We start from the raw sequence: 129,546 nt of genomic DNA, 5'->3' as shown, positions 1-129,546 counted from the left end.
AGCCTATTTGAAGCAATTACAAACAAATTGCAATTGTTATGGCAGCGGTGGTGGCGAGATGATGGTAGTTATGTGGCAGTGATGATAGCGACGGCAGCGAGACATCAGTGGTCGTGGGGCAATGAGGCAACAATGGTTATTGTGGCTTAATTAGTTGAGTGGGTTAGAGGAGGAAAGTGCAAAAGATTAGAAACAAGGAAAATATAAAGAAACTCATATCACCATTGATAAAAGCTTGCTTCTGATTTTAATGAGAAGTGTATAATTTTTAAAAAAAATTATAAACAGTATACTTGTATAATTTTATAGTTGAACATATAATATTTTAAAAATGAACATATTTATTTAATAAATGAACATACAATTATTTATAATTGAACATATAATATTTCCAAAATGAACATATTTATTTAATGGTTGTAAATGAACATACAATTATTTATAATTGAACATATAACATTTCAAAATGAACATATTTATTTAATATTTGTAATGAACATATAACATTTCAAAACTGAACATATTATTTAATAGTTGTAAATGAACATACAATTATTTATAATTGAACATTTAATTAAGGAGCATTATCATAGATGAAAAATGTATAAAAATTATTATTCTTGTACTTGTTATTGAAAAATTTTGAAGGTAGCACACACTACTTATTGTAATTGTATGTAAGAATCATTTCCATGACAACTACAACATAGCACACACTCTTATTGAAATTCCTTATTAAATCTGTAAAATTAACTACTTCATGATATAATTGGGTGCTTTAATTAGTAGTATAAAAATATGTTTATCATATATCAAAATTCTAATAAATGTATCTTAATATGCATTTGATCATATAATATTATGTGATTGAACATTTACCAATCAAAAATGATCATTTATCAAAGAAATTTCCACTTCAAAATATAAAACGAACGAACATTAATATGTGAATGATCATGTGCTAATATATAAATGAACATTAATTGTATTAATAATCTATTAACATGTGAATAACATCGTACTAATATATAAATGAACATTTACCAAATTGAAAATGAACATTCATAAAAATAGAACTTTCTACTACGAACTAAATTTACAAATCTATACTCATATGAAATAGATCAAATCATCCAGAAATTTGCGACAATTATACTCTTTTTTTAACTTTTTGAGTCCAACAATTTTATAAACTAATAACACACCACAAATTTACTTTTTTTTCCATTTTTTTTTACAAAAATAAGTAAATTATATCATCATACTTATGTTGATACATTTTCAAGCTGGATGTTTCTTTTATTTTCATGAAAACACAATTGCAACAAAAATCAGTAAAAAAAACTAGGATATTATACTTGTGTTTTCATTTCAAAAATCAACAAAAACACTTACAATTTCGATTTTCGACTTTGCTTTGGTATTTTTTTCCAGCGATTGTGTAAATTTGCCTCATATATTAGACATTGTGCTTGACTATTATAGAGAAATATAACTTTTTACTTAAATTTATTTGCAAATATTGAAGATTTTGATGAGAGAGAAAATGGAGAAATAAAATGAAAAGAATGAAGAGAGAGAATTTGAATGGTGGTTCAATTTTTTTTACATAATGTAGTGTCTGGGGTATAGATGGTTACTGTAGCAACTTGCAAGTGTATAGTATATGGGAAGTGAGGAGTTAATGGGAGGAAGGGTAAAACAGTACCGTTTTGCATGGGGGTGTAGGTAGTAGACCCTACACTAGGGTCTAGTGTTCACTAATTTGCTTTTATCCAATTTATCCTTAAGGCCCATAACTTAATAAAAGAATCCACCTACAAGACTACAAATAGGCAAATAGCCCACACTTTCTACAAGTAGTAGTTTTTTTTTTTTTTTTTTTTTTTTTTTTTTTTTTTTTTTTTTTTTGAGAAAAAGTAGTAGTTTACTTAAGAAATCGACATACAATTAAACCTACTTAGGGCTTGTTCACATTTACTGAGCTGAACTGAACAGATTGCAGCTGAACTGAGCTGAGCTTAAATGAATATTTTATGAGAGAAGGAAATTAGGAGCTGAACTGAACTGAAATTAAGTAAATGTGAGCAAGCCCTTAGTTAATACCAATTTACACATACAACCCTGTATAAAAACATGTATATACACTTATTTTATTTTGCAAATCTATTTATAGATACAATTCTATTTATCAACATCTACATTCACTAACAATGTCCATCAAAAAAGCATACGTACTAGAAAAAAAAAAAGGCACATGTCCGGCCTCATTCACTAATGACACTACATTGCTTCGCGCGCGCGTGAAAACCCTAGTAACTACATAAGTATATATATAACAACATATTAAAATAACTAATTAAGGGCATCTGTATACGAACGAAATACAAATTCAAACTCGTTATATTGTTGTATTTAATCCATAATGTTCGAATGGCTCGTTTACATCAAAGACACAAACACACGTAAAATCATTGTAAATTTTATATAGTAGTAGTAGTCTAGTAGAGACTAGAGAGTAGATATACTCCATTGAATTGCATTTAATCATTCTTCTTTATATAAAGTACTACTACAAGTACACAAAATTAATCTGCAGATCTCTTTTGTATTCAAGGTTTCTGTTATAATGAAACAATGAACTCTACCTATCAGATTAAAAGAATTTACTACTCACTATTCTATTCATAGTAATGTTAATCTAAACTAGTAGACACTTACTGACCAATGAAAAAAAAAAAAAAAATAAATAAATGAAAATGAACTGTTTTTATTTATACAAGTAAAGATTCACTTTCTCTAAAAACACAAATAATCTCATGGCACTATGGCAGGCATGTAATATTAGCATGCGCATTAACTTGTACTCGTATTGTGCTATGATGCGAAAATTTTGGGACAAAAGATCAAGTACAACTGTAAAAGTATTGTATCATTTGTACGAGTAAAAACTAAGAAGAACATTAATTTTATGGGATTAATTATGTTTCAACTAGCCAAAAAAACCATTAAAAAATCATTTGTTACATCACCAACATTTTATTTATAGTATTATTTTTAAATGTGATAAATATTGTCTTTCTTGTATATGAATTACTCAATGAGTCAGCACATTTTTCATTTAAACATTTTTGTATAGACTTGTTGACCTGTTCAACTTAACTTTAAGGTTACATATTTATGGATCGGAAGATTATTGACCTTAGTTATTGGCTAATAATCTTTCACACTTATTTTAATAGAAGGGATTAGTGCATATGTGGAGACTTCATTTGGACAATGGTTTTTCTAGACTTGTTCAACTTCTAACATTAATGTAGCTACATGGGTTGACGAGCAACAAAATTACCAAGGTATTTCAAACGGCTAACAATTAGGCAACTTGTTTTTCCTGTCAAAAAAAAAAAGCAACTTGTTCTTACATCACAAGGGCATAATGATAATTTTTCAAAGTTGACTTGTATCTCATTCTAGCCCAACCTAATTAAATTCAAGACTCTTCTAGTTGAACTAAAGGTTTGTTTATTTCAGCTTAATTTCAGTTTAATTCAGCTTCTAATTTCCTTCTCTCATAGAATATTCATTTCAACTCAGTTCAGTTTAGTTCAGCTCCAATCATTTCAGTTTAGCTTCAATCAGTTCAATTCATTTCAGCTCCTAATTTCTTTCTCTCACAAAACATTCATTTAAGCTCAGTTCCAATCAATTCAGTACATATGCCAATTATTTTTCGCAAATTTTATTAATGCATCGTAATTGGAGACCGTACATATGCCAATTAGGTGAAACAGTAAGAAACGAAGTGATATCTTTTAAATTAGGAGTACATAGTGCATTTATTATGTAGTATTGTAGTACTCCACTAAAAGGAGAAGTTTAAGAGCTTATTGGAAAGTGAGTAGGTGGTTAGCTAATAATTGTTATTTAGCGAGATTATTTTCTGATTTACTAATTTCAACTCTTCAACTCTTGAGTAGTTCATCAACATATATGGAAGGTGATGGAATTAGTGATGAGTGGCCTAAAGCTTGCTTTTACAAGATAATACTTGAGCCTCGATTTGATCTCCAAACTTTGGTAAAACTCTAATTAATTAATTAATCCATTTCTTTCCTTGTTGATTTTCTTTCATTTCATCTTGTTTTCTATCAACATCTTTTTGTAACATGGTTAAGGTTATGTTTTAGTCATTTACTCATTTACACATACATGCAATGTCACTTTTCCACATTATAAGTTGCACCTTTTGATAATATAGTTTTGCTGATAATTGTTGTATTAGAGAAAGTTCTTGATAGGGACTAGTATAGGTAGAAAGTCTAGCTAGTACATGGTGTTTGTCGTTTATGTAAAAATGGTTTGCTGTATTTTAACTACTCCGTAGTATTTATATATCTAAGCTCGTTAATATTCACAAGTGACATAACCAATTTAACTACTCCGTAGTATTTATATATCTAAGCTCGTTAATATTCACAAGTGACATAACCACATAACTGACATAAGCTCATTTGTTGGTGTGGGATGTTGGTAATAAATTGCTAAAAATAAATTGTGAGTGACATGAGTAGTAGCTAAAAGCTCCTACTTATTTACTTATATGGAGTAACAATTAAATTAATAAATAAAATTAGCAAATAAGTTGTTGCTCTTCTTGCCATATTTGTTAAGCTATTCATCTATAATTATTGTAAAAAAAACATTATTTTCATTTTGGAATAACCTATAGCTGAGATTTTAGAAACATATTAGAGTGAATTTTTGGATTTGGGAATCAACTTTTTGGCCAGCATAGCAGCTAATTAGTTATTACATCTTAAATTAATACTTAAAAGTAGAAAAGAAACTATTAGATGTTAATTGGCTTCAAATTATTTGTAATGTAACATTGTTAATTATTTGCCAACATAACATACTGGTATATGGTCTAATTTTACTACCATTTCTCAGGAAATTCCCAAGGAATTTATGAAAACTCATGGAAATGAGCTCTCTAATTTCATATACCTAAAAATTCCAACTGGTAAAGTATGGAAATTCAACTTGGTAAGAGAAAATGGCAAGACTTTCTTGCAAAATGGTTGGCAAGAATTTGTACAATTCTATTCATTGTCCCATGGTCATTTCTTAACGTTCAAATATAGAGGCAATTCTCGTTTTGATTTAATCATTTTTGACATGAGCGCTTGTGAGATCGAGTACCCGATCCATTCTTAACCATGTAGAGAAATCCCCCCAATGATGAAGAAAATTATTGGTCTCACTAATAAACCTAGTTCATTAGAGAAAGGTACATTACTGTTATTTGCATGTCTTTCAATTATAGAGTTTATTTAATTTTTGTGAACAAATTTGATAGACGGAGTTTTTTTTTTTCCTTCTTGTGTAAATTATACATGCTAGTCAAAGCAATGCGAACAGATGTGGATGCTAAGCTCATAATTGCTAGATATAGCAGTCTTACTCCTGAGGAAGATAAGAAAGTTCGCGCTTATGCTCAGCAACGTAAGCAACCCTTATTCGTAATCAGGATACAACCATCCTTTGTTGTGAGGAACTTTAATATGGTGAGTGAGCTATTTTTTTTAGTTTTCCAATACTAAGATGAATGTATGATTATATTGAGGTTATTTTTTGTGCATTGATTAACTAGGGTGTACCGAAAGAATTTGCAAATAGATTCTTGGACAAGAAACGGCCTTTCAATCTCACATTCAACCTCCAAATTGATGCTAGCAAAACTTGGCCAGTGTTAGTTGATGGTGATTATACACATGTAAAGTTCAGAAAAGGATGGAAAGATTTTGCATTAGAAAACAAGTTAAAAGTGGGTTATATATGTATTTTTGAGTTGATCAACAAACACAAGTTTCAAGTTCGTATAATTCGTGTTAGTGATGAGAAAAATGTTGAAACTCCACGTGCTAGGGAAAAGCCGCCCTTTAAGAAGAGGAAAATTAATGAACATACTTATCCTAGCTCTTCCGTGAAAGGTACTAGATATCGAATATCTTTAATTTTAGTTCACTGTAATTTGTGTTCACTTTATAAGATATAACGTGATAATATTATTTGTGTATAGAATGTACCTCTTCCGAAGGGATGCAAACAAGTATGGATGACAAGCTTATAATAGCTCACAACAAAACTCATCGTAAGCTCACTCCTGAGGAATACAAGAGAATTCGCGCTTATGCTCATCAATGTAAGCATCCAATATTTGTGACGAAGATGCAACCATCCTTTGTGGGGAGCAAATGTTTTGTGGTGAGTGTACGTAGTTTAGTTGCTAAATCTTGGCATTCCATAAGTAATAAGGTGTTTTAAATGTAACCGGTATTTTATTATTTATTTATTTATTTTAATTTTGCAGGGTGTACCGAAAGAATTTAGAAAGAGATACTTGGACGAGAAACAACATTTCAGTCACAAGTTCAACCTTCGTACTAATAGTGGCAAAACTTGGCCGGTTACAATTGTTGCTAATAATACACATGCGAAGTTGAAAATGGGATGGAAATCTTTTGCATTAGATAACAAGTTGAATGTGGATGATACTTGTATCTTTGAGTTGATCAACCAACAAGAGTTTAAGGTTAGCATATTAAGAGTCGCGAATGCTAAGGAAAATCACGAAAATCTAGCAGTCAAAAGTGAAGTTTGAGTACAAATGGTTAAGCGTATGTATGGTGTGTATGCTTAGTTTTGGAAACTTCATTTATTCTCATCCGTCATTTTGGACTAGCATAATCATAAATATGAAGTACTTTATGTAAATATGACAATGTGTTTGTTAGCATCTTTTTTGAAGTTAGGGGATTTGCCTAATTGTGGACTCGGCATCTTAAGGTTAATATCCTATCTTGTGAGCTAGGTCTGATCAAGTATTGAGCTCATAATGATTAATGAAGTGCTCAAATGTACCGTGCGTGTACGATGAATAATGTCGAGTTGTCCGTGTACTTCTTTCTCTAGAGAACTAGTTCAATTGTCTTAAATGAACGGTGTCTTGAAACAAAGACCAAAACTCCGTAGGATTTATCGATCACATTTCTATTTTAGACATAATTTGAGAACACTAGACGAACACTTGTACAATGTTCATTGAATGGCTTGGATTAATTGATTGGACCTTACCCAATCCAAATTCGGTGCAAGCTAAGGTCCAATATTATTTGGCCTAGACTTAGAAATTTTCAATCTCTAATCGATCTAATCCAAACTTTTAATGATTTCCATACTCTTCAGTCCAATGTAGGGGTGTCAAAACTACACCTGACCTTACATGATCCGAAATCGACCCGAAACATATCTGATTCAGATTTGTACTCGTGTGAACATAATAATTTAGCACAACTCAACTTTAAAAATTGACCCGACCCGACTCGACCTCCTCAGACCCGATCCGATCATCCGAATTGACACCTCTAGTCCATTGTAAAGATAATGACAAAGTCTAGCTAGAGAGCTTAGAGTGTAATAAGTACAAGATCTGTCCAAACTGACCAAGTATTTATGCCACTTAATAGAACCATCTACTTATTTATGCAAAGCATGGATAAAAGATGAGAAAAGGTTCTGTAATCTGATTCTTGAAAAAAAAGGCTTTTTGGCACTTAACCAAAACAATCAATTTTACAACATGAAATAAAAATTAGTTAAACTATATGTGACATCATATACAGTGCTCGGCACGAAATTAATTCCTAGCATGCTAACCTATCTACTACGACTACGTACTTGAATGATTTATATTAGTCCACTTTCAGTTCAAAATTATCAGATTTAATTTGTTAATTTTCATTCTCTAATAAGGAGTATGAGTATAATCTAACGTTTTGGACTAATTTAAAAATGACAAGTTTAAGTAACTTAAGTCCGAGTATGATACAAGTTAATATAGATCAAAGCTATCTGATCCGCTTCTATAATTTGTTGTACAGATAAACAAAAATAATGAATATAGCATTTTACACTTATATATTGGTAATAAAGGATTTTGTACTGTATTCTGATTTTCAAATAAAAGACCTTAACCATTAGGCAAAACATCCAATTTGCTATACTATGAAATTGAAATAAAGAGTTCCATTGAAATGAAATTAATAATAAGCCAACTAACCTATGACATGTCTACAAAATTAATTTCTCCAATGAAAATTCGACAACAATGCATGTTTAGTCTCATTGAAAATTAATTTCTCCAATGAAAATTCGACAACAATTAGTAAAAGGGTTTTACTGTTTTACATATTGTATGTGAATCGCATGCAATGCAACAGTGCAACTTAATTACTATATATACTGATATACATACACCTACATATGCTAAGCTACTTCATTCCATCAATTCATTTTTCTAAACCATCTTCTCCGTTCCTACCGGCACCACCACCATCACAACCACCACCATCTCTCTTCCTTCCGCCGATCGAACCCACAAAAGCCTTCCTCAACAAATTAAAAAGTCAAAAAGACACCCTACTAGAAATTAAAGGAGTGCAAATTAGGGCCATACTAACCCCCCTTAGGAGAAGACTTTCATTCGCGGCGGCATTTTCAACTGCCATAGGCGGGTGTGCAGGCGGTGCAGCGGACCGTGTGGAGGACCAAGTGGTTTCTGGTTCCAAAAATACAAAGTTGCCCCAATTTCATAGGTAAAATTACCCCCTGATTTTTACAATACAAGTTTATTAGACTTTACAAGTTAATTTTTAAGAAATTCTTATCTAAATAGCTTCCTACTACCCCTAATCATTAAAGGCTCTACAAAAATACTTCAGATCTTTCAAAGTATATTGCATTATTGCATAGTACACCCCTGTATTTTCAGGGAACTTCAAAGTTTAACAAAGTTAATTTATTTTTAAAATTAATTTGAGTTATATACTGCCTATTGTCTTCATTATCTATGATATTGTTCAACGATATTGAAGGTGCTGTTTTTCTTCTTGGTAATGTTGAATACTGGATAATTATTGTTTAATTTATAGTTGTTGCCCTTGTTGATTAATTGATTGAAATACTTATTATTTAGTTGTTGTATGTCACTCAACTCTTTTTTAACTGCCTGTCTACAAAAATTACAGTAAATGTTGTCCAAATAACTCTAGTTCTCTAAATCTGTCAAAAAGAGTTTGGTTAGGTTGCTACATGTCTTATAAATATATATACGAGTAATATAGATTTTAAGTCTTGTACAAGTTCATTTATTATACCATCCAATTTATAATATACAATAAAGTTAGAATGATAAAGGTCCATTTTTGTCTCATAATACCTTGTTTTTGACAGATCGAGTGAAAAATGGCCAGTTCATCGACACATTTTGACGACGAATGCCCTAAATTCTTCAAAGTGTTTCTACCAGAAAACTGCTTACACCAATTGGTAATAATTCCGGTCATTTTCTTTATGTAGTTATGTAAGTATGTATTATTATTACTTCGGAATTTGTTCAACTAATAATCATTTTCCCTCTTTTATATGACCAGCACATTTGTTCCGATTTCAAGACCCACCTCCAAACGGCCGTAAAAAGAAAGGCCACAATCTTCAGGCCGGGAACGAACCAAGAATGGAAAGTGGGTTTGGAAGAGGACGATGAAGAATTCTACTTCAGAAAGGGTTGGGACGAGTTCGTGATCCAAAATGACCTAAAAGTTGGAGAGTTTATGGTATTTACATACCTAGGAAACTCCAACTTTAGTGTCAAACTCTATGGCACACACGGTTGCCTTAAGGAGACTGTCCAAGAAGGAGAAGCACCCGCTGAGATTAAACTCGTGTACTGTAATAGACGCAAAGAGACTAACCGACCGGGGGCAGGTAGACCACCTTCGTACGACCCCGAAGAGGAAGTAGTTAGGGCGGCCGAGGCTTATCGGAGTGCTCACTCCGATATTCCTTCTTTCATGGTCAAAATCAGTAATAGCTACCTCTCCCACAACTTGGTGGTACGCGTATATTTTATTTTATTTATAAATATTAATAGAGAATATACGCAGAATGAATATTTTATTAACGTGTTTTTTGTTTTGTTATTGTTTTGTAGAACTTGCCGGTGCTTTGGGTGAAGACTCATATGGGGGAAGGTGATTATGAGCGCCAAATCAAGCTACAAGGGTCGTCGCCAAAGCGAACATGGAAGGTGAAGATGACCATCTATCGTCCATCGTCCGGCACTAATTGTAAGCTATCGAGGGGACTATCGGCATTTTTTCGAGATAACTACATCCAACTTGGTGATATTTGTGTGTTCGAGCTTGTGAAAAATGTTCCCAACACTTTGAAAGTTACAATTTTTCGTAACAACGATGTGCTTGTAATTCACTCTTAATTAGGTTATGTTACTTATGTATGTAGACTTAATGCTGTCAAATTTCAAACCGAAACCGACCGACCCAAATGAGAACCGAACCGATTAAAAACCGATTTTTTTGAAACCGAAAACCGACCCGAACCGTATTTTAGTAAACCCGAAACCGAATCGACCCGAATAATGTTAAACCGTATAATAACCGAACCCGTTAACAAACCGAACCAAATATAAACCGAAATGAAAGAAAACCGAACCGAAAAACAACCGAACCGTATTTAACCCGAAATCGGTTCCAACCCGAAACTGTTTAAACTGGCAAAAAAACCGCTTACACCGAACCGTTAGCAAACTGCTACCCGTTTGCACCGAACCATTTAAAAACTGAACTGTTTGTAAACCGAACTGGTTATAAACCGAGCCGTTTATGAACCAAACCGCTTTTAAATCGAACCGTTTACAAACTTTTTTATATAATTAAATGGATTTTTTTTTTACGGGAGTATAATTAAATGGATTAAATATTAGAAATCTTAGAATATTTTTTTTAAAATAGCAAGGCAAATCATTCATTATGGATAATCAGTGTTCACAAACAAGAGCAAAACAAGCAGGCTCAGGCCCTGCCTCAAACTATTAGCAACACTACTGCCTCTAGTCATGTATATAAATGATTAAATAAGAAGCATATAATAACCTAATTGTAAACACAATAATACATTAATACACTAACTCTTATAATCTACTTCGTAATAAACTAGTAAGATCAGTATGACTAAACTTGAAACAGAACATAATATGTATTTATAAAATCAATGAGAATTTGTTTATAATATGATGCCTAAATAAGAAATATGAAATGATTCGCGACTTCACTACTAGAAAACACCTTATTTCCGACGGAATCTCTCCGACGGACCTTAATTTCCGTCGGAAAGTTTGAAATTTACGACGGAAATGTCATCCTCGAAAAATTTCGTCGGAAAATAGATCTTCCGATTGAAAATCCGTCGCACATTTTTCGACGGAATTAAATTTCCTCGCAAAAACTAAATTGCGACGGAAATTTCCGTCGGAAATTGCTTTCCGGCGGAAATTTCCGTCGCAATTCAAATTTTCCGAGGAAATTTAATTCCGTCGGAAAATGTTAAACACAAAATAGCCTTTCGCGTCCTCAGCAACAGAACAGAAGGGAAGAGAGAGAAAGAAAGGGGAAGAGAAGAGAGAGAAAGAAAGGGGAAGAGAAGGGAGAAAGAGAAGACCGTCGCCACCCCCGCCGGACTTTCTCCCGTCCGTCCGCCGTCGGTGCGCACCTCAGGTAAGTGCGTTACTCGGTTTTTTTTTTTAATTTTTTTTTAATTTTGAAGAACCCTAAGGTTCCTAACCCTAACTATCTCCAGCCACCGCCACCGCCTGAGGCGTTGAATTTTCTCCCCTTCATCCACCGTCGGTTCGCACCTCAGGTAAGTGCCGCAATTCGTTTTTTTTTATTTTTTTTTAATTTTCGAACAACCTAACCCTGAGATTTCTCCAGCCACCGCCACCGCCACCGTCCCCTGAGGCTTCTCTGCCACCGCCACCGTCCCCTGAAGCTTCTCTGCCATCGCACCTCAGGTAAGCTTCTCTGTTATTTTTTTTTTGTTTTTTTTTATTTTTTTATTATGTTAAACACTTTAATTAATTGAATCTCACATTACACACTCTAAATTATATGTCAATTAAATTTATTTGTTATAAGTGTGGTTTTTTTTTGGTGTAATTGTTAATAAAAAGGGTAGATCTAGAGTTTAATGACATTATAAAACTTAAAATTGTTAGTTTAGTTGATGAATGACATGTTAGTGAATATATAAATTTAATTGTATATAGAAATATGTTAGTTTAGTTTATTTGGTTAAAAATAGGCATTAGTTTTGTTTATTTTGAAAAAAAATATTAACTTAGTTAAATCTAGTTTAATTATACATGTTAATTATTTATAATGTTAACATTTTTGTTAGTTTAGTTTAGTTTATTTTAATTATGTATGTTAGGTTATTTGGTTAAAAATAGGCATTAGCTTTGTTTATTATGAAAAAAAATGTTAACTTAGTTAAATTAAGTTTGATATATGTTAATTTATAATGTTAACATTTTGTGGTAGTTAAGTTTACTTTGGAAAAAATAATATGTTACTTTATTAAATAGCTTATTTAATTATGTATGTTAGTTTATTTGGTTTATAATAAGCATTAGTTTAGTTTACTTTGATAAAAAAATATTAATTGCCATTTAGTTTATTTTAGTTAATTAAACGAGAATAACATATTATTTGCATTCCCATGACACTTTGATGGGTAATGAATATTCAACACATTTTGTGACTAATGTGATTATACATTTGCGTGAGTTGTGTAGAAGTTGTAATCATGAAACGAATTGAACGAAGCTGGATGTATGAAAGGAAAGTTGGACAATCTGTTAATCCGGCCTTTGTGAAAGGGGTAGATGAATTCCTTAAATACGTGGAAGATCATCCCGAAAGTAGCAACCCCAATGAAGTTAGGTGTCCATGTTTTAAATGTAAGAACAAAAAGCTTTGGGACTCAGAAACGGTTAAACTTCATTTGTACCGGAACGGTTTTGTTCCTAATTACTATGAGTGGATGTGTCATGGGGAAGGGTTTCCAGAAGTTCCTGGACGAGAGGTGAATGAATATCGTGAAATGGTCTTCGATGCTTTTGGTCATAATGAAGATGAAGACCGAGGGCATTCGGAAGAGGCGAGTGTTTCTGAAGAGGAGGAGCCTAATGCACAAGCTAAGCATTTTCTGGATTTGTTGAAGAATTCCGAACAACCATTATACGAAGGGAGTTCAATGTCTGTGTTGGAGATGGCTGCTAGAATTACTAGTCTTAAGTGTGAGTATAATTTGCCCCACAGATGTGTTGACGGGTTTGCTTCTTTGGTGAATGAAGCGATTCCTGACAACAACCATATGGCAGACACATTCTATGAGGTGAAAAAGATTGTGAAGGGGTTGGAGTTGCCTCATGAAAAGATTCATGCATGCCCGAAAGGATGTATGCTGTTTTGGAAGGATGATGTGTTGTTAACCACATGTAGGGTGTGTGGTAGCGATCGATACAAGAAGACTTCTAAGGGTAGCTTAGTGCCTCTGAATGTTCTATTTTATTTCCCGATCACACCCAGGTTGCAAAGGCTCTATGCAACCAAGAATGTTGCGAAGGAAATGACATGGCATTCGAACAATCCTCGGGTTCAAGGCACGATGGCGCACCCTAGTGATACTGAAGCTTGGAAACATCTTGATAGTTGCTTTCCAGATTTTGCCAATGAGCCTCGTAATGTTAGACTTGGCTTGTGTACAGATGGTTTTGCTCCTCATGGTAAGTTTGGGGGACAGTATTCTTGTTGGCCTGTCATTTTGACCCCTTATAACTTGCCTCCGTCGATGTGTATGAAAAGGCAATTCATGTTCCTTTCGTTGCTCGTTCCCGGTCCGAAAAACCCTAAGGGCAACTTGGATGTGTATATGCAACCGCTGGTAGAAGAGTTGAAACAATTATGGGAAGTTGGGGCGAACACATATGACATTTCGAGGAAACAAAATTTCACACTTCGAGCAGCCATCCTTTGGACTATTAGTGACTTCCTGGCGTATGGCATGTTGTTTGGTTGGACTACAGCGGGTAAGAAGGCTTGTCCTTATTGCATGGAGAAAAGCAAAGCATTTTGGCTTGACCATGGAGGAAAAGTTTCCTGGTTTGATTGTCATCGCCAATTCCTTCCAGTTGATCACCCTTTTCGAAAGAGTAAAACTGCATTTTGTAAAAACAAAGTCGAGAAAGGTTCACCACCACATATCATGTCTGGAGAGGAGTTGTGGGAATGTGTTAAAGACCTTCCAAGGGCAGTGGATGGGCCGGAAGCACTGAAACTTCTCAAAAAAGCCAAAAAAGGGTGGTTCAAGCAAAGCACGCTGTGGGACCTTCCTTATTGGAAGCATTTGCTCGTTCGTCACAACTTAGATGTCATGCACATTGAAAAGAACTTCTTTGATCAGTTAATTCACACTATCATGGATGTTAAAAAGCATACATGTGACACGCCATCTGCCCGAAATGACATTGCCAAATACTGTAAACGGCCACAATTCTATCTTCAGGAGGATGACAGGGGAAAAGAGTTCATGCCAAAAGCCCCATTCGCCCTTGACAAGGCTCAACGAAAAGTGTTGTGTGAGTGGGTTAAACAGTTGCGGTTTCCTGATGGATACGCCTCCAATCTGAGCAGATGCGTAGATTTGCAAGCATGTAAGCTTCATGGAATGAAGAGCCACGACTGTCATGTGTTCATGGAGAGGTTGTTGCCCACCGCCTTGAGGGAATTGCTCCCTATCCATGTTTGGAATGCGATTACAGAGATCAGTCTATTCTTCCGCGATTTGTGTTGCTACACAATCACAGTTAGTGACATGGAGCGTTTGGAGAAAAACATTGCTGAAATCCTTTGTAAGCTTGAGAAGGTTTTCCCCCCTGCTTTCTTTAACTCCATGGAGCATTTACCTATTCATTTGCCATATGAAGGCAAGTTATGTGGTCCTGTTCAATGTAGATGGATGTATCCCTTCGAAAGGTAATTTTAACACCCTTTCACATCCTTTTTCTTAAAAACCATTCATTGTCATGACTTGTTCAATGTAATTGCAGGTTCTTGAATCACTTGAAACGAAAAATTGGGAACAAGGCTCGGGTTGAAGGTTCCATATGCAATGCTTATCTCTCTGAAGAGATAGCAAACTTCTGCTCAAATTACTTTCAAGCGTCGGTCGACACAAAAACACGAGATCTCGGTCGTAATGTGAATGTAGATGTTGATAGCAATATTGACAATGCAGATTTACCAGAGTTGTTCTCGGTGGACAGTGGTCGTGTCTCAACTGAGGGTAAAACTCGGTATTTAGATGACAAGGAACTCGAGTGTGCTCATTTGTTCGTGTTAAGAAACAGTGGTGTTCTTGGCGAATACGAAAGGTATTCAATTTAAGGAATGAATTGAATTCAAAGTTCTAAACAATTAAAATGTTTGAACTACTAATTTATCTTGGTTCATTTATGAAATAGGAAGTTTGAGGACTACATTCTTAGTACTCGACCTTACCTGCGTAGAGAAGAAGTCATGGAGAAATGTGAATCTCAATTCTCTGATTGGTTTCATCACAAGGTGATAGAAACTTTCTAGCTTTTATGTAAAAATGAATTATAGATGTTGCAACGTTATCGATTTGATGTATTGTGACATGTGTAGGTGGTTGAAGAAAAACCAAATTCGGATGTCTTGAAAGCATTGTCCATGCGCCCTTTCAAGCGTGTTCGAACATGGAAGCAGATTTTTGTTGGTGGATTTAAATTCCATACACATTCCCATGGCAAACACAAGTCTACCATGAATTATGGTGTGTGTGTGTCTAGTGAGGACGGTGGAGAGTACTTTGGGATTCTAGATGACATCATTGAACTAGTCTACACTGGTCCGGAAAAACAGTACAAGACTATTCTGTTTAAGTGTAGTTGGATGGATTGTGGTAGGGGTATGAACATACATGAACAATACAAGCTAGTGGAAGTAAATCATACTAAAAATTACCCCAAGTATGATCCCTTTGTGTTATCTTATCAAGTGACCCAAGTGTACTACGCATCCTACCCTAGCCTAAAACGGGATCGAGTTCAATGGTAGGCTGTGTTTAAAACACAAGCAAGGTCAGTTGTTGATGCTCCGGTGGACCTTGAGTTCTTGCAGGCACCGTCCCCACAAGTACATGCTACGCTTTGTCCACCAAATGACATTCCTGACTATGACTTTGAAGATGATGATGAAGATGAAGATGATGATGTCGGCCTAATTATCTCAAGCGATGAGGATGACGAATCTAGTGTTGACTCTAGTGACAGTGACGAGGATGATGACATCGATGTGTTTTTAGATGATAGTAGTGATGAATCCACTAGTGATAAAAGTGTTGAAAGTGATAATAGTGTTGAAAGTATTGATTAGGACAATTTGTTTGTGTCATATAACATTGCTCTATTATGAAACTCTATGTATTTTGTGTCATATAACATTGCTCTATTTTGTATTCTGTCTATTACATAACACTACATTGCATTATATTTATTATAACGCTATATACTTCTAATTACAATTATTTGCATAATATCATGTATTCGTTACTAACAATTTTTATCTCAGGTGGTTATGGCGGGAGGCAAAAAAGGGGAAGCATCGAAGAAGAAAAAAGGAAAGGAGAAAGCATGTGCTCTGGTGTTTGATGATGACGTGGAAATGGAGGAAGCGGAGGCTCATGATTTGAGTGACCCTGAGGATCCCGCCTTCACCCAATCTGAATTTCAAGTACAAGGCAATGGGCAACAGCTTCAGCGGCACCAGGGGCAGAGGCAGCAAGGACAGGGATCACAGTCTGCTGAGGGTCTGATGGTATTAGATCCTGCTTCGCTATGGTATGTATGTAGATTTGTTTACATTACTTGAACTTATATTCCAATTTTCATATTTAATGTATATTTGTTTACATTACTTGAACTTATACTCCAATTTCCACATTAAATGTAGGTTTGATAATGGGGACGTGTCTAAGTGCGTCTCCGGTGTCTTGACAGGCTACTATCGAGACCCTTGGCGAAACTATGGAGAGGTTGATGAAAATACGAAGACACATTGGTGGAACTTGTTCAAAGTATATCATTTTCTACTTTAGACATATATATATTACTAAATGTGTTAATGGACATGTGGTTGATAACTTTAAAAGTTTGTCATTGCAGAAACAATGCACATGGGCTCCTGAGTTGGAGGACCATGTGCAGAGAGGCTTTGAATTGAAGATGAGAGAACGGCTGAGAGACATGTTCCACACAATCACCAAAAGGATGAATGGCGTCAAGCCCGGCTGGCTTAACGAGGAGGTCCACAAGAAGATGATGGACATTGTTACCAAAGATGAGAAATTTTTGGCTCGGTCTGAACAGAACAAGAAGAACAGAAGAGGTGGTTCTATGGACAAAGTGGTTCAACCAACACACTATCAGGGTTCAATTTCAGCTTTGCAGCATGCAAAAAGGATGGTAAAGTTGTTTATTACGCAAGTGAAATTCAAGTTAATTGTGTTATATAGTGAAATCATGTCTAACACCTCTCCTTTCTTTTTATTGCATGTACACTCAAAGGCTTCGAAGAATAAAGGCCAATTCCCAACTCCGCATGAGCTTTTCATGAAGACACACTTCAAGGATGTCCCTGGGAAAGGACCAGTGCCTGCCAATGACCAAGTTAAGGAGATTGTGGTAAGCATTTGAAGCCATAACCACCTATAACTATGTAAATGTGAAGTAATTTGAGAAAGAATGAGTTCATAATCCTAGAAATGTAGAGAATAGGCAAACTAGAAGGACTTTTGGCCTTATTTGGCTCTATTTTGGGTAAAATGGCTCCTATACTTAGCAAATACATCATTTAATGTCATTTGAAGCCATGACCACCTATAACTATGAAATAGTGAAGTTATTTGAGAAAGAATGAGTTCATAATCCTAGAAATTTAGAGAATAGGCAAACTAGAAGGCCTTTTGGCCTTATTTGGCTCTATTTTGGGTAAAATGGCTCCTATACTTAGCAAATACATCATTTAATGTCATTTGAAGCCATGATCACCTATAACTATGTAAATTTAAAGTAATTTGAGAAAGAATGAGTTCATAATCCTAGAAATTTAGAGAATAGGCAAACTAGAAGGCCTTTTGGCCTTATTTGGCTCTATTTTGGGTAAAATGGCTCCTATACTTAGCAAATACATCATTTAATGTCATTTGAAGCCATGATCACCTATAACTATGTAAATTTAAAGTAATTTGAGAAAGAATGAGTTCATAATCCTAGAAATGTAGAGAATAGGCAAACTAGAAGGCCTTTTGGCCTTATTTGGCTCTATTTTGGGTAAAATGGCTCCTATACTTAGCAAATACATCATTTAATGTCATTTGAAGCCATGATCACCTATAACTATGTAAATGTGAAGTAATTTGAGAAAGAATGAGTTCATAATCCTAGAAATGTAGAGAATAGGCAAACTAGAAGGCCTTTTGGCCTTATTTGGCTCTATTTTGGGTAAAATGGCTCCTATACTTAGCAAATACATCATTTAATGTCATTTGAAGCCATGATCACCTATAACTATGTAAATGTGAAGTAATTTGAGAAAGAATGAGTTCATAATCCTAGAAATGTAGAGAATAGGCAAACAAGAAGGCCTTTTGGCCTTATTTGGCTCTATTTTGGGTAAAATGGCTTCTATACTTAGCAAATACATCATTTAATGTCATTTGAAGCCACGATCACCTATAACTATGTAAATGTGAAGTAATTTGAGAAAGAATGAGTTCATAATCCTAGAAATGTAGAGAATAGGCAAACTAGAAGGCCTTTTGCCCATAATTGGTTGTGTGTAGGTGAAAGTGGTGCCTAATTTCAAGTATTTGGTTGTTTTATTTCATTTCTAGTCATGGACACCTTTAAAAACTATTAACTTATGCTGTTTCATGTCTTTTTTATTTAATATATGTTTGTATAATGAATATCTTGTAGGAAACCTACCAGAAGAAGGCTGAAGAAGCAAGTACTCAAGGGATTAAGAAGAGTCCCAATGAGTTGTATTGGGAGAGTGTGGGTGGCCGCAACAAGAAGGGTCGAGTAAGGGGTCTTGGTCAAAGTGCGGAGTTGTACTACAGCAACCGGATGGGTCGAGTTTCTAGGTCGTCACAGCAGTACACACCGTCCGTTGTTTCTCAGATGCAGGATCAGATGGAGCATAGGGTTCAGGCTCTTCGCTATGAAATCAGAAGTGAAATGGAAACTGAGATGCAACTCCGAATTCAAAGTGAAGTGGCTGAAATAGAGAGGAAAAACAAGGAGCGGTGGGATGAGTTTATGAGTCGATTCTCTAGCAACGACTCATGTTCTACCTTTCAGCCTCAGCATCGAGACCCCAGGGATGACCCGGGTAGTGGAGGAGCAGGTCAGGGTACCCCGGCCATTGTGTAGCCTAGCTTTTGTTTATAGTAGTATGGACATGTAGTCTCATTTAGTACGGACATGTAGTTAAGTTTATTTGTATAGCTTTTGATTATGTTTCCGCTCTTTTGGAAATAACTAAATATTATTATGTTCTACTGGGTGCATGGCTTTTGTGGAAATATATATAAAAATATTTTCGATATTCGATAAATTTTGTAAACAGGAACTAGGTGCAGGAATAGGTTTTTAATATTATTTTATGGCAGAAAATAATCTCATTTGATGCCTTGTTTTCACAAATTTCCGACGGAAATTTGCAAAATAATTTCGTCGGAAAACTTCTTTTGCGACGGAATTATGGCACTTAAATTCCGTCGCAAAAGGGGAAAATTTGCGAGGAAATTGTTCCGTCGCAAATTTCCGACGGAACAATCTGTCGGAAATTTGCGACGGAACAATTCCCTCGCAACTTTTCCCCTTTTGCGACGGAAGATTCCGTCGCAAATTCCGGATCTTCCGACGGATTATTCCGTCGCAAAAACTAATCAACGACGGAAAAAGTTCGTCGCAGATTTGCGACGGACCATGATCAAAAGTCAATTTTTTTTCAAAGGCCTTCAATTCCGTCGGAAAATCCGTCGGAAAGGTGTTTCCGACGGAATTTTCGTCGGAAAATAGCTGATTTCCTACGAAGGGTTTTCCGACGAACCGTTACGACGGAATTCCGTCGGAAAGATGTTTTGCGACGGAAATTGACCCTTCACCGACGAAATTTTTCCGTCGGAAATAAGGTGTTTTCTAGTAGTGCTTTATATAAAACTTGTGAACGCAAAAGGATAGCAAGTACTATCAAATTTCAAACCAAAACCATTTAACTGCCCGAATCCAAACAACTCGATAAACAATTTATTTTTTGAAACCGAAAACCGACTCGAACCGTAATTTAGTAAACTTGAAATGGAACCGATATGAATAACGTTATAGGGGTTAAACCATCGAAGAACCGAACCAGTTATAAACTGTACCGAAAAAGAACCGAACCAGTTAAAAACTGAACCGAAAAGAACCGAACGAGTTATAAACTGAACAAAAAAAGAACCGAACTGTTTCTAACCCGAAACCGTTTCCAACCCGAAACTGTTTGAACCGGGATAAAAACCGTTTACACCGCACCGTTAACAAACCGCAACCCGTCTGCACCGAACCGTTTACTACCCGTACTGTTTACAACCCGAACCGAATTAAAACCGCTTAAGAATAAACCGAAACCGAATCAAACCGATAACTATTTAAACCGAACCAAAACCGACCCGTGAGACAATTAAACCGATTCCAAACCGACCCGATTGAATACCGAACCGATTTCAAACCGAACCGAAACCGAACTGTCAAACCGTTTTGACAGTGCTATATGTAGTATTTGAGTTATTTTTAATTAGGATTATTGTCTTTCTTTCTTTTTAATTAAATTAATCTAGCTTTTTAATCGTCTCATTTTATGTTAATGTAATTTGCAACTTAATTGAAAGTAATTAGTTAGATTTTATGCATATTGGTTTTATTTTACCCTTAGTTACGGCGTAGTTTTAATTTAATCGTCTCGTATTAAATTAATAACCTTTATTCCTTGCATTAAGAATATAAGTACTATACATAAATAACCAATTAAAGGCATACATGCATACGAACAAAACACGGATCCATAATCCTTATAATGTTGTACTTTAATTCGTAACTAGTTTTTGGGCCCGGGCGATGCCCCGGTTGATTACATGGAATTAAACATTAATATACATTGTAATGTATGATTTAATTTTCTTGTAATTAAATTTATTGTTCATATTGTCATTTGCTACTTATTAATATTTTGTATTCAAAAAATTGCATAAAAAATTACATAGCTTGGTGGTAAGATATTTAGTTCCAAAATTAGAGGTTGTGGGTTCAATTCTTGTGAAGAACTTTTTTTTAATTATGACGAGTCCATGACATGGAATGAAAAACAAATGGAAGGAGAGCCACGTGGCGTAATGAATAGTTGAGTAGGTGACGTGGTATAGTGAGAAGAGCTTACGTGACACATGGACGTTCTTAGGAACGCCTTTTAATATATTAGTATAGATAGATGTTCGGAAGGGTTGTTTAGATCAAACTAACAGACAAACACACATAAAATCTTTAATTGAAATAAATGAAGTCAGACAACTCAGCTCCAAAGCTGAGGAGAAGCAAGAAAAGATTAAATGTTGAGTACTGCATGCATATACTCCATTGATTTGCATTTAATCATTCTATTTTATAAAAAGTACTATTACGAGTACACAAAATCAAATCTGCAGATTTCTTTTGTATTCAAGTTTACTGTTATATTGAAACAACAAACCCTGTCAAATTGTAAGAATTTACTACTCTCAATTCTATACATAGTAATGTTTATCAAATAAAACTACGGAGTAGTACTTACTGACCAACTTTTTTTAAAAAAAAAAATGAATAAATATAACTAAAATGAGCTGTTTTTTTTTTTAAAGAGAAAATGAGCTGTTTTTATTTATACTACGGAGTAGTACAATTAAAGAGTATGTACGCCCTCAAAAAAAAAATAAAAAATAAATAAAGAGTATGTACTTCATCATAATCTCATGGCACTTGGCAGTAGTTTAGGCACTTAACTTTTATTTTAATTTGTCCCTTAGGTCATTGACAGTTAATATGATGCGAGAAATTAATTTTGTGGAACCCTAAAAAATCTAGGCTGTGATACCATGTTATATTTCGGGAAAACTCCTTGGGTTGGAGTGTGTACCATTGAATAATATATATAGTGTTACAATACTAGTCCTAATCATGTTAGGAAACCTAGTACGATAAAAATACAAACTATATCACTAATATATACAAATATATCCTACTCTGCGACAAATATTATAATAATCATATAATATCTATCAGAAAGATCAAAGTACAAGTATTGTAAGAACTAATTATAAGAAAAACATTAATTTATGAAATTAGTTATGCTTCAACGTAACTAACCATAAAAAATCATTTGGTTGATGAAAATTACATCACCAACAATTTTTTTTAATTATTATTTTTTAATGTGACAAAATTATTGTCTTTCTAGTATATGAAGTACTTGATGAATCGGTACATATTTCATTTTTGTATAAGGTTTACATATCTATGGATCAAAATGTCGTTATCGACCTTAGTTATATATTGGCAAATCTTTCACGCTTTTTTTTTTTTTATTTTTTATTTTTTTTAGAAGGGATTAATGCATACGTGCATGGAGACCTCACTTGGACGATGATGAGTTCAACTCCTAACATTAATCTAGCTAAATTGGTTTGATGATGAGCAACAAAATTACCAAGGAATTTCAAACTGCTAACAAATTAGGCAATTGTTATTGCACCGCAAGAGCATAATAATAATTTCCAAAGTTGCTTTTATCTCATTCTAGCCCAACCTAAATTTGATTGAAACTCAAGTCATGCCTAATTTAATTCAATCTTGATCCAGAATTCAAGACTCGTCTAGTTTGAACTAAACCCAAACTTGGACTTTTTATCCATTCTAAAACTAACTTGAGTGACATGAACTAAAATACTACATTGTTAAGTTAAAATTTGACCCAAACAAAAAACTCATCCGATCCGATCCAAACTTAATCAACCCAACCCCAACACAACAAACATAGAGCAAATTTCTTTCTTGAGAAATATACGAAAGTACAAAAACGCCCCTAAGATTTAAAGAGGATAAAGTTCCTCGACTTATCAGTGCGGAAGGCGTAGAGTTGAGCGAAGAAGCGGTCTGTAAAATGGCTTCAGTGGTTGGGAATACTCTTGCAATATCGCCGGCAATTTACTCGCCGGAGAAAACACCGACGCTTATTATAAGAAATTCCGGCGCTTCATTTTCATTTTCCCGACGTTTTTCTCTCTCTTCTCTCTCCTTCCGTCGCCCTTCCACCCTAAATACCGACGCCGTCTTCCGCCGACGTTCATCTTCTTCCTTTCGTTGTTCCGCCGGTAAGATTTCTTCTATCATACTTCTTTTTAATCGGAATTCGCTTAGTTTATAATTACACCTGGTAATTTTGCATCAATTTTGCTTCTGTTTCTAATTATTGCTTGATTTTATGCTGAATTTGTTTTGTTTAATGTGTTGTTTCTGGATGTATTTGGCCTAATTTTGCGAGTTTCGGTTTCAATTTAGATATTGCGATGCCTAATTAATGTAAATATTGATATAATTGGTGTCATTCCTGTTCTGTGTTGATTAAGCCTAACATTATGGTTTTAAGGAGTTGAATCTAGAATTAATTTGTGCAAAATTCAAAACAATTTGATTAAATGTTTGCTGATTTAGGAGTGGCTCTATGTTGATTACAATCGCGAAGAACAAAACTGTGTTTAGCTAAATTTCCTTGGAAATTGGTTGCTAGTTGCCTGTCTATTGGAGATAATGAGATAGGTTATGGTGGATGTAATGTTAACTTGTTTAAATAAAATTTTAGAATAACAAGACACCAATCAATCAAGTTGAAGAGTGTGATTGAAGGTGATCGTGGCTACTCGATCAAATTTTGTAGGGTTTCTTCAAAAGAGAAGGAGATGGATTTTGAGCTGATGTATTGCACTATAGAAAGGGAGTGAATTTTCAAGGAGAGGAATGATTGTATGAGTATAGGATCCCAACCATAATTAACACTTGGGAAGTCTATGGTTTCCAAATCAAGGGCAGTATCCTCTTCTCTTTCACACCCCTTTTCAGCTTTGCTATATGGCACAATTAGAAGTCTAATTATGAAGGCTTTTGTCCAGCCAAATCCTTAAGACAGAGTGTCTTTCATTCCCTTCTAATGATATTTTCCATCACCATTTATAGATCACTCTTTCCACAAAATTCTAAGACTACAGAAGATTTCAATGACGATATAATTCCAATCTGGAAGAGACACTTCAATGGCGTGCCTTTTCGTTTTTCTTGAAGCTTGATTATGTAAGCCCTCCTAGAATTTGGAAGTGCCAATATCGTTTTCTTTGCAATATCTACTTTCTCTTTGCTACTTGCGCATGGGTATTTGGTGAATTTGTGTTACAAGTTATAATTATTATTCTATGAAGTATTAGGATTTAGGAAACCACTGTACCTTGGTCCTACACTGCCCACTCCTTTCCCTTAAAATATACTGCTTTATTTTCCATTCAACAACAAAGAATAGGTTTCCTGACAAAAGTACAAAGTCACTAGGATCATATATCAAGATTAGTTAGCCAATGCCAAATAAGGGATGTAAAATATAATTAGTGTTTTCAGCTTTACACTCAGCTCATTTAAATACTTAACTAACATATGCAAACATTCTGTATCACAGAGAAAGAGAATTGCCTCTTCACTCTTAAAACCCAGTTCAATGGCATAAACAGCTAGTAGGCTATCAAGATAATGGTTCACCACTGGCCCACTGTAAGCAAGTCCAAGTAGTGAAGTACACGGCGTACACCCAATACATTGGTATACTCCCTCCGTGTTTTTTTAAGTGATACACTTTGACCGGCACATAGTTTTAGGCAATTTAATTGAGGTAAGTGGGGTAGTGGAGTATTAAAAAATTGTTAAAGAAAAATAGTGTGGTTAATAATTTATTGAAAAGTAATGAATGTGAGAGGAAAGATATAATAAAAAAAAGTAGTGGTGGGTTTGGGTGGGGACCATGAGAGGAGAGAGGTATAATATTTTAATGTATTTTTTTGCCAAAAAAGGAAGTGTAGGAAAAAATACAAGTGTTTGGTAAATTAACGGTTTTGTTAGACCTACTTACCTTCCCAAAAACATGTGCAAAAGGCAATGAGACTTTTATTTGGGGATACAACAAATACATAATTGCTTGGGTTGATTAAATCATTAAAAGTGCTATCAATTATGACCCTCGGGTTATTTTCACAGTTGGTCTGTCAAACCTCAAACTTGGGAACAAAATAGATGGATATGTAAGGAATGACCTAGGGTTACTTTAACTTTGCTCTTTGAATCTGTATATCGTTTTGGTATATACTTAGTATACATGTGAGATTAAGTAAGATGAACTTGGGATGATGGCCTTTTCTTTCTCTATTCCTCATGTATGATACTCCCTCTGTGTTTTTTTGAGTGATACACTTGTTTAAAGTTGAAAGAAAAAGATGAAATGGGGTTTTGTTGATTGTAAGTGAAGAAGAAATAAGATTGTGGGTTTTGATTGTTTAAAGGTGAAAAATAATCATAAAAAATAAAGGTACTGGATCAATACCAATGACTCTTTTAGAGACAAGATTTTTGGGTCAAATGAGACTTTTCATTGTGGACATAGAAAATCATAGGTATTAATTAACCTAAATTTTCACTTCTTTTTAGTAAAGCTGTAAATGTATTCTTTCAATCTGAGTGTATACTTAAGTTTCATAGTGCTTGGAACACTTAATTTCTATCTGACTTTTTCTCAAACATTGTTTGAGCATCAAACGCTTGGCTGTCTGATATATCAGATACCATGATATGTACACCCCTTACACCTGGGATTCTCCCAACCTTGGCGCTATACAGAATGCTTTGCTGTCCTCATGGCATTTGTTGGGCACACAAGGATTAATCTTCCTCATTTCTTAAACCTTTTGCTATTTGAAAGCTCATTGGAGGCCCAACACATTTGAATCATTTTTAGCAGATTTCTGAGAACAATGAAGTGTACATTCTTCTGGTTGCTTGCATAATACTTCGTATGTAGAACAGAAGAAAGGAAGAGTGCAATCCTGAGGCAAAAGGATGTTTCCCATTTAGAGTACATATAGAAAGCTAAGTAGCTAACCCTCACACTGTAATTTGTGCTTAATTACTATAGAAAATAATAGTGGAAAGGTGGTCTCCTAATTATGTGCTCGTGTAATAAGTAATGACCTGGCAGTTATGAGTAAACTATAAGTTAGTAACACCCTCTTGTATTATTTATGCAGCTCTTACTCCCGAGTTGAAGACTACTATCGATAAAGTTGTGAGTTCAAACAAAGTGATTCTGTTTATGAAGGGAACAAGGGATTTCCCTCAATGTGGATTCTCAAACACTGTTGTACAGGTATTGAAGTCTCTGAATGTGCCTTTTGAAACTATTAACATTCTTGAAAATGAGTTTCTGCGTCAAGGTTTGAAGGAATACTCAAGCTGGCCGACCTTTCCGCAGCTTTATATTGATGGGGAGTTCTTTGGTGGTTGTGACATCGTAGTTGGTGAGTTCTTCAGAATTTATTAGGATGCAGTGACTTGCTTTCCTTTAAGAGGTTCTATATCTGAATCAACTTCTTTTTTGACCTGTTGATTGTCATTATAGCATAAGGTCATGACAAAAGAAATATTCTGATCTAAGTCATAGTCAAAACATTACTATACCCAACTCTGCTTCAAACTGAAAGAAGAGTTGTAGATTGTTTACTGAAACTCATGTCATGATTTGACAACAGGTTATACTGTTATAGTGTTATAATCCTATCTCCTTTGATGTAGTCAAAACAAAACTAGACCCAATTCTGCTTCTGGTGGATTAAGAGTTAATAGAACTATGGGAATTTATTTAAACGTAACTTCTGTCTTTGATTTGACTACAGTTTTAGAGTGTTATGTGAAGAATTGTTTCTCCATCCTTAGTTTGGTGGAAAAATCTGAGGTTAGATGAATTCTGACAGCTGATAAATTTATGTAAAAGCTGCGAACTTCATCCGTGGTGAATAGAGAACATTTTATTTGCTTTCTCTTTCTTGAAGGCCGAGTAATCCTTCATTCCTCCCTCCTTTTTTTCTAATCTTTCATCAGATCAACTTTGTACCCCCAACAAAACACTTTGGTCCTCGTCATAACTCTTGGGCCTCTTTCACAAGTAATCAGTCCTAATTGGGAAGATTTTGAAATTGGTTCCACTCTGCTGAAGCTATCAAGGACTACATTGTAAAGTTGTAACTTCCCCGTCAAAAAAAAAAAAAAAAAAGTTGTTACTTCATCATTGATCTCCATTCACATATTTTATAAGTACAGTACTGTTTAGGAAGTATTGTGCGAGTATTTCCCTCATAAAATACATGTAGGCTGTGAAAAGTTGGGTCTACATGGCTGTTAGCCGCTCAGGCTTTGGACACAACTTACAACTATTATGGTTGGTGTAGGTAGATTTTCATTCCAGCTCTCCAGTCTAAACTATGGGTGTTCTTATTAGTGCTTCCTGAAGCTCTTTGACCTCTAAGTAAATTTGCGCCATGGTTGCTTTGAGCTTGCTTGTAAAATTTCTTAGTATTAATATGGGGGAAGAAAATGCACACATTAATATGTTATGCGTTCTATAGTTGTTTGAATACTTTCTCTAAATCATGTTTCCTTTACAGAAGCGCTCAAAAGTGGGGAGCTACAAGAAACGCTGGAGAAGGCTATGTGCTCATGATGCCAATATGAGCTACTTGTAATTCGTAAAGTTTCAATATAAATACTTTAATGGATACAATTTATACATTGGCTTACTGAAGCTAGCAAGCGCATTGATGACTATCATCTTATACAATTTTAGATCTGTTTTTGAAGCAGCAAGTCTTATTAGAGGCTGCTCGTTTGTTTTTGCATGAAATTTTTTTATTTGGTTTGTTTTCTTACCCCCTTGACATTGGAAAAAAAAAAAGTTTATCACGTAGTACATACTATGGACATTACTAATGCAAACCAATAAAATTGCACATTTGAAGTTCATCATCACATTACATCTCTTAATGTTCGCCCAATTTTCTTTTTAGTTTCGTACTTTTGTATTACCTTAGATAACAAAATTTCCTAAATTAAAATGTAAATATGGGTCACCAAATCCGGATGAGTCTAGTCGGATTGGGTCTAGTTGTGAATCATACTAAATCATTATGCCCATAAAAATCAAAATCTGAATCGGGTTAGGTTGTGTTTAGTCAGGTCGGTTTGGTTTTTGACACCTCTGATTAGAATTAGAAATACCAAATACTCATATGGATTATCAATTTGTTCATGCCTATTATGCAAAGGAGTCAAATTTTGCAACTCGAGAAAATGCATGATTATTGAATAAGAAATTTCACCACGCGATGCACGCGGAACTGTCATCTTCCCAAAAAGTGCACTTGTCATTTTGGTTACGGTATATACTATCCTGTTAATTAACACAAAACTTCTATCAGTTTACCAAATCCCAAAAAAAATATATGGTTAAAATCTTCCATTAAACTCAATAAAAAAAAAATGCAAATCCCAAAAAATATATGGTTTATGATCGCCTATTTCATCCTCTTTATCCCTGTTTTCATCTTCCTTTTCTTGCTTGGATTTGCCAAAGGTAATATCTTTCCTTCTCTTTTTGGAGTGAGAAAACTTTCATTTTCCTAAAATACCCTTGTTCTGAATATTTGTTGCAGGTGCTATAATTAGTCCTTTTGTATTTCTTATAATTGCATTTGGTGATACTGGGGTTGTCATTGGTCTATGGCCTCTTCATCTTTTCTGGAGTATCTACTGCTTGATCAAGTAATTAATCATGCATCTTTTTCTTATGTTTTTAGTTAATGATTTTAATTGTTAGTTGTTGATATTTTAGTATGATTATATATGGGTTTTTAATTATATTAGTTACTTAATTATACATCTTAGCTTCTTCCTTCTTACTAATTTTAAACGATATAGTTTAATGAAATCTAGTTGTTAGTTGTAGCTTTAGTATTGTTGTTTATTGCTGATGTTGTAATGATTTGGGGTTTTGATTAAATTAATTGATCCATTGGGAGTTTGGAGCAGAACAAGGAAATTCAGAACATTTTGGAGTATGGAATAAGGAATTTTCATAATTTTTAATAATCCATAATTTAAGATATTATGGTCAAATTAGTGCAGGGACGAAGAAGTAGATTAACTTGTTTTAGGCTTAATACAATGTTGTGTAAATATTAAATAATGTGTAATTTTCTTTTTTTGGGGTGTTACAGGACAAGGAAATTTGGACCATTTATGAAATGCCTATTGATATTGTTGGTTCCTATACCAATAGCTATCTGGACAGTGGTGGGAGTAGCAGGGAGTGCAATCATGGGAATCGGGTATGGTTATGTGTGGCCGGTAATGGAAACATTTAAGGCCATCAGCAAAGAAGGGGAATCTGTTGCTATGAAGTTGGTTCGGGTCTTCACGGTAATGTTTCTGAAATTTGTCCTTTGTCCAATTGCTTATATGGTCAAGTCTTTGATGAATGGCTGTTAATTTGGATTGAAATTGTGTAGGATGGAACATGGAACAATATTTGGGGTGCTTGCACCATTGTTCGGGATTTTGCTGATTTTTCATTCCATTCTTACTTTTCTGTCATGGATGAGCTGCTTGACGCTAGGGGAGAGGAACCTATTGAACTTAAGTATGATCCATTCATAATTCTTATACGGCTACATTATTTATATTGTTTTTTGTTTGAGTCATTAGTAGTTGCATCTACTTGTCTTGATTAGTAGGGCAAAAGTTTGCATATATCTTGATCCGTAGTGCATTTGTCTTTCAAAACAAAAGTTGATAGTTTGTTTCAACCCTTTTCTTTAATTTTGGGTCCTTATTCCATTATTGGCATAATGAGCATTCTCTTGATAGATATTTGCCCCTTATAGAAACTTGACTAAACCACATAGATAGTCTTCCAACAGTTTTCTTTTATTTTAGTATGGACCAAATCATCTTATCTACTACGTAGTATTTACAAATGAGAGAGGCCTTTGCGTATGTTAGTGCTTCACCTTGTATCTGTATAAGTTCGTATATGATCTCATGACTTAGTGCTATGTGAATGATGTGATGATGTTCATTTTATTTTTATTTTGATGTTCTGATTACCAGGATTTAATCTTGTTTTCATCATGACTCTGATATTATCTTGCAGGGTCGCTGTATTACCTGGATGTCTTCTATCAGCCATAGTTGGGATTATTGTTGATATCCCAATCATTACGTTAATAACTATCTATAAAACTCCAATACTTTTATTCAAAGGTTGGCAACGCTTGATACAAGATCTCATAGGAAGGGAAGGGCCATTCCTGGAAACAGTTTGTGTTCCTTTTGCTGGCCTTTGGATTCTCTTGTGGCCGGTCGTGGCATTCTTTGCCATGCTGCTAGGTATCCTTTCGAGTATAGGTTTTGGATGTTATGCTGCAGTTGTTGCATACGAGGTACTTATTATAAACTTAGTGATTAAGTAATACGGAGTAGCATTTTCCATTTTTTTTTTATTTTTTATTGTATATTATTTTAATTGTGTTTCTTTACTTGCTTGCATTTTAGTTAATTCTGATACTATAACATCTCTGACTCCCACATTATTTTCTCTTCTGTGAATTGTAGGAGAATTTAACAAAAAGAGGACTACTATATGTAATTGCTTCTCCATCCATATATGATGAGTACACAAACGATTTACTATACCTACGAGAAGGTTCCTGCTATCCTAGGTATATATATTGATATGCTTTGGATTTCATTGGTTTTTCTCATAGATGTCATTCCCCCTCCTTGTTTTAAAACAACATTGTAGAAAAAATAATGAAAAGTGGAAACAAAACCTCAACATAATCTTGATGCATAAAAGGTAGTTTTTGAGTATATAATATATGGAACAGTCGAAGTTTTGAATGATTTGAATCTTTATTTGCATACAACACACATGTGCACAGTTTATTATTCTTTTGTTGGCCAGCATTGTTGCATACTTGATAAACTCATGTTGGCAACCATATGAAAGCCTCTCTGTACTTGGACAGCCAGACCTAGATATCGTGATCTTGTCGACCCTGGTCCAGATCCGATGCCATTGAAGGAACTCCGTAAACAGCCTGATGCAGAAGAACCTTTGATCACACAACTTTCTGACGAAGCAAACCCACTTCAGGCGAAAGTGGTAAGAACTTTGTAAATTTAGAGCGCACTTGATCAGCTGAACTAATACGAGTAATAATTATGGCATGTCTGTTTCAGTTTTCTGACTCATACACAAACTATGAAACTGTCTCTATCTCCCGCCATAGATCAATTAATTGTGATGCATTGCATTATGATGCTTTTTAGATATGGGACAACCTCTTTAAAGCTTATGAGGACATAGGTGTGGAACTTTTTCGAGCTAGAGCCATTGGACTGCAGGATTTGGAAAGTTGGAAGCACTCAAAAAATAAGATTGTGAACATTGGTATACCAGCATATGTCTTCCTTGAGTGCTTCCTCAGATCCATCAAGAGTGGTTCTGCTGGCTTTATCATCCGTAAGAGAAACTTGCTTGACTTCTATGCTTTCCATTATTCGGTTATTGTGGTTCCTCTTTACTGATAATAAGTATTCCCATAACTTTGACTACATTTCTTCTGTGTTGCTTTTCTTCTTTAATAGGCGATAATGTTGAAATAACGGGAGTTAACAGACCGGAAGGAAGGATTTTTGATTGGCTTTATGAACCTATGTGTGTCATGAAAGAGCAAGTTAGGCATATGAATTTGACAGAAGCAGAAGAATTATATTTCTACAAACACTGTCTATATGCCGGTGATGTTGAGAAAATTGAGGCCTGGCAGAATGGAGGAATTCCTCCCTCTGATGAGATCAAGAAGGCTCAACTGGAGGGTATAAGTAGAAGGTAGGTGTAAAGGGGAAATATTTCTAGCTGTTCTCACTCTGGTACTAATATTTTTCTTCTGTGCTGCCCATGCTGTTTATTACATGTATACTTTCATTTGCAATGTTTCAGATTGCAAGGACTTTGCTTGACATTATCAAGGCTGCCTACATCAAGGCGCCGATTTTATAAAGTTGTTAACAACATAGAACAAGAAGTAACAAAGCTCAGCAACGTTATTGAGGTATAAGTCCGCCTTGCTAAGACTGCACACATCAAGATGCTGCTACTTCTGTCTTTGTGATTGTATCTTTCCAATAAGTTGTTTATTTAGATTTTGCCTTTGACTGTACACGGACAAATTACCTGATTAGTTGATGAAGACTTTTGTATCAGTTTGCTCTCCCATCATTTTATTACTGTGCAATTCAGTAGCCTCTTACTATTGTTTTTAAATTTTTATCATTCATCTTAGATCTGTCAAATTTATTTTATTTACTGGTCAGCATTTCTGGAAATTTGCTTATAAGGTCATACAGGTTATACCGCAGTACTTTTGTCCATGCTGATGAGTATGTCGTAAAAGTGAACTCCGGTGTTTATCCTTCTATGCTCCATAAATCTGGAGGGGTCTTTTATAGCTTGCTTGTCCAGCAGTGAATGATGCACACCATTCGCATTGAGAAGTTGCATTTTATGCAAAAATGGCCTAATCTCTGAAGTATCATAATTCTGTAGAAGGATGGCAATCTTCTGAATCAAGCAATGGCATATCTAGTCTTAGAAGGTATTCACTTACAGCTCCATTGACTGCATCAGAAGCATCTTGCCAGGTATGATTTATCAATTCTAACGGATTAATAAGACCGGTTGCTTGTACATCTATGCTGATGATTATACATGCAAGGAATTCTGATTACAATTTTTGACAGTTCGGATTGCATTGCTAGAAATCTCCATGAGCGACCTAATTATTACCTTTAAGAGAATACAATTAGTTGCTGAAAAGGCTAAGAAACCTTTTGACTATTACATCTTTTTGCAGATAACATTAATAGTCAAGGCAAAGTTACTTTCAAAGGAACTATATTTTCCACCGCTCGATATATGTGAACATCAAGGGTAAGTGGATGTCGGCTTGTCCCGGTATCTGCCAGCTCTAGAACACAATAGTCTTCTGTTTCCAAGTTATTGTCAAGCACAAAATGTGCCCACCCTTTATTCAGTGTGCATTGAACATTCCTGCGGTTAAGGCTAACTCGCCAGATCTTGGAACCGACCCTCAGCCTAATTTCTTGAGACTCCATGGGAAGGCAGTTATCTGCAAACTCCCTTGGGATTGTCTGCATCATAAAGTGTCTAATTAGCTGTTAATAATTAAGTTAGTAGAAGTCCAGAATTTGGGTATAAAGACATGCCAGTATAAATAAATGGTGAACATGGCTCTGCTTCATCCTGATCTTGCAAGAAGGTCGTGTCGTTGAATGCTTGGAAGCCAAACGAAAAGCTCTCTCCTTGTCCTTTTTTGTTAATGGTCTTCTGCTCGATTCATAGCACTTCCCTTTCCCAGTCCGTGAATTTGTTCCTTTTCCTTGAACAAGGTAAAAAGTAATAATTAGCTGCAGTTCATGGCTCGTATTGCAGAAGAAAGTGAGAAAAGGAGGGGAATAAAAAGGAGCTTAATAACCATTTTGATTCATAATGTTTTTTATCCTTAACTTTTCTCAATTTAATACCTTTAGTTTCTTGTTGGATTTCTTCATCCTCGTCCTCCTCTTCATCATCATCCTCCTTGTCATCCACCACCTCGTCCTCCTCTTCATCATCATCCTCCTTGTCATCCACCACCTCGTCCTCCTCATATCTTTGCTGATCATAAGCAAACACTGAAGATCTATCTGTTTGTTGACTCTTATTGTCGCGCATGTAGCAACAGTTCTCAGCACGTATGCCCCTATCTTGTACAACAAAGTGCGAGTCCTCTCTCTCACACCCAGTTTTATCAAATATCAGCACATTAAACAATGAATCTTCAACATGCTGGAAGACTAGGAAATCTCCTTCTTCTAGGCTGTGGTCCTTTACAAAATCTCGCCACCCATTTCTCAGTTCAATGTCCTCTCCTCTTTGTGAAAGCGCCGCTGTCCAGCAGTCTCCACTTGGGCCTCTAAGAGTCACCCTTTGTGATAGTTTCTCCTTGTACCCGTCTTTGAATTTCCTCGGAATTCTCTGTGTGAACATTATGGAGTTAGAAAATGTTTGCTATTAAAATCAACATTATTACATTTTCATTAGTTTAATTTACCAGATTGTTCTCAAAGTCTCCTAGCATAATCTTGAAAAAATGGTGTTTGTTATCAGGAAATGCATTCCAGTATTGCTTTTTTCTCCATGTCTTGCATTGTGCACAAACATCTGCCATTTCTGTAACAAACTCCTAAAATAGTTAGGAAGTCAGTAAGTACAACAGATGTAATGAAACTGCATACAAAGAGAAGACACGAGTAAAGAAAAGTACAATGCATTATTCACTTACTCTGTACTAAGATCAAGTTAGTTTACACCTGCAAAGAGTTCACTTACTCTGTAATCCGCGTCAGCTGAAAAACTCTTGCAGCTACTTTCTGCAGTCCATAACTAACATGGCCTACTTGAACCAGGGAATGAGGAAATTCAGCTTAAGTTCGGTTCAGCTCTAATAAGTTAAGTTCAGCTCAACTCAGCTCAATAAATCAGATTAGGCCCTAAAAACTATAAAAAATATTCAAATCAAGGAACAATTAAAGAAATATAGGGAAAGTAGAGATAAAGGCAAAGGCTGGTGAAATTAGTAGAACATATACTTCCTCCGCCCACAATTATATGCAACAAAGGAGTATTATTTGTAAGATAATTGTGGGCAGAGGGAGTATAAGAAAAAGACCCTTAAAATACCCTTTAAAGTGATACGAAGTATATATATCACTTATCAACTATGCATTAAACAGAGCCTTACATGAGGAAGGAAGGAGCTCGACTTATAACTTTAAGCTCTGATCTTCTAGTGTTGCCAAAGAAGAGACATTCACCCCAAACTTCTTGTGTACTTAGATCCCACTAAAGCACTGTTGAGTTAAGCAACTACAACAACACACTGCAATAATAAACTAGAATCATGTTAAGTAAATTCAGGAGAATATTGAGTTTTGATGGTAAAAAAACAAAAAAGTTATAAATGAGTCAGTGAGGTTTGATGTGTTAATCATGGCATCTTGCATACATACTTTTGATGAGGAAATTCAAGTTTATAAATTTGTAAACTCATGTGACAAGGAGGGTTGTAAATTCAAACTTGTCAATGGGGTTAACAATTCCCTTTGTTTTTATCTCGATCTTTTCTTAGGGTTTTTCTTAGAATCATATTCCTCTCCATTATTAAAGTACGTACATACCTTCTGACGGGAAAAATGGTGGTGAGATTCGGAGAAGATCGTACCTTCTTTAACGAGATGACGGAGGAAGAGGAAGAGGAGATGGTTTCACACTTTCATTCAAGAAGAAGAAGAACAAACTTGTTTTTACCAAAATAAATAAAATTAACTTTTCCGTTTTTATAGATTAATATCCCTTTGTTCATCAAGGAGATAAAATGGAGGTTGTCTCCATACTTTCTGAATGCCTCTCTTTTTATAAGAGCATATAGATATCGGGATATATATATTATATGCAAAAGCAAAAAAAACAAAGTAAAATGTTAGTAATTAGTTAACAAATAAAAATACTAAAATGCATAAGATTTGAGGAGTGGGATTTTGGAGGATTGTGGTTAACCAACTTAAATTTAAATTTTATAAAAGATTATATTATTATATATACTGTAAGTCTATAATAGATATTATAAAATTTATAACCAACTTAGCCACATCATCAATATTCCTAACAGAAATACAGCCAATATAGCCTATGTTACTCTTGTTTGTTACACCTTCTACTTTTGAGGGTGATTTATGACACCCATTTTATGATATCAATATTGGCCACTCCCTGATCATCTTCAACCCCACACCTTCTTCATGCACCATCTACCAAGTGAATGCTCAATTTCACACCTCTTTCATGCAAGCCTGAAGGCCTAATATACACTTCCCATTTCAATCACTAATAATTGTAATCACTAATGTGTAAAAAAAATATACTATATGAAAGGATAAATCAAGACAAATCCATCAAGATCTTACATAACTATATTTTTATTTAGCTATAAATCATCATAACTAGTCTATTGCAAGTAAAAAAAAAAAATCGGAGAATATAATATACTTCGTATATGTTTCAATTCCCCGTTTTAATGATTTAATCATTAAAGATCCAACAAATATGGAGGACTATATCAAATACAACAATGTATCAATAGAGACAAGTTTTACCATTTATTGTAGTAATCTCAATCGATAAAAGTCACTAGGGGTGAGCATAACAGGGTACCCTGTAAAAATTCCAGGAACCGGAACCGGAACCTGTTGCAACAGGTTCCTCAAAATGGGAACCGGAACCTGTTGAACAGGTTCCTAGAAATTGGGAACCGGAACCGGAACCTACAGGTTTCGATTCCGATTCAGGGTACCCTGTATTATAAGATACTCACTAACTTTTTACAGATTTTTTAATAAAAAACTGGTTGGTCACTAATTTTATAATGTTTACAACTCGCAAATAAGACAAACTAATAGTAGTTGTCTAACAAATTTAATATATATATATTTATAATTGTAATTTTGATATATATTATTTAAAAATTGAATAAGAATTAGTGTATAATTTAAAATTAAGTGATATTTTTATCAGGTACAGGGTACCCTACAGGTTCCGATTCCAAAAAATTGAGAACCTGATCCGGAACCTGTTGCAACAGGTTCTCCAATTTGCTACCCAGAACCGGAACCTCTTGTATAGGTTCCGGTTCCGGAACCTGCGGTTCATAACAGGTTCTGGTTCCGATTCAGGGTACCCAAATTTTTTGCTCACCCCTAAAAGTCACGAGAAAAAGAATCAACTAACTTTTGTAAACATCCATCTATTATTGCTAGCATATGACATGACAAATGAAAGCATCTCCAAAAAAAAAAAAATAAATAAATAAAATGATGAGGAATAAGGAGTGACTTTCATAGAATATACTTGAAAATAGCTAAATTTCTCAAGTACACTGCATTTTACAAAAATATGCATGTTGTCACGTCAATGTCAATTAGCGGTTTTATGAATGCACATATATCAAAATTCAGTTTAATATTCTTACTTGTAAGAAAACGCTATTAGTGGTTTCATTAAGAGCAAGGGTCTGTTCTCTTCAGACTATTTTCAGTTCAGTTCACTTCCAATTGTTCAGTTTAATTCAGTTCTTAATTTCTTTCTCTCATAAAATATTCAGTTCAGTTTAGCTCCCATAAATTCAGTTCAGTTCAGTTTGACTCGGTTCAATCAATCAAAATAGGCCCTAAAACAGCTTATTGAAATAGAGAAAACTGCTAATAATTTGTATTGATGTGGACGATATTCGAAATATCGTTAAATAATTGTGACATAATTATGGAAATTGATTATTTTTTACTCCCGTTAACTCTTATCTGAAATTCTTGACAGAAGCACAGAACGCTTAAACCCTAAACCCTCAGCAACCAAGAAGAAAGAACAGATTTTTCTGCCTGAACAATCACAGAATCTCCCACCCAAAAAATCCCCATAAAACCAATCTTCAATTCTTATGCTATCATCCACAAAATTCCCTTCAAATTTACAATCTTTTCAATTTTCATGGAACCCTTCTCTTCCCAGAAATTTCTATCCCCAATTCCTCAATTCCAATCCCACCACCCCTTTCAAAACATTTTCTCTCTCCTCCACCTTCAAAACTACCACCCCAAATTCAGATTCTCAGCAACCCTTTATCAAAAAGCACCAATTTTTGTCAAAAATTGACCTCCCTGTTATAATTAGAAAAAATGGGAGAAATTATAAGTATTTTTGGGATGAGGGTTTATTGGAGCTTGTTTGTGTTGATGATGGGGACCCACTAACTTTTGTTCAAAGTTTTGAAGTGGGTATTAGAAATTTTGTGAAGATTTTGAGGGATTTTTTCATACCAAAGCAAGTTACTGAGAATTATATTGAGTATGTCAAATGGAAGTTTTTGCATCGTGTTTTTAGTTCTTCCCTTCAAGTTCTTGCAACACAGGTATTTTTATTATTGGATTTTGGTAAAAACTTAATTTAATTTGTATTTTTGGTGTAAATTTTCAATCAAGTGAATTGGGTTGGTGTTCTTTATAGAGAAGTTATCATTGATTTATAATCGATGATAACTTCTCTATAAAGAACACCAAGTTGTATTATGCTGAGCTGCTTGTAATTTGATAAGTTGTATTGTGCTGACCTGCTTGTAATTTGATGAAATTAGGCAATGTTTCGAGCAATTGGAGTAGGGTATGCTCAGTCTCTTCCGTCGGCTGCGGCTATGAACTGGGTGTTGAAGGATGGACTAGGTAGACTGAGTAGGTGCATTTATACAGCTTGTGTAGGTTCAGCTTTCGATACGAATTTGAAGGTATTCCAAGTTTGTGTTATGTTCTTTTACTAGTTGTTTGAGCACTATGTCAGCTGTCATTTAAGCTGCAATCATCATAAGTTTATTATTATGTTATACGTGCGGTTATTTTATGTAAGGGGGAAAGGATAAATGCGAAATTAGTATTATGCTACTGAAGTTTGTGGATGCTTTGGATTGTGCTTTTGAAATCTAAATTTGAAAACAATTAAGTGAATGAAGAGTATTCTCTTTCACTTTCATATGCAGATCACTTATATTGATCTTTTCTGAATTGTTGAAGAGAGTAAGGTTCGCGACTTCAGTTATGTTCAGCTTAAGCATTGGAGTTGAGTTGATGACCCCTGCTTTTCCAAATTGCTTCTTGTTGCTTGCTTCCGTGGCCAATATTGCTAAACAGATAAGCTTGGCATGCTATCTGGCAACTGGTGTAAGGTTCCGCCCTCAACATATGCTTTAATTCTGTATTTTGTTGGATTATTATTGCTGCTGGAATCAGAACTACTTATGACTTATGAGCTTGATGAACTCATTAAAAATTTATGTTTCGTATACTTAGGGTCTGTTCTCATACGTTGAAATTGAATTCAATTCAGCTCAGCTCAGTTCAGTTCAGCTCCTAATTTCCTTCTCTTATAAAATATTCATTTCATTTCAGTTAAGCTCAGCTCAGTTCAATTCAGCTGAGTTCTGATAATGAGAACAGGCCCTTAGTGCTGCAATTAGAAGGTTTATTTCTCATTTAGTATGTTTCTTCACTTATTGGTCTATATTAACTTACAAGAAATTTTTATTTATGGCTTCAGAGAATACCTTTTGATTTTAAGATCATCATACAGGGGATGAACAAATTTAACTCTAAAAGTTCCCTTAAGACTTTCAACTTAAAAACTGGGACAGCCTTGTCTGATGTACTTTGAAATTTTTGTGCCGTAGGTATATGATTTAATGGCGTTCAATGTGATTAGATGTTAAGAGCTATCTCAAGGGTTAACTGAGTGAAATGAGAATTGCTTCCTTTATACTTTGTATTCTCTATGCTTTTGAGACTGTAGTCTCACTCCATTTCAGATTCTCTTTTAGCTACATCATTTGCATCACTCTTCTTAGGAGTCTGTTTCAGCAATAATAAGTACCTAAGTGCTGGCTTTTTTCCTAGATAGATCAATGTTATTCTAGTTCATAATGTTGAAATATAACTTTGTTCAATGCATTGCCAGACAGCCGTACATCGGAGTTTTGCATTAGCTGATAACTTGGGTGAGGTTTCTGCTAAAGCCCAGGTTGGTTGTGATGTGAGATTATGCCTTTTATTTTATACACTTCCTAATATACATGCTGATGTTTCTTATGGGTTTCAGATCCAAACAGTGTGCTTTGATAACTTGGGTCTTCTATTGGCTGCATTATTAAATGTTATGCTCAAGAATAATGAAAGGTTTGACCCTCCATCATAATGCTGTCATATTCTGTTCTTTTTAGAATGTTGTACTTGCAGTTTCAATACAAAGTTGGTCTAGTTCAAATAGTTCTCTAATCCAGTGAAAGTCAAATAAGAAGTCCTTGTTTAAGGCATTAGTCTTTCTCTCCTTCCACACTGTGTCTCTGGATGACTCTGGATGTCTTTATCTATCACTTAGATTTCTCTCAAAACATCAATTAGATTCCTCTCAAAACATGTGAATACTTTTTCATCCGCAAATCCCTCGCAAAAGATGAGATTTTCTATCTCCTCTGTTCTGCATGTTTTGGGACTTGTAATTTTCATGTTTTGTATTGATTATTTTTGTCAGTTGTCACTAGATTCCTTTTGCATTAACTTTGTCCATCGAGTATAAAGCTCATTATCTTCTGGTCCTCTACTTTTTATTATTATGTATACTGTATAGGACTAACCAATTTAAGTAATGCTACTGAAGGTTGCAAGCAGGTTTGCCGTTTGTGGTATACCCCATATTCTCAGCAATTGACTTGTGTGGAATTTACCAATCGCTGAAGCATGTGCATCTGCAGACTTTAACCAAGGTTGGCCTATGGCTCTTTCTACCCCCTCCCCCAAAAGTAATTCATTTTCTTGTATGCATGAAATTAGGCTTTCATAATTAGTTTCATCATTAGGCTTTCGTAATAAATACTAGGCATCATTAATCGTCACTCTTTTTTGGTTATATTGGGGTACGGGGGAACATGAGATAATGTTTATAGGTAAGTGCTTATGTCACTTGCCTTGTATTTTACTTGAGGGGCCCGAGAGTTGAGGAGGAATGATAGGGATTAGTGATAATGTGAATCTAGAGAATCTGTGTTGGACCGTGCAATTGTTCCTTAGGACAATGGTAGCATCCACCCTATGCGAGACTATTGAGTTATCAGATAAAGGACTTTGCTCATCTTTCATAGGATTTAAAGAAAGTGTCTAACTTGAGATTTATTTTCAGGATAGGCTTGAGCTGATTCTCGACAAATGGATTCAGTGTGGATATGTCCCATCACCAGCTGAAGTAAGCAAGCTGGAAGGAATTAACCTTCTGGAGGCTGGTGAGTTTGATTCTTGTTAGCATCATTGGTTAAAGTGTAGCCAAAAGACACAAAATGTAGCTTTAATTATCTAAAGCTCATGAGGTTGAAACAGGAAGAAACAAAGGAGATTGGCCAATTAGAATTGGTTGCTTGGATCCCAAGAGACAGATACCTGGACTGACCATGTTTACAATGAACTCTCTGAGCAGGGAGGATTTCTATTTCATCTGCTTAGAAACCTGCTATGGACTAAGATCTGGAAAAGTGAGTGCATTTGACAGCAAAAAAAAAAAAAAAAAAAAAAAAAAAAAAAAAAAAAAATTCCTTTGCTCTTTTTATGGCATCATCCTGTATATTATGACCTGTCTAACCTTTTTTATTTCTGTGATGCAAATTAGCAAGGAATTCTTCTTTCTCTAAGAGAAGGTGCAAGAACAGAGGATATCATTATGGGTTTGTTGCAGGTAGACTTTTCTCAGCTCTTTTCCTTTCCCCCTCCCCATCCTGTCCTGTTCTAAAGGTGGCTGTGGCCTGTGGGGCGATGGGTTGTGTCTTGAGTGCACCTTGCAAAGACCAGTGTGGCAGGCCCTGGCAGCCTTTGAGTTGGCTTGGTCAATCTATAAATAATGTAAATTGCTTATGGTGGTACATGGGCCGACACAACCCGGCTTACGCTCAGCCTGTGTGCTTAGGTGGGATAGCCTCAGCCAAAGGCCGTGGAACTTGATCAGATTCACCAGAAAACTAGTAATGGTTCTTATATCTTGCAGGCATGCTACATTCGTCAGACACTCCTTTCATGCAGCAGCAAGGGGAAGAACGTCATAGAAGATTTCCATATCTCAAATTCACATATCATGAAGTGGTTGGAGTTGTCTCAAGATAGTAAGAGTTTTGCACAGTCGAACCTTAACACACTGCATAAACAAATGTTAGATCTGAGTTGGGCTACCAAGAATATTTTGCTAGGCACACATGAACAAGCTCGATACATTTTTGATGATAAATATGAGTTTTAATTGTTTTTTTTCCTGGCTCACGTGGCTCACAATGTATGAAGTAGTTTTGAATTGGCTTTGCCACAAAATTTTGATGAATACAAATTTGTAGAAGTAGGTGAGCACAAATCACCTGTTTGTAACTGAATGTCACATGTTCAGACATCATATACATCAATACATGTAAATAAAGATATTCTATGGGTTGCCCATTTGCCCTGCTGATATAATTTCTTTTCGTTTTTTTAGCACAGCAAAAATGTGATACTCCTATACTAAAGTGGTACGCATATATTGACTTTTGTGATTAAGATTTATAATCTGTTACTTTGGGTATTCTACAATGCAAACCCTTGTTCACATCTAATTTCCTTTTTCAAGCATTTTTTTTTATCTTATGTTTTGCCTGAAGTTTGCTGTAGATTATTGACAAAGTTAGAAAAAAACTTGTCGACGAATATCAAATAATGCCCATCAATTGAGACATTGTTGAAAAGGTTTCAACAATTACTTTACCTGTAGATTATTGTCAAAGTTGGTTAAAACTTGTCGACAAAAAAATTAAGAATAACGCCTATCAATTGAGACAATAATTGATGAAAAGATTTCAACAAATTGTGACTGTTTTTCGGTGGAACCAAATAAGATGCACAAGAACCGCTGGTTCTTTCTGTTTACATTTTACAGAAATTAGTAGTAAAAATATATGGACATTGTCAGTTCATACAACCTATTCAATTCTTCTATGTAATTTGCACGCCGCATATTTACATCAGCTGATCACTATCAAATGGGAATAAGAATATAAAATTCTTTACAAGAAATGCTTTTTCAACTAAGTAAGATTTAGTGAGATGAAAAGCTGGCCTCTGTACTGTAAATCGCGTACTCGCTCAAGCTAAAATTAATTCTTTCATCCTCCCACTTCACAATCTCTCTTGCATATTTTAAGGCAGCATCAACACTGTCAGGCTCTAGGCCCTTCACTGAGGACACAAATAACTTCCGGCCAGTTAGTTCAAAGTAAAGCTTCTTGAACTTTACGGCAATATAGTGAAAACCCAACTGCCCAAGCGAAGGATTATGATTGATACTCCTGCTCCTGCTGCTGCTGAAGCTCTTGCTGTTTTGGCTTATCACAGGTTGGAAATCCTCAAACCACTCACATTCAGAAAGTGGAGTTTGTTCAATCTTTTCATCAAAAAGATCAAATTTGTTCAGAATCAAATGGAAGTCCATCTGCTCAAAGGTTGGATGAGTAACAATGCTTTCAAAGAGTTTTTTGCTCAGCAACATATTGTTCACTGGAGTTCCCTCACTATCATATGAGAACTGGTCGTAGTCTGTCAGTGCTACACAAAATATCACGAGTCTCGCATCTTCCAACATATCTAACCATTTGCAGTTTTCTGCAAAACCTTTTGCATGTACTCTGATCAGCTGGTACCTATTTTGACAATCAAAATTAAGAGTAACATCAAATACTGCTAAAACACACAAAGATTGCACAAAAGAATTCAGTTACAAATCTGGTAAACAAAGGAGACAATAGAAAGACCAAATGAATACGAAAAATAATTCAGTTGACAAATGTAGTAGACTGGCAGCCACTCTTTACTAATGTTAATTGATTAATGGAATGACATTTTGGTCTGTGTAGCCGACCCCATCCTTTTAGGAGCCAGACCATTATTGTTGTGAAGTGTGAATCTTTCTGGGGAATGGAAAAGATTTAAACAGCCAACTAGCCCAACACAAAACTAGCTACAGTTCATTAGTTACTAGTAAAAGTAGTAACTGCTACCTCAAACCTTGAAGTACATACGAGGGAGACTTACCTAGGCAAAGAACCATGTTGATCAGTAGAGTCTATGTCATCATCAGCTGATTGCGGAAATGAGAACTCCACACAGGCTAGGCCATTTGATGAGGTCACTCCTTCAGCATAAAGGATATCCAAATCTGATGGCTCATAATCTGGTTGCAGAATATCAACAACCTAAATAACGAGACACAATCACATTAGTAAGTCTAAGAAATCTAACAAAACATACAAATTGACTAAAACATATTCATCATAATTACTGGGAGAAAAAAGTGACCAGCTTAGTGAACTGTAGAAGCATGGCAAAACTTCTTACAGCTAACGTGTATTTATAGGCTACATGCTTAACAATGATAGGCTAAAAAAAAGTAACAGCACTTAATAATAACTAATGCCTAAGATTTTCTTGCCTTCCTTTACCTAGTTAATTTATTGCACTTATTGAGGTAATACTAGGTTAAAAAAAGTAACAGAACCTGTTAAAAGCTAATGTCCCAAGATTTTCTTGCCTTCTTTTACTCAAGCTAATTTATTGCACCAGCTAATAACACAGCAAAAGTTACACATCATCACAAGATTCAACCTTAATTCTCATACCATTTTCATATTCCGTTTGCTTTTAACAAACCAAGAACCAGCTGGGGACACAAGGAGGGTCAAGGACTTGTTAATAACAAATTTATATTCGCTGATGGTCTTACTTAAGCAAATTCAAAAGTCATGGAAGCAACTTAATAACAGTGATAGCATATTGAGATAATTTCATCCACAACAACAGGTTCGAGCAAGAGGCATTTATAAATATAGTCTTGCATATGTTGTTTAAATCACACTGAAAAAGTCAAGGCACTACATAAACTTACCCGCTCCAAAAAATAACTAGCAACACTAGGTAGCATTTCAAGTTCACTTCTTCGATTATATGTGACTTGAATGGCTGAAGTTTTCCACAACTCCTCAACCAATGGGGCATATTCACGAGTTGCAGCTGGAAAAATAGCTTCCAAGTTGCCAGATGCCATTGTTTTAAGAAGCCAATCAGAGAATTCTTTCAGCCTTGGGCTAATGGAATAGATAGTCATCTCATCACTCCCTTGAGTACTCCTCTCTGAAAATCAGATTGTTCAGCAAGTAATTCCAAGGGTGTGAATAAAAAAGATCTCTTTGCCAGTGATAATTAAATTACATTAGATTCCACAAATCCCTGATTCAGCCCCCCTCTACAAGACCAGAAAACAGACAGGATGGAGGATATATGTGGTCCAACAGTCATACAAAGAGAACAATACCTTGCTGGCAAACTGTATCATAAGACTGCTCAGGCAGGCTCAGCAAACTTTCTTCTTCAAAGCGCTCCCGGCCTTCCAAGAGCATCCCAAGGTAACCATAAACATTGCCCTGGATCATCAACTTGATTTTCTCTCTCTCGTCTTCAGAAAAAGGTGAGGTTTTATAAAGAATTTTGGCCTGAAACAATTATCTAGAAACAGTTAGCAAGAATAATAAATACTCTTAAAACATAATCATAATTTAGAAAGGAAAGTACTTCTATCTGACAAAAACACCAAAATATGGTGCTAAGCAAATTAAACAGATTAAGGATCAAAACGTAGAAGTATTTATCCTCTCTCTAACAAATTCAGAAAAGAAGGGTCCTTGTTAGATAAGTTTTTAACACTCATCTCATCTAATAATTCAGTCCACTCTATTGCACATCCCAACATGTATATACAAAGTATTATAAAATTCACAGCCGACAAGAATGTACGAAGTACTGCCTCCATTTTTTTTAGTTGACACGTATTCCTTTTTAGGAAGTTTATTTTTAGTTCACACGTTTACTTTTTGGGTAAGTTTTATACTTTGCATTTACTATTCTATCCCACTTGCTTTATCATTCTCTCTCATTTTCTATCCTCTCCTTAATATGTGTGGCTAAATTGAACGCGTCAACTAAATAAAAACGGAGGAAGTATTATAAAACTCGGGAATTTATCAAACTTTTTCATTAATACTGCAAACCCAAGTTCTTCTACGTACAGTAGTATCTATGAGCATCGTCAGATCACTCATGAAATCAAGCTGACAAATAACTAGAATGCTGAGATTGTTAACCATGCAGCGGCAGTATTATGGTCGATATTGTCAAAGTCAATAGTCAAAACCGTTGAACATAATTACCATGAACAGGAAATCCATTTTTCTGTTAGTGTTAGATTACACATATTTTAAGGAAACTAGCACGTCCAATTATTATGCAGTTGCATTAAAGTTCATGCACATTAGCTAGAAAACATAATGACATAGAATTACAGGGGGATGAGAAAGTTACATGGGGGTTTCCAGATAGAGCCTAGATGACAACTTAGGAGAAGTGACAAAAACAGAAACCACATTTCCATAATTTTAAACTCTCAGATTACTTCTTCCCATATGAGAGGTTTTGAGTTTATGCATAACTGAACTGAAATTTCTAAAGTTTAAATTCGCGTCAGCCCAAACAGTCAGCATCTGCATGTGTTTCTGAGCTTGTGCACTTCACATCAATGATACTTAGATCTGAGGCATTTATTTAACGTAATTAACAGGCCCCACTGGATTTAAAGATTACGTAATACATTACAAATGCATACTGAGCATCAAATTCCTCAGCTACAAACTGAACATTTATAAATAGATTTATAAGCAAGATAGAAGCATAATTGGGGGTGAATAACTACCTGCTTAAATATTGTACTTGTCCCTGAACCATTATTTCCTACCAAAAGAAGCTTCTGGAGTGATCTCTCCATATAATCAGGAATTGGTCTTTCAACATCATATCTCACTTCTTCTGTGCAAGGGTTCTTAGATCTTGAGGGAACAGGCAGTGACAGGAAAGCACAGACCAATTTCATTCCCGCCTGAAGGGAGCAGAACATTAATAACAGTACAAATGAAAAAATGCAAAAACAAAGAAGATACATCCACAAGATGTTCTCATACCTTGCCCCAGATGTAGCCTTTGGTGTTCTTTTGTCCCTCTTCTTGGTATGAACCATCGTCATTTACCCAAAAGTGTGGATTACCAGCACACTGGACTCCTGCCAACTGTAATATTCCAAAAAATTCACTTACCAAATGTATCTATGTTAACTAGATGTGAGTAGATCTTAAAAATTTATTGAATACTAACCTGCAGCATCCGCAGCTCCGATTTCGTAATCTCTCGACCATTTATATAAACGCGGGTATTTCCATTACTTGCATCTGCTTTAATGGGATCCCCAACATTCAGATGTGGACTGATAATCTGTGAAGGTTTATCTCCTTCCTGCAAATTCCACAGTGCAGAACTCACAGATAAGCAAAACTGTGAAAGTCGAAGAAAAGTTAACCACAAGACAAAAGAAAATATTCACCTTTCCCCAAAGTCCAGATACTTTGTCATACCAATAGTTTCCTGGTTTGATGTGCTTAGGCGGGTTCAGGCAGGTCTGTAACAACAGCAGCTCCTCATGACATAGAGGCTTTCCGTTTACGCATATGTACTCAGGTGGCAGCTGATTAACATCACAAAGCTTCTCAGCTTTCAATATTTGTCGAATCTCCAAATCATTTAACAGTCTCTTGAGTATCTTGGAGCACTTTCCCAAATTCTCTCGCTTAGACTCATCAATGGAATATCCAATGCATGCAACACATTTTCTTCCTTCAGGCATCGACCCCATGGCCTTGAGAACACAATTGCTACAATACTTTGCATTGCAGACAATACAAGCCTCCTTTTCAGTGAATCGATTACCTTTAAGACAACGATAGCAGACCCCCTTCTTGGATCTAGGCAGAACTTCCTTCTTTGGTCTGAGTCTTTCAACCTCACGATAAACCAATTCCTCATCAACATCATCATATGAATCAGAGTCGCGAAATGTCACAGCGGGCCTTTTAACATCATTATGAGGCATGCTTTTGCACTCTCCTGTCCTAAAAGAGGAAAGTGAGGAAGACAAATACTCCATGCTCAAGACTGACTTTGTTGAGCCCCATTCACGACCATTCAAATCATCAGCGTCTAGATTATCTTGTGAAGGACCAGAAGCCATGGAGGCCTCTGAAACTGCTGAGAGTTCTCGTAATTTCTCAAAGCTCTCACAGTATTCTGATGGGCATGAACTTCCACCTCTACCTACCAAATCACGTGAGTGCTCATGGCTTATCGAAGAAGAAGCCAGCTCCGCCGAGCTATTTATCAAACCTGACCAATCCCCAGATTCACCACGACAATTCAAATCCTCTAATGTGCCTGAGCTACATACATCACCCATTTCTATACATTCCTGACCACTTTTCTCTCTTTTTTCAAACACATCAACTGAAGTTGGCGAAAGGGTCGCTTCTGAGGCCAATTCGACATCTCTCTCATGCTCACACACACTCGTAATCCTATCAAAATCTATCACTGAGGTCGGAGACACATTCGTATTACCAGACCCTACTTTGTTAAGCTCTCTAGAAAAGTTCTTGTTCAGACCATCAGGAGCAAGAACAGGATTTATGATAGGCAACGATATCTTCTCCGGGTATGGGATTTGAGTAACAACAGAAGCAAGAGGTATACTCTCAACATTAATCGGGACCGCCCGAGGAATATCAAAGCTCAAAGGAGGGCCATTATACTCCATAGCAAATGCATACTCCTCCACACTATCATCCTCCACAACAGGACTAAAACCCATCTCTGGAGACATTTTCCCTGAATCTACAAACCCTCAATTTCCAAAATTAAGCTCAATTTACAGCTCACATTTACTAAACCCTAGTTTTCTACTTTTCTTCCATACCCATCTCACAATTCCACAATTAAATCACCCAGGAAACAAACCCTCATCATAATTACTTCAAAAAAAAAGTAACACCACTATACTGTATAAAAACAAACAGCTTAACCTGAAAATTAAAGGGTAGGCAAAAACATACAAAATAAATCTCAAAAAAATCACAAAGAAAAGGGCAAAAAGATTAAAACTTTAACATAAAAATCACATTAAATTAAACAAACAAAGATTAAGAGAGAGAAAATGGGTACCTGCTAGAAGAAGAGAGAGAAAGAAAGACAAAGATTGAAGAACCCAAAGAGGGTGTCTGAAGAGTGGAGTTGGTGATGGTGTAGGGTTGTGTGGGGGTGAAGAAGAGGGAAAATGTGTTTGGGAAAATGTGGGAAACCCAAAAAAGATGAAAAAGACAGCATTTTTTTTATTTTTTGGACAGCAAAAAGAGGGAATATTGGGGAAACTAGGATGAAGAGAAGATGGGATTTTTATTTTTTTTTTTAATTTACAGTAGTATTTTATTTTTACACCCTCTTTTTCTTTTTATTATTTTTATAAAAAGAAAACTAAAATTGGGTTCCATTCGTAGTTAAAAGATGGAATCTTTCATCTTCACTTTTTTGTTTGTTGTCCTGTTTTTGAAAATTTGGAGGTTTGCTAGGTTGAAGATGATGGGGAAGAAGATGACGTGTCTAGCATGTGAATCGAAATTGGTGCTATTTTCATTTAATTTTTGTCTCTTGTATTGTTGTTGGGCCTTTGTCATGGAATTGTGTTTTTTGAACCAATGGATCCCCTGTAAGTTGTAACCAAAGTACACAGTGTCACAGTGTAGGAGATTTGTGGTATACTTTGTACGAGTATTAGCTAAGATGTTCATCGGTCCAAATTCAGATTAGATCAAACAAATTTAAAATCGGAAAATTGATAAGTTGTTGAGAAATATGAGAGAAAGAGAGAGATTAGTTATCTAAAGTAGTACTCCATAGTAAAATTAGACAAATAATATTGAATATCATAATGACACCGATGAAATTCAGAATGAATATTTGTAAGTATCAAATATTTAAGGAAAGTTAAATTCTCGCAAAATTTTGTCATTATGTTACTAAGTCAGCTTACCGTACACCAAATGATAATCTAGTGTATAGACTATTACAAAAGGAGAGAAAAGCGTATCGAAGAGGTTAAAGTATATATATACACATGTTTAGAGCGGACACGTTAAAAAAAACTTATATAGTTATCACCGTCATCGAAAAGCAAATGATAGACTACCATGTTGTCGGGTATTATTTCTAGTGAAGGCGACGACTGAATCAGGGTCCTCTTCTGATATTCTCCAAATCTTAATCGACTTATCCAAACTTCCGCTGTACAAAACCCACCTTGAATCAAATGAAGATGTTTCCCCACTTGGCACGACTGCTAAGCACTTGACAGGACCATTATGCCCAGTCAATATCGATAAGCAAATATGATCATCAATATTTGTATCCTCGTTAGTAATCCTTTTCCATACACAAATATTCATATCTGCAGATCCACTAAATACCAGGCTTCCTGCAGTAGCTAAGCACAACACTGCAAGCTTGTGCCCATTTAGGGTACCACATGGATAAGCAAAGTTTTGTTTTTCCCAAAAGTTAACTTGGCCATTTGATGAACCGCAATATAAGATTGTGGCAGTTGGGTCAATTGCTAATGCTGTCACGGCACATTCTTGCTTTAATAGCGATTGTGAAAAGAAATGTTTAGTTCCTTTTCCTTGGACTTCACGACGCCACACTTTAATTGTGCCATCAGCAGACCCCGTAAAGACGAGCCCATCAAACCCAGCAACAACAGCATTAACAGCATCATCATGGGCAGGTATTGATTCTAAGCACTTAAAGTTTGATACGCGCCATACTTTCACAGTCTTGTCCCATGAAGCTGAGTACAAGTAGCTACGATCTTCACTCAAGCTAAGCGATGAGATTGCATCATAATGTCGTATCCACAATGCATTGCGATGCCTCCCTATCTCTATATAATTCTTTGGTCTAATAGATTTCTTCATGAATGACTTAAATGTAGGTAAAGTTCCGACCCTCTTGTGGACACTCGGGTTTTTAGCACACATTTTCCAAACACGAATTTTTCCATCTTGGTGCCCGGTAAATATTTTATCTTCTGATATTACAATCGACTTGACAAGGCCACTGTTTGATTTAAACCCAGAGTATTCTCTTTGATTTCTCCAAACACGTATATTCTTACTGTCAGTCCCGGTATATAATAAGTCCCCCGAGGTTGCTAGAGAATAAATGTGTCCTTCTTCTCGTATCAATGAGCCCATTAGACAATTATAATGGCCTCCATTGTTTGATAAACTACCTTCAAGCATGGGGCCTGGCAATGCCATATGGGCTGACCAAGGGGATTTAGAACATGGTGAGGCACAACCGGTATTCTCTGATGGTGAAGAGTTTGTAGAATCTATAGTGTTGGAACGATGTTCATATTGATGATGCTCGAAACTATTATCAGTACAAAGTTGTGGTTGTGGTTGTAAACTTCCCGACCTTCCAAACATTGTAAGCAAACTTCAAAAGTAATTGAAATTTAGCTTATTAAATAAAAACTTGATATGAAGATTGAGATGATCTAATTTATATGGTTTATATTATGGAAGAATAGAAAAGTTTTTGGACAATTTGTACATGAAATTAATCGTAACTAGTAACAAAATTTGATAAGATGCTTGTGAATAAGATTTTTTTTTTGTTGACACCGTACCGTTTTACATGTCTTGCAGTGTATATTATAGATGAATAATTACAAGAGAAGTTAAAAAAAGCCAGAAGGATTAAGGTTTTGTTAATAAATATCTTAACTTTGTAAGAGATAGAAAATCACAAAAGCTAACTAGCACCCATTAAAACTTACGTGATTTTTGCAAAAATTTTCGGAAAACATCACAATTGATTGGCACTTAGTGTAGAGAGGAGAAGAGGTTAGTAACCAAAATAATTTTTAGTTTTATTAATCTATAACTTTTCTCACCCTCAATATTTTTAGAACACGAGATTATCGTTAATATGGCCTCAAAATAAGATCAGCCACACAAATTAAAACACACAATAGCTTAAATTACTCATCTAACTTAATATAGCTATATTATTTTTCCAATTGCGACATAAAAACTGATTGCATTATTGTGATATAGTTTGCATTGTTATGTAATGTTTGAAATGAAATTCTAACCTTTTAATATTTAAATTACATGTTTATGTATTAATGATATTATTTTACTTTGTAATGCCAATATACATGTAAATGCATATACATAAGGAATCTCTTACTTGAATTTACTTACAAAAAATAAATATGTATGTCTTAAGCTAACGAAAACAATTTATCATGTTTAGAGGGTTTAGTTAAAAATATTGAAGGTATTTAAGATTATTTTTTCTTTGATGGGGATATACATATAATTAACAAGTGCCGCTCTCCTAATTTCAATTTGAACTTATGACTTCAATTTAGAAGTATTAACCACTCTTAGTGTTTCATTACGTGTTTACTTTAAAAAAAATAAAAATATAAGAAGTATCTATTTAAAGAATAAAATAAATTGAATGAATGAAAAATAAATAATGAAGGTTGTGGGTAATCATGAACATTTGATCAGTGAGTAATGTGATTTCTACGCAATTCAATTTTAAGCTACTTGAATGAATTTCTAGCCTTCTAGGTGGTCCAGGCCACTTGAGTCGATATGATTTTAACGTTAAGGAGAAATATCTAGATACAATTAATTGAGTTGAGTCACTTCTTTTTATGATAAATTCATGCAAGGCCCAAAAAAAAAAAAAAAAAATTAAAAAAATGACGCGTAGTTGTTTAAGGTTGGTCCAAAATTCCAAATTAGTTATACAACTCGAATTCTTTTGGATTTTGCAAACTACTTCTTAACAATAGATTACCCACTTCATTAAAAAGTGAGAGACTGTATGCCTAGACTTAGAGACAAGTGGAGATTAAATTTAGTACCTCGATCTTTACAATGAAGGAAAATTTACCATGTATGAAAAATGACAAGTAATTTGAGACAATATTATTTATATATATATATATATATTTGACTTTTTAATCAAGTAAGGCCCTATTTTTTTAGCAGTTCTGCTCTTATATGCTATGCAGTGTTGGAAGCTTTGTTTTGCTATGCAATGTTGGAAGCTCATTTCTGCTGACTTCTACCTTTGCTTTGCCCAAAAGCTCAAAATAACAGGGCCATATTATTTTGTTATGTGTGATAACAACTTGATCTTTTCCTAATCCATCATGTTTGGAATCTCTTAGCTTCATCATTCCCTTCCTCCTTAATTTTTACCAATTCTTATTTTGATAGGTGCTAACAATATGGTCGTAAAACTTTATCATTTTTCTTTCTATAAAATGTATCATAAGTCACATCTAAAAATCAACCAAATAACTATGAATTTAATAAACATCTATCTATTAATTAACCTAAATTTACATATTAGGACTTGTTCTCTTCAACTTATTTCAGATACTTAATACTTATTCTTTGATAAATCCAGGTCAGATCAGAACTTTTGATTATCATAAATATCGTTAATTGCGTATTTAAAAAAATTATAAAAATTACATATTTAAAAAGTTCATGATGAGACGAATCTAACAAGATCCATTTTGATATATATATATTTTTATTTATAGATTAATTAAAATGCGGTCAAAGTTTAGTCAAATTGTTAATTAGATCAAACCAGACCAGATCAAAACATTTCAGATCAAACCATATTAGACCTTAAAAATTCAGACCAGATCTACTCTCTCTGTGTTTTAATAAGTGTTACCTTACCAAATGTGGCCGTGTTTTAATAAGTGTTACACTTCCTTTTTTTTGGCAAAAAACTACATTAAAATATTATATCTCTCTCCTCTCATGGTCCCCACATAAATCTACTACTAATTTTTTTATTATATATTTTCTCTCACATTCATTACTTTTCAATAAACTATTAAACCCACTTTATTTCTTTTACAATTTTTTAATACTCCCTCCATGTTTTTTTAAGTGTTACACTTACCAAATCCGGCCGTGTTTTAATAAGTGTTACACTTCCTTTTTTTTTGGAAAAAACTATATTAAAATATTATATCTCTCTCCTCTCATGGTCCCCACCCAAACCCACTACTACCTTTTTTTTTTATTTTTTATTTTTATTATATCTCTCCTCTCACATTCATTACTTTTCAATAAACTATTAACCCCACTATCTTTCTTTTACAATTTTTTAATACTCCAACTACCCCACTCGCCTCTTATTTTATTTAAGTCAATTAAATTGCCTAAAACTATGTGCCTGCCGGTCAAAGTATAACACTTAAAAATACACGGAGGGAATATGCCAACTATCCCACTTATCTCTTATTTCATTTAAGTCAATTAAATTGCCTAAAATAATATAGCGCTCAAAGTGTAACAGTTTATAAAACACGAAAAGAGTACTTATTTCAGGTGAAGAGAACATGTCCATAGTTAAGTTAAGGATTTAAGGTGCCCTGCACTTATCCGTATTATAAAACCCTAAACCGGGCCCCTGCCAAAATCAATTTTTAGAGCGGAAAAATGAATTCGTACTCATCCAAAAGACCAAAATGTCGGGCAAAAGAGGGTAGATTGGTGATCACACGCCAGGTGTCGATTCAAGTAGCTCATCACAAGGAAGCTCGGGATTCTACACACTTCCACTACAATATTATTTCCTTGTTCTAATAACTTCCAAAAATAGAAAGATAAAACTATCAGACATCATCTGCTCAATTTTTCGCCCTTCAATGGCGGAAACAACACCATAACCTAAATTCAACAACCGAAAATCATCCAATTTTCATCAAATTCCTCTCAAAGATGTTCTTCAATGGCGTAATTCAAAGAAAATTGACCTCTCTTCTTCGACAATGGCTTGCGCAAGAACCAGAATTAGAAGTCAAATTAGGGTTCTTCCGCTCTGTAATTGTTGCGAAGAATCTCAAATTCGACATTTCCGCCATTAATGACCTAATTGAAGGTGGTGGTGGAGAGTTGAGCTTGTTGTTTAGAAGTGTAACGGTTGATGAGGTTATCATTCGAGTTGCGCATTGGTCTGCTCCTGCTTTCACTGTTGAATTTAGTGGTGTTAATGTCACTCTTTTTCTCCAGTAAGTAATTTCTTTCTCCTCAATTTCTTGTTTATAATTGATTAATTTGTCAATGTTTTGATTGATGAATTTTGGTGTTGTTTTGATTAATGAAGGAAACGAGTTGTTAAAAGAGTGGAGCAATCAGTTGATGATTATCTTAAGGAGAGGAAGAAGAAGATTCTTGCTGAAATTGATCGTACTGTAAGTTTTAAAACTTCCGTATTAGTTTTTTCACATTTGGTTAGTTTGATGTTGCGACGGATGATCTATTATTGTTGTGCTTTTCTTGAGATGAATTTCGTTGGTTTGGTTAATGTATCGAATCGATAAGCGAACGTTATTTAATTAGCATACAACCTATTCCATCCATTTTATAGTAACTGTTGTTTAAGGTTAAGCAAAAGTTTTCAAGAGGTGTTAGTTGTTGCATTAGTATTGAAATTGCGAGAGTATTAGTGCATTGATAATACAAGTGAACTAATGATCAATAAGTTAAGCTAGTTAAGTGTTCAAAATATTTCAAGAATGTGGGAAATTGTGATATTAATTCTATGTGGCTATTGTATTCATGGCCATGATCTGTTTAAGTGATGATGAATTGAATAAGAGAATTTGGCTATCATAGAATTTGACTGTGACTGAATATCAGCGTTGTCAATTTTAAATGAATATTGGAAATGGGCTTAGGTTTATTGTAAAATCATAGAGCCAGTTAAGAGTTAGCGTGGGAGGATTTAGTCCCTGGACTTACAAGTTGGTTATGTTCTCTCATTATTTTCCATACAGGATAACTCGCGTATGCACACCTTAAATCTAGCACTCCACCTCATCCTTGAGTTGTCCATAATATATTTTCTTGTAGTTGTGGCCTTGTGGGTCTCATATCCTCATCTACTTGTGCTTGCTATATATAAAAGTTTCGGCTCTTAAAGAGCCAAATGTACCATGTCAATTTAAGACTTTAAGAGCATGGTACACTGTTTATTATATTTTGCCTCTTAGTGTTAGTAGCTGAATTATTAGATATTCTTTTTTCCCTTCTTTTTCTTTTGTCCTCAATTGGTATGGAGTTGGAGTTCTACATCTTTTTGCTGGGCTAATCCAAGGCAAATCGCAGGGGAGTACGTTGCATGAAAATATTGAGAACATGATGATGGCTGCTTCTTCAAAAAGCAAGCTTAAGGACTCCATAACAAATCTGTTATTGATGCATTGCTGTTTACATCTTCATGATGCACGAATTCGGGTTGAATATCCTGTTTCAGATGACACATTTTCGTGGTTATGCTATTCAAGTGATCTTAATGCACAATCTTCACATAAGGATCTGGGTTGTCTTTTGGGTGGGTTTATTAGTTTATTTTTTTTACCATTGAGGGAGACTTCTATTATTCTAGAAGCCTCTAAGCTGGAAATAGGAGCAGAGAAGAAAGATCATAGTAGTTGTATCCTCTCTTGTGTAAATCCTTATTTTGGCATTGGAATGAAAGATCTTTGTCTTGTAAACTCTGTCCTTTCTGTTCCAGAATTGAACTTTTCATTTTCTCCTACCCAACTTCAAATGACGTGTGCATTTAACAACTTACTTAACAAAGAATGTAAACATGTTAGATGTGGAAGACTTCTTTGGGGTATAGCCAGGTGGAAATTTCGTCATTCTTTGACACCTCCTGGATGTATATTTTATAGTGTTGTCCTTATTGCAGTACTTTGGCTACGCCTTGTCAAGGAATATCTCTATTTTCTGTTATTAGTTGGATACTCTGAACATGGGGTGCAGATACCAAATGGAGGTAGCTTTCCCCGGCTAGCTGAGCAACAATGGAAAATAATATCACAACTAATTGAGAAGGAACTTCCAGCTGAGGCCATAGCTAGTGCAAGGCAAGTTGCTCGTTTTAGAGCAGCCTTAAAAGATTCTCATGCTGAAGATACTGTTGTGGCATCTATGAGCGGTCGTCACAATAGCTTCTGGATTATCATCTTGCCACTGGCTTTCATATGGGACTCAATGGTGAAAGTACTTGGAATCATCGTGTCTGTTTTTCGTCTGCATAAGAAATCACCCAAAATTGGTCAACTTAGTATGACATCTGAAGTTGCTGATCCAAGGTGTTGCTTCCATCTCAGCCTGGGAAAGATATCAGCTATGGTTTCTTTTGAAGAGCCTAGCTATCCTCCTGCTCATCAAAATTCAAAATTGAGGAAAGTAACTTCTTACACTGAGGATGAGGTATCTCCGTTCATTTTGTTGATTAAAAGATTTCTCTTTATTTATGAAGAGAGCATTTCTGAGCAAAATATTTCCTTCACTCTGGGATTCCTTGAGGTTACTTCTACACCTGTTTTCCATGAATCAGAAAACAAAACTAAGCTAAAAAATGTCGGCGGTGTTGTTAGAGGACAATTGAAAGAGAGACTCAATGGTTCAGAAACCATTGTTAGGGGAGAACCTGCTCTAACATGTTGCCATTCAGAAGAAGGGAAGACTGGTCACGAAGATATTCCTATTCTGGAGCAAATGTCGGGGGAGATGGAGTTGATTTTGAAAAGAACGCAGTTGATATTTGAAGAATGCAAGGGTGACTATGACAAAAATCCATGGGCCTTTTGCACCATTCACACATTTTTGGTGTATCCAGGCAAAAGCCCAGATTCTGGGTTCTCGAAATGTAATTTGATGGCAGGGAAGCTAAATATCACATTAGGATATGCATCAATATTATCATTTGATACACTCAGAAAGCAGTTGCAGCATGCTCTCCATCAGGATGATGGTTTTGAGAGTGCTGTGGTTCCATTGCATTCCTTGAGGACTTCTGAGGAATCACAGGAAAATCAATGTTCTGGGGGGTTGAAATACAGTATAAAGGCAATGAATACGGGTATCCTGAAATTGCTTCCTGACAAACATCTAGAAGTGAGAGCTGTCATTGCTGGTCCTCGTTTCCAGTTATCTATGAGAGATGAGGATCTTTCCAGTAGTGATTCACAGCCAAATTCTACACATGCTCGAAAAGGGGTTAATCTAACAATAGATGTCCACAAAATTGAATTTTCTATTTGGCCAACTGTTAAGTCTGGGGTTGTACCAAGTGAGGAACATCAAAGACCAGATAACCTTGAATCAGAATTCTTCAAGTTGGAGGAACATGTGGTAGATGGGTTTTCTGGATCATTCAACATTAAGTATGCTTCAAAAGGACAGATTACACACTTCTCAGTATTAAGACTTGGTGGTATAAGTTTATACTTTGAGGATTTGATGGATAATCATCAGATGCAAGTCCTAGTATTGAAGCCACTGACTGTTAAATTATCATCATTGAGGTTGAGCTTTTTCATCTCTGCTATTCTTTCAATTTATCCATGCCTTAACCTGCGTAAATTTCTAATCTCTGGATGATTCTATTTTACATAAGCAGCATATGCTGTCACTATTTGACGAAGAAAGGATCACCTTCCTTTCGTCTAAACTAGAATTTGAAGTCTATGTCTTGGATGTTGCATGTCAAATATTGTATTTTTACACATCCTAACCTCTAAGAAATATAAGTAGCTTACTGATAATGCATATCAATACAGGATTGAAGGGTTTCTTTAAGTGAAACTGTGAGGGAACGTTGAAAGGTTTGATGAGATAAGCAGATTACGTGATAGATTTTGTAGTTAGTATTTCTTCTTTCATGCTGCTAAGTACTCCATATATGGCTATAGGATGATGTTACACGATGTTCTGTGTATTCAGAAGCAAAGAATATAATTTCCTGCAAGTTAATGAGCGTATCAATACTATTTGCTTTCATCAGCAATTTGGATTGATCTTTTATACTTGCTATGCTAATCTTGCTGCTGTCATATGACCGTTATTAGCTGTAGTCTGGTGTTGTGGGCATAAAAGTAATTTAGTAACGACTTTATGAAATTCACATGATGTGGGTTTTGAATAGTAATAATTTTAGAATTTTGATAGAAGAGTTTGTTGATGATGATTATTTGTTGATTCTTGGAGTAGATTTTTTTTTTGAAGGATGGGATTTCAGACTATTTCATGTTAAGAGTCAGCAATCTGAAATCTGTTAAGTATTTGTTTTCTCATACCTCCTGGTGAAGATTAAGGAACTAAGGATGAGTACATTTCCTTATCTTTAAAGGTATTTCTGCTCCCCATGACTTGTGGTGGGATGAAGTAAAATTTTTATGAACTAAGGTGGTTGTGGCTTTCCAAAGCTGTACAATACGGATTTACAATAGAATCTGGCTAATTAGCGACTACTCCTTCCGATCCTAAGTGTTCTTTCTATTTTGCCTGTACATGTTTGCTAGTGCATTACTTTGACCATAAAAATCTATAGCATATTAGTAAAACGTATAACAATTGAATATTAATAAACTATTCATTGAGACGAATCAAATAAGACCAAAAAGGACTATATTATGTTTTATATATTGAAAACAATTTAGAAGTCTCAACTTATAAATAGTGCTAAGATTCCACATGGGAAGAACAAAAATGAACGTAGGGATTTCTATAGTAGTAATAGTTGTACTATTTTAAATGCTTCTTTATGAGGTCACCTTGTCCTCTTGTTGCAATTTAATTCTAACAGATTAATGAACATATTTAATTCTTGTCAGAAGGAAAGTTATAATTTAGATGTTCTCTGACCCATTTCATGAACCAGAATGTATTGTATTCCAGTTTACACTGGTGGAGGCTTAATTTTGTTTTTGGCTTGTCCTAGCTATTTCTGCATGTTCACAGTGGACATTAATAATTATTTTAATCTTAATTACTCTTATGAACATAATGCTGTTATATCTGAGTTTGGATGCATAGTTGCTTTTAGATTGAAGGTAAATTAGCTTACTAAATTTCTACGTCGTTGGTAACTTCATCTTCCCCCCTCCCCTCCTCTGCTGTATGATTGTCTCACCTTTCCATATAATGTATTTGTGCTCCCACCCCTTTTGTTATTCTAATGTATGATGCATATATTTTCAGGGATCATCTGTACTCATTTGCAAAATCTAATATTGCATCTTCGTTGTCCTTACACGGTGCCATGTCGGGAGTGACTGGTTCTCTATATATGGATGAGCTCTCTGTGATTTTGCAGGTAAGCCCTTTATTTACTGCCTGGTTATAGATATGTTTTAGAGCCTTAGTGTTCAATTGGATATGATAGTGTTATAATTCTCTTAATCATTGTAGACTTCAGGTTTGTCTTTGATGAGATAATTATAGACGTAGTAATTTAGTATTGTTCACTTCTTGATACGTGTTTTGTATTCTATTCACATGGACACTAAAGTGGAAATTTTTTAATTTGTTTTCTGTATCTAATTTATGAATTATGGATCTGTAGAGATTTTCCCAAATTTTGGCAGGTTGTTGAAAGTTTATTTTCTGCAGCATCAACATCCTCCCATGGTTGTTCTGGTTTGCATGCAGTCCAAAATCATTTGTTAATATCTGAAAATCAATATCCGCAGACAGAACTTATAAATGAGCAAATGCAGATCGGAGATAACAAGGAGGCAGCTTCGATCTTTGAAAGTGATTACTGTTTTATTAAAGCCAGTTTTGAACTTTCCCCATTTGATATTATCCTTCATAACTGCCGGAATGAAATTGACAGAAGACGCCTTTCAATGCTCATTGATGCTAACAATATTCAAAACCTGGGCTTGGCAGACTTGTCTAATTGTGGAATTTGGCTTTCCATTCAGAAGACATGTTTGGATGCCTCTGTTGGGGAAGCCAAGGCTGAGGCAAATGCAAGTTTCCATGAATTACAAGCTATTATGTTTAGTTACAAAAGTCAGACTGGAAAAGCTGACAATAGTAATAAATCTGAAGTCAAGAATGCAGTAATACATTCTGCTGATTGCATGCATGAAATTTCCCTTTCTAGTTGTACATTTAATCTGTTGTTGGAATTTGTGAATGGTTCAGGAGTACGGAGAGAAGCTGGTAGTGAAGCATCTACTAGCAATCCCAAAGGCGTACTTAGTTCTCTCTTGAATATTGATAATTTGAATTCGAATCAATTTCATGATGAAGATTCTGAGTCTAATGTATCAGCTTCAATGCCAAGTTATATGCTGGTAATAAACATCACTGTAGAAAAAATTTTCATTGCGGCATGCTCAATTAAGAATGGAATTTTTAGGGCTCACCCGGAGGATAAGCTGTATTTATCACTATCTGTTGGAGGAGACTTTCAGAGTATTGTCTTTGGAATCCAGGTCTGAATCTTGTAATTGCAATAAACATTTTTTTCCTCTTCTTATTTGATGTATGCTTTTTTGAAATATGATGAGTGTAATGACTTGCCTATCTAGTTCAACAATGCTTTAGATTTATACTTTTTCTAAACCATTCAAATGGGTCTGTCCTAAAGCTGTTGACCTAATTTGCCTATTCTCCTACTTTATTTGGTACTACTTTCGTGAATTCACAAGTGAGGAGCACTCCTCTTTTTTTTTCTTTCCTGTTAGGAGATCTGTATTAAGGGTTTTGTAAAATTCTAAGCAGAACTGAGCCTCTTCTTTTTAACTAGTGAGTTTCACACTCAGAAGCAGCATTATAATTGAGTAGCTTTAAAAAGATTTCAATTAAAATATAAGCTTCTTGATTTATGTGTTTTTTTACGAATGAGGGGGGAAGATGGTGTATTGCAAGGACCTTAGCATTATACCACAAGTTTTCCACTTAAAGATCCCATACTGGTTATATAGTTTGATCCCTTGACTATATTTCAAGATCGTAGATGCCCCCATATTCTAATTAATACCAAATATATATTCTCTGACTTGTCTAATAGTAAATTGTGAACTTATATGATTTGTCTTTGTTTTATTATTGTATTCTAATATGGACATATTGGAAATGGAAAGATGGCTATTTTATTTACATTATGTTTGGATATAGATTATAGAGAAATGGAGGGAAAAGAGAAGAGAATTGGAGGGATGCATCATCCTTTGTTTGGATATTTAATGCAAGGAGGGAAGGGGAGGGAATTGGAAGGATCCATTTTCCTTTCCCTTTTAATAAAACAAATCCCTTCATTGTTGGAGAGATTTGAAAGGAAAATGGAAGGTCACCTTCTTTCTCCCCTCAGCTCCCTTTATCTTCCCTCTTTTTCCTTCCCCTCCCTTTCCCTTCACTATTGCTATCCAAACATAGTGTTAGTGTTGAGTGCCTTATTTGTTGTACATTCTTCGATTTCAGAATAATAGATCTGGGAAAATCATTTTCTATGTTTAAAGGGGTTTCTTATCTCCTGCTAGGTTGCTACACATCACCATTAAATTCTTTAACCTACATAACCATCATCAAACTAGCCAAACATAGTAACAAAAAGTACAATACAATTTTAGTAATACTCTAAATGTCATGTGATGGTTGGGAATTTAAGTTTGGACAATCATATGACTCTTTATGTGCGAGGATGCCACCAAACTAGAGAGTGATGTTATTTGTTTTATCTGTCCTTGATATGTTGAGGCAGAAGCTTTGCAGATTTCTGCAACCCCAACCTAGGTAACCTTGATTCAATGTAGAAGTTTCTTAAGATACCTATTCCCTGTTTTTTCATCAGCTTCCGGCCTTATGCCTAGTTGTTTTTTCCATTCTCTGAAATAAAGTATGAAATTGCTTAGAAACTTATTTCATCAATTTTGTTGCAATTGTCTTTAATTTATTTTGTGCTTTAATTTAGAATCTCTGATGGGAATGACAATAAGAGTTTTTAACAGGGTGGTCATATCTTCATTGAAACTAAGGTTTTGGCGGGGTTTGCGCGCTGTGTTACTTCATATCTTCAATTTATTAGGAATCTTGTTAAACATTACCTGCAAAGAAAATCCTCAGAGACAGCTGAAGGGGGCTCAAATGATTTGGGTAAAGAGCATATTGAGGAGCCTGCTCAAACAAGAAGTTCTTTTGTCAAGCTGGAACTCTTGAAAGCATATAGTATTAAGGTGTCACAATTATCACTTGTATTTCTAGTGACTGATGAAACTAGTATGTTATTTATTCCTATATAGTCTTGTTTCCCTTCTCCTTGAGCTGTTTTATTTATTTATTTTTTTTTTAATTTTTTTTTGGGGATGGGGGGTGGGGGTATTAAAGAGTTATGATTCAGAAATTTATGCAGTTATTTTTTGATGTTTTCATCCAGGAGTGGTCAAGGAATTCATAGGACGAGTTGATTTGAACTTGAAACTATGGTCAGAGAATCTAAAGAAGAAGTTCTTGTTTAACATTTCTCATTTGGATATCCTTTCTCTGATCCTTGATGAGGGCATGGGGAAATCAGTAAAAAACATTCAAATGCCACATTTTTCTTCTGTTGGACTAAACCGTGATTCATCATGGTTCAATCATGAAGATTCTACTATGTCGGTTCCAGATGGGGAGGAGACATCTTTGTTGTCTAAAGATGCAAGTTTCTCAAGTCCACTTGCTTCTATGAAAAGCTCTTTTGCTAATGACTCTGCACCTCAAGTTGTCCAATCAAGTGAAAGATATGGAAATCATATCTTGGAGCAATTGGCTACTTCTATATCAGCTGAGAAACCTATCTCAGGGGATTACAGTGGTCCAAATTGTTCAACTCAAGGATGGATTGGCAGAGGTTATGTTACAGGTTTAAATCTGACGATTTCTCTCTCTGAGATACAGGTGAGATCCATATCTTTTTGCCAGTTTCATTGTGAAATTTGATTGTAATGAGTAATTTGCTATTATTTATGTTTGGGCTTCCTTTTTGGTTGTTATTGGCTTCTTTATTAATGATATTATAAATGTATATATGCCTGCCAATTGACTTGATTAAGTGCACAGATGCTTCTGACTACTGTTGAGTCCTTGTCTGAGATTTCTGGGAACGGTGCTACCACTGATGTGGAAGAAAGGAGTTGGACAGCAAGCTACCAGGAACCTGAAATAGATTTGGAAGCAGCACTGCCTAATGGTAATTAATACAACTGTACAAGTGGTAACACTTTTTTTTTTAATGGTTAACAAATCGGCTGGCTATTTCAGGATGTTTGGATTAATCATGCTGTTGTAATATGTTTAGGTGCTATTGTCGCGATCCAAGATGTCCATCAGCATTTGTACGTAACTGTTGAAAATATGGAAAACAAATATAAATTAGGTGGTGCAGTTCACTATTCTCTTGCTGGGAAAAGGGCTCTTTTCAGGGTAATAATGTCAATACTATGCACTGCTTTGGGTCATTGAATTCTGATTTGGTTTTATTTTTTTGTTCAATATTTATGATTCGAACATTCCTGAGTCTTCTGCTGGACTATCATGTCACTGTAGAAATCTGATACAAGTAGGACATAGCTGCTGTAGAGATCTTATTTTAAGTTTGTAACTACTCTTTTATCATCTCAAAGCCTTATGTGTAATTTTGGCTACTATGACTTGGCTATTTTATATAGTATTTCATTCACTGTACTCTTTTCTATCCTTAATAATTAGAGACTGTTGCACATCATCTGCATGTGGCCTAACTATATAAAGGTAATTCATGTGTGTCACTGGAAGAAAGAAACTAATTTTTCTGTCATGAAGCTAAGCAAACAACTATATAAAGTGCTTGTGGAGAATTATCGTATTGGGTTTCATTCTTCTTGGAGTTTCTCAAAAATGATGGTTTGACTTGTGGAGAGTACACAAAAGAAATGGCTGAAGAGGAAATGGACGCGCAAATTTTGCAGAATTTTGTTTTCTTTTAAATGAGTAATAGAAGGCCATACTGGAGACAAGAATGTGGACAAAATATGAAACCCTGTTTTTTTTTTTTTTTTTAATTTTTTTAATTATTTTTATTTATTTTTTTATTATATATATATATATATACATATATATATATATATATATATATATATATATATATATATATATATATATATATATATATATATATATATATATATATATATATATATATATATATATATATATATATATATATATATATATATATATATATATATATATATTCTAAAATTGGATTAATATTGGATTCTTAGATGTAGCTCTTGAATTTGATCTTTATTTTTCCCCGCTTCTCTCCACATGTAATCAGGTTAAGTGGCAGAAGCGAAGCATGTGGAATTTTTCAACATCTTGGTTTTCATTGATGTCGCTGTATGCTAAGAGTGATTCAGGGGTTCCTTTGCGTCTGAATTACTTGCGATCATCTGGTTTTGTTGACATCTCCAGCAATGATGATAGTGCATGTTCACTTTGGAAGATTGCTTCTTGTAAGCATGAGAATTATGAGGATGATGCTGACCTAGAACCTTTAAATCACATGTGTAAAAATACATTCTATCTTGTTAACAAGAAGAGTGATTGTGGTGCTGCTTTTGTTCATGGTGCTATGGAGTTTGTTAAAAAGCCTGGAAATCCATTCAAGTTCAAAATTTTTTATGGCCTTCCTGTGGTTCCTGTTTTGAGGATGACTGAAACCTGTCCACCTGAAGCACATGGCCCTGAAGCACATGGCCTTGCATTATTGGATGGTCAAGATATTTCTGACGAAGCTGGAATGGCACCTTGCATAAATTTGACAATTGAAAAAATCTCCTTAATTATTGTGCATGAACTGTCAGATCCCAGGGACAAATTACCTCTTCTTCAAGGATCTGTAGATGGCACTGAACTTGTTTTTCAGATACTTCCCCAGAAAATCAGGGTGATGAGCGCATTAACTGCCATGCTTTACTATTATGATGTGTATAGAGTCATTTGGTGAGGGGTTATTTATCTATTATAATGTTCTTCTTTGGGAATGAAGCTTATGGTTTTGTCTTCAATATTTAATCAAGCACTTCCCTTTTACATTTTCCAAATTGCAGGAGAGAGTTTGTTCAGCCGATTGAAATGTGTATCTACTGGCGATTAACCACCCCTTCAGATGTTACAGAAATATCAAATCACGGAATGCTCTCTCGCCTTTATTTTAGAATGCAGGAGGTTAGGAAGATGAACATACAAATTATGAAATGAAATGAGTGCTCACAGTCTATAGCTCATAATGTTTATATCTCATTTATCAATTTTCTTACAATTGCAGCTGGATTTATCATTAACGGAGGTTTTGTTGGACATGCTACTGTACGTGGTTGGAAAACTGGATTTGGCTGGCCCATTCGCTGTTAGAAATTCTGCTATATTGGTCAACTGCTGCAAGGTTTTCTCTACTTAGGTTCTCAGAGTGGAAATGAGAATATGTGTTCACATGGATAAGTTTTTATTAGTTGCATAATGTTTGCAGGTGGAAAATCAATTGGATCTGGACCTTCTTTGCCATTTTCACAATAACCAATCTGCAAGAGTTGACAGGAGACAGTCAGCTTTCATTTCCTTGAGGTGCCCCGTGTCTGATTCTTTCCCTATTTTCTATATTCTTTTTCTGATTTTTTTATTTTTTATTTTATTTTTTGGGATATATTTCTGTTACTCAAATGTCTTCCGATAAGGAGATTTCATTGCATTTTATACACATCTTACCAAACTTGTAGATATTATCTTGTTGCTTTTGGAGTAAGACACAAGTCACTGAAAGTATTTTCCTTGGATCAATATTTAAAGAGGGGGCAGTCTTCCTGTCTGGGGAAAGTTTTTGTATAAGTATAGATGGTTCTTGACTTCTTGTCCAAACTTTTGGAAATTTCCTGCGTAAGCTAGAATTCTGTTGTTCAAGGATTCTTAAAAGGAAAATTTTGAGAATATATGCGGACTGGAGAAATCCTGCTTATATTACAATGAGCCTGTCTGGCAGTCCGCGTCTTTCCCTCTAGGCTCTAGTCCACCTTCCTCAAGCCCCATCCTCCACATATCAGACAATCTTCAGTGCAGCATCTTGTTCATTCTGATGTTCTTTAACTCGATATCCATTCTGTCCTCCCATTGGTCTTTGTCGTCGTCCTGTTTTGTCTGTACATGTACTTGTCTACCTGCGCATAAATTAAAAGAGTTATCATGGTTAGTTTTTGGTGACGTACTTGAATAATTCTGATCCATGACTGAATTTGCTGATTTATTGTGCTACTCTGTTCCTGCAAGAAAGTGATACTAGGCTTTGTTCAATGACAAAATTCTGCCTCTATTGGTGTATAATTATAATCTTTTTTAAGTAAATTTTTTTTTTTGCATTTTCTTGCAAATGAATTTACAAATTTCATCTTCATCCTAGGCACCTAGAGGAGCCTCCCGAGTCATCCTATGCAACAATTTTGCTTGAAAATCCTGGAATATCTTCAAGTTCTTCAGTTCATGTATCTCTTTCTGGAACTCAGATTTTTGCTTGGAGAACACGTATTACATCACAAGGTAAAATGTTTGACTTTAACTAGTAGTTATGGCTTGTTATGCTAATGTGATAATTGCTTCATGCATAAGGTTGCCTGAGTCCTAGCCGCTTTACTTGAATGAGTCAAACAGAAACACACTTCTTTTACAGGAGTGTCAATTCCCACACTACGATTTTCTAATCCACTTTCATATAGTTACAGTTTTATGGCTTGATTGAATTAAAATGGTGTGGGAATGGATAGATATGAAGTGGCAATAGACAATTTTTTCTTTTATTGGTTCAAATATGGAATAAATTCACACTCATCATCTTGTTGTTTTGGTGGTTGAATGGCAAATGAAATTGTATTACCTTTGTGTAAAACAGAGCATTTCCCAATTCTATTCACAAGAGAAGTGTTTTCCCAACTAAACAAATTCAGTGTTATGACTATTGTCAAACTTAGCCACAACTTGGACCGATACATGTCTCATTCTCTCCCTCTGAACATGAGAGAATAAACAGGCAAACGACCTAACTACCTATAAAATAACAGATCTTTCAAAAACATCACACTTTTTGGCTCTTCTAGTACATATTTAAGTTAGTATAAGACACTATTGTGGATCCAAGATCTATCCATTGGAAAAGTATTATGATAAAGGGGCATGCTTTCATCAGGATGGAACTATGGATAAACTTATAAAACATATGATATTGTCGTTTACAAAAGTCTACTAACCTCTATAGTGTAATCATGAACGATCATGATTCCAACATGGTTATTTCCATTTGTTATGTTAGTGTAGTTCATAACTTCTTAATATGCTTGCCTTTGATCTGCACAGATTCACGAACCTGTCCGGGGCCGTTCATTGTTTTTGATGTTTCAAAGAATGCTGAGGTATAAGACTGTATTGGCTCAGTTAAATGTAAATAGAGGCTGCAAACACAATCATATATCCATTTCTGTAATTCGTGTATTTGACTGCGTTGGCCATTTACAGGAAGGTTTATCACTTAATGTGTCCCCTTTACTAAGAATTCATAACAATACTGGATTTCCAGTGGAGTTGCGCATCCAAAGGCCTGAATCAATGGAAGCTGAATCTGCATCGGTGGTGCTCAAAGAGGGGGACACTGTTGATGATTGCATGGCAGCATTTGATGCTATTAGTTTATCTGGTGGGCCAAAGAAGGCACTGTTGTCTTTGGGTGTTGGTATGCTTTTCCTACGTCTTAAGTTGCCTCTTACTAGTCCTAAATTTGATATATTATGTTCTTGAATAATTTGTCAATTACTACCTAGCAAACTTGCCTCCTTGTAAATTACTACCTTTAAATTGTGTTTTTGCGAATTATTATCTTAATGAACTTTATCGTATTTACTATTGCTACCTAAGTGTGCTTTCTGGTGAATTTAGCATACAAATGATGTCATAATAGAAGTCAACACATTTAGAGCTTTTAATAGATAGCAAAGATATTTAATTAAAAAAAACGGAAATTAAATTTAATAGCTCTAAATGCATTAACATCTATTATGATGTCATTTTACTCTTAGGTAGTAATAGTAAACGCGATTAAGATCATTAGGTAGTAATTCGCTAAAATAATAGGTAGTAATTTACAAAGAGACTAGTTTATTAGATATAGTACTCCCTCTGTCCCCCTTTTTTTGCATCATGGGGCATGGGCCCACTTTATGTGAGAGCTTTATGAGTCATATGGTGAAAACAAAAGGGGACAGAGGGAGTAATTGACAAAATTTCTGCTATTTAATAAAAAAAAAAAAAAAAGAAAAAAGAATTGACAGGTTTTCCTTTGTTCTTGTAACTGAATTTCTTGGTTGTCTCAAATTTACTCTACTTTAGTGCATATTCTTGTAAGTGTTTTACAAACAACGTGATTGGCTTTTGCAGTTTCTTTTTGGTACACTACTAGTGAATTATAATATTTTATCCCAAGTTAACAAATTAGGTAGCGAATTGCAAACCTATGCAGAATTTCATACTAGTGAATTAGGTGACAATGGTTCCACGATTCCTATTCAGCAAATGTGCATCCTTCCCCCTCTTTTTCATCTTTTTTTTTTCCCCTTTGCTTTGCGTTGTCTTTCATTTGTTCTTAATAAGCTTCTTGTTGTCCCAGAAATTTTGTGAGGCTGTTAACTTGAATGCTGTAATGTGCATAAAAATTGTAGCAACCAGCTCGTGTCTTTCAGTTATTTTTCTTCCTAACACGATAAATGATAAAGCGGGTCCTCCCTTTTACTTTCTTCTGTGCATGTACTTTACGGTTTCCCTTTCAATTTATCATCCACATCCACACCAGCAATCCTGGAGAGAGTCATGTTTAAACTTTAAAGGATGCCATTGGAACCTAAAGTAGAACTTAATGATATTTCGTGAACCAGAATAGTACTTTGGGGCATATGTCTGACATTGAAGTATTTGCATGTGGTCGTCTAGATGCAGTTTATAGCTTTGTCAAAGATTTGCATGACATTTTAAATGCTAGTTCCTAATGGAGACATGTAGCGGTGTAGCGCAGTCCTTGTAACAGAGAGACTTGATCACTTTGTTTTGACGGTAGAGTTGCCTGCCTTGATTGAGTTGGAAAATGTTAAAAGTCTTTTCTTGTATGAGTAATGAAATTGGCACTGTGGCAACTTGTTGAATTTTTTTAGTTGTTTTTTCCCTGGTCGTAACTAGTTTAAGTTACGATGAGTTATTGATTTATTGCATCACATTTTCTTGTTGATGCGAGTAAGAATTACATTTATCTCATTGATCGATTGATTGGGATATTGGATATTGTCTTCCATATAAATACTAATGCATAGAAACTGGAGATCATGGCTGCAGTAGGAGGAAGAGGTTTGATGTGCTCTGTGAGAAATTCGAGTTTCAGGAATACTTGAGGATGAAAAAGGAAAGAAAATATTTGTTACTACTTTCTCAGTCTCAGAGCCTGGAAGAAAGTAAATATATGAGAACTGCTTAGTATTAAGGTGCTACAAATGTTAATATTTACTTTTTGGCACATGTAATACTTTGTTATATCATCTACTGCTTCAAAATACTTGCCAATGTAATAGAATTTTCTTTAAGCTCTAGTTTCGGGCAAGGGATATGGGCCAGGCACTGAAACATTTACAAGGATTTAGACGGCAGCTGTTCTCTGGAAATCATTTTATTTATTGAAAAACGTGTTAAAGGTGCCATGATACTCGAGTAATGTATGTGAAATAATGATGAATCTCCATTTCCTATGTTCATACCTCCGTCGAGAAATTGGACCCAAGTTATATCCTGTGTTAGTGTTTTTGGGCTGTCATTCTTTGGAATCAATATTTACAACATTCATCTGTGATATGCAGGTAACTTTGTCTTTTCATTTCGACCCAAGATAAAGGACGAAAATGGTGTTTTGAAATCTTATACAGTTGAATGGTCTGAAAACCTTAAAGGAGAAAAGGCCGTTCGTCTATCAGGCGTCATTGATAAATTAAGTTACCAAGTTCGAAAAGCTTTCTCTGCTGAATCTTGGAAGTATTCCTTTAGCACTGCTAGCTGTTTAGTGAGATCTCGAGACACCCATTTGGCTCAAATGCATTTCCTGGTTCAAAGAGTTGCCAGAAATGTACCTATTATGCAGCCTAATGGTCGTCATCAAAGTAAGACATCATCAATTGCTTTGCAGGAGCAAAAAGAGATTTTTCTTCTTCCAACAGTGAGAGTATCTAATTTACTTGAGACAGAGATTGATGTACTTCTAACTGAGACAGGTACATTTATTTATTGAGTGAATGTGTTTTGTATGTATGTTTCCTAATCCCATTCTCCCCTGTGCAGAAACTGCAATCGATGGATTAAAGAACATTAACCGGGCAACTATTCAATCCCTGTCTACTGCTAATCTGTTTGTCAATCCTGCTGTTATATTCTTCAACATTACATTAGCTATGTTTAGCTATAGCTGTAAGCCTGTGAACTGCAGTCAATGGCTCAAAAAGTTGAATAAGAAGAATGATGGTATTCAATTTCTAGACATTGATTTGGAATTTGGTGGTGGAACTTTCTTTGCTTGTTTAAGATTGGCTCGTGGGAATAGGGGTGTGCTTGAGGTAATGACACTACAAGAACTTTGTTGCAGGTGTTAGAATCTGATTTTAAGTTATAGATTCAATGTTTAAATGAAGAAGTATTACTTTATCTCAATTTGTGGTCAGATAAACAGATGAAAAATGTTTGTGATGCAGGCCATTGTCTTTACACAGTACACATTGAGAAATGACACTGATTTTCCTCTGTTCTGTGCTGCGCCACATCTGAAACCATTATCTAGGTGCTCACTATATCTTAACCATGATATAAACGCTACCAAGCTGTTGTAATATAATTGTGCTCCCTTCATGTAAAATTTGTAAAATTTATTTCTTACTGTATGCAGGGATGATGCTGAGAGGCTTGCGATTACAACTCCTCCTCAATTTGGGACTCTTTTATCTCCAAAATTACCCAGATCTTGGTTCATGAAGTAATAATTTCCTGATTTTATAAGTCTATTTTCTCTATCCCAATGAGAAAATGAACTCTGACATGTATGTATTTCTGCTTGTCAGATCAAGTAAGCTGTGTATGAAATTGTTGGATGAAGAATCGTCCATGTCAATCTTGGATTTGGATGTCCTTTCAGGCTTTGCAGAGATAAAATTTACCAAGCTGCAAGGATCTGGGATCAAACATTTGGTCAAGTTGGGGATCTCTTTGGGGCCATTAACGAGTACATTAGATGTACCGGCACGAATGGTCTCTGTCGTTCCTCGATATATTATATCCAATGAATCAGATGAACAGATTTTTGTCCGACAATGTTTCTTAGAGGTTTACTCTTGATAAATTGCAGATTTTTTAATTATAAAACATCTAATTCCATTTTGGGGTGAAATTTTTATCACTGATTTCATTTTATTCTGATTGAAGGATGACTTTGGGGAGACAGTAAGTATCAACAGTAAGCAGAAAACAGCATTTTTCTTCACGGTTAAATCTCGTGATAAGCAGGATATCTCCTTTTTCAACAAGCTTCTGCAAAAGCACAAGGTTTCAGATGACGACACATCAGTTTTTGTGCAGTTTAGTCCAAATGAAGCTGTATGGGGATGGTCAGGTCCAGTTTGTGTGGCTTCACTTGGATGTTTTTTTCTAAAATTCAGAGGACATGCTGAATCGCCTGTGCATCAGTTGGATCTTGTCCCAAATGAAGATGGCATTACTTGGGAGTATGCGGCTGTTCATGTGGTTGAGGAGGGTCCCACCTTTGTTTTGCATTTCTATAGACCACCAGATACTGGTCTGCCCTATCGAATTGAAAATAACCTTCACGATGCTTCTATTACTTATTATCAGAAGGTTTTTTTCCCACCTAGTCTAAATAGTATATAGTACAATAATTTGCAAAGAAACTTGTGTCATTTACCTCTTATGTGCTCTACTCTAATTGCTGTAAGTTTCCAGGATACATTTCAGCCAGAAACTCTTGCTTCTTGGGCCAGTGTAAGTTATGTCTGGGATGACTTGACTCGACCACACAAGCTCATGGTCAAAGTTAATGGTAATTTCCACCCTTCGTGAGTGTAATTATAACTGGCAATGGTAGAACTTGAGCATAAATGTTGGAGGGGGCAGAGCAAACCTTGAACCTCTTGCTAAATAATAAGATAGCTTCCTGGTGTGCTATAACTTTTTTGTACTTTATGAGAATCATTCCTTTTACTTCTTAATTATTTGAGTAAACAGTTCTGCCCCTGAAATTTAGTTAAAAATGTCGCGTTGGATTATATTAATTATATGATATTTCTTGGCTCCCTGTGGTTTCTTAGGTACTCATATGATACGTGAAATCAGCTTAGATAAACTGCGCTCATGGAAATCCTTTTTTCGGGCTCAGAGACAGAGTGATCTGGTGTCTCATCTAACTGGAGATACCAGAAGTTCTGACAGAAGGAGAACAAATCCTGCTCAGATGGATGGTACTGATGTGGGCAATGTGGGTTATGAAGTTTATGTTGATGGTCCTACTCGTGTTCTGCGAATTTCCCACTCACCTGGCAGACGCAAAGTTGATAATAAGTATCAGTCTTGCAAGAAGATTCAGTTGAGAATCTCTTATTTTGCCATACACTTACTTGAACCCTGCAAGCAGGTGAGTCAAAGAATGCAACATGGTTTATTTAATATCTTGTTTTTGATGCTTAGTGCTGAGATATAGTATTTGCATAAGGTGAGGATATAGTTATCTACACTATTTAACTTTTTGACACTGCCATCCTCTTTGCTTATACTTTTTAATACAAGTCAAAAATTTTCTATTTGCTGATCATCGCGAGGTCTCTCAAATAAAGTCCATTTATCAAATGTCTTTTGTGGAAGTCCCAGTGTGACTTATGTGATCTGTAGAACTGTGGACATACTATATGCTATCACATAATTATGTCCCTGGCTAATTTTGTAACTTGTAGTGGATAGTTTTAGTTTGCTCACAAAAATTAAGCCCTAGTGGATGGTTCTTTGATAGATCGATACCAAAATCTAATTCATTATCTCTGCAATATATCTTTCAATTCAATTTTAGGACCAACCGGAGGATGTAGATCCTTATGATCTATCAAATTACACACCAATTGTTATCGGGAGACTAGAAAACATTAGTATTGATTCCATCATCATTGATCAACGGAAATACAATCAGACAAGGGTACAGGTTAGTTCGTATTTTTTTCCTTCTTTGATGTTGCTGTACTTGATAGCTCATTCTTTCAATCTTTTCCTTAACTGCTGATTCCTGACCTCCTAGGACTGTTTAGTATGTGAAAGATGAATTGCAGATTGCATTATATTTTTCAGTGATGTTTTACATAACTTTTATCAACTGGTGTTGCAGTCAATGCATTTAGATGAAAAATGGGTTGGAGCTCCATTTGCGGCCATGCTCAGAAGACATCTGACATCCAACAATGTCACTGATGACCCTATTCTCTTTGTTGCTTTTGTCTTATTTCCTACTACCTCAAGTATTCGAAATGTCAGATACTCATCTATTATTCTGCAGGTAAGGATAGGCACTCTTTGTTTTGCTTGCTACTCTGTTATTGCTTTCCTGAATGTTAATGTCGTTAGCATGTAGTAGACCTTATGCTTATATTTATTTTCTTATGCATGCAATCTGATGAGTATAGATCTAATTGCTCCTTTAATAACAGCCAATTGATCTAAATCTTGACGAGGAGACATTGATGAAAGTTGTTCCATTTTGGAGAACATCTCTCAGCTCAAATACTCAAAGTCAACAATATTACTTTGATCATTTTGAGATCCACCCAATAAAGGTCAGTAGGGTCTCTTGGCCTTTCCGAATAAATGATCTTAATTATAGCTCTATTTGGATCTGGAACTTACTTATTCTATGTTGTTGAGATCACGGCAAGCTTTCTCCCAGAGGATTCATATTCAAATTACAACTCAGGACAAGAGGCACTGAGGTCTCTGTTGCATAGTGTCATTAAGGTAAACGAGTGTGATTTCATCACGAGCTTATTGGTTGTTTTATTGTACTTTGTTAATTTATTATCTTAATCTTTAATGATCATTAACTAATTTTGTGATCTGAATAGATCCCGGCCATTAAGAATCTTGAGGTAGAACTCAATGGTATCTTTGTTACGCATGCTTTAGCTACAACTCGTGAGCTACTCTTAAGATGTGCACAGCATTATTCATGGTAAGTGTGCCTGTTTTGCTGCATCCATCTTCTGCATCCCTTCTCCTTATTAGTTGCTTATTCTTGTATAAAATGATGGCTTTTAGGTATGGCATGCGGGCTATCTATATTGCAAAGGGAAGCCCACTGCTCCCACCAGCTTTCGCATCAGTCTTTGATGATTTGGCATCCTCCTCTCTGGATGTATTCTTTGATCCTTCCAGTAACTTGTTTAATGTTCGAGGCCTCACTGTAGGTAAGATATTATAGCCAACGTTTTCCCCATCTTCAATTTTACAACCTGTTGATGCACTGCTACTCTTGCTGAGACCATTACATGGTATATTGGTACTAACTAGATTCTTATGTAAACATATTAAAAAAGTTTGGGGGGGGGGGGGGGGGGGGGCGAGGTGTTATCTACTTCTTTAAAACTCGAACCCCCTCAAAGGCTCAAATTTATCTTACATCCTTTCTCTTGAGTTTCCAGTTGCCTCCTTTTGACATTGTTGAATATTTTGCTGTATATAATGGTCACAATGTCACATTCATAGGTGTTATCTACTTCTTTAAAACTCGAACCCCCTCAAAAGCTCAAATTTATCTTACATCCTTTCTCTTGAGTTTCCAGTTGCCTCCTTTTGACATTGTTGAATATTTTGCTGTATATAATGGTCACAATGTCACATTCATCTCTAATGACTTCCACTGTAATTTTTTTCCTGTTTCCTATTTGATTAACAAAACATGAAAACAAGCCTTACATCTGAACTTTACCTTATTGACTGACACTCTAAATCCTTGGAGTAAATTAGTATTTTGACTGAAATTGTATTTTCCTTGAGTTCCAATGATATTCTTGTCACCCAAAACCATCATGCAATAGTAACAATGATCAATGTCTTTATCTATCCTTTTGCCTTGAATCATCCCTCTAAGATATCTAAAACAACGTACAGTTTTCATTTTTATTTTTTTATTTTTATGAAGGCAAACTAATCATAAATGCAAGTCTAAGGCATTCCTCTTGTGAGTCTTTTCACTGAAATTTTTCCCATGCTATATTTTACTTATTTCAATAGAAGGCATGTGTGTGTGGGAGGGATCCCTTCCATCCTGTATACTCCATTTAACTCCATCCTTTTCTGATAAAAGAGTTTAAGATGGGACTGGAGGGATGTAAATTATGGGCATGTTGATGACTTAATCCAAATTTTTTGTCAAACTCGTTAGTTAACTAAAAAAGTGTGAACAAACATGAGTATAATATTTATTGGGTCATGGAGTACTACGCTGAATTTGACATTTTCTTCCAGGGAAAGAATCATGAACTTTATATTCCCCCACCTGGCTCCTCCCAATGATATTTTGCTGATTTATTAGTTTTTGAGCAGGGACGTTTAAGTTAATCAAAAAGTGCATTGAAGATAAAGGTTTTTACGGAACAAAGCGGTATTTTGGTGATCTTAGCAAAACTGTAAGTCTTCTGTCTACCACCTTTCACTATTTCCTGTGCAGTTTCTCATCACATGGTGTTTTGCAGTTGAGAAATGCAGGATCCAATATACTTTTTGCTGCAGTGACTGAAGTATCAGACTCTGTACTCAAGGGTGCAGAAAGCAGTGGTTTTAATGGCATGGTATTTAGCCTAAGCTTTTGCATACTGCCACTTTGATTCATCCTTTATATGGTTAAGATATATAGAACCAACTTATACTACCTGACCTGTTTCCTCATCTTACATATATAGGTGACAGGTTTTCATCATGGAATACTGAGATTAGCCATGGAACCATCGTTATTGGGAACAGCGTTCTTGGAAGGAGGACCTGATAGAAGAATCAAGCTTGATAGAAGTCCTGGGATCGATGAGGTATATCTCAGCCTGCAGAATTTTGATGACAAAATTAATCCTTAGCCTCTTTATCATGCCTGTTATAGTGTAAATAAGACCCTCCGTACCATAATCCATACCAAATCATGTATCAATAGAGTATCAATGAGGTGTCAGAGGATCTAGAATCTTGTTTTAATTCTAGCTCTGCTTGCATTGGAATGGACATGAAGACCATGCTATTTTTCCTAAATCAAAGCTTGTTTCTTCCGTAGGCCACTGACATTAGCTCTTGTTATGCAGTTATATGTTGAAGGATATCTGCAGGCTATGTTGGATACAATATATAAGCAGGAATATTTGAGGGTTAGAGTCATTGATGATCAGGTACTTATGTTTTGTTGTATTTGGTGGCATATAATTGAATGGATTTTGACAGCTTATCATAATATGAGAGGAACAACTGAGGGGTAGTATAATATACTAGTATTAGCTAGGTGCTATAAACAAAGTCTATGTATCTTGAATTGCTTTAGTGAGCTCACTGGATACTTGAATTCAGTGAAAGAAATATTTACATCAATGATACTGAAATATTTGACTTGAAAGTATGATTCTATGAATCCAAACATCTCATTTTTTTCTTATCTAAGCTCTATTGCTGTAATTCATCAAAACACACTTTAGTCTTTGTTAATCTCAAATTCTCAACTGTTAGGGGTAGGTAGTCTGCATATGATCTCACATACCCTGACTACGTGGAGTGCATGCTGGGTTATATGCTGGTTGCCATTTCTTATGTCCCACTCCCAGTGATTTTAGCTTGAAAATGCAAATAGAACAAATGGATGTATGATATGTCCAGTTCATTGTGTATCAGTTAAAAATATTAACTGGACTTCAGTCCACTTCACTGTCCTATCATACATTTCATAAGTTCAGTTCAGGATATTTAGGTGTTGCAGGTTATTTGGTTGAGCTAAATGTTTCTTCTGGTGATATAGCATTTTGAGATCTCTATGCATTATTGTTGGCAGGTTATTCTTAAAAATCTACCCCCAAACAGTTCACTAATTGATGAGATCATGGAAAGGGTAAAGGACTTCCTTGCTAGCAAGTCCTTGTTAAAGGGAAACTTTTCAACCAGGTCCCGCCCTCTAAGGCACCTTCGAGGAGAGAATGTAAGTGTCACTGTAACTCTTAACTTGAGTTTTACTTAATTAAAAAGATGCAAAAGTTGAATGATAATTGACATATGAAACCTGATTATGGTATTAATTTTTCTTTTTTCTCCAAGAAATCCTTGATTTCCTTAAATTTTGCCGTCCCCTGGGGACAGTTGCAGTTCATGTGCAACTTTGTATCAACTCCTTTAACTCAAGATTTCTTTAATTTTTTTTTTTAATTTTATTGTTATTATTTTTTTTCCGGCTATGTTGGGAGCAGAGTATGTGCAAAACCTCAACTCATTATTGATATAAATGTCTTACAAGATTGGTTCCTGGAACTTATTAAATACAAGTATAAATTTATTATAGAAAAATTTTTGAACGAAAATAATATTATGTTAATGCAGGAATGGAGAGTCGGGCCAACTGTTCTGACTCTGTGTGAGCATCTGTTTGTGAGTTTTGCTATCCGTATGCTGAGAAAACAAACAGACCAAGCCTTGGGTAAACTTAAGTTGAAGAGAAAATGGGTTCATAGTCGCAAAGAGAGTGAATCATCTACTGGTGACATTGCCACCTCTAAGGAACCCAAGGGGAGGTTTATATGGAGATGGGGAATTGGGAAGTTTGTCTTATCAGCTTTGGTGGCTTATATTGATGGACGATTATGTCGCTGTATACCAAATCCTGTTGCAAGAAGGATCGTAAGTGGTTTTTTATTGAGTTTCCTTGATAGCAGTAACAACTCTAAATGATTGATAAACTTGTACAGTTTCATTTGGAGATAGTGGCATAGTACAGGAGTTAAGGTCTTACTAGTTTTAGTCCCAATTGTGGAGTGCTTGAAGGATATTTTGTACATCAGTTTTGTTCCCTTGAGTAGCATGTAAATGAATTAGCCCATTACAAATATCAAAATTATATAGAGGGATATTGACCATTTAACATTTTTTTATACAAATCTCTCTTTTCAGTATCTAGTCTAGTCTGATTCATTTTTCCTCAAATTTTATTACTAAGGTTTATGTTTGTGCGAATTCAGGATGATTTGTCCCAAGTTCTTATTAACTGGAAACGATCCTTGATTCTAGTACCATAGTTTCAAAATTAATAGGCATGGTACATTGTGAAAACAATGCAATATTTTTCCCCCCAAGACACACACATACTATAATATGGACTATAAAATGTTGATATATTTAAAATAAAAAACATTTATTCAATTTGAATAACAATTAAAATAGTACTGCATAACATTTGTTCTACTCTTTATTGTTCTTCCCCATCTTGACCAATATCCCAAAAAGATTCTAAATGAGAAAACATGTTGAATAGTGTGATTGTGTGAAAGTAAAATTTTTGCAATTATAATAAAACATAAAAAAATACTAGTATAAGTGTTGGGTATCGATCAACCAACTTCGCTCGACTTTAATATTATATAGTCCGCTTTAAGCCTAACTCACAGCTTCATACAGAAATTATTTTTAAACACCTCAAATGCCTCATACTAATGAAGTGTGCTATCACTTATAAGGAAGTCTTCTTCTCCTCGTTCTTTATTTTCATGTAGGACTTGGATAGTTGGATTGCCAATTATAACACTAAGAATTGTGTAAGGATCAATAATCCCAAAACGAAATAGGTCTCTTATTTGTTTAGTATAAGGATTGTTTGGGGGATTAGAGATTAGAGTGGGGATTGAACCTTTCTCACCCTTTGTCCCAAAACCAAAACGGAGTATCACAATTCATAGAGGTGCAAGCATTAATGGAAAAAAGATAAAAGTCGACGATAAAAAATACTTTCGTTTCATAATGATGTTAATATTGATGATAATCAACTAGCTTATTTGGTTAAATTCTTAAGGGAAGTACTCAAAACATGAGATCAAATCTCGCCTACATTATTTGTCCTTGTGTCTATTTACCAAAAAAAAAATAAAAAAAAATAATGATAATAATAAAATATTGTCTTCACAAAAAAAAAAAAAAAAAAAAAAAGAATATTGACCGAATTTACAAACTTTACATTAATCATCTTTCGTGTACATTTATCTATAGCTCAAGTGGTTAGAGCTAGAGCTGTCAATTCGGGTATTTAAGTCGGGCTTGGGTCGGGTTAAATTAGGTCTTGGGTTAAATCAGGATCAGGTTATGTCGGGTTAATCTAGCTTCAGATTAGGTTTAGGTTCAGGTCGGGTCAAATTCAATTCAAGTTATAACTGGTCGTTCACCTTTTCGGATATAGGTCGGGTTCAATTCGAGTTAAAATCAGATCAGGTTCAATTTCAGGTTCAGGTTGTGTTGAGTCGGGTTTGGATGGGTTAACAAGATGGTACATTTGGGTTCAGGTTAGTATTGAGTCAGGTTCTGGTTCAAGTTCAATTCTAATAAATATCGATGTGGCCAACTTGAACTATATAATTACGCCTTCCACAATTTTATCAAGAATCATCAAGATTTTATTAAACCTATATACGAGTAATAGAGAACAAAAGTTATATAAGCTGAACAAAAGATTTTATTAAATCGATTGAGGGTTTACAAAATTATACCAGTATATAAGCTGAATAAAAGGTACATAAAATTTTATTTAACCTTCCATGACTCAGGTTCATGTTTTATTGGGTCGGGTACTAGTTCAGGTTCAGATTGTTTTCGGGACGGATTAAATCGGTTGATGGTTACTATCAGGTCAGGGGCAGGTTCGGGATTAGATCATAAAGTATTGGATCAAATGGGTTTTCGGTTAAGATCAGGTCAGGTTCAAATCAGGTAACAGGTCACTAGTTTCACCCCATTATTCGAGTACAGGCTGGGTTCAGATCTTTGTCCGTTAAGGACAGGTTCTCGGATCGGGTAAGTTTTTGACAGCTCTAGCTATAATCCACACTTTTTGAGGAAATTTTAAGGTTTCGGTGCCCGGTGGAAAAAAGTGTTGAAACCCTAGGGGATATATCTCGGGGTCATATAATGCCATTTGAAACCATATATGATCATTATATGTTGTCATAAACGTACGTGGTAGGCTTGAGTTTACGTAACCACTGCAAGTTGTGAACGGGTAAGATGACTGTTTAAGGGCATATTGGATGGTTCCACCGACCCAATTGGACACCCGGAGGGTATTAGGGACCAAGGTAAAAATCTTGGAAATTTTTAGTTCTGAGCGAAAAAAGGTGAAAAAATTACAAAATTAAAGGCTATAATCCACGCTTTTTTAGGAAAATTTGAGGTTTCGTGGTCCGGTGGAGAAAAGTCTTGAGACCCTAAGGGATGCATCTCGGGGTCATATAATTCCGTTTGAAACCGCATATGATCATTACATGTTGTCATAAACGTCCGTGGTAGGCTTAAGTTTACTAAATCACTACAAGTTGTGAATGGGTAAAATGACCATTTAAAGGCATATTGGATGGTTCCACCGACCCAATTGGACTCTTGGAGGGTATTAGGGACAATGGTAATCATCTTGGCATTTTTATTTCCGGGCGAAAAAAGGTCAAAAATTTACAAATTTGAAGGCTATAATCCACGCTTTTTGAGGAAAATTTGAGGTTTTGGGGCACAGTGGCGAAAAGCCTTGAAACCTTAAGGGATACATCTCGGGGTCATATAATGCCGTTTGAAATCATATATGATCATTATATGTTGTCATAAACGTCCGTGGCAGGCTTGAGTTTACGAAATCACTACAAGTTGTGAACGGGTAAAATGACCGTTTAAGGGCATATTGGATGGTTCCACCGACCAAATTGTACTCCTGGAGGGTATTAGGAACCATGGTAAACATCTTGACAACTTTTAGTTTCGGGCGAAAAAAGGTCAAAAAATTACAAAATTGAAGGCTATAATTCACGCTTTTTGAGGAAGTTTTAAGGATTCGGGGCCCGGTGGCAAAAAGCCTTGAGACCCTATGGGATACATCTCGGGGTCATATAATGCCCGTTTGAAACCACATATGATCATTATATGTTGTCATAAACGTCCGTGGTAGGCTTGATTTTACGAAATCATTTCGAGTTAAGAACGGGTAAAATGGCCGTTTAAAGGCATATTGAATGGTTCCACCGACCCAATTGGACTTTTGGAGGGTATTAGAGACCATGGTATACATCTCGGCAATTTTTATTTCTAGGGGAAAAAAGGTCAAAAAATTACAAAATTGAAGGCTATAATCCACGCTTTTTTAGGAAATTTTGAGGTTTCGGGGTACGGTGGCGAAAAGCCTTGAAACCTTAAAGGATACATCTCGGGGGTCATATAATGCCGTTTAAAATCATATATGATCATTATATGTTGTCATGAACGTCCGTGGTAGACTTGATTTTACAAAATCACTTCAACTTAAGAATGGGTAATATGGCCATTTAAAGGCATATTGAATAGTTCCATTGACCCAATTAGACTTTTGGAGGGTATTAGGGACCATGGTAAACATCTCGACAATTTTTATTTCCGGGCGAAAAAAGGTCAAAAAATTACAAAATTGAAGGCTATAATCCACACTTTTTAAGGAAATTTTGAGGTTTCGGGGCACGGTGGCGAAAAGCCTTATAACCCTAAGGGATACATTTCGAGGTCATATAATGCCGTTTGAAATCATATATGATCATTATATGTTGTCATAAATGTCCGTGGTAGACTTGAGTTTACGAAATCACTGCAATTTGTGAACGGGTAAAATGACCGTTTAAGGGCATACTGGATGGTTCCACGGACCCAATTGTACTCCCGGAGGGTATTGGGACCATGGTAAACATCTTGGCAAGTTTTAGTTCCGGGCGAAAGAAGGTCAAAAAATTACAAAATTGAAGGCTATAATCCACGCTTTTTGAGGAAAATTTGAGGTTTCGGGGCCCGGTGGTGAAAAGCCTTTAGACCTTAAGGGATACATCTCGGGATCTTATAATTTCGTTTGAAACCACATATGATCATTATATGTTGTCATAAACGTCCGTGGTAGGCTTGATTTTACGAAATCACTTCAAGTTAAGAACGAGTAATATGACCATTTAAGGGCATATTGGATGGTTCCACCGACCAATTGGAATCTTGGGGGGTATTAGGGACCATGGTAAACATCTCGGCAATTTTATTTTTGGGCAAAAAAAGGTCAAAAAATTACAAAATTTAAGGCTATAATCAACGTTTTTTGAGGAAATTTTTAGGTTTTGGGGCCTGGTGGCGAATGAAGGCTATAATCCACGCCAATCTCACTCCTGCCCTTGTGGCTCTCTAAACCCCAAAAAAGAATTAGTACAAATATAATTATGTGATTTTTTGTTAAATTTGTCTCAAGTATTTTTGTAAATTATCAACTTTTAATTTTGTTTACTATTACATTATACAATTAAATACATTAATGCTTTATATTAACACAATAGGTAAAAGTTAGGACATTTATTTTTAACCCACACCAAACAAGGAAAAACACTTTTCATGCTTATCCAATTCACCAATTGCTAATCATCTGCTCATTTTTTGGATAAAGTGGTGACACAAGATGAAGTGAGATTGGCGTTGTGGCAAGTGATTGATGGTACACCTTACTTCCTCAATTTTTGCAAAACCAGCTACCTTTCACTTTCTAAAACCGCCTCAAAATCTTTAAACAAACATTAAAATACCCCCAGATTTTTATAACCTCTCACCCACGGTTGCAGACAAAACCACAGGCACCTTTATTACTACATACTTTACTATATATAACAATACATTTCTCCTCAACAAAATATCTTATAAACCCTTTACAACATTGTATGATTTTATCTCATCTTCAATATTAAAGCTCTGAAAAATATACATACAAAGCTAGAGTTTTAGGATGTCTGTTAAGGAACAGCCTTTGATGGAGTCAGAAACTCAAAACTTGAAGTTTTATGAGGAGAGGGATGAGGCTAATGAAGCTGAAAAGAAACCACCAGTATCAACCCAGCTCTACCTCAGATCGCCGAAACCATTAGACAGAGATGTCATTCTTGCTCGAATCCAACGACGAAAATGCGTGAACAAGGTGAAGAATACCTTACATTCATTGCTCAGCTTGAATGGTTCAACTACACCTGCATCCATGACTCAGGATCAGATGTGGGTTGACCTTGGAGATAACTTTACTTGTCCCTGATTTTTCATTTACAGCTGCTGGTGTTAACTTTCAGGGGTTCTGTATTCAATTGTTCAGAGTAGTTCTGATAATTTGTACATAGTTACTAATTGTGTAATTCATCATAGTGAATTTTCTACCCAGATTTCCTTTTGGCAGGAAATAGAGCAAAAGTTGCTAATTTTGATGTATTTCTTTTAATTCTATATTATTATATGTTAACATGTATTGCAGTATTGGCAACAGAAATGTTACTTGTTTTTAAACAATCTTGAATTTTTGATAGTGTCACTTTCTCTAAAAGACAATGAGTCGGCTGTCACCTAGTAGCAGCCAATCTTGGCCCCTTAGCATGTGGAAAGACAAATTTAGCACTCTTAACAAATATCCTACTCTGGGCTTTCAATCCCTTAACCCTTTTTAGGATGGTTGATTGTGCTAGAGGGGTTTGATGAATATTCAAATTAGCATCATTCAATAACAAAATATAACAATCTGATAAAACATGTGAAATACACATTAGTTTAACAAAGTGCTGAAACTTCTCCAGCCTGTCTACTAGAACTCATGGACTTGATTCCAGATGACAGTCTCGTCTTCTGGATCTCAGATTAAACTTGCAAATCGTTTATCATGATATTTTGTTTACGTGAGGCGCCTTAAGAAGTATATTAGATTCAAATTATCAGAAATAGTTGTAAAAAAAAAAATTCAGATCATTCTAAAATGCTTTTGGCATTGATGTAGAATCAAATATGAAGGGTAGTATTACATATTAACATGGAGAAAATTTAATGCTAATAAGGTTTTTCAAATGCAAGCCTTTCATTTCTCGACTCACATCTCAATCAAAACTTGAGAGGTAATCAATTGTAATAAAAAGACTAGAAAGAACTACAACCACCTTCAATTGTTCACCTCTCACTTACTGGCTATGAGCCTATGCAATAACAACAAAATCAGAGATATATGAGTTTACTTCAGTAATCCAGAGGAAGAGAGGAGCCGTAAAGCTTGCTTTGAATTGGTCAAAACCGAAGCAGACCTAGGTACCAGATTTTTCCTTTTCTCCAAGAACTCCAAGGAGTTCTGCACACAGAGTGAAGGTGGTAGCTCCTTCAGAATAACAGTCTCTACCCTGGAAGATAGATCACAAGAAAAAGTCATAAGATTGTAGTACATATCGAGCCGATGAATGGATTCAATCAAATCCATCACCAGAATTTTAGAGTCATCAGGCTCGTCCCTCCCTGTAAAAGGCTCTCAAGATTTGTCAATAGACGGAATTTACAACAATTAGATGCATCATACCCTGATTGTTTGCTCCGTTTCTTCTTTGGTTTTAGTTTTTTACTCTCTTTCTCGTCCTCGGAATCTGATATAAATACTTGCCTGCAAAATACACCAGTAATCACTGCCCAATTAGACAATACCTAAAGGGAAAATAGAAGAATCCATGGAATAAATTACAGCATTTGCAAAAAATGACGAGGATGATTGAAGAACATACTTCTCACGAGCAGCAAGCAAGTTGACAATGTCATTAGGAAGCATCCCTGTGTTTACTTGGGATTGCTTACTTGTATCAGCTTCAGCTTCATCTTCATCTTCAACCATTTCAACATCATCATCAGATGCTTCAACTTTTGACTTTTGTCGTGGAGTTAGCCTTTCAGCCAATTTCTTTCGACGTTCTTTCCCTTCACGACGAGCCCTAGATGAGAGACAAATTCAAACCACAAAAATGAAACAAGTACAAACCTGACACAGGGCAAGAATGCATAAATTTTGCAAAACACAAATAGTAACAATCTCCAGTTTCTCCACTTTACATCCAAAAAGAGATATAAAAACCCCGAGGCAATCGTGTACACTACAAAAATCAGAATCCATATCTACAAGTTTGATCCAAAATCCAACACTAACTAAATATCAAGACTTCAACTTTATAGAAACTGACAAGAATAGTAAACACAGATCAATCCAGAATCTTTATGAAGAGACATTCTATCTCTGTTTCCAAAATTTTGCAATTATGATTTACACAACTTAAGACATAAAAGACACTAGACTACTAGAGCACCAAACCAGAGTTGATATCGATAAATAGCAAGCATTAACACTTCCTGAATCGGTTTCAAAGAATACGAAACTTCATATGACAAGCTCATAAAACCCTAGAACATCAAACCAGAGTTGATATTCAATACATAGCCTGCATTAACACCTCCTAAATTGGATTCAAAAACACAAAACTTTAATTGAACAGCTCATAAAACACTAGAGCACCAAATCACAGTTTATACTCAATACATAGCTACCAATACCATCTCCAGAGTCGGTTTTAAAGAGCGCAAAACTTCAATTGACAAGCTCATCATTAAAAACCAAAGCACTAAACAGAATTGATACTCACATTCACATACTAAGCTACTTAATTGGCAACCTCATCAAACCCAAAAATAAAATATACAAATCACCAAAACAACGCATCAATATTATCAATATCACATTAAAACCAACATCCCAGCCATTAAGCCATATAATTTCACCCAAAAAAATACAAGATTATCATTGTGCAATTGACAACAATCCAAATTAAGCATAAATTGAAGGGAGGAGAGAGAAAGAGAGAGAAAAACCTGGCTTTACTTAATCGAAGAGCTTTTCTAATCTCTTCATCTTGTTGAATACCCTGCATAATCAAATCATTCAAAAAATCAAAATTAATTTCTGTAAACATAATCATATCATTATTATAAGAAATTATTAGGAGAGAGAAAGATACCTGTTGAGCAGTGACTTCTTCGGGAGCATCGGAATCGTCGTCTTCTCTACTAGACATGGCTGAAATCTTTGAGCTCAAACCCAGAAACCTGATTTCCCTTCGAATTGCAGGGTTTAGGGTTTTCAATTGGAAATGGAAGTTGGCGACTGTGTTTAACGACGTCGTGTAATAGTGTGAAATTTCTGGGTTAATTTCGATTTGTTGTATCTGGGTTATTGTTTGGGCTTTGCTTTATTGTCTTGCTGGGTTCAGCAGTTTGGGCCCGCGGCTCTACTGCATTGTTTTGAAAGTATTTTGAGAAGTTCATTTGTGGAATATGGTTGTTAAATTCTAATACGGAATACTCTTTCCGTGTTTTTTTAAGTGTTACATACTACCTCCGTTTTTTCTTAGTTGACACGTTTTGACTTCAGCACTATTCATCCACCTCGGTTTTACCGTATTTTATGCTTTATACGTAATGAAAAATATAGTCATGTGGGATCTTGTTAGATTCATAACGTTATATACTTTCAAAATATCAACTTTTCAAAATTTTTGCTTATCGATAATTAAAGATATTAATGATTGAATAAGTGCATTGGCAAACGTGACTAAAGAAACGTGTCAACTAAAAAGAAACGGAGGAAGTATGACAAACAATATTAGACTATTCAATTGCATTATATATAAAAGATAAGTAGAGTCAGTGGCGGATCTAGCGGGGGTACATAGAGTTACAGCTGTACCCCCATTCCGCGATAGGAAAAAAAAAATGATACAAAAAGAGACCGCCTGTATCTAAAAGGAGGCTCTTAGGTGCTGTAATCAGTATTTTAGTAGTCGTCACAACAGCCTAATCAGCGCTCCTATTTTGTACTAAACTCTAAGAGACCGCCTATTTTAATACTTGTTTTAGGCGGTCTCTTAGGTGATGTTTTCCACAAACCACAGTATTGCTTTTGAACAAAGAGACCTGTTGCTAATAACAGGTCTCTTAGGTATTATTGTTTATGGTAGTATTGTACTTTTGATCAAAGGGATTTATTGTTACCATAACATATTTCTTACACGATATCTTTTTAAAAAGATATTTCGTTACTCAATTATAAGCCTTGTTGTTGAAGATAGGGTGTATAGTACACACAAATATATACTAATACAATAGTTAAGAAATTATTATTATGCTCCACATATTACTTTGTATTTTGTAATTTTTTTTTTTATTAAACTTAATTTTGTACCCCCATTTTCCAAATCCTGGATCCGCCACTGAGTAGAGTAGTTGAAGTATTACAAAAATTATAAAAGCAAGATATAAATAATAAAAAGTAATGAATATGATATGAAATAAATAATAAAAAAAATACTACTTCCGTTAATTATTATAATCTGTAAATTTGAAATTTTTTACATCTCACAAATAATATTTCTAAATTGTACATAATGATTAATGGAGGTAGGGTACTGGGTTTAAGTGAGAACCATGACATATATATTATTAAAATGTACTTCATCTTTTTGCAAAAAAAAAAAATAAAAATAAAATTTAACCACTCATCAAAAAAAAAAAAAAAAAAAAAAAAACCACTATTACACTTACAAAACCACAATCACATTTTCCTCACAACAACAATTGGGAGGAGACTGGAATCTAACCACTCAGAACTGATCCCCAAATCCGGATTAGCCAGGGTAAACCGGATGGAATACCAAAAAAATACGGTCACATTTGATAAATATAACACTTAAAATATATTTCAAACGAGACCCAACCCATTCCAATCTAAAAGTGACATGATTGCACAATATTTTATAAATTAGCATAACTTAAACTTGAATTGAACCCAACTTGCAAAAAATTTGACTCCGTTACTTTAATCGACACTTCTGTCACTTCAAATTATTAAAATATAATTTGTCTTCACTAATAAACGTGCATACAGAATGGAGTACATAAAATTGTTTGCTTGACCATATCCATACAGAGTCACTTCTAACAGGCTTTACAACTAATTATGCAAAACGTCTTCAATGAAATGACCCAATTCATGACTAGATGATCCACCATCTTTCAAAGCCTTCCTACTTAAATCTCTAATCTCTCGCACTCTTCCTCTTAATTCGTCATCAATATTCATTAGCCTTTTCACACCATTTTCTACCTCCTCAGCTGTCACCAAATAATTTCCCTTTCCTGTCATATAATTCAATCGATAATTTATGCTGAACTCCACAGCCAATCCCAACTCCTTAACCATTTCAAACGCATTCAATTGTTGATCCGCGCACATCGGCCATGTAGCCATTGGGACCCCGAACCATAGACTTTCTAATATCGAGTTCCACCCACAGTGTGTCACAAAACCTCCGATGGCTCTATGAGCCAAGATTTGGACTTGTGGGGCCCACTTAATTATTTTTCCTCGATGGGCCACTCGGTCCACAAAGCCTTCAGGTAAGGCATCGATAAGGTTGTAATTTTCCATCGAACTCCCTAGATTAACCTTTGGAGCCGATTGTGGTAAGGACCACAAGAATCGAAACCCAGATCGATCTAGGCCGTTGGCTATCTCCGTCACCTGGTCTACATCGAAGCCTCCCATGCTTCCGAAGCATAGAAACACGACCGAGGATAATGGTTGCTCATCTAGCCACTCCATGATCAAGTCTTGATCCTGAACTTCGTGTTGGCTCCTCCCGTCAAGTGATAGAATAGGCCCCACAGGATAAATGGAAGGGATCTTACTCTGATCAACCAAAACTCGAATCACATAAGATTCAAGCTCCATAAATGTATTGACGAGAATACCCTTTGATTGTCTAAACATCCTAGGCATATCAATAACTATTTTGTGCCTCTCACTATCTTTATCGTCAGTACCAAACCAAGGCAATACTTTAACCGGAACTCGGTTCTTGAATCCGAGTACTTCTAACTTGGCATTCGGATCAACAAACTCGGTAAAAATTATATCAACGCCCTCATCATCATAAAGAGATTGACCATAAAAGAACGCGCTTAAGAGGTTAGCCCCAGAGGTGAAGTAAACATAAAAAGGAACATCAAGTTCACTAGCAACATCCATCATTGAGACATACATCATATCGATGACAAAAGCTGTCGGTTTCGTAATTTGATCCTCGACAGCCTTCTTGACAAGCTGCTTTTGTAGCTCGATGACAGTGCTGAAGAAGTTGGGGGAGGGAAGATCATTAGGTACGACGACAGGTGGAAATGTTAAGAAAGTGATTCGGTTTGGGTCGGTTTTGAGGGATTGAGACTCGATATAAGCATCGATAGCTTTCGAGGTGTTAAAGATTGGGGAGTGAAGGATTACGAGTAGGATTGAAATGCGTTGGTCTCGTTGGACAAGGAGCTTTGCTAGCTCCACCGTTGAGGGTAAATGGCCCATTGCTGGGGTTGGAACCATTACTATTAGCTTCGTTTCTGACATTTTTTCGGAATTTCCTTTTTGATGAGAAATTGAGAAGTACTCCGAATTAAGGTATATATATACTAGATATGGTTCATGATTTGGTAATGGATTAGCTTATCAACAAAGACGTTGAACTAATAAAATCCACAGCAAATCACGTTAATTGTGTAAAATTGTACATTGTTTTTCGTGCCAAATAATTTATGATGTACAAATTATAAATAATTTTCATATTCATAGTAACAAGACAAATGTGACAGTGATAGAAATTGCGATTTATGTGGGACTCAAAGCTGACTAAATAGTAAATATCACATGAAAACAAAGAAAAAATTGGTCAGATTCAAAAATGGTATCCCTTTAATTGAACTTTCAAAAATTGAAATGTTAGGATAGATCATAGATGGTTGGTGCTGTGGTGCATGTCTACCGATTAGTCGCTAGGAATGCTTTTTATTCGTACACCAAAATTTTAGTTTATCTTTATGATCATTATGGTAATGAAAAATAGTTACAACTTCAACAAAAATACATAACTTTAACCATTAATATTTTAATTATAGAGTAGTAAAATTTGTAACTTATATTGATAATACTTGAACACTTCCTCTAACAAATGTGTCCGTGTTTGACACTAACATGTGTTAGACATCTAGATCACGTCAAATTGTATCTATATTTTTTTTTTGGGGGGGTGGGGGGCAATTAGACATGGACCGTGCCCTTTCGTGTATGACATGACCTGTTTTGCCTTTTAACATGCCATCTCGTCTTTTTAACTTTAATGATGTAGGAGAGACAATGTGAGGGTAGCAAGTGCTTTTTTGGCTGGATTATAGAAATAGAAAGTGAAGGTGAACGAATGTAGTGAGGTGGTGTTGCTGAATTGGAAGAGTGAGGGGGGTTGAGAAGGTGATGATCGAAACAATAAGAGACAAAAAGATAAGCATTATATATATTGGATATGAATTAAAAGACTATTAAGAAATTAGCATTATATATATTGGATATGAATTGAATTAAAAGACTATTAAGAAATTGTCAAGTGGTGTGATTGTTGATTTCATTAACGTGGTAGTATGTGCAGTGATCCGAACATAGGGGTATGGGAATATATGAATAATAAAAAAAATAAAAGAGAAGGAGAAAACTGATGAATTATGATTGTAGGTAATTTTTTGCAAAATCAGTTTTTAAAAATTAAAATATTTGGATTCACTTACTTTCAGACTAATACGGGGTGCTTCTCCTATCATAGCCACAGAAGGGGTGAAGGTGAGGATCAAACTGATCTCATCACATGGGGGGTGGAGGAACTAACTATCCCTCCACTCCTTAATCCTCTTCGAACTAATGGCTTGTTCTCATACGATTTTTTTTTGTTCAGTTCAGTTTTGTTGTTTTTTTTTTTTTTTTTTATATATATTTTCTTTATATTTTATATTTAAATTGTCATTTTTTTAAAAAAAGTTGTTCATGTGATACAATGTTTATCATATTATTTTTTCATTATTTGTAGATTATAGAAGCATAAATTTTAATTTGATACCAGTTAATTTAGTAATATATTTGAATAATATGTCAATTTTTTGACACATCATATGAGCTATTTAACATATCATGCTCGGGTCTCCTATTTTGAGAACCCCATATTCAATTTGTAAGCATACTTGTGTTCGTAGCCAATTTTGTGCATTCTAATTTGTAATATATATAGGCCAGACCAAAGAGAGTACTTCACTGTTTTTATGTTGTTTTTTTAAATTTAATTTTTTTTCTAATTTAATTTAATTTAATTAATTTATTTATTTAGTTTATATTACACAGTAGAATGTAGAAGAAGCTAGAAATTATTGAAGGGACTATCAAAACTCTCACACTTTTATTCACCTTATTTTCACTCAGGAAAATAAATTCAATTAAACCCAAACATTACAAGTTAAATTTGAAATTTTCATTTAATTCTAAATAAATAAAAACTATGAAGCCTAAAAAATAGATATTATGACTGTGCTTATTAAAACAATTATTTTTTCTTACGTATAAATAAAAAAAAATTAAAGAAATTAAATAAAAATATGTAAACAATGCATATAATTGTCAAACTATATCAAGTAAAAAAAGAACATAGGAAGTATTTTAGAGTAATGTACTCTAGTCTATATTTGGTCAACCAAAAAAAAAAAAATGGTGAACCATTTTTTTTTTTTTTTTGGGTGCAAAAATAATTTTATTTAATGACTCCATCCTGAAGTTCTACAAACTGACTATTGTGTTACACTGCTATTTATGCAAGACCTCTTCAATAAAGCGACCCAATTCGTTATTAGACGATCCACCAAATTTCAAAGCCTTCCTACTTAGATTTCTAATCTCTCGCACTTTCCCCCTTATTTCATCATCAATATTCATTAGCCTTTTTACACCATTTTCTACCTCCTTAGCCATCACCAAATAATTTCCCTTACCTACCCCGAAATTTAGCCGATAATCTATACTAATCTCTACGGCCAATCCTAACTCCTTCACCAATTCGAAAGCATTCAACTGTTGCTCCGAGTACAACGGCCACGTAGCCATTGGGACCCCAAACCATACACTTTCTAATATCGAGTTCCACCCACAATGTGTCACGAATCCTCCGATAGCTCTATGGGCTAAGATTTGGACTTGTGAAACCCACTTAACTATTTTTCCTCTATGGGCCGTTCGGTCCACAAAGCCTTCAGGCAAAACCTTGTCAAGGTTGTCATTTTCGATTGAACTCCCTAGGTCGCCCTTTGGAGCCGATCGTGGTAGAGACCACAAGAATTGATACCCAGATCGATCTAAGCCGTTGGCTATCTCTCGAACCTGGTCTGCCTCGAACCCTCCCATGCTTCCGAAGCATAGAAACACGACGGATGATAAAGGTTGCTCATCTAGCCACGCCATGATTGAGTCTTGATCTTGATCTCCTTGCTGGCTCTTTCCATCGAGAGATAGAATAGGGCCCACAGGATAAATGGTAGGGATCTTGCTCTTAGTTTGATCAATCAAAACTTGAATCACATGCGATTCAAGATCCATAAATGTATTGACGAGAATACCCTTCGATTTCCTAAACATCCGAGGCATGTTAAGTATCAATTTAAGCCATTCACTTTCCTTATCGACAACACCAAACCAAGGCAACACTTTAACCGGAACTCGATTCTTAAACTCGGGTACATCTAAATCGGCATTTGGATCAGCAAATTCATTGAAAATCACATCAACCCCCTCTTCATCATAAAGAGATTGAACATAAAATTGTAGGCTTAAGAGGTTAGCCCCAGAGGTGAAGTAAAAATAAGAAGGGACATCAAGTTCACTAGCAACATCCATCATCGAGACATATAACATATCAAGGACAAAGGCGGCAGGTTTTGTACCTTGATCCTCAATCGCCTTCTTGACGAGAGGCTTTTGTGTCTCGATGATGGTGCTGAAGAAGTTAGGGGAGGTATGATCAGGTGTTGTGAAAGGTGGGAGAGTGACAAAAGTGATTCGATTCGGTTCGGTTTCATGGGATTGAGACTCTATATAAGCATCGATGGCCTTTGAGGAGCTAAAGATTGGGGAATGGAGGATTACGAGTAGGATTGAAATGCGTTGATCTTGTTCGACAAGGAGCTTAGCTAGCTCCACGGTTGAGGGTAAATGGCCCATTGCTGGGTTTGGAACCATAACAATAAGATTAGTTTCTGACATGTTTTCGGATTTTTTTTAGATGAGTACTACTATTTAGTATTTAATAAGCTAGCTAGCAATATCGAAAGCTATGTGGTGGTATAAGTATGAGGTTATGTTAGTGCTTAATATTTAATACTCCATGATTAATACTTGGATTTAAATATATATTAATTTGGGTCATGATTTGGTCATCGCTTAGCTAGGCAACAATATTCTTTGAAAGCATGGCTTAGCATTATATACTTCTTACATGGTACATGTATACACTGAATCAAGTCCATTATTTAAGTGTAAATAATGCATCATTAAGTGTGCCATATTGTTTCCCTCAAAAAAAAAATAAAAAATAAATAAAAAGTGTGCCATATTGTTTTGTTGGTTTATGAAAGATTAATATCTGTAATCCCGTCAAAAAGAAAAATATATATCCATACTCATAGTTATGAAGTATTTATGTACTCCCTCCATCCTTTTATCACAGTCCCATTTCTAGTTTTTATTACTCACATTATTAATAAAGAAAAATGGAACTCTAATAAAAGGACACAAGGATTATTTACTGATCATACTATAGTTTATACTCTTTGTTTACTACTTTTTTCCTAATGAAATATTTTTTCATTTCTTTATATATAAATCATAGTTTATGAATAGATAGACATTAGAGTAAAAGTCCAAAATTTGCGTACAAAATTGACAAGTCTTCTAAAAAAATTGTAGTTGACAAATCACAAATGGACACATTCTATAAGTTAACATATTAGATTATTCTCCTCTAGCAAAAAAGTGATACATTAAAATACTAGTGCTATAGTTTTAGACTAGATTAATCCATAGACAAAAATTAATAAATAAATAAAATTAAATAAACATAGATTATTAGACTAGTACAAAATTCAACTAGTCTCAATTAACAATTTTTTAATATTTTTTTCCTAAATTGATGGCTAATTGGCTACACTTTCTAAAACTTCTCCAATAAATCGAGTCAACCAAGTATGAGAAGATCCGCCACAGTCTAAAACCTTCCTGCTTTTGTTCCTCATCTCATCTATCCTCCCCTTCATTGACTCATTCAAGCTCATTAATTTCCTCACACCATTTTCCACCTCTTCAGCTGTTACTGTAAAATTTGCCTCTTTTTTCATCAAATTCCTTTGATAATCCATCCTAATCTCAACAGCTAGTTCAAATTCTTTTACTAGTTCAAATGCATTTAGTTGTTGCTCCGAGTACATCGGCCATGTGGCAATCGGAACTCCGAACCACATGCCTTCTAGTACCGAGTTCCACCCACAATGAGACACGAATCCGCCTATAGCTCGATGGGCGAGCACATGAACTTGTGGGGCCCACCCGATTATTTTCCCTCGATGTGATGTCCGGTCCAAGAACCCTTGAGGTAGGGCATCATCGAAGGTCTCATTTTCACTAGGAAGCACATGCTTACTCTCAGAATATGGCCTACGTAACGACCATAAGAATCGATGGCCGGACCGGTCTAACCCGTTAGCTATCTCCTTGACTTGCTCCTCGTCGAAGCTTCCCATGCTACCGAAGCATAGGAACACCACCGAGGAAGTAGGTTGCTCGTCCAACCATTTCATGATCAAGGCTCGATCATCTTCCCTAGGACCGCCACGACTATTTTCTTCAAGTGCTAGAATAGGACCAATGGGGTAAACAGTAGGAATCTTGTCATGATAATGTAAACTTCGAATAAGACTGGGTTCCAACTCCGTGAAAGTATTAACTAGTATTCCTTCAGTTTCTCGAAACTTACGAGTTAGATCATCGAAAAACGTTGGACACTCACTTTCCTTATCGAAAAGCAACATAGGCAATGCTTTAGCCGGCACCCGGTTCTTAAACCCCGGCAGGTCTAACTCGACATCATCCGAGTAACTAAACTCGGAACCAATACAAACACCCTTTTCATCAAAACGTTCTTGAAGATAAAACATGAGATTCAAAAGCGATGCACCCGCAGTAAAGTACACATAAGAAGTTGAAGTTCCTTAGCAATGTCGATAAAGTTGACACACATGAGATCAAACACGAATGCAGCCGGCTTTGTAGATCGATCCTCAATGGCTTGCTTAATGAGAGGCTTTTGAAGGTCGATGATTGCACTGAAGAAGCCGGTGGAAGCAGGATCCGGTGGGTTCGATAGAGGCGGTAGTGTAAGGAATGTAATGTAGTCGGAATCGACTTCACGGGATTGAGACTCGATATAGGCATCGATGGTGGCAGAATTATGCATTGGCATGTGAAAGACTATTACTAAGATTGAGATGCGTTTGTCATTCTTGGTAACGAGCTTGGCGAATTCGACGGCCGAGACTAAGTGGCCCGTCCCAGGGGTTGGGACTAACACTAGCTCCGCCTTCGGCATTTTCGTCATTATATTTTGTATTATATTTTGTGTTGTGAATTTGTGATCAGTGATTTATTAGCTAGTTGTGTAGTACTTGTATTTATACATTTATGCATGGAAAATGACACGCTCTTCTTATAGAATTAGTCTTGTTTCATCTCCGATCCTATCAATTCTCCTAGGATTATTGTTATTAGTTAGATCATATAATATGATCTGCCAAACCCATATACTCATATCATTAAAATCGTTTTCCTTTTTTTTTTTTTTTTTTTTTTTTTTTTTTTTTTTTTTTTTTTTTTTTGACAATAGCAACCTTGTTTTGTTAGTTTATCATTCTTTAATTTAATTTTAACTTTTATTTTTAAGATACCTATTCTTTCCAATAAACTACTCAGTATATATTTTAAAGCTCAAATTAAATTTAGTTTCCATTTAGTAATTGCCTTAAGTTTGATACCGCTATCATATTGTACTCGCAACATTTAACATTAAGTTTGAGATGCATGTATCGACTACTAAATATATTATCGCCTATTGAAACTATAAGAATTCATGTTTAATTTTTATCTATTGAAAATATTTCAATAATTGTATAAAATCTACCGTATTTGAAAAGTATATAATTTGAAATAAATATGCTCCTATCAAGATTTATTGGATGACAATGTATATTAGTATATACCTTAACTAATAAATAAGAATTGCAAATTAAGTTTACAAGATTTCGTCATTAAAAATCAAATGTGGCAATTATATTGAGCCAAAGAGTGTATGCAACTATGCGTGCCTAGAGAAATCATTTCTCCCAATCTGAATACAAAGATCCACCATGCTAGTATCACTTTAGTAGTAATACATTTTACACTGTATTGTTAGCTATTAAATTTTAAAAGGAGAATGATAATATCATTCTATATCTATATATTCAAACTCAGACGTGCTCCAAAAAAAAATAATTTGGCGTTGTTCACAAGTAGGGAGCACAAATCTGAGCCACGAAAAAAAACAGATAAATAATTGAGGCCTTCAAGATTACATTTTTTTTTTTTAAATTGAAGTTACAAGTCCTTACAACCATATACTGCAAATAAGAAACAAACAAATGACCGAATAAGACCCGTGAAAGAAAGTTTGTGCTAGAAGCTTTTCACATTACTATCGCCTTTAATGTAACGCATGAATACAAACATCACTGCACAAAATCCCTACCTTATAAAAAGTAGAAAATTACTCTAATAAATAGTGTAATGTCAATTATATCCTTTAAAATATGTATTTACATATATACCCTAATTAATATATACAAGGTTAATGAATAGTGTTTGGACAATTATACCCCCTAAAATATTTAATTATGTACTTATTTGCTCTCATGCTTTAATGTTAGTTGTCTTGGACATTTATACTCATAAACATAATTGTTTACATATTTTTTTTGTCATTAATTATGTCAACAACTAAATTTGTGATGTTAAGACCAAGCCGAAAGAACTCTAGATGTGACTAGCTATGCGCGCGCATCGCGCGCGTTAACTGCCCTAGTAAAACAAAAACTAGTGTGTAGCTCGGGAGTTGCGTTGCTACTGTTGTATACGTGCAATTAATAAAAAAAAAATTAAAAGCTTTTCATAATTGCAATTGTCATTGTAAAACCAAAATTAAGTTATGCTTTAAATATTTTTTTTTATTGAACCTTGTGGTTTACAGTTATACAATATTTGTTTTACATATTAATAACATAGTTGATAATTGACTTATTATCATCTTTGTTATAAGAGATTGAGGGTTCAAACCTCCTTATACTTATTAGTACTATATCACAATAGCATAGAATTCGTGTTTCCTCGACATCCACCTACATTAACAAATTGCTTATTTTACTATTGTTTTCAATTAATTTTTCATTGTTTAACTTATAATTAAAAACTCGACATGAACTGACAACAACTCAATAAGTACTATCAGTAGTCAACAATGTCATACAAAAAAATAAATAACGTATGAATGATATGAAAGAACTTTTTTTTTTTTTTGAAATTTTTTTATAGATAATATAAACAGAAGCTAGAGTAGTTAGATTAGTTTGCAATAGAAAACATACGACTTGATAAACTGAACATATCGATAACAACCTAATACAAGATCAATACATATATTATTAACAAATTTAGCAAATAATTGATAAATAATACACACAAGACTAGCTTTAAGAAGCAACGTTGTTCAAAACATCTTCAATAAATTGTCCCAATCTTTTATGAGATGAACCACCATCTTCTAATGCATTTCTACTTTTGTCCCTCATTTCCCTAACTTTGTTCTTCGTCTCCTCATCCAAACTCATCAACCTTTTCACCCCATTCTCAATCTCCTCCGCGGTCACCTTAAGGTTACCTTTCCTAGTCTTCCAATGACGTCAATAAATAATAGAAATTTAAATTTATAGTGGATAATTAATAATACGGAGTACTTCGTATAAAAGTAAGTGATGCGAAAGAAAAAGAATAAAATAATTTTGACGATCCATAGGCATAAAGAGATTCATAGGATTCCATTTTTAGAATTATTGCACTAAATAATATTCGTTTATGAAAATTGTTGCACTTAAAAAAAACGGAGGATGTAACCTTTAATTTGTTTATTTGTTAAAATATAATCATCAAATTTCAATAACACGAACAAGTGACTTCTAATTAAATTTGAAGTACTTATAGAGATGAGGTCATGAATGAGGTGGGATATGGAAGCAGGGTAATAAGATCTTGGGGGAAAAGAAAGGTATTGTTGCTGTTGGGGGACATGAAAGCTAATCTTTTGGCCTAATTATTTAATAAACAATTACACCATATTTAGTAACTGGCACCTTTTAGATAGCATAGAATGATAATATTACTCCATATTATATACAAAAATGCCACGATACATGATGACTAGCTTGCTACATATGGTTATATTACGATATTTGTATGATTTTTCATTGTTCAATTTAATATTTATTAAATTAACTCGCATGAACCAAGTCAAAAATCAAGTACATGTAAATGACATGATAGATAACACAAATAGACGCTACAGTGAGTAAAGTCAAAGCTTACATAAACAAATTAAATGCAATCAGTTTGCAACACTTTTATCTTACAGTCCATATAAAACCAACTTTAAGAAACATTACTTAAAACATCTTCAATAAATTGAACCAACCATTTATGAGATGAACCACCATCTTCTAATGCTTTTCTACCTTTGTCACTCATTTCCCTCACTTTGTTCTTCGTTTCCTCATCCAAACTCATCAACTTCTTCACCCCATTCTCAACCTCCTCCGCGGTCACCGTAAAGTTACCTTTCCTAGTCTTCCAATCATGTCGATAGTCCATCCTAATCTCCACCGCTAGTCCAAGCTCCTTCACTAGCTCGAACGCGTTCAATTGTTGCTCCGCGTACAACGGCCACGTAGCCATAGGCACCCCAAACCAAAAACTCTCCAATGTCGAGTTCCAACCACAATGTGACACAAACCCTCCTACGGCCTTATGGCTAAGGATCGAGACTTGTGGTGCCCACCCTATAATTTTCCCTCTTTTGTCGTACGGTCTAGAAAGCCCTCAGGTAACGCTTCCTCAAATATTTCATTCTCATTTGGTAGTTCAAGTTTACCCTCGGGTGCTGGTCTTCGTAAGGACCACAAGAACCGGTGTTCGGACTTCTCTAGGCCGTTAGCAATCTCAATCACTTGTTCCTCATCGAAACTTCCCATGCTCCCGAAGCAGAGAAACACTACCGAATACGAAGGTTGATCATCTAACCATTTTATAATAGACTTCTCATCATCACCTCGATGCCCACCTCGGTCCTTCGTATCGAGCTCCAAGATGGGACCCACAGGATAAAATGCCGGCATACCATGCTTATCCGCTTGATCGAACAAAGATTGTACACCAAGCGTTTCAAGCTCAGTGAATGTATTTACTATTATACCCTTAGATTTTTTAAACTCCTTAAATTGATCAAGAAACCTGGAAGACCCAGATTCCTTGCTCACTAACCCTTCAGGGACAACTTTCCCAGGGACTCGGTTAACGAAACCGGGTGCATCGAACTCGATACCCGGGTCGTTGAGTTTATCAGCGATGTCAATACCTTGATCATCTTCCAACGTACGGAAGTGAAATAAAAGATTGAGCAAACTAGCCCCGGAAGTGAAGAAAATATACGAGGAGACCATAAGTTGATCGGCAACTTCGATCAGGGGAGTGCAAAACATGTCGAGGACAAACCCGGCAAGGCTGTTGGGCTTGACTTTGTCCTCGACAGCGGTTATAACGAGTGGTTTGTGGAGGCTGATGAGGGTTTGGAAGAAGTTAGGGGAGGTGGGGTCAGGTGGGTTGGAGAGGGGTGGTAACGAAGAGAACGTGAGGCGAGTAGGGTAATGGTTGTCACGTGATTGGGATTCGACGAAGGAGGTGAGCATTTGGGAATTGAAGGGGATGTTAAAGATTAGGATGAGGATCGAAATGCGGTGGTCGCGGTCGAGGATGCGCTTGGCTAATTCTACGGCGGAGAGAAGGTGGCCCATTCCTGGGGTTGGCACAAACACTAGCTCCATTGTTTTTAAAGATGGAGTACAGGACTAGTGAGAAGATAGGAACAAGAAGTGTATTAAACAAATACCACTGGGAGGAGTATATATAATACGAAGTACATACATATATATGTACGAGTAATATGTAAAGTAGTACAAAATACTTTATTTGGTTTTTTTTTTCTAACACAAAATAGGAAGATATATATTAAAAGATTATTCTTACATCGAAAATATTACAAAGAAAATAGATTAAGGTAATCTTATCACCACAAGCTGAGCACAAAATACTAGAGTTCAAAGTAGAAAATAAGAGATATTAAACAAATTATTTGTTTTATTACATAATTACATCGATTTGACTATTGCATTATTTATATCGTATGGAGTATTAAATTTGATTATATAAATTTATTAGAGTAGTACTTTATACTTCAAATTTCAATATATATATATATATATATATATATATATATATATATATATATATATATAAAGGGGAGTTTTTTCCGAGTTTTTAGAGAGCCACGTAATATTTAATTTTCTTGACACGCTATATAAGATTATAAATTTTAGTTGCAGCCAATCAAATAAGAGATTATTATTTTCTTTTAGAATTAGGTAATTCAAATACCATGTAATCAAAATTAGCAAATGAGATTTTTAAGTTTAAATTAATTAAACATAAAATATTATCTTTTGATATTATGAATTTTATCTACATATGTAAAAAAATTTAGCAAATAAAAAAAAATATTTTAAAAAATCCAAACAAACCGCACGAGCTTCATCTAGTTTTATACTAATATAAATACGAGTAATTGCTATTATTATTGAATATGTTGTTCGATTTGTCACAATAGATAATTTTTCTTATAATAATAATAAAAAAGTCGAATATGTTAAGTATTATGGAATAGAGTTATAGAGGGAACAACTTTTTTATTGTCTTGTTACATAAAAAAGACAAATTCTTAAAAAGTTGGCTGCCCATGCCATGCACTAGAGAAATTCACTATCAAGACTGAAGACAAAATCCCAAGTCCCAAGTGTTGATAATGGGCTATATCCCCAAGTATTGTGTGGACGGATCCAATCCACACAACAAGCTTATAATCTTCATCTCCTCACTCCACCATACATAGTGAGCTACTCGTAAATGATAACGACGACTAAATCAAGGATGGTACAAATTATAAACCGTAATTAGTAGCCGTATATTCCTTCCTTTTTTTTTTTTAGAAGTAATGTTTGTTGAAAAATTAAAAATTAAAATAATTTATAAAAAAAAATAGTAAGTGATAGGAAAGAAAAGGAATAAAAAATTTGAGGATCATAGGCGTAAATGATTCATAGGATTCCATTTTTAGAATTATTGTACTAAATAAAAGTCGATTATGAAAATTGTTGTACTTAAAAAAACGGAGGATGTAACCTTTGTTAAAATATTATCATAAATTTTAACTATTGCAACTTCAATTATATGAACAAGTGAGTTCTAGTTAATTTTGACTTATATAGATGAGGTCATGCATGAGGTTAGATATGGAAGCAGGGTATTAAGATCTTGTGGAAAAAGAAAGGTATTGCTGCTGTTTGAGGCAATAACCATGTAGTTGCTAGCTAATCTTTTGGCCTAATAATTTAATAAAGCATTACATGCATCATCTTTAGTTTATTGCTACTTTTAGCCAGAATGTTAATAACTAGTTAACTACGGAGTACTCCATATCATTTACAAAAATGTCAGGAGATTTGATTACAAAATGGTTATATTATATTACGAGTACTATATTTGTATATATGATTTTTCATTGTTCGTTTTAATATTGTACCAAGTATTTATCAACTTACCATGAACCAACATCAATAACTCAACAATCACTATGACTATAGTCAAATACCAATTCAAGTACATGTAAATAATATTAGTCAAAGCTTACATTAACAAATGCAATCAGTCTGCAACACTATATGACGTACAGTCCATATAAAACCAAAATACTTTAAGCAACATTACTCAAAATATCTTCAATAAATTGACCCAACCATTTATGAGATGAACCACCATCTTCTAATGCATTCTTACTTTTGTCACTCATTTCCTTTACTTTGTTCTTCGTCTCCTCATCCAAACTCATCAACTTCTTCACCCCATTCTCAATCTCCTCCGCGGTCACCGTAAAGTTACCTTTCCTAGTCTTCCAATCACGTTGATAATCCATCCTAATCTCCACCGCTAGTCCAAGCTCCTTCACTAGCTCGAACGCGTTCAGTTGTTGCTCCGCATACAACGGCCACGTAGCCATAGGCACCCCAAACCACAAACTCTCCAAAGTCGAGTTCCAACCACAATGTGATACAAACCCTCCTACGGCCTTATGGCTAAGGATCGAGACTTGTGGTGCCCATCCTATAATTTTTCCTCTTTCTGTCGTACGGTCTAGAAAGCCCTCAGGTAATGCTTCCTCAAATATTTCATTCTCACTTGGTAGTTCAAGTTTACCCTCGGGTGGTGGTCTTCGTAAGGACCACAAGCACCGATATCCCGACTTCTCTAGGCCGTTAGCTATCTTAATCACTTGATCCTCATTGAAGCATCCCATGCTCCCGAAGCAGAGAAACACTACCGAAGATGAAGGTTGATCATCTAACCATTTTATAATTGACTCCTCATCATCACCTCGGCGCCCACCTCGGCCCTTAGTATCGAGCTCCAAGATGGGACCCACAGGATAAATTGCCGGCATACCATTCTTACTCGCTTGATCGAACAAATATTGTACACCAAAAGTTTCAAGCTCAGTGAACGTATTAACTATTATACCCTTGGATTTTTTAAATTTTTTAAATTGATCAAAAAACCTGGAAGAAGACCCGATTTCCTTGCTGACTAACCCTTTAGGAACAACATTCCCGGGGAGTCGGTTAACGAACCCGGGTGCATCAAATTCGATACCCGGGTCGTTGAGTTTAGCAGCGATGTCAACCCCTTGATCATCTTCCAACACAAAGAAGTAAAATAAAAGATTTAACATACTTGCTCCGCAAGTGTAGAAAATATACGAGGGGACCATGAATTGATCGGCAATTTCAATCATGGGAGTGCAAAACATGTCGAGGACAAACCCGGCAAGGTTGCCGGCCCTGACTTTGTCCTCGACAGCGGTTTTAACGAGTGGTTTATGAAGGCCAATGAGACTTTGAAGGTAGTTAGGGGAGGTGGGGTCAGGAGGGTTTGAGAGGGGTGGTAATGAAGAGAAGGTGAGGCGAGTAGGGTAATGGTTGTCACGTGATTGGGAGTCGATGAAGGAATTGAGCGTTTGGGAATTCACCATGGGGATGTTGAAGATGAGGATGAGGATCGAAATGCGGTGGTCGCGGTTGAGGATGCGCTTGGCAAACTCTACGGCGGAGAGAAGGTGGCCCATTCCTGGTGTTGGTATAAGCACCAGCTCCATTTTATTTTTTTAAAGATGGATTACAGGATTAGTAAAGTGATTAGTGAGAAGATAGGAACACGAAGTGTATTAAACAAATGCCACAGGGAGGAGTATATATAATACGAATTACATAGATATATAATACACTAGATTAGCTTCCGTGCATATACAAATATGAGAATTTTCTATAATTGCTTAAATTTTCTTAGAAATTATACAAACTCAAATATATTAAACCCACCAAAATAACAAATTAGACAATTGGTCAAATATATTAAGCCGACAAAATTGAAAATTTGAGGAGCATTGGCCTAAATTTACAAAAATTAATTTTGGACTATTCACAAAGTTTAAAATTGAAGGAATTGGAAATTTGTCAGTATGAGGAATTAATTTTAGGAAAAAGGATTTAATCTCTATTAGTCGATTTTTAACCTTTGAAAATTATTATTATTATTAAATAAAAGTCAAAATTTCCCCAAATAAAATCTTGCTGACATGAGATCCAGATTCATCAAATACCTAGTAAAATCACTTCAATCAGATCTCAAACTAATAACCTTAATATAAGTTAAAATACATATATTTTGGTTTATACTAAACAATATTTTTTATCACCAAATTTAAAAATCACAATATACTTGTTAAATGTTAATGCACTAATTTGACCCTAATTATAAACAGTACAAGTAAAAAATTATTGTGAAAGTAATTGGTATAATGAAAAATTATATCATAACAATATTTTACATGATATTCTTTATTATAAAACATAAGTGTAAGAAAATTATAATCAAAACTAATACTTATAATAAAAATAAAAACAAAAAATTTAATGTAGGGTTTGTTCACATTTACTTATTTTCATTTCAGTTCAGTTCAATTCAGCTCTAATCAGTTCAGTTCAGCTCCAATCAGTTCAGTTCAGTTCAGTTCAGCTCTTAATTTCCCTCTCTCATAAAATATTCATTTCAGCTCGGTTCAGTTCAATTCAATTCAGCTCCAATCAATTCAGTTCAGCTCAGCAAATGTTGAACAAGCCCGTAGTCAGTTATTATATGTAGTAGAATAGAGGGATTAACTTTTGAATTGTCTTGTTACGTAAAAAAGACAAATTCTAAAAAAAGTTCACTATCAAGACAAAATCCCAAGTCCCCAAGGTTGTTTTTTTTTAGAAAAGTCCCCAAGTATTGATAGTGGGCAAAATCCCCGAAATGGTCCAAGTTTACTACGTGGATGGGATCCGTCCAAACAACAAAATTATAATCTTGATCTCCTCACTCCTTCATACATCGTGAGCTAGTTGTAAATGATAACGATGACTAGTCATCGATGTACAAATTACAAACCGTAATTAGTAATAATAATGATGATCATTTATAACTACTAGTCTACTACAAGTATAATCATACTACGATTATCATTCATACAAAGTTTCTTTTTTTTTTTAAGTAGAGCTTGTTGGAAAATAAAAAATTATAAAATGGAGATTTATAGTGGATAAATAATAATTAATACGGAGTACTTTTTATAAATGAAAGTGATGCGAAAGAAAAGGAATAAAATAATTTTGAGGATCATAGGCATAAAGAAATTCATAGGATTCCATTTTTAGAATTATTGCATTAAACAAAAGTCGGTTATAAAAATCGCTGCACTTAAAAAAAAAAATTGGAGGATGTAACCTTTAATTTGTTTATTTGTTAAAATATAATCATCAAATTTCAATAACACGAACAAGTGATTTCTAATTAAATTTGAAGTACTTATAGAGATGAGGTCATGGATGAGGTGGGATATGGAAGCAGGGTAATAAGATCTTGGGGTAAAAGAAAGGTATTGTTGCTGTTGGGGGATATGAAAGCTAACTTTTTGGCCTAATAATTTAATAAACCATTACACCATCTTTAGTAATTGGCACCTTTTAATAAGAATGATAATATTACTCCATATTATATTCAAAAATGCCACGATACATGATGACTAGCTTGCTACACATGGTTATAATACGAAATTTGTATAATTTTTCATTGCTCAATTTAATATTTATTAAATTAACTCGCATGAACCAAGTCAAAAATCAAGTACATGTAAATGACATGATAGATAACACAAATAGACCTAGCGCTACAGTGAGTAGTAACTAGTAAGTCAAAGATTACATTAACAAATTAAATGCAATCAGTTTACAACACTTTTAAAAAAAAGTTTGCAACACTTTCATCGTACAGTCCATATAAAACCAAATTTAAGAAACGTTACTCAAAACATCTTCAATAAATTGACCCAACCATTTATGAGATGAACCACCATCTTCTAATGCTTTTCTACCTTTGTCACTCATTTCCCTCACTTTGTTCTTCGTTTTCTCATCCAAATTCATCAACTTTTTCACCCCATTCTCAATCTCCTCCGCGGTCACCGTAAAATTTCCTTTCCTAGTCTTCCAATCACGTCGATAGTCCATCCTAATCTCCACCGCTAGTCCAAGCTCCTCCACTAGCTCGAACGCGTTCAATTGTTGCTCCGCGTACAATGGCCACGTAGCCATAGGCACCCCAAACCAAAAACTCTCCAATGTCGAGTTCCAACCACAATGTGACACAAACCCTCCTACGGCCTTATGGCTAAGGATCGAGACTTGTGGTGCCCACCCTATAATTTTCCCTCTTTCGGCCACACGGTCTAGAAAGCCTTTGGGTAATACATTCTCAAATGTTTCGTGCTCACTTGGCATTCCAACTTTACCCTCGGGTGGTGGTTTTCGTAAGGACCACAAGAACCGATGTCCGGACTTCTCTAGGCCGTTAGCTATCTCCATCACTTGATTCTCATCGAAGCTTCCCATGCTCCCGAAGCAGAGAAACACTACCGAAGATGAAGGTTGATCATCTAACCATTTTATAATTGACTCTTCATCTTCACCTCGGTTCCCACCTCGGCCCTTACTATCGAGCTCCAAGATGGGGCCCACAGGATAAATTGCCGGTATACCATTTTTACCCACTTGATCAAACAAAGATTGTACACCATGTGCTTCAAGCTCAATGTAGGTATTTACGATTATACCCTTGGATTTTTTAAACGCCCTTGTATGATTAAGAATCATGGAAGACCCACTTTCCTTGTCGAGGAACACCGCAGGGACAACCTTCCCTGGGAGTCGGTTGACGAACCCGGGTGTATCGAGCTCGATACTCGGGTCGTTGAATTTAGTTGCAGTGTCAACCCCTTGATCATCTTCCAACATTTGAAAGTGAAATGCAAGATTTAACAAATTAACTCCAGAAGTGAAGAAAATATACGAGGGGACCATGAAGTGGTCAGCAACTTCAATCATGGTAGTGCAAAACATGTCGAGGATAAACCCGGCAAGGCCGACTCCGGCCTTGACTCGGTCCTCGACAGCGGCTTTAACGAGTGGTTTGTGGAGGTTGATGAGGGTTTGGAAGAAGTTGGAGGAGGTGGGGTCGGGAGGGTTGGAGAGGGGTGGTAACGAAGTGAACGTGAGGCGAGTAGGGTAATGATTGTCACGTGATTGGGATTCGACGAAGGAGTTGAGCATGTTGGATGTGGTGGAGCTGTTGATGATGAGGATGAGGATCGAAATGCGGTGGTCGCGGTCGAGGATGCGCTTGGCTAGCTCTACGGCGGAGAGAAGGTGGCCCATTCCTGGGGTTGGCACAAACACTAGCTCCATTTTTTGTTTGGTTTAGTTTGTTTATTTTTGAGATGCAGGATTGATGAGAAGGTGTGAATAAGATTGTGTTAGAGAAATGCAACATCTGGAGAGTATATATACTAGTATATAATACGAAGTACATGGATATAATTATATTAAAGTCATATCTAAAGTAGCTAGTACTCATATGTTAAACTAATTTGTAAATTAATTTTCTCTAGAAAAAAAAATAATAGAATAAACAATATAAAGCAGAGACAATAGTACATGTATATGTTTCAAAAAGTATACACTCGTATTCAGTAATACCAATAATTATATTGTTTGGATTGTCTCAATGTGTGCACGTATCACATCAAAATTCTTAGAACTTTTACTATCGTATAATTAAAAATTTTAATCGATAAAGTTGTGTATCAGCAGATTTAATAATGGTACGATTACAAAATTAATAAAACAAACGAAGTGTTTTCCAATCAAGCAAATTAATTACAGTTATAGAGATGAGGTCATGGATGAGGTGGGGAATGAAGGCTGATCTTTGGGAAAAAGAAATGGATTGCTGCTGTTGGGGTGATGGCCAAGTAGTTGCTTATCTTTTGGCCTAAAATATAAACAATTTGGTTGTCAGTTTGTCACCTTCTAAGAAAGAAGCTCTTCGAATTTGCCTAGAAATTTTTTTAAGGAAATCTTATTGTAAAATACTAAAACTTCAATTCTCAATTTCTTTATCAACTTTGAACCTATAATAGTGTAACACTTTATTACGTTGATTAGTTTACGTGTTGGTTTATCTAGCTTGCATGCATGCGCACTATAAATGGTCTGTGTATTTTGATTATCGGATCAATATAACAATGTTTAAAGACATATTTTGTGTAAGGGATTTCAAGTTCATTTCATCCACTTAAAATTATTGTTACAATTTAAAAACAAGAAGAGTGATTTGCACTACGTAAATCTTAATCTAAGTGATATTAGGGACAAGCATCACAATAGAATGTTAAAAATAAGCTAAGGTCTGTTTAGAATACAGCATATCTTATCTTTGTTTTTTCCATAAAGTGTTATATTCACTTGATTATTAAACATATATATACTCGTATTTTCTTGATAAATTTAAATGTTGATTTTTTTTTTGTTATATATATTTTTTTTATTTTTTTTTGGTGGTTGTAAAATATTATTTAAATTGCTCCTGTAACTAACCTAAGATTAAGTTTTTGGACTATGTATATTAGAAAGCAACCGGGTCTAGCACTCTAGCTTATAGAGTTGTGGAAATATAGACCTTTGTGGGGAAAAGATTTCAACGTGGATAATGCTAATTGTTTGTAATGGGGCCTGATTGCTAGGAATATATGGGCCTTGTCCCTATTGGACTAAATTGCTTGTAATGGGCCTTGTTGCTTGGAATATATGGGCCATGCCCTATTGGACTGAATGGGTATTACACATAGTATCTCTAGATATTTTGGTAGTCATTGGTTGATATGATTTGTCAATCTACTAGGGCGAGTTGGGATACTAATGATTTAATGAAGTAATTAAAGACCAAATTAAATACTCCTTACTATCTTTTTAAAGTTCCCTAAGTTATTTTTACAAGATTATCACAACTAGACAACTTGACTTCTACTACATACATATTATGGGTCTGTTCTCTTACGTTGAAATTCAGTTCAGTTCAACTGAGTTCAGTTCAACTCAGTTCAGCTCAATTCAGCTCAGTTCAGTTTAGTTCAGCTCCTAATTTCCTTCTCTTATAAAATATTCATTCATTTCAGTTTAGTTTAGTTTAGTTTAGTTCAGTTCAGTTCAGTTCAGTTCAGCTGAGTTCAATTCAGTTCAGTTCAGCTCAGTTCAGTCAATGAGAACAGGCCCTATGTTCTTTCAGTGTTTTCTCTTACCAAATTCACTCGATCAAACACTAAGTAAAAGATGGCTCGAAGATAACAAGTATAAGTAGAGAAAGTAGTTAGCATTTGAATATCATAATGATGTAACATTTTTTTTTTTTTTAAAAAAATGGTAAACTACAAGGATGGTCGCCCACCGTATCACAAGAATGGGGATTGTGACGAGGAATCGAACTCCCATCACATGGGAGGGAGGGGGGGTGGAGGGATGGTTTCCCTCCATCACCTCATTCCTCATGTAATGATGTAACATAAAGTAGTATGGAGTATCAATTTTTTAAAAAAAGTACCTAATTTTTGTTTTGAGAATTAAACAATCTTATATAGGCTTATTTAAAACTCGAATAACACAACTTTACCTCTTGTCCACCCAAAAAAATGTTTTAAAGCTAATAAATCACTCCAAATTTAAGTCCCTCCCCCTATGTCTTGCTCCTCGTAGAAAAGTCATCATAGGACATGAGGATTGTGGACATAAATGAATAAAAGACAGGTAACTAATTAAACAACTGCAGTACTTGCAGTAGTGCTTTATATACTAATCCAAGCTAGCTTAGATTACATCAATGTCATAATCAGAGGAAATTACTATGGAGTAAAGTTATTATAATAGTCACTTGCCGACTGTACTAGTCTTTCATTATTTATATAACAACATGGAACCTCCATTATCGGTTAGTTGTTCACTTGTTCCACCTTATGCTTATGCGTTTCTTGAATTTTGTTTTTTATTTTTTGTTGATAAGAAGGGGCCTAACCTCTCACAAGTTCTCCTGTCCGGGTTAGTTGGCTAGACACTTTTGAAGTGAAGGGAAGGGTAAGGGAATCCCCACACCCTCAAAATGTGTCTAATGGAGTTTGATCTCATATGCTAACTTAACCACTAGACTAAGCTATGCTTATGCGTTGCTTGAATTGTTGTTATTTATATTGACTTACAACTTTGATGAATAGTGGTCAATACTTTGTACTATCTACCTCAGCTTCTTTTAATTTGCAATAAATGAATTTTTTTTTGTCTCACATAAAGTACCTATTTATCGCAAATAAAAAGAAATAAAGATAGTATAATAAAATAGTATATTCTTGTTGATTAAAAATGCATATATATTCATTATTTATTTGTAATTTTTTAAAAAAATTTTAAAAGAAAAAAAATGTACACGAAAACAATTGAATTTTTTTTCTTTTTCTCAAAACTAAGAATTAGGGCATATTACTTCAGCTTAATTTCAGTTCAGCTCCAATCACTTCGGTTCAGTTCAGTTTATCTCCTAATTTCCTTCTCTCATATAATATTCATTTAGCTCTATTCAGTTCAGTTTAGCTCCAATCAGATCAGTTCAGTTCAGTTAAAATTTAGTTCAATTCAGTAAATATGAACAGACCCTTAATCCAGTATCATCCAGTATCAATAAGAATATATATATGAATTTGGCGAGCTTTATTTAAGAGAGACTGGGGAGTAAAAAGCTGCTGCCCCCCGTGGGAGTTCGGGCCGTGTCTCAGAGTTATGTCTAAAACTATGGATATTAGTGAGACGGGTCAAGTAGGAGACCCGCCCCATCCCCAACCCATAGGGGCGGGGATGGGTCTCGGTTTGGCGGGTGGTGGGGGGGGATGGGGATAAAAACCATACCCGCCACGGGTGATGGGGCGGGGATGGATTTTAAGTTGTACCCATTCCATCCCCGCCCCACTTCGTACCCATCCCATCCCCACCTCATACCCTCATTTATATACTTTTATACTATTTTATAAAATAATTACGTGAAATAAAATGTTAATTATAATATTTTGTACTACACTTATATTATAAACAAAAATGTGTGTAATACTAAAAATGCTTTTTTTTAAATATTATAATCCGTATTAATTATGTAGGATTGTGTATTTGAGAGGCGGCGATTAGGTGGGTCTTGGGTGGGGATTATGCGGGTATTTGGTGGGGATGAATATCCAAGTGGGGGGTAGGGCGGGGATGGTTTTGGAGTTGTATCCGCTGTGGCGGGAATGGGGATGAGATATTAGACCCGCCGCGGGGATGGAGATGGGGATGAGGATGAAAATTTTAGGTGGGGATGGGAATGGCATGGGAAGGTCAACATCCGCCCTGCCCCGCCCCATTGACATTCCTATCTAAAACTGGGTCAATTTATTTATGGCTAAGTGTCATATGTCTTAGTTTCTACTCCCTCCATTTTTTAAATAAGTGCTCCCTTAGCGTTTTTTTTTAAAAAATTTTCTTTTAGTATTATTCACTTAGCATAGTTTGACTAATGTTTGTAATTTATACATAAGAAAAAAAATATATATAGTCTTTGTGAGTATTTGTTAAAATCGTCTCATTAAATAAATTAATTGTACTCCCTCCGTCCCTAAATTACATTCCTCTTTGGAAAGTTACACGGGAATTAAGGAGGGAAGAATAAGACAAATAACAATAATTAGATAGTGTAATGGAAAGTACAAAGATAGAGTAGTTATTACTCATGACATGTCATCAATCCTTTGCAAAAAAAAGGGACCAATCACATGCTCCTAATTGAAAATTTTTAACCAATCATATTCATTGCAATTTGGCACAAGTATTATGAGTGAGATTAGGTAAGGATGAGTGAGAAAGCATTAAATATAAAACAGAAAAAGAGAGTTGATTTACTAAAAAAACATACCAAAAATAGAAAGGAGGAATGTAATTTTGGAATACCAAAAATAAAAAGGAGGAATGTAATTTAGGGACGGAGGGAGTATTAATTTTTAACTGTTATAATACATCTTTATTGTTACTTTTATATATTATTGTTCAAATATTGCATTGACATATGTGTCCAATGTGTTCAAGAGAAGTGGTGCAGTTACTAAAAATTAAAGAAATAAAAACATAGGGCCCGTTCTCTTCATATTATTTTCAGTTCAGTTTAGTTCTGTTCAGTTCTTATCTTAATTTCTTCTCTCATAAAATATTCGGTTCAGTTCAGCTCCAATCATTTCAGTCAATCAAAACAGACCCTTAATTTGCCACCTTGTTAGCTTAGACCAGAAAACTTGCAAGTCCATCTGCAACATACAATCATTTTTTAAGGATAACATAGAAACATTTTCACTCAAAACTTGGGGCCTGTTCACATTTACTTAATCTCAGTTCACTTCAGCTCCAATCAGTTCAGTTCATCTCCAATCAGTTCAGTTCAGTTCAGCTCCTAATTTCCTTCTCTCATAAAATATTCATTTCAGCTCAGTTCAGTTCAACTCCAATAAGTTCAGTTCAGTAAATGTGAACAGACCCTTGACACAATACGAATATCCATCAATAAATTTATGATTTTGTTCCAAACATATTTACAAAGAAGCTAACAAAGTTCCAAAGCTAAAACATAGTACAACGTTTTTTGTGTACATTTGGTCACACCATGTGGCCGCTTGTAAAAGAACAAAATAACCCTTATAATACTAACCGAGTAACTCCTGCATACTGATCGAACAACTCCTATAACAATGACCTATAACCCCTATAACACTAACAAAGCCTATAATAACTGACCAATAATAGTTGGCCACGCAACGTAGCTAGCTATGTAAAAAAGCTTGTACTTGTAATTGCCTTTAATCATGATAGGGACAATATTGTAAATGAACACAATAAGCCAACCAAAATCACATTTCTCTACTCCTTTATTACGTACCCAATCACCCCTAATCCCGCGTCCCCACTCTGCGTCAAACAGACGGTCTTACTTTTCCTCTCTCTCCTCTTTTTCTCTCTTTCTTTCTTTTCCTCCTATCATCTTTTCCATTTTTCTGCTTTTGCCATTTTTCTCCAGAAATCATCCACAAATTACAGAAAAATCCCAGTTACAATATGAATCAATACTTTTAAATTTTTTTTATCATTATTACTCCTACTTCTTCGTTGATTCTTATTCTGCAAAAAATTGGTAGTTGCAGCCATTGATTCAATTGCTTTGAATTCCCTCTTTCTCTCTCCTCTTTTCCATTAAATACACTCACAGAAATTTCTACAGAGCTGAATTTAATGTTATAGTTGATCTTCTCAACGGCTTCTTACATGCGCTTTTACTTCTCCGTCACTCGAAAGAATCGAATATTTACTACTCCCAATTTCTCTGATAAACCCAGAATTTCAACAATACAGAGTTGAAGACGAAGATGAAGATGATATTGTTGCTTTATAGACTGTTAATTTTTCTGGGTTTTTGTTTTCCATTAGCAAAATCGATCGAAAGTTCGTCAAATTGCAGCAGATCATGCCATGGTAAAACAGTAAATTACCCATTTGGATTTTCCCATGATTGCGAGTTTCAATTGGATTGTAAATCCGACGGAAAAATGGAGTTCAAGGGTTTTGATATCAGAAATTTAACATGGAATTCAATTCTACTTAATCTCTCCCCAAATTGCCGTCGTCCAATGAATGAAACCCAGAAATTATTTGGAAGAAACTACGCTTTAACTGCTGAAAATGGGTTGCTTCTACAAAACTGTAGTACGCCGTTAAATGGGTGTGTAATTCCGGCGAGTTTGATTGAAGGTAGGTTTAATCAGTGTGAAAACAGGAGAGAGAATATGAGTTGTTATGCTGCTGAACATCCGATTGGAGGTGGTGGGATTTTAAGGTACGAGGATGTTAGTAATACTGGTTGTCAATCGTTGTTTTCGTCGATTGTTATCGAAAATACTGTCGCCGGAGATGGTAATTCCGATGCTTTTCTGGAGTTTCAAGCTGTTCAGGTCAGTTGGTGGCTTACCGGCACGTGCCGGTGTGATCAGAACGCTAATTGTAGCACTGTTGGAGCTTCCGGTTACCGGTGCCAGTGTAATCCTGGGTTTTCCGGTGATGGGTTTGTCAACGGCAATGGTTGCCGCAATGGTTAGTGGGTTGTTTTTTATAAACTTTATATTATATTAGCATTTCATGGTTATTGGTAAATATTGTGATTTTTATTATTTATATTGTTTTTCATATGATCTGTTTTGATATTAATGATTGAGATTATGTATTGGCAAGAGCATGAAAGGTATTCGAAGTAGAAGTTTTGCGAGTATTAAGAAACGGAGGAGGTATATAGGTTATCCATTGATTTTGTTTTGTGTGTTGCGAGTTGATGAGGTTGGGTGTTTTTTGAGTGGTAATGAGCAGCTAAATTGCTATAGTCATAGGAGGGATTGGACAAAATTGACTAAGATTAGATTAATAAAATGAAGATTTTGCGTCGACAGCCTAATAGGATATGATAATTAGTACTAGTAGATGCATAAGATATTGTTGTAAAATGAAACCATTGAAAAGTTTCTTTGATGGAGATTTCTACGAAGTTGATAGGTTACTAAAAGCACATGGACCGGGTTTGGTGTATAGTTGTTTAATAAATTGATTAATACGTTGTAATATATTGTTGGGGATTGACATTAGCAAATGATTTATTTTGAATAGTCAAAGAGAGCCATGAGTGTTCAAAAATGTGGGGATTCATTCATGTACTTTTATCATTGACTATAACCTAAGATATGAAAACATTTTGATATCGTTATTACTTATTATTATAGTTATGTTCCGTGGGCTACTCTGAAACCTCTATTGACTTTTCGTCAGATGTAATGTATTCCAGCCATATCCAAGGGAAAAAAAATGAGATAGGATAATAGAAAATGAATTAAGTGCCAGTTTGGTTTGTTTAGGATGAAGAGGATGGGTTTTGAACATTAAACAATGTATACTAGGCTTACTAGCTCATGAAGTCTTTGTGCTAATGTGTTTAAGTTTAAGTGTGTTGTCTTGTAGTGGCCAAAAAGCCGTGGTGCAATCAAATACTACCTCCGTTTCATATTATTTGCAACGATTAGACATATTTCCTCTCTACTTTATGTCAAATCGTTGCAAATAATGTGGAACGGAGGTAGTATTTTTTTTGGTCCATGGCATACTTGTTTGGAGTAGAGACCCAAGAATTTTCATATATGCTACCTTCAAATTTTTAGGAGCTATTTTCAGGACTCTTAAGTGAGGAAATGTCAAAAAAAATATCATTGGATTAGAAATTTATTTGGGTTTGGCTGTGGACTCTGGTTAGTATCACTTGAGCTGATAATCTAGTTACTGAGAGGTAATGTAGATTACGTAGTGAGAAGAGTTGAACTGTATCACTTATGACCAGTACAAGATCATATAAAGGCAAGAATTAATCATTTGTATGCAATTTACATAGAATGCCGGAAACTGTTGATGTATAGATAAAGCATCGGTAATGCACGTGTCTTCCTTCCTTGACTTCCATTTCATTAAAAAGCATTTATGTGATAATGAGCTATTGAGCTGTGATGGAAAAAAAAGTACATGAGATATAAAATGCGTTAGACATTCAAATGGGACATGGCAGGTAAAACTACACATGCAATCTTGTTCCTTCAATATGTGTAACTAAATGAGATAGTCCATGCTTGTAATTCTAGAAAAATTGTTGCAACTGCCCCAATTGTTTTCGGTTGTGTTAGCTGTAAGCACTTAGCAGCAGCTTGTCTTAAGACTGGCTCTTTCTTGTTCTAGTAAAAATATTTATTGAGATAGTGGAGGCAGAGAATTTTTCCATGTGAACATAGGATAGTGCTGGGGGCTGGTCTAATGGAAATTGGCAAGGAAAAAAGAATAGAAAACTCAACCCAGTTTGAATAGAATAAATTTTGTTATTTAACTCATGGGGACTTGAGCAGCAATATAGCATGAACAAATTGGTTGCTGAATGGGATTTAGTGAATAACAAGATACTTATTATTTATGTTTTTTTTTCCCTACCTTTACATCCACGCTGTCATTATTGGATTCGGTGAATGCTTCTGAACCTCATCCTCACCAGGGTGGAGTGGAGTGTTTGGGGGACACTTCCCTGGACCCGGGCGATTCTAATTTATGATTTTTTATTTATTTTTTTTATGCTGTCATTCTTCTTATTCATGAGCTCATGGCATTTCTTACATGTAATTCATTTTTAAATTCAAACTCTATCTTGTCCGAAGGGGAAATTTTATGTCATAACTAGTAACTAGTTGGACTTGAGATTGTTGATGCTGGGTTTATATCTTTTATAGTTTGGCACTTTGGCTTGGCATATTTTTATCCCTTTACTAGCATGAAATATAAGATAAATATTACCGAAGTTTGTGCTGTGTTTGTTACATCATATTATGTGCGCGTTCAATTGGCTGTTATCTGACCTTTTCTTTGGCCTCTGAACAGATTCAGCTGCAGTCCTTCACAAAGATGGAATTAAAATTCCTGTTCTTATTGGAGGTATTCCATCTACACATTGGCATTTACATAATCTATGTTATCATGTTTTTCTCTCGTTCTTTCTATCTTTCCAGCTTCATTGACAGTGAATAGTTAAATTTGTGGGCATCTGCTACAATCTTGATCTTTCTTGTACAGACATATTTGTACTTTTTGTCAATATCTGCATAGTACATAATTACATACTCTTAGGCTTAAGTACTATGGCACTGATATGTCTTTTAGCTTAACCAGAGAAAATTATTAGCCAGATCATTCTATTGGTCATTTTGTGGACTTCTGTATTCACGGTGAGGCAACATATCTTTGGAATAACATACAATGCAGTGGTTACATAAACACACCTCTACCTGTTGGAATACTCTTGATTTTTTATTTAATGTTTTTATAATATTGAGCTTTTTTCCATTCATTCTGATCCTCATAAGTAAGAAGTGGGAGTAGCAAAGGGGTTGTTCATGGTTTAAAAGCTACTGCTGATTTCAACGTCTTGAACAATGTTCATCTATTGGAATTAGTAAACCAACTATTGCTATGGGGATCTGGTTTCCTTTGCGGTATTGTTATCTGGGAAACCTTTTACAGGTCCTCTAGTCTACAGTGGTCAGCAATAGTGATTACATTTGTCTATGTAATGTCTCTGCATGCTCACTTTTAAAGTGGCATACTAAGGGATACCATATAATTGTTTTTATGATATATTTTTTTATATAAAATACGTGTCTTGTACAACTGAATTTCTGATTTTGTTGCATCTTTCAATGTTGAAAAGGCATTGTTGCTGGTGCTGCTTCTATGGCAATCATGGCTGGTATTTGCTACTTTTGTCGGCATCATTCTGCTCATCAGAAAAGTCGGACAACTGCAAGGCGTCTTCTTTCGGATGCTGCTGGAAACACTCCTGTTCCTCTGTACCCTTACAAGGAGATTGAGAGAGCCACAAATGGCTTTTCTGAAAAGCAAAGGTTAGGAACTGGTGCATATGGTACAGTTTATGCTGGAAGACTTCATGACAATGACTATGTGGCTATCAAAAAGATCAAACATCGGGATCCTGATAGCATAGAGCAAGTCATGAATGAGATTAAACTCCTCTCCTCTGTCAGTCATCCAAACCTTGTCCGTCTTCTTGGTTGTTGCATTGAGGGTGGCGAACAGATACTTGTGTATGAATTTATGCCTAATGGAACTCTTTCTGAGCATCTGCAGAGAGAGAGAGAAAGTGGAAAGGCCCTTCCTTGGACAGTACGCCTTACCATTGCTTCAGAAACTGCCCAAGCAATTTCATATCTTCACTCTGCCATTCATCCTCCGATATACCACAGGGACATAAAATCAAGCAACATACTCCTAGATTTCAAGTATCAATCAAAGGTGGCAGATTTTGGTCTTTCTAGACTGGGGATGATGGAACTATCACATATTTCAACTGCTCCTCAAGGGACTCCAGGATATGTTGATCCTCAATACCATCAGAACTACCATCTTTCTGACAAAAGTGATGTGTACAGTTTTGGGGTAGTTTTAGTCGAGATTATAACTGCAATGAAAGTGGTGGATTTTACTCGGCCTCATACTGAGATCAATTTGGCTGCCCTTGCTGTTGATAGGATAGGAAAAGGACGCATTGATGAGATAATTGATCCATATCTTGAGCTGCACAGGGATGCTTGGACTCTTGCATCTGTTCACAAGGTGGCAGAGCTTGCTTTTAGATGTTTAGCCTATCACAGAGACATGAGACCAACAATGATGGAAGTTGCTCATGAACTAGAACAAATTAGGCAAAGTGGGTGGGCCTCTGTGGAGGACAATGTGTGCATGGCATCATTGGTTGCATCTTCTTGTTCCTCGCCATTTAATGGGAGTGAGAGATCATTCGGTGGTTTATCAATGAAGAGGGTAGTAGGAAGCCAGAGACTTGTAGTTCCACAAAAAGGTGTCGATCATCTGGCTTCATTGGATGAAGGAAAAGATTGTTCACCTGTATCGGTTCATGATGGTTGGTTTAGTGAACAAAGCTCACCTTCAACAAACAGCTTATTGGGTAATGTAATTCAGTAAGCCTGACTAGAATAAGTAATCTTGACTCTGTCGCGTACAATGTGCATAAACTAGTAAGTTTTGTTGCTTATATTAATAGCCCATGTTGTTTTCGTTATTATTGTCCACACAAGGTGGTGGTACATATGTAGAACTGTGAAGCAACTGAAACAAAGTGTACACATAATAGTTTAGGATGTCTGCTGTATATGTTAAGGAATCATTTATCTGTCCGAATGTGCCCTCTTACAATATTATGATCCTACCATTCCTACCACAATTTTTGACCCTAAAGTTATCTCTTTTTATGGATTTTAACTCCCCTTTGTATCTGATTCTTTCTGAAGGGTGAAAGTTAACCCTTACAATACTGCAGAACAGGGGACTAATTTTTTGTGGCATTAGTTGATAGCCCGTACTAGTTGGTTGTAAAAATTACTAAACTGGGGAGTTTTTTAATTTTAATTTTTTTTTCTTTTTTTTTAAAAATCATTATACAAATTCCCATTCTGAATTCCCGAGTCCGCCACTGTTTTTTATTTCTAATCATCTTTATCAAAATATTTCTGAGCATATTGTTGAAAGTCACAGGGCGGTATTGTCTTGTACTGAATTTCAAGTTCTTTATTATCTTACCGAACAAGGCCAAATTTACCATGCTAAGATCTAAACGCAGGGCTTGTTGAATCATAAATTTTTGGCACTCAGGGCACTCCTGTGCCTGTCAATAAGGCAGTTAGTAGGTCTGTTACAAATTACTTTCAGATCATCATATATAAAAATTGTCAACCTTTTGGTCTAATTTATGTTGGTCTTCAGGTCAGATATATCTTTTAGCCGGCCTTTAGTCGTAAAACTATGTATGAAACCAAATATCTGGTCGGTTTAGTCTGTTTTAACAGGCCGGCTAAACTAAAATAAGCTCGTAAAGTGAGCAAGTTATTTCATCATTCATAAAGAATATGCAAGAAATCTTGGAAATTTCAGTTTGAAGAAATTCGATAATTACATCAGCTAATCTGATGGGGATGTTTGCTATCTGTCACAGTATCAACTACAAGCGAATATGATCAAAATAAATCAAATGGGAATCCAAACAAATACAAAATAAATTCAACTACTTAATTAAGTAGCTGAAATTTAAGTAGTTGAAATTAGTTTATGATATACCCTCTGTGATATGTTGACAGTAACATTACAACTCTAATACAGTAAGTATTACAGTACAGAATTTTATAACACTGACAAAAATCAGGTTTTTTGAGGCTGAGAACCCAAAATGCCATTAACAATAGAGGTAGCAATTAGTACCCCTAAAAATTCAGCTCCAGCAACTACTCCAGCTTGAGCTAATCCACTAAAACTCACACTCTCAGCTGCACTTTCAATCCCTTTTTCAGCAGCTACAACTCCCTTCTCAGCTGATTCGATCCCTGACTCGACAGTGTCGATCCCTTTCTCGACTGTTTCGAAACCTTCCTTGACTATCTCCTCTGCCTGCTCCTCTGCTTTCTCCAGCTTCTTTCTTAGGCCGAATAATGGAATGTCCTTGGCATTGGCTGATGGTAAGTTGACTGCTGTCAGCACCGTCGTTGCGGTGAAGATGAGGCAGCCTCTACGGGTAGCTGATGGAATATGTGCCGTTGCGCGTGGTGGGGTGGAGGAGTTGGTGGTTGTGGTGAGAGAGTTGCGGACTAGCTGATGAGGATGAACGACTGAGGCTGTGGATGCCATGGTTTTTCCTGCCTTATTTTCTGGTGGTGTTGTGTTGGTGGAAAGGAAAGTGAATTGGCTAATAATTTTTGTGGTTTAAAAGCGTGTATTGAGTTGCCTCAAGTTGAGGATATCATTTGCCCATGTCTACTAGTCTATTACTCACTAGAATTTGTTATGTACACCCAACTTACCCAAGGTTAGTGTTTACTCTTTTTTGATGATTAAATAAATAAACAATCATCAAAATGAGAACAAAATACACATAGGTGTACATAACAAGCTCTCGCTACTCGTAGCTTCGTAGTTCCAATTAACTTCCCCTTATTTTTGTTGAATAGAAATTATTTTTGTTGAGCTTAAATTATTGGAAAAATTGCTCCCATTAATCTCAACTTTGCCTCATTCACCGAAATTAATCCCAACTTTCGTTTATTATCTATCACTCCCAACTTTAGGGGGTATTAATTTTTGTTGCACCAAAATGACTTGCAACCGGTTAATCAGGTAAACATATGTGAATTAATTTTTTTTGCACACGTGTCAATATGTAATTGGATGAAAAATAAATAAAGAAATTAAAATAAAACTTAAAAAAAAACAAAATTAAAAAAAAAAACCCAACAGCCATCCCCTTCCACCAGACCACCACTGCCACCTCCCCTTACATTCTCTCAGCCACAACCACTAGTGAATCTAGCCACCTTACCAACACCACAAGAAGCGCAGTGCATCCCTGGCCCACCTCGACGCCGGACACACCCCCTCCCTGGCCCACATCGACGCCGAACACCACCTTCTCAGCAACAACACACCACCAATAAGAACATCAACCACCACTGTCACCTCTCATCTCCGATCTTCATCAACCTCAATTAATCACCTTCACACCCATAACCCACCTACTACACTCGCCCAACACCACCACCGAACCGCACACAATCACACACCACCTCTGCCAATTCGCCCAGTACCATCACCAAACCACACACACTCACACACCACCTCTTCCAACTTGCCCAGCACCACCTCTGCTAACTTGCCCAACACACACTCACACCCCCGAATCACCAATTTGGGGCACAAGCAGCAACAATTAGCAATTTATGCTCCAATTCAAATTAAAGGGGTTGAAATTCAGTGGAGAAGGGGGTGAAAACGGCGGGGGATGGGGAAGATAAGGTGGGTTATCAGGGCGGGGGAGTGGTGGGCGCCGTTTTCCGACAGCGGGGGAGGGGATTTCAGGGGTGGGGGCGAATTTCCGGCGGGGTAGGGGTTGTGATGGATTGTTTACGGGATAGGGGTGGGGGCTGGGTTGGGTTTGGTTTGGTTTTTTATTTTTGTTTTAATTATTTTTTTAAAATTTTTTTTGGACCTATCACGTGTTGACACGTGTCTAGGTAACCTGCTATATCAGGTTGAATGACCTGTAGGGTGCAATAGAAATTAATACCCCCTAAAGTTGGGAGTCATAGATAATAAACGAAAGTTGGGATTAATTTCGGCGGACGAGGCAAAGTTCAGATTAATGGGAGCAATTTTTCCTAAATTATTTTTGCTGAACTAAAATTATTTTTACTAATTTACTTAACTAAACTTATTTTTACTAGATTGAACTTATTTTTATTTTAATTAAACTGAAATTATTTTAACTAAAAAAAATTTAAAGGTGAAGTGAACATGACTGTAATGTACAACTTTTTATCATGAAATCTTAATCTATACCATACAAAATTTCATGAAACTCAATTTCATAAGGTGATTTTTTTTTTTTTTTTTTTTATCCCCGTAAAATTTCCATAAAAAAAGATGTGTGTGTGTGTTTTTTTTTTGGCATAATTTCCAAAATAAAATTAAACGATTAAGAATCTTTTCCATTAACCTTACCTTACTTTTTTGTTGGAAGGTTGTTTTAGGTGAAGAACCTTTACCTTTGGTAGAATTTTGTTTAAAAAAAACGGAAGAAAACCCTAGTTTTGATCTGTATCTATAAATACTTGCAAAACAATAAATTATCACCAGCCAAAAATTCTCGTTATTCGTCTTCCAACACAATATACGAGCAGGTGCTATTATGGATGTAGAGGTCGTCATGGAAAAAAAGCCAACCACAATCAATGATCTTGATGATAAGTTATTGATTGAGATTTTTGTTAGACTTTTCTCTTATGAAACCATAATTACAAGCAAATTTGTATGCACGCGTTGGTTAATTCTACTATCCAACCCTAAATTTCTGATTCAATTCCTTAACCACAAGAAAAAGCAACAAACCCCCTTACAACAACAGCTACCATGGACCTTTCTAGGCTTTTATTCGACAATTCGACTCGAAACCAAGGATGATGCCGATGATAACTCGATGGAGACCAATTCCCTGAATCATAAGGTATTTAGTTCTCCTAAATTCAATCTCAACAATTGTCTTCCTAGTCCGGTTAAGGTTGTCGCGGCATTCAAAGACTTAGCATTATGTTTAGATCTTACTAATCATAAGCAATATTATATATGCAATCCGCTAACAAAGCAATGGGTTGCTCTTCCCTTGACTCCTTCGCCCCATGATCCCGAGCTCTCTTGGGCTACTTTGTTGTGTGAAGATCCTTATTATAATGACTACAAAAGTCGTATCGATTACAGGTTTAGGGTTGTGGTTCTTCATCCTATACCTAAGATTAGGTACAATATGATAGAGAGTGATCCTTTCAAAATTTTCAACTTGGTTGTTTTTTGTTCTGAGGATTTCCAATGGAGATATGTTGATCTCAAAGTCCCGTTGCCTCCGAGGGCGAGTACCTATGAATCCTATGATACGCCTTTTCAAGGCTTGCTTTGTAAGGGGATGGTTTGTCTTCGCTATGCTTCATATTTTGGAATGTTCAATCCATTCGACGTCACTCCTAGCTCGAGTGGCACTCTTGATGCAAGAATTGTACCATTACCTTATCTAGGAAAAGCCCTTTTAGAATGTGAAGGCCGATTGATTTTAATGTTAAATTCTTCGTTTTACCCCATCAGTGATGGGGATAAGGATAGAAATCGGTCCGTCCCAGATTCTTTGTTGTACTCTCCTAAGGCTATGGATAGAAAGCGGTCCTCCCCTGAATTTGATTCCAATTCTTTGTTATACTCCCCTAGGGCTAATGAAAGAAAGCGTAGGGCAATATCAATGACAAATGTAGAGCTGGATCTCAACAAAGTCCTCAAGGAGAATAATAATGAGGTAGGTGGTCGTCTAAGCAAGATTTTCATAGAGTATTGTGGCGAGAGATCAAATTCAAGATTGTGTTCAAGAAGTCGTGTGATAGGGATGCACCCAAGTAATAAGTGTTTGCTTTATTTGGTAACTTGTGAGGATGAGGTGCTTTTGTGCGATATGGGGTCAAAGTGCTTGAAGTCTTTGGGTACATTGCCTCCGAGTTTTTTAGAGTCATCCTGCTGGCCTACGCCAAAACTTGAGATCCAATACTGGCCAACTCCAGTTCCTACAGTCCTCTGATCAATCTCATATACATTGATGCGAAGGTAAATGGTTACATATCAGCTTATTATGTCTTATTATATTTGAAGTATATTTTTTAGGAAACATTTGATACTGTAATCAAACTCTTTTATGAATTATTGTTATTGTTACTGCTACATAATTGTCGTTGTCTGAAATCTACAAGTATATTGCTTTTGGTTCTTTCTCTAATTAGTCAAATAGCATTGGTGTTAAGACTGTAGATGGGAGTGGGTGATTTTTGCTATTGTTTCTTTTTCATGTGTTTACAGACTTTACACACATGGTACGCGTGGAAAATATTATGGATGTGGAATCCTTAAGAAAGTGATTTTATAAAGCCTTTTATGGATGCATGTAACCAACATTAAAAAAAAATTCATATTCAACATTTTAAAATGGCTATGTGATCAATTTTTTTTTGTTGTAAATAGATAAAAGTTTAAACAATGATATTTAGGAAAACCTAACAAGATTGCCAACCATTGAGGTTCTTCCCTTCACCTCGTTTTATTAGTTAATCGGTGTAGTTTTTGTACCGGGTCTTTGCCAACTTTTGCGCCCAAAAAAAAGCTTAATTTCACTTAAATTCTTGACACTATTGCTAATATTGGATTTTTTTTTATCAACTTGAATGTAATATCAATCCTTGAGGAATGAACTTCCATTTTTAACATATTACGTATGAGTCAATGGGTTTTTCAAGATCCGAATTTTTTGCAATGGTCTGGCAAAATGTTATTAGCTACTACGACTAGCCTACTACATTGTTCTTCACCAAGTGACTTCTGCAAAACAATAAGATCCGTATTTCAAATCTTGTTTTCATCCTGTAAGTCACTCGGTGTTACATTTTTATTCACAAAAAAAAAAGAACCCGCTTCTCATGACATAAGGACTGTTCACAGAATCACAATCAAGTATGTACGTATCTTGAGGTAAAGGATATTTCAGTTTTTTATCATGTAGGATTCTGAACTTGGGAGGGTAGAAGTCCGTCTCACAGATAGGTGACAGGCACGTAATATATCACTACTCGATCTATCCTCATAACAAAATCGCGAAAGTCTTTGGGAAGGCTCAGAAATGTAGGTCTCTGTGGAGTGAGGTGCTGAAAATCCATACCATATGTCTCTGGCACTAGGGAGCTGCCCACATTATCAACAATATGCCGAATATGTGCTTGGAGGTATAGTAGACTTCCTGTTTGTAAGCAGTCTTGAACAGTAGTTTCAGCAATCCAAACATAGTCATATTCAAAAGGTGTTCCCACACTGCTTTCAACTCCCGATGGCATCTCAACAAAGATACCAATTGTGAAGGCATCTGGAGGTGCAACGTAAAAGAAGTCAAGTTCATATTCATTCAGCCAACACCCACCATCATGATCAGCCATCCACACTCCGACAGGATCATACTCATCAGCCTTACTTAAAAAGTCCCCAACTCCAGAATCATTATCCGATGAGCTTGAGTCAACTAGCATGTCATCACCTTCCATCAGGTCTTTTTCTTCATTGTCAACATAACACGGATTCAGCACACTCTTCTTGACCTGCAAAGATCACACTCAAAAGGAAGGCACTTGGAACTGTACATTTCTAGTCCCAACATATTATAATTAACAAATTTACCTCAATTTGCAGCAGATTCTTCTTCTGCAATGCATCATGCACTCCTGAAATATAGCACAAACCAAATACAGTACATCAGCTAAACAAGTAGATTTTGAAACCAAGCAAAAGTTTACTGGCCTCTCCATCCATTTAATAATTCAAAACATCCCAAACATAGATAAACTTATACTTATTAGTTGTGACACTTAAGTAAACTCAACAAGAAGATTACCTTTAGTAAGAAGATTCTCAGTAAAAAAATTCTCCAAAAGTAGGCCTCTCACGTTGCTGACATTGAATTTTGCGTAGCAAAGCAGCTTCCTAGTCTGCAGCTGCAAGTAGTTTTAATTAGCAGTATAATCCAACATGGGGCCTTCTTTATCCTAAGTCACCTTACCATCTTAGGGAACATTGGATCCAGCAAACCATCGTGTTGTAATACAAAATGCTTACTACTCAAGTTCCCAACCTTGTCTGTGCACCCTCTGATGAATGGTGGTTCATAATCCATTGGCTGCAATTTAACTTGATTTTTAATATTAAAAAATATATGCCATGAATAATCTTTCATAGGAAATGCATGTTGGAGAAGGGACAGCGAATATGCACACACACACACACACACACACATATATAGATATATATCAGAGCTATTGTTACCACTGTAAAACTAAGAATCAATTATTTTACATATTATTACTTTTAATTTGTTTCCTGATATGTTATTGCAAGAATCAATGTCACCCGAAGAATGTGGTCAGTTTGCAGATGTGTGACTTCAATTGTTTTGAACTTCCAAAACTAAAATCTTACTGCACAAGGTTATAGATCTTGTCAACTTTTAAAAAATATATCATCTTATCAGCTTAATGATTTCCTCTGAAACAACTTTGAATTACTACATACTCAGTGTGCATAATGACAGGCACAAATACAATAGCTCATACATGTAAACATACCATTGCATGTCCGAAGTAGAGGAGCTTCATCACAGTTGTGCACTGTAATGAGGAAAAATTTATCATAACTAATATAAAAATGACAGAACATACCAAATTTCATACTAGTATACTATGATTACTTTGCTACAATTTTTTTTAATACCTTTTCCGGCATTTTGTCAAGAGTTATCATCAGATGAACTGAAGTATGAATCATTTGGCAAATTGAACTCCTACAATATTTATAATAAATGAAATTTATAAACCCATGTCAACATCAAAGCAGGTAAGCTACTCCACGCAATTTATTAGATCAAAAGGAAGAATCTCAATAAAGATAAGTTTGTAATTTTGTAGGAATTACTTCATTTCATTAGTAGAGCTGTCTTTGAAAGTCCCTTCCAGCCTTTTGTTTCCAATGCGATTGAAAATCATGCAGATTTTGGTGCTCTGATCATTTGGGTAGCTAAAAGAAACTGCATCAAACAGTTGAAGATTGCTTAGCTTGAAATTGTAGTCTAGTATGAGTCATTGAGTAGTATCAACGAGTTCTTACCATCATAATAGAAATGTACACATGTTTATGGGTGGCATTATAATGAGTAAATGAGAAAGTCAATGTAATTGACTCATTCTCTGATTGACTCCAGAAAATGCAGCTATGTTAGTTAACTTTTTAAGGTTGCCGAAGGATCTTACTTGCTTTTTCCTCAACTGTCAGATCATTAGTAGCCTCGCATATGCTGAACATAGCGAGCAATAATGTCCTTAGGTACTTCTGCAGTGCTTCATATGTGCCTGCAGAAATACAACACAACCAAGTTTGTAAGCTACCGTACCCAGGTAGTAATATAGCCAATTCATAACAAAAAGTAGCAGTCAAATAAGTTAGATGTTAAAATCAGAGTGTACTCTCCTTTCTCCATCCAATCTATCAGTCCAAGGGACTCAGCATCCTCTGGCATCAGCATCATTATCTTCATGTCTGATGATTAACACAATTTTTAAAACAAACATTATGTTACGGTGCCAGGTTATCATCTATAGACACAAAAATGAAGACAACAGAAGATTACCTAAAGCAGGAACATTCTTATCATTGAAAGATTTCTCTGGAAATTGGCATCCTATGTAATGAAGCAAGTTCATAATCTGAAATACAAGTATCTTTGTTCAGAAAATACTGGTTACACCTTCAAAATGTCCCTAATTGAGGTCGTCAATTGATCACTTAATTAGAAGATAGAAATTAATGAGGCTTGAAAATGAGATATTAAGCTCACGTTTTATCATATATAATCAAATCTCCAGAATTAAGTAACACTTGTAACACAGTAGTTCAACTTCCACTAATATAACAATTACGAAGTACGATCTCCAAATATTCATCACAGATGCTTATCGTAAACAATGAATCGTATGATTGATACAAATTCAATTTACAACTCAAATTAAACTTAATCCTCACAAAATCTATCACTTAACATTCAATTACGAATTTACCAGTACTTAGACATTTCTGGAAACACTTTGCATAAACAATAGCTCGCAAACTCAACGATAATAGTGATATTAGCTGATGAAACAATTAATACAAGGATGAAGATAGATTTTGATGAACACATGCGTTGTAATAATACAAAATTAAACCCTAAGCTAAGTAGAAATTCAGGCAACGAATCATCAGAAGCTCAAAATCAACGGAAATTCATCGACAACACAATTAACACAAGGATGAAGATAGATTTTGATGATCACATTGTAATAATTCAAAAATTAACTATAAGCTAAGTAGAAATTCAAGCAACGAATTATCAGAAGCTCAAAAACAACATAAATTCAATCGATGACACAATTTACGCAATGATGAAGATAGATTTTGATGAACATTGTAATAAAACAAAATTAAACCCTAAGCTAAGTAGAAATTCAAGCGATGAAGTATTAGAAGCTCAAAATCAACGAAAATTCAATCATCGAACAAACGATAGCAAATTTCATCTACGATTAAGCTAAGAAACTGACAATTAAATTTTCAATTTCAAAGAAATTTACCAGATGAGAAGATTGTTTCTGAGCCAGTTCTTCTTCCTTCACCAGCTGTGCGACAACCTGAAACGGAAGGAGAAGCAGAGAATCAAACTTAGAGGTGTAAGAATGATCCGAAAACAGAGAAGTAACGAGTAAGAATGAGGATTTTTGGAGAGAGAATGAGAGATGAACCGCCATGTTTGTGAGCTTGGAGAGAGAAACTTGCACTGCTAGA

At 35.4% G+C, this 129,546-nt stretch overlaps 16 protein-coding genes and 3 pseudogenes across 20 annotated transcripts; 8 read left to right on the top strand and 11 right to left on the bottom strand.

The window, feature by feature from the left end:
- Nucleotides 1-5,411: 5,411 nt before the first annotated feature.
- On the top strand, nt 5,412-6,664 carry LOC145600314 (B3 domain-containing protein LOC_Os12g40080-like). The gene is made up of 4 exons (XM_081656230.1): nt 5,412-5,567; nt 5,654-5,993; nt 6,083-6,267; nt 6,374-6,664. The coding sequence occupies exons 1-4, from the start codon at nt 5,412-5,414 to the stop codon at nt 6,662-6,664; spliced, it is 972 nt and encodes a 323-aa protein (XP_081512356.1).
- A 2,642-nt stretch (nt 6,665-9,306) lies between these two features.
- LOC145600313 (putative B3 domain-containing protein Os03g0621600) lies at nt 9,307-10,339 on the top strand. Its single transcript, XM_081656229.1, has 3 exons — nt 9,307-9,390; nt 9,495-9,956; nt 10,055-10,339. Exons 1-3 carry the CDS (start codon nt 9,307-9,309, stop codon nt 10,337-10,339), a joined length of 831 nt encoding a protein of 276 aa, XP_081512355.1.
- A 2,387-nt stretch (nt 10,340-12,726) lies between these two features.
- LOC145600312 (uncharacterized) lies at nt 12,727-16,379 on the top strand. Its single transcript, XM_081656228.1, has 6 exons — nt 12,727-14,011; nt 14,114-14,957; nt 15,032-15,355; nt 15,446-15,545; nt 15,630-15,716; nt 16,125-16,379. The coding sequence occupies exons 1-6, from the start codon at nt 12,727-12,729 to the stop codon at nt 16,377-16,379; spliced, it is 2,895 nt and encodes a 964-aa protein (XP_081512354.1).
- Nucleotides 16,380-23,171: 6,792 nt separating this feature from the next.
- LOC145600163 (uncharacterized) lies at nt 23,172-28,020 on the top strand. Its single transcript, XM_081656063.1, has 3 exons — nt 23,172-23,451; nt 26,416-26,685; nt 27,829-28,020. The coding sequence occupies exons 1-3, from the start codon at nt 23,241-23,243 to the stop codon at nt 27,882-27,884; spliced, it is 537 nt and encodes a 178-aa protein (XP_081512189.1). The 5' UTR covers nt 23,172-23,240; the 3' UTR covers nt 27,885-28,020.
- Nucleotides 28,021-28,588: 568 nt separating this feature from the next.
- On the top strand, nt 28,589-34,307 carry LOC145600162 (putative membrane protein At3g27390). 2 transcript variants are annotated; one of them, XM_081656060.1, is made up of 12 exons: nt 28,589-28,793; nt 28,873-28,981; nt 29,437-29,638; nt 29,728-29,858; nt 30,372-30,660; nt 30,833-30,939; nt 31,253-31,385; nt 31,553-31,745; nt 31,871-32,114; nt 32,226-32,337; nt 32,832-32,926; nt 33,139-34,307. In XM_081656060.1, the coding sequence occupies exons 1-11, from the start codon at nt 28,700-28,702 to the stop codon at nt 32,901-32,903; spliced, it is 1,686 nt and encodes a 561-aa protein (XP_081512186.1). In that variant the 5' UTR covers nt 28,589-28,699; the 3' UTR covers nt 32,904-32,926; nt 33,139-34,307. The 2 variants fall into 2 exon arrangements, with proteins under 2 accessions (XP_081512186.1, XP_081512187.1); XM_081656061.1 differs by lacking the exons at nt 32,832-32,926; nt 33,139-34,307 and adding an exon at nt 32,633-32,770 and having other exon boundaries at nt 28,591-28,793.
- Nucleotides 33,152-34,582, bottom strand: LOC145600311 (B3 domain-containing protein REM16-like). Its single transcript, XM_081656226.1, has 2 exons — nt 33,813-34,582; nt 33,152-33,436 (listed from the first exon to the last, which is right to left on the bottom strand). Exons 1-2 carry the CDS (start codon nt 34,332-34,334, stop codon nt 33,152-33,154), a joined length of 807 nt encoding a protein of 268 aa, XP_081512352.1. The 5' UTR covers nt 34,335-34,582.
- A 3,147-nt stretch (nt 34,583-37,729) lies between these two features.
- On the top strand, nt 37,730-42,413 carry LOC145600116 (protein root UVB sensitive 4-like). Of its 2 annotated transcripts, none has more exons than XM_081656004.1 (10): nt 37,730-38,307; nt 38,530-38,676; nt 38,960-39,106; nt 39,897-39,959; nt 40,038-40,114; nt 40,596-40,701; nt 41,115-41,214; nt 41,309-41,460; nt 41,595-41,660; nt 41,967-42,413. In XM_081656004.1, the coding sequence occupies exons 1-10, from the start codon at nt 37,837-37,839 to the stop codon at nt 42,213-42,215; spliced, it is 1,578 nt and encodes a 525-aa protein (XP_081512130.1). In that variant the 5' UTR covers nt 37,730-37,836; the 3' UTR covers nt 42,216-42,413. The 2 variants fall into 2 exon arrangements, with proteins under 2 accessions (XP_081512130.1, XP_081512129.1); XM_081656003.1 differs by having other exon boundaries at nt 41,291-41,460.
- Nucleotides 42,414-42,799: 386 nt separating this feature from the next.
- Nucleotides 42,800-49,337, bottom strand: LOC145600115 (extra-large guanine nucleotide-binding protein 1-like). The gene is made up of 9 exons (XM_081656002.1): nt 49,088-49,337; nt 47,421-48,948; nt 47,195-47,332; nt 47,005-47,109; nt 46,740-46,922; nt 45,309-45,486; nt 44,883-45,127; nt 44,033-44,193; nt 42,800-43,641 (listed from the first exon to the last, which is right to left on the bottom strand). The coding sequence occupies exons 2-9, from the start codon at nt 48,747-48,749 to the stop codon at nt 43,041-43,043; spliced, it is 2,940 nt and encodes a 979-aa protein (XP_081512128.1). The 5' UTR covers nt 48,750-48,948; nt 49,088-49,337; the 3' UTR covers nt 42,800-43,040.
- Nucleotides 49,338-50,082: 745 nt separating this feature from the next.
- On the bottom strand, nt 50,083-51,408 carry LOC145602916 (protein JINGUBANG pseudogene; annotated as a pseudogene).
- Nucleotides 51,409-54,521: 3,113 nt separating this feature from the next.
- Nucleotides 54,522-79,104, top strand: LOC145602914 (uncharacterized). 3 transcript variants are annotated; one of them, XM_081659060.1, is made up of 36 exons: nt 54,579-55,046; nt 55,142-55,229; nt 56,146-58,358; nt 60,034-60,148; nt 60,420-61,280; nt 62,796-63,063; nt 63,221-63,723; nt 63,886-64,015; nt 64,124-64,248; nt 65,144-65,811; nt 65,919-66,036; nt 66,137-66,253; nt 66,338-66,432; nt 67,259-67,395; nt 68,206-68,261; nt 68,365-68,578; nt 70,740-71,147; nt 71,215-71,486; nt 71,622-71,707; nt 71,813-71,899; nt 71,985-72,246; nt 72,346-72,774; nt 72,880-72,976; nt 73,245-73,567; nt 73,997-74,125; nt 74,306-74,473; nt 74,625-74,750; nt 74,839-74,928; nt 75,036-75,142; nt 75,229-75,377; nt 76,516-76,598; nt 76,665-76,760; nt 76,872-76,994; nt 77,259-77,342; nt 77,993-78,136; nt 78,532-79,104. In XM_081659060.1, the coding sequence occupies exons 1-36, from the start codon at nt 54,757-54,759 to the stop codon at nt 78,877-78,879; spliced, it is 9,609 nt and encodes a 3,202-aa protein (XP_081515186.1). In that variant the 5' UTR covers nt 54,579-54,756; the 3' UTR covers nt 78,880-79,104. The 3 variants fall into 3 exon arrangements, 2 of the variants coding, with proteins under 2 accessions (XP_081515186.1, XP_081515187.1); XM_081659061.1 differs by lacking the exon at nt 56,146-58,358 and having other exon boundaries at nt 54,810-55,046; XR_014104643.1 differs by lacking the exons at nt 76,516-76,598; nt 76,665-76,760; nt 76,872-76,994; ... (1 more) ...; nt 77,993-78,136; nt 78,532-79,104 and having other exon boundaries at nt 54,522-55,046; nt 74,850-74,928; nt 75,229-75,259.
- A 5,975-nt stretch (nt 79,105-85,079) lies between these two features.
- Nucleotides 85,080-87,182, bottom strand: LOC145601714 (uncharacterized). The gene is made up of 5 exons (XM_081657776.1): nt 87,021-87,182; nt 86,875-86,927; nt 85,743-85,946; nt 85,544-85,624; nt 85,080-85,370 (listed from the first exon to the last, which is right to left on the bottom strand). The coding sequence occupies exons 1-5, from the start codon at nt 87,075-87,077 to the stop codon at nt 85,208-85,210; spliced, it is 558 nt and encodes a 185-aa protein (XP_081513902.1). The 5' UTR covers nt 87,078-87,182; the 3' UTR covers nt 85,080-85,207.
- Nucleotides 87,183-88,530: 1,348 nt separating this feature from the next.
- LOC145601713 (anthocyanidin 3-O-glucosyltransferase 6-like) lies at nt 88,531-90,623 on the bottom strand. The gene has a single exon (XM_081657775.1). The coding sequence runs from the start codon at nt 90,455-90,457 to the stop codon at nt 89,012-89,014; it is 1,446 nt and encodes a 481-aa protein (XP_081513901.1). The 5' UTR covers nt 90,458-90,623; the 3' UTR covers nt 88,531-89,011.
- Nucleotides 90,624-92,634: 2,011 nt separating this feature from the next.
- LOC145602926 (anthocyanidin 3-O-glucosyltransferase 6-like) lies at nt 92,635-94,236 on the bottom strand. The gene has a single exon (XM_081659070.1). The coding sequence runs from the start codon at nt 94,169-94,171 to the stop codon at nt 92,723-92,725; it is 1,449 nt and encodes a 482-aa protein (XP_081515196.1). The 5' UTR covers nt 94,172-94,236; the 3' UTR covers nt 92,635-92,722.
- Nucleotides 94,237-95,100: 864 nt separating this feature from the next.
- On the bottom strand, nt 95,101-96,548 carry LOC145600310 (anthocyanidin 3-O-glucosyltransferase 2-like; annotated as a pseudogene).
- Nucleotides 96,549-99,565: 3,017 nt separating this feature from the next.
- LOC145601557 (anthocyanidin 3-O-glucosyltransferase 6-like) lies at nt 99,566-101,236 on the bottom strand (annotated as a pseudogene).
- A 1,749-nt stretch (nt 101,237-102,985) lies between these two features.
- On the bottom strand, nt 102,986-104,647 carry LOC145601334 (anthocyanidin 3-O-glucosyltransferase 2-like). Its single transcript, XM_081657333.1, has one exon. It carries the CDS (start codon nt 104,574-104,576, stop codon nt 103,122-103,124), a length of 1,455 nt encoding a protein of 484 aa, XP_081513459.1. The 5' UTR covers nt 104,577-104,647; the 3' UTR covers nt 102,986-103,121.
- A 1,964-nt stretch (nt 104,648-106,611) lies between these two features.
- Nucleotides 106,612-108,316, bottom strand: LOC145601133 (anthocyanidin 3-O-glucosyltransferase 2-like). The gene has a single exon (XM_081657078.1). The coding sequence runs from the start codon at nt 108,256-108,258 to the stop codon at nt 106,807-106,809; it is 1,452 nt and encodes a 483-aa protein (XP_081513204.1). The 5' UTR covers nt 108,259-108,316; the 3' UTR covers nt 106,612-106,806.
- Nucleotides 108,317-113,859: 5,543 nt separating this feature from the next.
- LOC145601673 (wall-associated receptor kinase-like 14) lies at nt 113,860-119,788 on the top strand. Its single transcript, XM_081657728.1, has 3 exons — nt 113,860-115,050; nt 117,412-117,465; nt 118,238-119,788. Exons 1-3 carry the CDS (start codon nt 114,330-114,332, stop codon nt 119,527-119,529), a joined length of 2,067 nt encoding a protein of 688 aa, XP_081513854.1. The 5' UTR covers nt 113,860-114,329; the 3' UTR covers nt 119,530-119,788.
- A 775-nt stretch (nt 119,789-120,563) lies between these two features.
- On the bottom strand, nt 120,564-121,327 carry LOC145601980 (uncharacterized). Its single transcript, XM_081658078.1, has one exon. The coding sequence runs from the start codon at nt 121,240-121,242 to the stop codon at nt 120,760-120,762; it is 483 nt and encodes a 160-aa protein (XP_081514204.1). The 5' UTR covers nt 121,243-121,327; the 3' UTR covers nt 120,564-120,759.
- Between the last annotated feature and the right edge of the window lie 8,219 nt (nt 121,328-129,546).

Source organism: Chenopodium album, chromosome 21 (assembly GCF_948465745.1).
Source record: "Chenopodium album chromosome 21, dcCheAlbu1.1, whole genome shotgun sequence".
In the NCBI taxonomy this organism is placed as follows: Eukaryota; Viridiplantae; Streptophyta; class Magnoliopsida; order Caryophyllales; family Amaranthaceae; genus Chenopodium; species Chenopodium album.
This window is presented reverse-complemented; position numbering and strand designations above follow the sequence as displayed.

Bases quoted from the DNA above. Each gene is read 5' to 3' on its own strand.
- LOC145600314 (XM_081656230.1), top strand. From the start codon at position 5,412: ATGCGAACAGATGTGGATGCTAAGCTCATAATTGCTAGATATAGCAGT. The intron at 5,994-6,082 runs GTACTAGATATC...ATTTGTGTATAG, and splicing joins TCCTAGCTCTTCCGTGAAAG to AATGTACCTCTTCCGAAGGG. The intron at 6,268-6,373 runs GTGAGTGTACGT...TTAATTTTGCAG, and splicing joins TGGGGAGCAAATGTTTTGTG to GGTGTACCGAAAGAATTTAG.
- LOC145600313 (XM_081656229.1), top strand. From the start codon at position 9,307: ATGGCCAGTTCATCGACACATTTTGACGACGAATGCCCTAAATTCTTC. The intron at 9,391-9,494 runs GTAATAATTCCG...TTATATGACCAG, and splicing joins AAAACTGCTTACACCAATTG to CACATTTGTTCCGATTTCAA. The intron at 9,957-10,054 runs GTACGCGTATAT...ATTGTTTTGTAG, and splicing joins ACCTCTCCCACAACTTGGTG to AACTTGCCGGTGCTTTGGGT.
- LOC145600312 (XM_081656228.1), top strand. From the start codon at position 12,727: ATGAAACGAATTGAACGAAGCTGGATGTATGAAAGGAAAGTTGGACAA. The intron at 15,356-15,445 runs GTATTCAATTTA...TTTATGAAATAG, and splicing joins GTTCTTGGCGAATACGAAAG to GAAGTTTGAGGACTACATTC. The intron at 15,546-15,629 runs GTGATAGAAACT...TGACATGTGTAG, and splicing joins CTGATTGGTTTCATCACAAG to GTGGTTGAAGAAAAACCAAA.
- LOC145600163 (XM_081656063.1), top strand. From the start codon at position 23,241: ATGGCTTCAGTGGTTGGGAATACTCTTGCAATATCGCCGGCAATTTAC. The intron at 23,452-26,415 runs GTAAGATTTCTT...TTATTTATGCAG, and splicing joins TTCCTTTCGTTGTTCCGCCG to CTCTTACTCCCGAGTTGAAG. The intron at 26,686-27,828 runs GTGAGTTCTTCA...TTTCCTTTACAG, and splicing joins TGGTTGTGACATCGTAGTTG to AAGCGCTCAAAAGTGGGGAG.
- LOC145600162 (XM_081656060.1), top strand. From the start codon at position 28,700: ATGCAAATCCCAAAAAATATATGGTTTATGATCGCCTATTTCATCCTC. The intron at 29,639-29,727 runs GTAATGTTTCTG...GAAATTGTGTAG, and splicing joins AGTTGGTTCGGGTCTTCACG to GATGGAACATGGAACAATAT. The intron at 30,661-30,832 runs GTACTTATTATA...TGTGAATTGTAG, and splicing joins CTGCAGTTGTTGCATACGAG to GAGAATTTAACAAAAAGAGG.
- LOC145600311 (XM_081656226.1), bottom strand. From the start codon at position 34,334: ATGTTCACACAGAGAATTCCGAGGAAATTCAAAGACGGGTACAAGGAG. The intron at 33,437-33,812 runs GTTAAGGATAAA...TTTATGATGCAG, and splicing joins AAGGTATTAAATTGAGAAAA to ACAATCCCAAGGGAGTTTGC.
- LOC145600116 (XM_081656003.1), top strand. From the start codon at position 37,837: ATGCTATCATCCACAAAATTCCCTTCAAATTTACAATCTTTTCAATTT. The intron at 38,308-38,529 runs GTATTTTTATTA...TGATGAAATTAG, and splicing joins TTCAAGTTCTTGCAACACAG to GCAATGTTTCGAGCAATTGG. The intron at 39,107-39,896 runs GTAAGGTTCCGC...ATGCATTGCCAG, and splicing joins CATGCTATCTGGCAACTGGT to ACAGCCGTACATCGGAGTTT.
- LOC145600115 (XM_081656002.1), bottom strand. From the start codon at position 48,749: ATGTCTCCAGAGATGGGTTTTAGTCCTGTTGTGGAGGATGATAGTGTG. The intron at 46,923-47,004 runs GTATGAGAACAT...TGCTCCCTTCAG, and splicing joins AAGGCTACATCTGGGGCAAG to GCGGGAATGAAATTGGTCTG. The intron at 45,128-45,308 runs GTATTGTTCTCT...TCTGATTTTCAG, and splicing joins TGATACAGTTTGCCAGCAAG to AGAGGAGTACTCAAGGGAGT.
- LOC145602914 (XM_081659060.1), top strand. From the start codon at position 54,757: ATGTTCTTCAATGGCGTAATTCAAAGAAAATTGACCTCTCTTCTTCGA. The intron at 71,487-71,621 runs GTAATGACACTA...TTTGTGATGCAG, and splicing joins GGAATAGGGGTGTGCTTGAG to GCCATTGTCTTTACACAGTA. The intron at 74,929-75,035 runs GTAAACGAGTGT...TGATCTGAATAG, and splicing joins TGTTGCATAGTGTCATTAAG to ATCCCGGCCATTAAGAATCT.
- LOC145601714 (XM_081657776.1), bottom strand. From the start codon at position 87,077: ATGTCTAGTAGAGAAGACGACGATTCCGATGCTCCCGAAGAAGTCACT. The intron at 85,625-85,742 runs GTATGTTCTTCA...TGTATTTTGCAG, and splicing joins TTGCTTGCTGCTCGTGAGAA to GCAAGTATTTATATCAGATT. The intron at 85,371-85,543 runs GTATGATGCATC...TCTATCTTCCAG, and splicing joins AAACGGAGCAAACAATCAGG to GGTAGAGACTGTTATTCTGA.
- LOC145601713 (XM_081657775.1), bottom strand. From the start codon at position 90,457: ATGTCAGAAACGAAGCTAATAGTAATGGTTCCAACCCCAGCAATGGGC.
- LOC145602926 (XM_081659070.1), bottom strand. From the start codon at position 94,171: ATGTCAGAAACTAATCTTATTGTTATGGTTCCAAACCCAGCAATGGGC.
- LOC145601334 (XM_081657333.1), bottom strand. From the start codon at position 104,576: ATGGAGCTGGTGCTTATACCAACACCAGGAATGGGCCACCTTCTCTCC.
- LOC145601133 (XM_081657078.1), bottom strand. From the start codon at position 108,258: ATGGAGCTAGTGTTTGTGCCAACCCCAGGAATGGGCCACCTTCTCTCC.
- LOC145601673 (XM_081657728.1), top strand. From the start codon at position 114,330: ATGAAGATGATATTGTTGCTTTATAGACTGTTAATTTTTCTGGGTTTT. The intron at 115,051-117,411 runs GTTAGTGGGTTG...GCCTCTGAACAG, and splicing joins CGGCAATGGTTGCCGCAATG to ATTCAGCTGCAGTCCTTCAC. The intron at 117,466-118,237 runs GTATTCCATCTA...AATGTTGAAAAG, and splicing joins AATTCCTGTTCTTATTGGAG to GCATTGTTGCTGGTGCTGCT.
- LOC145601980 (XM_081658078.1), bottom strand. From the start codon at position 121,242: ATGGCATCCACAGCCTCAGTCGTTCATCCTCATCAGCTAGTCCGCAAC.